The sequence below is a fragment of the Paramormyrops kingsleyae genome, unplaced genomic scaffold (genome assembly GCF_048594095.1).
Source record: "Paramormyrops kingsleyae isolate MSU_618 unplaced genomic scaffold, PKINGS_0.4 ups74, whole genome shotgun sequence".
Lineage (NCBI taxonomy): Eukaryota > Metazoa > Chordata > Actinopteri > Osteoglossiformes > Mormyridae > Paramormyrops > Paramormyrops kingsleyae.
In genome coordinates, this window is record NW_027326012.1 from 659 (window position 1) to 144,837 (window position 144,179).

The 144,179-nt window shown below is 43.5% G+C and overlaps 1 protein-coding gene across 7 annotated transcripts; it reads right to left on the bottom strand.

Moving 5' to 3' along the window:
• Nucleotides 1-2,820: 2,820 nt before the first annotated feature.
• On the bottom strand, nucleotides 2,821-112,537 carry LOC111841788 (cytochrome b5 reductase 4). 7 transcript variants are annotated; one of them, XM_072708316.1, is made up of 18 exons: nucleotides 112,107-112,537; nucleotides 110,863-111,016; nucleotides 109,826-109,926; nucleotides 97,875-97,959; nucleotides 97,739-97,777; nucleotides 96,458-96,478; nucleotides 95,216-95,303; nucleotides 87,218-87,275; nucleotides 86,973-87,066; nucleotides 81,718-81,750; nucleotides 78,741-78,872; nucleotides 54,441-54,563; nucleotides 53,184-53,324; nucleotides 37,672-37,821; nucleotides 13,721-13,871; nucleotides 10,924-11,010; nucleotides 4,307-4,468; nucleotides 2,821-4,131 (listed from the first exon to the last, which is right to left on the bottom strand). In XM_072708316.1, exons 1-18 carry the CDS (start codon nucleotides 112,179-112,181, stop codon nucleotides 4,077-4,079), a joined length of 1,749 nt encoding a protein of 582 aa, XP_072564417.1. In that variant the 5' UTR covers nucleotides 112,182-112,537; the 3' UTR covers nucleotides 2,821-4,076. The 7 variants fall into 7 exon arrangements, with proteins under 7 accessions (XP_072564417.1, XP_072564418.1, XP_023663549.1 ...); XM_072708317.1 differs by lacking the exon at nucleotides 96,458-96,478; XM_023807781.2 differs by lacking the exon at nucleotides 78,741-78,872.
• Between the last annotated feature and the right edge of the window lie 31,642 nt (nucleotides 112,538-144,179).

A 144,179-nucleotide genomic window follows, 5' to 3' on the forward strand; every position in this document is an offset into this window, starting at 1 on the left:
TTAAAAGTTTCTTCCAGTATTTTAACTCTAAAAGAGCTCTAAAAGCTGAAATTACTAATCTGCAGGATAGTAAGGGTCTTATAATTGAAAACGACATTGACATAGTAAATGAGTTCAATGATAGTTTTGCACGGGTATTCACTGTCGAGGACACTAGTAACTTACCAGTTCTTATTACTAATTCAACATCGTCTATAACTAATATATATATAACTGAAGCTGATGTTTTGCAAAGCCTAGCTAAGCTCAAAATAAATAAATCACAGGGCCCTGATGGCATCTTACCTATAGTGTTAAAAGAGATGAGGGATATTATTTGCCGACCCTTAACATTACTGTTTCAAAAATCCTTATCTGAAGGTGTGGTACCTTCTGATTGGAAGCATGCCAACATAACGCCCATTTTCAAAAAAGGGGATAGAAGTAATTTGTCAAACTATAGGCCAATCAGTCTAACTTGTATAACTGGTAAAGTTATGGAGGCTATAATCAAAGAGAAAATGGTAGATTACCTGGACTCAAATAACATTTTGAGGGATAGCCAGCATGGATTTAGGAGAGGTAGATCCTGTTTAACAAATCTGTTGGAGTTTTTTGAGGAAGCTACTCAGGAAGTTGATGATAAGAAGGCCTATGATGTCATCTATTTAGATTTCCAAAAGGCTTTTGATGTTGTTCCCCACAAGAGGCTCTCACTTAAACTCAAAGCGACAGGTATTTTAGGAACTGTAGCGACTTGGATTGATAACTGGTTAACGGATAGGAAGCAGCGAGTAGTTATAAGAGGCTCGATGTCACAGTGGGCCTGCGTTCATAGTGGGGTACCGCAGGGTTCAATTTTAGGACCACTTTTGTTCCTAATTTACATAAATGATATAGACACCAATATATACAGTAAACTGGTGAAATTTGCAGATGACACCAAGGTGGGTGGTGTAGCAGATACTGAACTAGCGGCTCAGCAGCTACAGCGGGATCTTAATTTAATTAGTGACTGGGCTGACACCTGGCAGATGAAATTTAACATAGACAAATGTAAGGTACTCCATGTAGGGAGCAGAAATATAAAGTACAGGTATTTTATGGGACCTACTGAAATAAAGGTAGCTGATTATGAGAAAGACCTTGGTGTGTATGTTGATGCTTCCATGTCTCATTCTCGCCAGTGTGGGGAAGCAATAAAAAAGGCCAATAGGATGTTGGGGTACATCTCCAGGTGTGTGGAGTTTAAGTCAAGGGAGGTAATGCTAAGATTATACAATTCCTTGGTGAGACCTCACCTAGAATATTGTGTACAGGTTTGGTCACCATATCTTAAAAAGGACATAGCGGCCTTAGAAAAGGTGCAGCGTAGGGCCACAAGAATGATTCCTGGTCTTAGAGGAATGTCATACGAGGAAAGGTTATTTGAGCTAAATCTGTTCAGCCTCAAGCAAAGGAGACTGAGGGGGGACATGATCCAGGTCTATAAGATTCTAACAGGTTTGGATGCTGTTCAACCGAATAGTTACTTCAGCATTAGTTCAAATACAAGAACTCGTGGCCATAGGTGGAAATTAGCGGGAGAACATTTCAAACTGGATTTAAGGAAGCACTTCTTTACACAGCGTGTAGTCAGAGTATGGAATAGTCTTCCTGATAACGTAGTGCAAGCTGAATCCTTGGGTTCCTTTAAATCAGAGCTAGATAAGATTTTAACAACTCTGAGCTATTAGTTAAGTTCTCCCCAAGCGAGCTCGATGGGCCGAATGGCCTCCTCTCGTTTGTATAGTTCTTATGTTCTTATGTTCTTATGTTCTTAATACTTGTGCTAACAAGGACAGACAAGTACTCACGCAAACCGAGGAAAAAATTAAAGTAAAAAATGAAACAACAACCACCCACATAACCGTACTGGCACACAAACACTCAAATACACACAAATATACTTCTAGATAATTCCAGTCAACCGCTTCAACAGGCGCACAACACAACACAAGTGCACACAGTGTATATACACCACTCCTGCACAGTGCAGCAATCCCAGCCTGAAGAATGCATTAAAAGGTATAATATCCATTTTCCAAACTGCTCATCCTTCTGGGTAGCAGGGGGTCTGGAGTCTATCCCAGAAGCTACGTGAATGAGGTGGGGTACAACCCAGGATGGGGGCCCAGCCCATCGCAGAGCTATAATATGTCCTCCTCAATCAAATTCTCATTCGGTTCTCAGTGGAATTAATAAGTGAATTCCTTAAAATATTAAAGGCCAGCCTGACTTTCAACAATAGCTGTCATCAGCGTTAAAAACCAACCCTTCACATCTTGATTTGTACTGAATCTACACAAGCACCCATGTGAACAGTCAGAGAATAGCCCAGGTGTAGGATGTGAGAGTATGTGAGAGTGTATAGATGGAAATTAGTAGAACAACATTTATAAAATAGTCTTCCTGTTAGTGTAGTGCAAGTTAAAACCTTGGGTTCCATTAAATCAGAGCTAGATAAGATTTTAACAACTCTGAGCTATTAACTAAGTTCTCCCCAAATGGGCTGAATGGCCTCCTCTCGTTTGTCAATATCTTGTGTTCTTATGTTCAAGCTGGGTGAGGTGTAAGGAAAATTTACCCCAAGGGGATCAATTAAGTACATACATATCAAATTTGTTAACCTGACTTCCTCTGCTGGCCCAGAGAGGATGTCCCAAGTTTTCTTCCTACTAGGGAGTCTTTCTCTGCCACTGTCGCCTCTGGCTTGCTCACTGGGGGCTTTAGGCAGGGATATTGTAAAGTGCTTTAGGACAATGTAATGTTGTGAAAATGCATTATACAAAAAACTGAATCGAATATGCATTAGATTTACTGCTCCAAAGCTTTCTCTGTTAATTTATTTTCAACTGCGTATTTTCAACAGCAGAATCAGCTGATCCCAACAGAGCAAGTCCATTTTCTTACAGGATTCACACATTCAAGTATTTATTTACAACGTGGGGGACTGGCAATTTCTGACAAAAGGAGCAGGTCATTTTCAGCAATGTGATATTATAACAAAAGGCTTAGGAGAGCAATGAGTCATACAAGCAATTCTTGGCAGCTTGGCAGTCTGTAGTTAATTTACCCCAGATGATGGGCAGTCGGATAATCCTTCCCAGTTTGTCATGTAAGCCAAAACATAGCCATGATTTAATTGGCTTTTTAGGGACTTGCAGAATGTGACCTTAACTCACATATTCTTTTATACTCAATATAATTCCCAAAAAATTGAGATGGGTTTTTTTTTAATTAGTGATTTTCTTTCTTCAGTACTAAGGTACTCAGCCGTACAAAATTAAAGGACAATTAAATGGCAATATCAACTTAAATAGTTCTGTTTCAGTACCCCAAATCTGTGCAATTCTGTATACTACATATAAATCTGTAGTACTGCACTACCGTGTAAAGCATTTATTGGGCAGGTGTTATAACAGACATGGATTTTGCTTGTACATGGGTGAATTTATAGGAAAAGTGTATGTTTTCCCCCCCAAATAAAAGTAATCATGAGCATCATGGCAGGATTATCACTGGACATTCAAATCAATATGGGAACATCATTGTTATACAGATTTACATTATGTTAAGTGGGGACCATTAACAGCTAACTTGAGCATATGAGCACCTATATCCTTCACACTCCAAAACAAAAGGTATGTAAGATATGTGTCAAACATTATACAGCACACCAACATACTTGATGTTGTGTCCAGCCCAATGTGAGATGTCAAAGTGAGCTAAAATATTCTCAAAGTCTGCTGGTTAGGTACACATAGTCTGATCATTGGTATCATTAACCTGAGTTTATCAAAAGAGCAGAGATAGAGAGAGAGTCCGGCACCTTCTCCTCTGGCCCTGGGGATAGTCTCCCTGGTGTGGATGCTGAGAGAGGCCAGCTAGCATCAGACACTTTGGATGTCCAGAGTGCAAAGTGAGGAAAAACACACACAAACACACCCACACCCACCCACACACACACACACACACTCATTATGCAAATAAAAAACACCCACAATCACACATTCCGCCCTGCAGAAACTTCTGTAGGGGCCAGTAGCTTCATCCCATCATCCTAAAAATGTGTGGATCTCTTCATCACAATATCCCATCTGCTGCACAAGCCTGTGGGGGAGATCAGACAGTACTCATACAAGTTCTCCTAAACCAAAACCTGTAATTCATATCAAAATCTATAATTCACAATCGCAAGCTGCTTCAGCGGGCACCTGGAGCTATTTTGGCAGAACTGTTCTAGGCAGGCAGTACAATGTCATTAAAAGGCGGTAAGATGACTAACCCTCGTGCCAGTTTTGTGAACGGTGTGGGGCCGCATATGCACACAAAACACCTGGACTCCTTTGGCCTGCTCATGAAGTCCATCAGCAGTGAAGCATCGATTCGGCCCCGACAGCCTGTCCAGTCATCAGATGGCTCAGAGAGAACATGCTTCACTTCAAACCTGAGACACAAAGTCAGCTCTGTAGATGTCTGCTGCTTTAAAGTACTTCAGTGAAAAAATCTGAGTAAAAAACTTCCTGCATGAATGGGCCAAAGTATGAAATTTACTGCTTGAATAAGAGTTTTTGAAATACATAAATATCTATTAAACTTCAAAAGCAGTACATTTGTGAGTCACATAGGCACAATCAACAGCAATAGGGAGATCTACTGAATAAGCAGGAAAAACAATGAACTGAAATATAGATGATTAGTGGCAAGGTGAGTGCACTGCTGACTGAGCCCTGCCCTGATTGCGAAACACATCAACAACAACAAAAAATCTAGACATTTTGGTTAATTAAGCAAGTAAAATTTACTACCAACAACCCAAATAGACACAACCAACACATGACCTTAGTTACTTATAATGGCAGCAACATCCATCCATTTTCTGAAACCACTTATCCTGTTCAGGTTCACGGGGGGGCCAGAGACTGTCCCGCAGGCTACAGGCGCAAGGCAAGGAACAACTCAGGATGGGGCACCAACCCATCGCAGGTAAACACACACACACCATTTACTCACCCACGCATACCTACAGGCAATATGACAATTCCAGACTACCCAGAGGAAACCCCATGACAACACGGTATCCCCATGAAAACTCCACACACATCGAACCTTGACTGAAACACGACCCCAGTTCCCAGAGGTGACAGAGCTAACCACTGCACCACCATGCCACTCACGAGGCAGCAACATGACAGAGGTAAATGCTAGTGCTGTAGTCAAGACCGCCGAAATCCGAGACCAAGACATTGCCGAGACCGGAAGGTATCAAGACCAAGACACTGCCGAGACTTGAGGGTACAAAGACCAAGACCAAGACCAAGACACACTAAGGCGAGACCAAGATTAGTGCTGTAGTCAAGACTGCCTAAACCGAGACCAAGACATTGCCGAGACCGGAAGGTATCAAGACCAAGACACTGCTGAGACTTGAGGGTACAAAGACCAAGATCAAGACACACTAAGGCGAGACCAAGATCAAGACTGATCAAGACCAAGACCAAGACTGAAAACAGACTAGGGATAGAATCAACATCACATTACTCAGATCAACTGTAGAGAAAAAAGGCATTGCTGTAAAGTGTCATTACTCGTTAAATCAAATTCATGTTATCTTTTCAATTATATTGTCCATATGTCCATATGTCTCTCATTTAAAATCTTCCAGATTTGTCATAGTTACGAGGCCTGATGGAAAATAATATTCTCAGCAATCCTCTCCTATAACCATTTTATCAGACCTCATCAAGGGAAAGAGATGGGATGTACCAGAAAGATGTTCATATTAAGTACCAGGGAGAGAGGCCTCGGGTAAGCTATGAATACGGCTATGTGATGATCCGCTGCTTTGAATTGAAGAGAATGAGCCTCCAGATTGACTTGCACCTCCAAGACCTTGCTTTCTAATGAATGTGAAATACCTAATTTAATTGAATTATAACTATGCTATTAGTGCTGGGAGACAAAAACGATCTCGATTTTTTATCGATAAAAAATAAGGACGATCACGATGATACACACAGACTATAAAACTCGATCAACCAAATTTGCTCCGTTTTAGAGAATGCGCTGAGACAGACAACTCGTTGGCCTATCGAGCAGAGGTTTACTGAACGCCAGCACAACAGCCAATCACCAATGACGTTGTCATTTTGCCCATCCCCCCTTAAAGAAGCAATGGGTCCGTTCGATTGCAGCTGACGCAACATGGAGTGTGATCTGTCGGCGGCTGCAGGGGTGGAGTATAAACTGACTGCAGCCAAGTCAGACAATTTCTACTCCTCGTAGTCTGTGAGACTATGTCTTTATGATAGGTATGTCTGATTGTTATGTCTTTCTGATAGGTATGTCTTTCTGATGGGTATGTCTGTCTGAGGGGCATGTCTCATGGGTATGTCTTTCTGATGGGTATGTCTGTTGGGTATGTCTCAGGGGTATGTCTTTCTGATGGGCATGTCTCATCGGTATGTCTTTCTGATAGGTACGTCTTTCTGATCGGTATGTCTGAGGAATATGTCTGATCGGTATGTCTTTCTGATGGGCATGTCTCATGGGTATGTCTTTCTGATTGGTATGTCTTTCTGATAGGTATGTCTTTCTGATGGGCATGTCTTTCTGATAGGTATGTCTTTCTGATAGGTATGTCTTTCTAATGGGCATGTCTGTTTGATAGGTATGTCTTTCTGATGGGCCTGTCTGATGGGTATGTCTTTCTGATGGGCCTGTCTGATGGGTATGTCTTTCTGATGGGCATGTCTTTCTGATGGGCATGTCTTTCTGATGGGCATGTCCTTCTGATGTGTATGTCTGATGGGTATGTCTGATGGGTACGTCTTTCTGATGGGTATGTCTGATGGGTATGTCTGATTGTTATGTCTTCATTGGTATGTCTTTCTGATGGGTATGTCTTTCTGATACATATGTCTTTCTGATAGGTGTGTCTGTCTGATTGGTATGTCTGATCGGTATGTCTTTCTGATTGGTATGTCTCATGGGTATGTCTTTCTGATAGGTATGTCTTTCTGATGGGCATGTCTGATGGGTATGTCTTTCTGATTGGTATGTCTTTCTGATCGGTATATCTGATAGGTATGTCTTTCTGATAGTTATGTCTGATGGGTATGTCTTTCTGATTGGTATGTCTTTCTGATCGGTATGTCTGATGGGTATGTCTGACGATTAAACAAATAAAGCAGCGCAACATTACAGTAACTAACAATAAATAAACCACTAACGTACGTGTACTGTTAGAGCATTTATGTAATTTATTTAAACTTTATTTTACCAGTAAATGAACTGAAACCAGTTCTCACTGCTTTATGTGCTTTTCGGGAGAAATAGCAGATAACGCATTGGAACTTCCTGGGATAGAAACGTCATGCGTGTGACTAAAATCTTCAGCCAATAAGGGCAAAGTTGTGTCGTCACGGAGGCGGCTCCAGTTTGTGCTGCACGGTCTGTCTCAAGTCGTCTTGCTCTCGCGAGGATTTTGTACTATGTGACATGGTGACGCGTGGTGACGTTTTGGAACATTTCTTTGCCGACTTCGCTATCATGCGATGTGTATGAAGTGTGTGGACTGTGAAGCACTGTGTCCATTGAGAAAATGTATACAATGTAACGTTTTTAAAGTAGATGCATCTGACTGGTTGCATTTGAATTGAGGCGCGTAATGAATAATACTGTTCTGTGAGGATGTGCTGTTTTCTCTTTTTTTCCCCATCCCATCGAGACCGTTATGTCCGAGACCAAGACAAGACCGAGACCAAATAGGGTCGAGACCAAGACAAGACCGAGACTAAATAGAGTCGAGACCAAGACAAGACCGAGACCACAAAAAATTGGTCTCAAGACCGGTCTCGAGAACTACAGCACTAGTAAATGCTAGGTCAGCCAACTAAAATTCATTTTAAAATAGGTCTGCATAGCATATCAATGGTATGCACTGCTCACCAAAAGACCCTTTATGAAGAAAAACATGATGGAAACACGTTTTCCCTTGCCCGGACGCGGGTCACAGGGCCCCCCCCCTGGAGCCAGGCCTGGGGGTGGGGCTTGATGGCGAGCGCCTGGTGGCCAGGCCTATACCCATGGGGCCTGGTCAGGCACAGCCCGAACAAGGTACGTGGGTCCCCCCTCCAATGGGCTCACCACCCATAGGACGGGCCATAGGGGTCGGGTGCATTGTGAACTGGGCAGTGGCCAAAGGCGGGGACCTTGGAGGTCCGATCCTCGGCTGCAGAAGCTAGCTCTTGGGACATGGAATGTCACATCTCTGATGGGGAAGGAGTATGGGGGAGCAGAGTATAGGGACTAGGGTGTGGACTACCCTATCTCGGGGGCGGAGAGCACTGAGGTGGTTAAAAAGCTCCTCGGTGGCCGAGCCCCGGGGGTGGATGAGATCCGCCCGGAGCTCCTTAAGGCTCTGGATGCTGTGGGGCTGTCCTGGTTGACACGCATCTGCAGCATCGCATGGACATCGGGGGCAGTGCCTCTGGACTGGCAGACCGGGGTGGTGGTCCCCCTCTTTAAGAAGGGGGACCAGAAGGTGTGCTCCAACTATAGGGGGATCACACTCCTCAGCCTCCCTGGTAAGGTCTATTCGGGGGTTCTGGAGAGGAGGGTCCGCCGGATTGTCAAACCTTGGATTCAGGAGGAGCAGTGTGGTTTTTGCTCCGGCCGTGGATCAGTGGATCAGCTCTATACTCTCCGCAGGGTTCTGGAGGGTTCATGGGAGTTTGCCCAACCAGTCTACATGTGTTTTGTGGACTTGGAGAAGGCATTCGACCATGTCCCTCGGGGAGTCCTGTGGGGGGTGCTCCGGGAGTATGGGGTGCCGGGCTTCCTTTTAAGGGCTGTTCGGTCCTTGTTTGACCGGTGCCAGAGTCTGGTCCTCATGGACGGCAATAAGTCGGACTTGTTTCCGGTGAGGGTTGGACTCTGTCAGGGCTGCCCTTTGTCACCGATTCTGTTCATAGTTTTTATGGACAAAATTTCTAGGCGCAGCCAGGGCGTTGAGGGTGTCCGGTTTGGTGACCTCAGGATTAGGTCTCTGCTTTTTGCAGATGATGTGGTCCTGTTGGCCTCATCGGACCGTGACCTTTGGCTCTCGCTGGGACAGTTCGCAGCCGAGTGTGAAGCGGCTGGGATGAGAATCAGCACCTCCAAATCCGAGACCATGGTCCTCAGCCGGAAAAGGGTAGAATGCTCTCTTCGGGTCAGGGATGGGGTCCTTCCCCAAGTGGAGGAGTTTAAGTATCTCGGGGTCTTGTTCACAAGTGGGGGGACAATGGAGCGGGAGATCGACAGGCGGATCGGTGCGGCGTCCGCAGTGATGCGGGTGGTGCATCGGTTGGTCATGGTAGAGAAGGAGCTGAGCCAAAAGGCGAAGCTCTCGATTTACCAGTCGATCTATGTTCCTACCCTCACCTATGGTCACAAGGTGTGGGTAGTGACCGAAAGAACAAGATCGCGAGTGCAAGCGGCCGAAATGAGTTTCCTCTGCAGGGTGGCTGGGCTCTCCCTTAGAGATAGGGTAAGGAGCGCGGTCATTCGGGAGGGACTCAGAGTAGAGCCGCTGCTCCTCCACATTGAGAGGAGTCAGATGAGGTGGCTCGGGCATCTGATTAGGATGCCTCCTGGACGCCTCCCTGGTGAGGTGTTCCGGGCATGTCCCACTGGGAGGAGGCCCTGGGGAAGACCCAGGACACGCTGGAGGGACTATGTCTCTCGGCTGGCCTGGGAACGCCTCGGGATTCCCCCAGAGGAGCTGGATGAAGTGGCCGGGGAGAGGGAAGTCTGGGTTTTCCTGCTGAGACTGCTGCCCCCGTGACCCGGCATCGGATAAGCGGGAGATAATGGATGGATGGATGGATGGATGGCACTGCTCACCATAATTTAATTTCAGTCTCATTTTACACAGCAGTGTACAAGGCCTATATATTTTACCTAGGAAATCGAGTGATACTGTGATAATCCCAATACATGAAAAGGAATTTCCAAACAAGCAAAAACATATTGCTCAAACTGTTATAGATAATGGATGGATAGTGCCTAGCTGTCCTACAAACATAAATTTGAATGTCAAATCAATTCACTGACAGCTAACAGCTTAAGTCTAGCATCAATCATAAAAAAAAAAGTTATCGTATCTGGCAACTCGGGTCCAAGTTTAATGTGATCTCTTAATTGATCTCTTAATTGCTCCCCTTGTGCTCAAGTCATTTTTGAAGTTGTTGTTCTTGAGCCTCGAAAATAGAGTGTGGGGGGAGGGTCTTTTTTTCTTCTTCATTTAATTAGGAAGAAAGTACTCTTTACCTGCTTTGAAATTCAAACTGAGCATATATTTGTCATAAAACAATAACATTTCTCAGTTTCAACATTTGATATGTTGCCTGTTCTATTTCAATTAAATATGGGTTTATATGATTTGCAAATCATTGCATTCTGTCTGCATTTTACACATTCTTCACATTCCAGCGACTTGCAAGATCATCTGCCCAACAAGACTGAATGAGTCAATATATTTGGGGATATGGAAGCAATGTATGGAACATAATGAAATAAAGCAGAAAAAATATCGGTGGCACAATTGTGTGTCAAAAAGAAAAATACAAAAAAGTTCATAAGCCAGAAGCTGAAAGTGATTGTGAAAGGGAGCTCAATGGTGGATGTACACTTTCCACTCTTTGGAATGAGAAACACGAAGACAGAAATGAAGACACAGAGATGACCATGGTGCAACTGCTGCCATGCACAGTGAAAGACCCAGTGGTGAGTGAGGCAAGAGGTGTTTACAAAGAAGAGCACATACTAGCAAGATGTAAATATACACACACCAGTGACATACATTCTGACCCCATATACACACAATTACACAAACACACACTGAGTCTTCTCCATTACTTTTCCTCCATCTCAGCAAGCTGGTCCAGTTCTGAACGCCACAAGATATCACTCTCCTGTCGGTTGAAGAACATCAGCTTGGTGTTCCTGGTGGGGCATACATAGGATAAAAATATTGTAGGTTATTTTATTTTTCGGCAGGCTTGTACCGCACAGCTTTTGCTGCCGCAAACACTCCCCTCTATGGAAGTTGTGAATGAGAAGCTAACTTCAGCCAAAGAATAGGACGCTGCGAATAGGAAAGTGTAAGTAGCCAACTTCAGCCTCGTGAGCAGCAAATTTAACAAGACCTGGTCATCAAAAGGCAACTCGCAGCAACACTTACCAACTTCTTTGTGTGACGCTATTGGTGGATAATAAACTATAGCCAAACATAATGTGTTAATTTTGGATAAATTATCAGCTCCTTTTCTAATTATAAATAATGCAATATTTATCTAAAAAAATAACATCACAAACTGAATTTTTTCCAGTATTGTGCAGCCGAAATTTGAACCAAGTGAAAGTTAAACAGAGCCATAGTCTCACGATCACTTAGAGATCGACTGTGCAGCTAAAGGCTTTATCATGAGTCTGTTTTACTGATTGATCTGCCACGATATGCATTAAAATGATATGCTGTGTAGGATCACACATGCACATATCACAGGGCCTAAATTCCAGGTGGCCTGAGACAAGGCCGAGCCTGGTACGAGAGGCACCAAAGGGGGGTTACACACATAAACACACACACACAGATAACAAGGGAGGCCAGCACTCCAACTTTTATTGCCCAAAGATTTAGGGACCTACAGACAAGCAGAGTGGACATAATGGACAGGGGTCCCTCGACTTGGCACACAACCCCCTCCCCATACATTCTGCCTTACATATCACTCTCCCAACAGATGAACACCCTAAAGGAAGTTTCATTTAAGTTTGGCTTTTGTATACCCTGTATATTGATTTACTCACGACTACTAGTCTCAATATACAGATACGTTATGTTTGTATGTGTCCTTAGACAATCTTAGTGTTTTGTGTGCCACCCTTATAACCATGTTCACGGAGTATCACCTATTTTACCCCTTTGCACTTGAATACATATAAATTTAAATAAATAGATCGGTATAGCTACCATTGTATATATGTTCTCATGGTATACCAGAAGAATCTGGAAAGTGAGTGTAACCAATGTGTCCTAACTTTTAGAGAGTCTTCTTTGTTAAAACTCCCCCTTCTCTTCCAACATTCCTTTGTGGTCCTTATCTGATCTTGGTGGACAGTCACCAAGTTTCTTTGTTTCTACCATGCTATGTTAAAAGAACTGAATTAAGGTGTATCTTATCCATTCTGGAGAAGATGAATTGGCATAAGCCACACCAAACAAAATATGTTGTTTCCAGATGTGCAACTTATATTGATATTACCACAAACTAATGGCCACGCCTATCTATGGATAAGATGTGCTGTTTGTAATAGGAATATTTGATGTAATGTCTGCACAAAGTGTAACATCTGTTGAGGTGCAACCCAAAACACCTGTATCCTATACTGATGTGAATCAGTCACATAGATAAAATAACTAATTGTTTAATCAATTAATGCAGATGGTATGAGGTATGTACCTGTGAAGCTGGTATGGCATGTTTGGTGTCAAACTGATTGTTAATCACCCCTGATTCCAAATCTGGTCAGTGATTACCATAAAAGTGGATGTATCAAAAGTTATAACAGCTTAATGAAAATCATCAGTAAAGGGAGAATCAGTCGGGCCATAAATCCCAAAAGGACTGATACAGACCTCCTTCCGAAAGCCCGCCAAATGGATGGCCAGCCATTGGGCCAGGAGTCGAATTCCTGGTCATCCCTATTCATGAACTTTAGACCATAAAAATCTAGCACCTCAGAACAAAGGTGCGCAGAGAATAACCGCCAGCCCGAAGGAGAACATCAGCCCGGGAGAAGAGAAGCCCACAAGAAGCCCTCCGGTGAAGGCCCAGCTGAACAGAGAACAGCACCCAAGACAAAGCTTCACCAGGAGAGAGAATCCAAAGGGGCTCCACTCCACTGCTCGAGTGCCGTCAGCTCAGCAGCTCTGCCATCAACTGCCAAGACCCCCCCCCCCCTCTCTTCAACCAAGTAAACCAACTTCCTTTCATTCTAACAACTTAAGCTGTTCTGTTAACCTGCTATAAGACTTTAGGGTTGTGTTTCCACAAACTGTGCTTGCTTTGCAGAACAGTATTTCCCATTTAAGGTTACTCATTTAAAATCCGGTCATTGCATTTTCATAATTACATCGTTTGTTTTATTCCATTATTTTGTGTTTCTTGTTTGTGTTAGGTGTAACGTCTGTCTTATGTTAGTTGTAGTGTTAGCTAGGAATAAATGCATGTCTTTTACACAACTTTAGCCTCCGTCATTGAGTGTCTCGCAATAAAGTCCCTGCCTCTGTGCGATCTTGCTACACGCTCTGAACCTCAAACTCGCCTGAAACATCGCGAGACTCTCTCTCATCGGCCGTGAGGGGAGCTTCGCTACCAATCGTTTACATTACCTGGTGATGCAGCTCGCTGGACGAGCCTTCTAACCCAGGTTACTAAGCGATACAGGTAATTAGTGAATCCCATTTAAGTCTCACATTAACAGACTCACAGGGATACCGCAATTGAGTTTGGAGGAGCCGACCATTCGGCATAACGATTGGTTAAGAATCAGCATTAAATAATAATTAATTAAACTTTAATTAATTTCAAACATATTGGTGGAGATATTAAAATTACCTGAGCTAATAATTCCTACAGCTGTGACTCACCTGAGATTCCCAACATTGTGAAGAGTGAAACGAATGAGCCTTGCCATGGGAGTAAAGCCAGTGCCGGCAGCGAGCAGATACAGGTGAGTGATGTCATGCAGGGGGCGGAGACTGAAGGAGCCATTTGGACTGCTGATCGCCAGTGAGTCTCCTGGATGGGTCACAAAGCAAGAAAATATTTCTATAAATCATACACACAACAAAGATATTTGCTGAACCTAATGAAATCAGACATTTTGGTAAAACTCAGGATAAAATATTTGGAAATCTTACATTACCACAATGTAAAATTCAAATGTAATGGTATAATTACAGTTCAGAAGTCATACGTGTACTTCATAATGCAGGGAAATTACACGTACAATATATTTCTAAAAGTATTGGGACACCTGCCTTTGCTCAGACATGAACTTTAATGACATCCCATTCTTAATATATAGATTTTAATATGGAGTTGGCCTACCCTTTGCAGCTATAACAGCTTCAACTGGGCCAGCTTCAAGGGGCCATCCCAAAACTATTCCCACAAAGTTGGGAGCATGAAATTGTCCAGAATGGCTTCGAATGTTACAGCATTAAGAGTTCCTTTCACTGGAATTAAGGGGCCAAGCCCAACCCATGAAAAACAACCCCATATCATAACCCCCCCACCAAACTTTACAGTTCTCCTAGCAACCGCCAAACCCAGACTCATCCATCGGATTTCCAGGCAGAGAACAGTGCATACAAATATTGTACAGTGAAAGTGCCATCAGAAGAAAAAAATTACTAAGCTTTGGACAGCTTCGAAAATCAGCAGCACAGATTTTCCACAGCTCAAATCAATCTACCCAACCAACCCCAATCTACCCCTCCTGCTGCCTGCAGAAGGTCTAATCCATCATCACGGATGCCAGCCACTCGATTCACACTCTCTTAACACTTCTGCCCTCTGCAAAGTACATCACAGTACTTCCAGTACATCACACCCGTGTCACCAGCTTCAGGGACAGCTTCTTTGCTAGCAAGCAATCAGGTCACTAAACATCTGGTGACATGTACCTGTCCACCTACTGAAATGTATTAACATACATAAGAACTGTCAATTCCTTAATGGGAACCAAAATTCATATTTATATATTTTAATATATCTGTGCACAGCTTGCAGTCCTTCTGATTATCTCTTGGTGAGAAAGAGGTACCAATACAAAATCTCAAATTTAAAAAGATGGTTTATTTAATGATTTAAAAGCTGAGATTTTTAAATTTTTGATTCACTAAGGAACTGAGTCTTTCATTCTAATAAAAATTCTGTGGTCCTATGTACAAAATAACATGAAGATTAACATAAAAGAATGCCCAATATCTGGGTTCTGACAATATGCAAAACAAGGCAAAGAAAGTGGAGAAAAATACTAATATGACAAAGTGCAAGGAGGACCAATGTAAGAGATCTGTGTCAGTAAAAGATTACTAATGTTCAAAATCTATACAGTGATCCCCCGCCTATCGCGGAAGATGCGTTCCAGACCTAGGTGATAATCCAGGCGATAGGTGAAAATCCACAATATAGAAAGACCACATAAATAAATATTTTTTTTATATAGTTTAAGCCTTAAAATAACCCTCACACATGCTTTAAACACATGTAAACTTATTAAAACAACACATTTATGTGGATGTTGGGCTAAGGATATGAGTAACATAATACTGTAATAATAAAATAATAATATGTAATGTGTGTGTGTATGTATGTATATATACATACCAAGATAGAACTTTTTGGCCTTAATTCTAAGCGGTATGTGACAATCAGGCACTGCTCATCACTTGTCCAATACAGTCCCCACAGTGAAGCATGGCGGTGGCAGCATCATGCTGTGGGGGTGTTTTTCAGCTGCAGGGACAGGACGACTGGTTGCAATCGAGGGAAAGATGAATGCGGCCAAGAACAGGGATATCCTGGACAAAAACCTTCTCCAGAGTGCTAAGGACCTCAGACTGGGCCGAAGGTTTACCTTCCAACAAGACAATGACCCTAAGCACACAGCTAATATAACGAAGGAGTGGCTTCACAACAACTCTGTGACTGTTCTTGAATGGCCCAGCCAGAGCCCTGACTTAAACCCAATTGAGCATCTCTGGAGAGACCTAAAAATGACTGTCCACCAACGTTTACCATCCAACCTGACAGAACTGGAGAGGATCTGGGTCTTCCAACATGACAGTGACCCAAAGCACACAGCCAGGAAAACCAAGGAGTGGCTCCGTAAGAAGCATATTAAGGCTCTGGAGTGGCCTAGCCAGTCTCCAGACCTAAATCCAATAGAAAATCTTTGGAGGGAACTGAAACCTGACAGATCTAGAGAAGATCTGTATGGAGGAGTGGGCCAAAATCCCTCCTGCAGTGTGTGCAAACCTGGTGAAGAACTACAGGAACCATTTAATTGATACTTTATTGATCCCCGTGGGGAAATTGTTTTTACGCCTCCCTCAACTTGCTCTTTGTAGAGTAAGTTGTCCGCGAAGGGCAGCCACCCATAGGGGCGCCCAGGGAGCTGGGGGTTAAGGGTCTTGCTCAAGGAGCTGAGGCTGAGGCTGGGTTTGAACCTGTGACCTTGTGATTATAGGCACACAGGCTTAGCCCACTGAGCCACACGCTGCCCCAAAATCCACAATATAGATGATTTTCTATATTTGACCTCTGTAATTGTTAACAAAGGCTTCTGTACCAAATATTAATTTTTTTTGACTCAAGTGATCAAATACTTATTTGACACGGTAATTCACAAATAAATTGTTAAAAAAAATCATACAATGTGATTTCCGGATTTTTCTTTTTAGATTCTGTCTCTCACAGTGGAAATGCACCTATGTTGAAAATTGTAGACCCCTCCATGATTTTGCAAAATATATATATACTGTATATATATATATATACATACACACACACTGTATACATAATGGAATATATAAAAATTAAAACATAAATGGCTCATATATTCTTTTCATCCTTCTTGATGTAGCATATCGTTGATTCATTCAAGCCATAATGACGAGCGTCATCCGTGTAACCAGTGTTGGGCAAGCTACTTGTAAAGTGTAGTGAGCTAAGATATCAGTTACTCAACAATAAATTAAGCTTCACTACACAAAAGCTACCACCCATAGAAATATAGCAAGCTAAGTTACACAAATATGGCAAAAGTAGTTTACTACATCAGAAGCTACTTCACGTTGTACCAACCTAATGCCAGATCAGTGCAAAATTACAGATACACGTTTAAGACATTTATTAAAGAACAACCCATGATTTAACACAGTGTAGACATTGCATTATGTGAAGCAACGAAACATAAATAAAAGCTTACTTCTGGAAATAAAAAAAAAGTTATTGGCCTACTACTAGATAAACCAGTACTCTAGTAAAACTATTTAGTGCCAAATGAAAGCTACTGCGTAGTGTTCGATGGGCAAGACATTGCTATAGATTTAAATCAATTTAAATTTTCTAGGGAAAAGACAGAAAAAAAGAACCATATTAACAGCCATCTTATTTCCTCAGGGCCTCCCTTAACGAGAAAACTTCTTCAGACCCCATTAAACAAGTCGATTGAAGTTACAAACTTTGTGTTTAAGAACCGTGTAACTATACAATGACAATAAAAAGTCTTGAAGTCTTGAAGCTTACACAGCACAAGAGAAGCTTTTCAAAAGTGGCATCAGAAAGGCGGTTTCTCTTTGGTCTGAAAATATCCTTTCCTACGCTAAACAGTGTTTGACAGGCTGCACTTGCTGGGACCCCTGTCTTGTATCTATACTTTTTAATAACTAAGGTGGATGTATCATCAAATTGCTAAAGCTGGATTCATTTTCATTACTTTTAAGTGTTTTTTATTTCTTAATTAGTTAAAACCCAGGACAGAATTCGGGCAAAGTCTATAAGCAGGGCTGGACTGGGAGCAAAAAATGGCCCTGGCATTTTTTGGTCATGGCGGTCCACTATGATTATTTAGACGATATGCGAAAGCACATGACATACCAGATATATGTGCACGTTGCATGATTTCAAAAAATAAAATAAAGCACAGCAGCCTACAAGGAAGAGAGTAACCATGTTAAAAAAACTGATATGCTCTTTCACTACTCAGGGATTCATCTTGGGAGAGATGGCCACAGTGTCACAATTCCCACCTTGAAGTGAAAGTGGATGTCAAAGAATCACAGAGAGAGAGAGAGGCAGAAATGTTAATTTCACTAGTGTTATTTCTCTGGTTACCTATCAATGATAAATCATCCATTTCAGCAAAGCAAATTTTTACTAATATTACATGATAATAATAACTGTAAGCTGTAACACCTGCAAACTAACTTTAGGGCAAGCTAAAATACCACTAAGTTGGACAACAAATCTACTCATAGCATTATTTAAAAATGAAGGCGATAAAGGCAATTTTCTCTCTCATACACACAGTTTGTGCACAAAACTGTTGTTTTGTACACAAATGACACATAACAATATAGGCTAATATTATTATGCACCTTTTAAGTCTGACTGAATAAAATAAGTCTTGTAATATGAATAATTTCCTATGTTGAGCATTTGCGCATTTTTGGCCCAGATACTATTTAGTGAAGATGTGACTCTAATAATTTTTTATCATTTTAAAATTGTATTGTAGCACCGGCGGGGCGCATGTCCCAACATGCCCCGCATGCAAGTTGTAAATAGCCATTGTATTGTTGTTGTTATTATTATTGTTAATAGTGAGGGAATAATTTTATAAGGGGAAATAAAGGGAATGATTCTATTAGGCTGTAACTAATCAAAACGAGAACTGACTGGCGCGCCGGCAAGGCAAGGCTACCTAATCGGAACAGATAGGGGGGGCAACAGAGAACATCAGCGGCCCCTACTTATCTTTTAGCCTTCCAGAAGGACAACTACGAACCGACTAACGAGGGCAAGTGTCAAACATGTGGTTGTCACGTAGACGGAAGGTACTGAGAAAGGGGGGGAGATGCCCAAAGGGCTTTAAAAGGGATACAGCTGATACATATGGAAGAGCCCCCTCCTGTACATGCTGAATGTATGTCAGATGGCCGCTCCCGGATTGCAATCTGTCAGAGAATAAACCGGTGATTTGCAACTTCTCCCTGTGTCAACTGTGAATCTCTTCTCATCCACGGACCCGGTGGAGACGGCGTGCTCCAACAATTTGGGGGCTCGTCTGGGATCCCCAGGAGATTCACAAGATTCGGCTAAGTGTTGACATGGCCTACTTGGACACAGAGAACTGCGAGGCGCCGACTAGAAGAGGTAAGTAGAGCCTGTTATATCAAAATCTGCACATTGGATATGTCAAATTGAGCAGTTTGAAGTGTCCAGGGGCCCGTCGGTAAATTAAGACGGAGGAGAGGTTGCATGCACTGTGTTTATATATTGGGTATGTCTACTGTATGTCTTGTGTATGCATTGCGTCCAGGTATCGTGCGCAGAGAAATAGAACCTTAAGGAGCGGAGGGTACGGGACCCCCGCAGGGAAATAGAATTTTAAGGAGCGGAGGGTACGGGACCCCCGCAGGGAATAGAACCTTAAGGAGCGGAGGGTACGGGGCCCCCGCAGGGAAATAGAACCTTAAGGAGCGGAGGGTACGGGACCCCCGCATTGTCCTTGGTGTGGCAACCCCACTACTTGCTGACGAGCGGTAGAAAAGCTGGGTGGGAGACCTGGGGAATTCAGGACCCCCAAACTCTAGATTGGGAGGAGGGAATAAGGTCCCCCTCTCTAAAAAAAAAAAAAAAAAGAGAGAGGGTGAATCAAAGCACCAGCTTGGGTGCAGTTGTACTGGTTTGTGTGTGAGCAGCGTTGTGGGTTCTTCCTGTCCAGGGTGGTCGCCATTCTCTCTCTGTTGGTTGAACTTGCCCATGGCTCTGCTGTCACTGCTTGCGGTCTTACAGTTTGTCAGAACCGAAGGGGAGTTCTCAGCAATTGGACGCCCAAAAGCGTGCCAGCCCGGCCGCACCCGCTGACTCAGAACGGGCAGGGCCGACAGGTACCTCGGGCGTTCATTACAACTGCCGAGCAGGACCTCGCCTAGGGTGAGTTCTAAGAACACCCCTAGCTTGGACTCTCGGGAGGGTGGGTGACGCTTGAAGGCTATTTTGCTGGCCTTGGTCGAGTCAGACCACCGGTAGTGCGGCCGATAAGCTGACTCCCACCTGGGTTGTCTCAGTTGTGCGTACAGAACGCCCCCTTCCAAGTTGACATTGCTGGGGATCGGGGGGGTTTCGGCTGGGGGTGGGCCTGTTTGACTGGGATTGAGCTCGTGGGGCGTGCCCTGTTCAGGAGGGACACAACAGTAAGCTGCTCTGAATATAGTCTTATTGTTTTAGAAGTTGTTGATTTATGTATTGGTGGTGTTTGTTACTAGGACATTCGACTAAGATAAGGAGGTGTACTAAGTGTGGGTGGCTGAACCCACATCTGGAGGCAGAAGGGCTGCTAGACAAGGGATCTAAACAGTCAGGACAGATTAAAAATGGAACGCGAGTTTGATTGGGAGCTAGATGACGGGGGATGGCCGCCCCCGGAAAATGCAGTGTGGAAGCCACTAGAGTAAGGCAGATCCAGGTGGTGAAAGCAGCCATAGAAAAAGCAGTGGCTGAAGATAAGGATAAGGAGGTAGCTGACGCCTGGGAGCGTATGTGTGCAGTGGTCCGGGGTGCTGGACAACAGATAGGAGACAGGCGCTCATTGGGAGAGCTACTGTGGAAAAAGGAGAGAGAGCATGCTAGGCTGAGGGATGAAGCAGCACGTAAGAGAGCGAGCGCTAATCTGATGCAGAAGGGGAAGTTGAGAAAAGAGGGAGATATGCATGAGAAGGAAAGGAGGGAGTGGGCGAGGTTAGCCCTATTTTGGCAGGGGACAGACCACCTCCACAGTGAGGAAAAGGAGGAGTGTAAGTCGCTCCCTCCCGCAAAAGAAACACAGACAGATTGTGAGGACCCTCCCCCGGCATATACAGGTCAGAGGGTGTTCTCAACAGTGCCCCCGGCCCATGGGTCCCCCGTGATTAATGTCACAGGAGGAACCCTCCATGTTTACACACATGCGATTCAGGAAGTCTCAGACAACCTTAAGGAACTGCAGACCAAGTCGTTGAAGCTGCAGGTGGGTGAAGCAAGGTGAAAGGCTAATGAAAACAAAAGGAAAGGGCAAGGAAAGCAGAGGGTGGCAGGGGTTTCCCCAGGGGGACCACCCATATACCCGCCCGGCCCTTGGAACGGGCCACCCACCTCCCAACAGGGAGGGTGGGGCCAGCAATGGGGAAGGGGCCGAGGCGGCTTGAGATGGGGCAACAGGGGCCGGGGCTGGGGAAGGGGCATGCCGCAAAGGGGACTGCCGTCAGGTGTCCGTTTTAGGTGTGGGGCAGAAGGACACTGGAGCAGAGATTGCCCAGCACCGGTCTCGGGCAAGGGGCGTGGCAGGAGAGGCCCTCCTAGGACCCAGGTGATGGCCCCCAACCCCCAAGCGGCTCCCACGGCAGGACAATATCCAGCAGTGGAAGGAGGGGAGTGGGACTTTTTCACTTATATGTGGGTCCCGAAGGGGTAGCCTCAGCCACACTGCTCACCCCAGAACAGCTGCCCTGGTACATGATGGGACAGGAAGCTGTCCCACATGTCTCTCTGGCCCTCCATCCCAAACACCAGGCCAAGGATTTGGGCCCGATGGTGAAACGGGCCAGAGAAACTGAGGACTGGGTACAGACCCAGATCCCACAGGTCTCCTTCTCGCCCTACCTATCGCATACAGGTCACAACACAGGACACAGCCCTCCTGCAACATGAGCAGATAGCTAGAGATCACGGGTGTGAAAAGATGGACCACCCAAAGGCGGCGGCCCTTCTGGCGTCTCTGCCAGACTCGCTGTGGTCCACCAGCCCCACAGATGTAGGTCTAATATCCTGCACGCCAGTGCAGTTCCAACTTCGATCAGGGGAGGGTCCCCTCCGGCTCAGACAGTACCGCACAAGCCGGCGGCGGAGGAAGGTTTAGCTGAGACTATAGAGGGCCTCTTGCGGGCCGGGGTGTTAGAGTCCTCCACGTCTCAGTGGAACACCCACATCCTCCCAGTGGCAAAACCCGGCACAGGCAAAAATCGGATGGCCCACGACTTACGCGCCATAAACAACCTCCTGCTGACCCCTACTGTTCCAGTTCCGAACCCATATGTTGCCCTAACTAATCTGACCCCGCAACAAAAATGGTTCACATGCATTGATCTAGCAAATGCTTTTTTCTGTTTGCCCCTAGCAGAGGAGTGTAGGGACATATTCTCCTTCACTTACAGGGGCTGCCAGCTGCGGTACACCCGCCTGCCTCAAGGGTTCGCCCTTTCTCCAGGTATCTTTAATCAGGTCCTGAAGCAGGCTTTGCAGGGGTGTCCTCTCCCGGACGGTGTCACCCTCGTCCAATACGTGGACGATCTTTTGATCGCGGCCCCAACAGCGGAGGCGGCCCTACAGGCCACCTAGTCAGTGCTGCGCCTTCTGTCAGAAAAAGGCTTTAAGGTCAGTAAAGACAAATTGCAGATTGGTAGGACAGCAGTGACCTTCCTAGGACGAGTGTTGTCGGGGGCAGGAACAGGCCTCTCCCCAGCTCATCAGTCGGCGATCTTGCATTACCCAAAGCCCATCACGGTAAAAGACATGTTATCTTTCCTAGGGCTCACAGGTTACAGTCGCACCTACATTCCAGATTACACGGGGCTTTGTCCGAGAACACGGCCTACGTAACCTCAGAGTGCCCCTTAACTGGGACCAAGCATCTGAGGAGGCTTTTATCACCTTAAAGCAGAGGCTAGCACAGGCCGCGGACCTAGCCCTCCCAGATTACTCTCTCCCGTTTCACTTGGATGTTTCTGAAACAGGAGAGGTCGTCAACGGAGAGAGGAGAGTGCTGATGTACGTCAGTGTAAAACTCGATACTACAGAAAAAAGACACCCCGCATGCACAAGGCACGTGGCGGGAGTGGCCAAAATCATTCAGAAAACAGCACACATAGTGATGGGACATCCGCTGCACATTTTGACCTCGCACAGTGTGGTGGCTTATGTGAATTCACAGACGTTTACCATGACGTCACTCAGGCAACAGAGACTTAGTAAAATACTAGAGGCACCTAATCTGAATTTTTCTCACGAAGGGATCAACATGGCAGACCACATGAGCGGGGGAGAACCACATGAGTGTGAGTACCGAGTTCAGAAGGAGGAGAAAGTCCGACCAGACTTAAAGACAGGAAAAATAGAGGAAACAGAGGATTGGTTAACAGATGGCTGTTATTTTAGAACAGACAAAGGAGGTTTGCAGGCAGGGTATGCAGTGGTGGCCAGACAAGGCCAGGATTATGTAACCTTGAAGGCAGAAAGACTGGGGGGAGCCCAGTCAGCCCAGAGAGCCAAGGTGATAGCAGTTATCGAGGCCCTGAAACTAGCAGAAGGAGGGGCTATGGCAGAGTAAGGAAGGGAAGCCAGCCCTTCCCCCAGGCCTTCGCCAGACAATCTTGGCAGAATCCCACGGGGTGGGTCATGCAGGGGTGAGACAAATGTTAGAGAATCTGACAAGCTGGTGGCATCCATTTATGAAAGAGATGCTGGGGGGATATGTACGGAGTTGCGCTACCTGTACCTTGTATAACTCGCGACCCACAGTCAAGCCTGAGAAAGGGCAGCTTCCAATGTGTACCAGGTCAGGGGAAGAAATCATAGATTATACAGACATGGTGATTCCAGTGAGAGGGTTCAGATATGTGTTGATGTGTGTGGACGCATTCTCAGGGTGGCCAGAAGCATGACCCACAAAGAAGGAGGATGGGGTATCCGTGATAAAGTTTCTGATTAATCAGTATATACCACGACACGGGTTTCCCAACAGGATTCGGTCAGACAATGGGTCCCACTTTAAGAACGAGGACCTCCGGACGGTGGAGAAAGCGTTGGGATTGAGACATGCGTTTGGAACTGTGTATCATCTGCAGTCCCAGGGAAAAGTGGAGCAAATGAACCAAACAATAAAACAAAAATTGGCAAAAATCTGCGCGCAGACCAAAATGAATTGGGTTGACGCTTTACCACTGGCAATGATGTCAGTGAGGTGTTCCATAAACAGGGGGACCGGGTTCACCCCCTTTGAGCTCCAGACAGGCAGGCAGTTCCCAGGACCCCAGAAAGCGTTAACCTGGACCCCCGATGAGAAGGGGGAGCAAAATCCTAGGGCATATTATGATTGTTTGCAAGGTCTCGTTGCAGATTTCTCTAAACAGATCCAGGAGGCGAGACCAGAGAACCAGCCAGCCAAACCACACACGGCGGAGTGGGTCCTACTGAAAGTCATGAAACGGAAGTGGTCAGAGCCCAGGTGGACTGGCCCCTTCCAGATTACTGAGAGGACGTGACACGCGATTCGTCTGAAAGGCAAAGGCGACACGTGGTTTCACTGGAGCCAGTGTGCGGCTGCGGAGGACCCAGGGAGAACCACAGCAGAGATCCAGGAGGCCCTGAGGGAAGGAATCCAGAGCGTCAGTTTGGCTGAACTAGACGCAACTCTGGTCTCAACAGAAGGGGCAGAATAATCCCCTGACCTGAGCAACCAGAGCAGGGTAGTCCACCCCTGCTCCAACGACCAGAAAGAACAAAAGCACCTCATCCACCGCCAGACAGCACTAGGACCAGGATGAAGATCAAGATAAAAAGGGGAAGGTTGGGGAAAACAAGTGTGTTATGTGTGATGCTTAAAGTGTTAATGATTAGTGGTTTGTGAGCCATGCCAGCCATGGACCCGAAGGGGGGCTGTGCCTGTGGCGGGCTGGGAGTGGAATTTCCCTGAAGCTCAGGGTTTTTGCCCTCCTTCCTAGGCTGGATGGACAGGATTGTGTGTGGAACTGTTTGGAGTCCTAAAGGGGGGAGTGTGCGCTATGTTCGGGGAAGTATGCTGTACTTACATTCCCAATAACACAGCACCAGACGGCTCAGTGACCAGGGCACTCGAGGGACTCCGGACCCTCTCCAAAACGATGCATGCACACTCCGGGATCAATAACATCTGGGATGCTTGGCTGACCTCGGCGTTCAGACAGTGGAAAGGTTTAATGGGCTCGCTTTTATTATCCTTTGCTACTTTTGCTGCGATTTTAGTTACTTGCGGGTGTTGTATTCCCTGCCTGCGTGCACTGTCAGTTCATCTCATCACTACCGTGATAGAGAAGCGGGATGACACCTATGCGCGGATGATGCCTCTCCTGCCTGTCGGGCCGGAGAGGGGCAAAGGTCATTTGGACAGCTTTGAACTACACCTCCCCCTGCCAATAGGGTGATCTCCTTGCGGAGATCAAAAGGGGGAATACAAAATTTCGTAAATAAGGCAAAAATTTACTAATCAGCATAATCAGGGTGATCTCCTTGCGGAGATCAAAAGGGGGAAATTGAGGGAATAATTTTATAAGGGGAAATAAAGGGAATGATTCTATAAGGCTGTAACTAATCAAAACTAGAACTGACTGGCGCGCCGGCAAGGCAAGACTACCTAATCGGAACAGATAGGGGGGCGACAGAGAACATCAGCGGCCCCTACTTATCTTTTAGCCTTCCAGAATGACAACTACGAACCAACTAACGAGGGCAAGTGTGAAACATGTGGTTGTCACGTAGACGGAAGGTACCGAGAAAGGGGGGGGAGATGCCCAAAGGGCTTTAAAAGGGATACAGCTGATACATATGGCAGAGCCTCCTCCTGTACATGCTGAATGTATGTCAGACGGCCGCTCCCGGATTGCAATCTGTCAGAGAATAAACCGGTGATTTGCAACTTCTCCCCATGTCAGCTGTGAATCTCTTCTCATCCATGGACCCGGTGGAGACGGCGTGCTCCAACAATTTGGGGGCTCGTCCGGGATCCCCAGGAGATTCGCAAGATTCGGCTAAGTGTTGACGTGGCCTACTTGGACACAGAGGGCCGCCGCCTCTGCTTCTGCGATGCCCCGGCCGCCCGCACCTGGCCCACAGGGGGCCGCCGCCTCTGCTTCTGCTCTGCCCCGGCCGCCCGCGCCCGACCCACAGGGGGCCGCCGTCGCCGCCCTGCCCAGGGGAAGCCGCCGCCTCCGCCGCTCTGCCCGAGCCCTGCCCAGGGGAAGCCGCCGCCTCCGCGGCTCTGCCCGATCCCTGCCCAGGGGAAGCCGCCACCTCCGCCGCTCTGCTCGAGCCCTGCCCAGGGGAAGCCGCCGCCTCCGCCGCTCTGCCCGAGCCGCCCACGCCTGGCCCACAGGGGGCCGCCGCCTCTGCTTCTGCGATGCCCCGGCCGCCCGCGCCTGGCCCACAGGGGGCCCCCGCTTCTGCGATGCCCCGGCCACCCGGCCCACAGGGGGCCGCCGCCTCCGCTCTGTCCGCGCCCGGCCCACAGGGGGCCGCCGCCTCCGCTCTATCTGCGCCCAGCCCACAGGGGACCATGTCTCTTGGCTTTGCCCCTGCATCTCCGCCGAAGGCTGTCCTGGCCCTAAGCCCCAAACTTCAAACTCCTACCTCCACCCAAGCGGACCTTGCATGGCGCTGGTGGAGGTCCAGCGGAGGGCCAGGCCGGTTCTCTGTCTCCCGAAAGGGGAGACGGGGACACACCAGGCGGTCCAACCGCCCAGACACAGTCCCTTCCTCGTCACCCTCTGGTCCTAGTTTCTGTCCTCGTCCTGCAGTCACCACCTCATCCTCCAGTCCTTCACTCCCTCCTTTGTTACCTTCCAGTTCCTGTCCTACAGATTCCTCCTCATTGCTCCCCAGGTCCCATCCTACAGACCCCTCCTCGTCATTCCCCAGTCCTGAAGTCCCTTCTTCGACGCCCTCAAGTCCCAGTTCCTGTCCCAGTCCTGCAGTCACCTTATCACCCTCCAGTCCTGCACTCCCTTCCAGTTCCCATCCTGTAGTCCCTTCCTCGTCATTCCCCAGTCCTGCAGTCCCGTCGTCGTCGTCCTCCAGTTCCCGTCCTTGTCCTGCAGTCCCTTCCTCCTCGCCCTCCAGTCGGCCACCAGGCCCACAACCTACCCATCCTTTCCCTTTTCAGTTTCCTCACCAGCTGCCCCAACAAGTCCCATTTTTGCCCTTCCCTTTCAGTTCATCTGCCCCATTTCAGTCTCATGTCCCTGGTCCTTTTCCTCAGTGTCCGCATCCGTTTGTTCCTGGTCCCCATGTTCTGCCCCCTACTGTGATCCCTCGTCTAGTGTTCTTGTCCCAGCTCCTGGGGCCTCATGTATAACAACGTGCGTAGAATTCACACTAAAACATGGCGTACGGACAAAACTAGGAATGTGCGTAAGCAAGAAAAAATCCAGATGCATAAAACTGTGCGTAAGCACAGATCTACGCACATTCCCTTTATAAATCCCAATGAGCGTGAAATTTTACGTACGTGAACGAGCCCACAGCCACTCCCCCGACCCGCCCATATTTATGTATATTTGCATATGTAAATCTGTATAAATGCCCGCTTTGTTCTATGTTTTTCTTAAACAACAATGGACAAACCACGAGGGAAAAAGAAGTATTTCTGCGAGTGTGAAGTGGAGGTCATGTTAACAGAAATCGAGAAAAGAAAAGTGATATTATTTGGTGGTATAAGTGGCATCAGCAATAAACGAAAGTTGACGGAGTGGCACAGCGTGGCGGAGTCAGTTAAAAGTGTTGGTTCCAAAATTCGCACGGTGGCCGAAATTAAAAAGACGTGGTCGGACATTAAAATCGACGTGAAAAAACGAGCGGCCGCTCACCGTAAGAGTCTTAACAGCACAGGTGGAGGTAGCGGAATTCCCGGTCTCACACCCTTTGAGCAACTAGTTGCTGCGATGATTGGGGACACACTTTTATCGGGTGAGGGGGACGCTGATGTCATCGCGGGTGAGTTTTTCTTGTACCATACTTCTTTGAATTACTTGCATGTTTATGAATAACACGTAGGGCGCAGATGCGGTGTTACTTTCGTTTATTCTGTTTGTTTATTCTTACAGACAACAGTACAAGAGGTGCCCTCAATGCATTAATAGAGTACATTAATAGAGGGAAAGTGCTTTCTATTTACATAAGCAAATTCGTTCTCTGAAGGTGACTTAATAGCAATGTTGAAAAATATTGTCATTGTTAACTGTGACTGTGTGCAAGCTGACTGTGTGCAAGCGTGTAGCAATCCCCCTCCCCTCACTTGCTCTCTTTCTCTCTCTCTCTCTCTCACACACAAACACACACACACTCCAGCCCTTTGCACTCCATACATGAAACGTCCCTCTTCATTAACATTTCGGCTACTTTTACCGGGCTGGACAGTAGCTAATCTGACCTCTTCCTCAATCTTTCCCTGGGCCACGTCTCTCTCCTCATCCTCCTTATAACAGCTCCCAAAGTTCTTCATTTGGTGCAGAAAACATATGCCCGAGTGATGTTGAAGTTATTCCGTCTTTATATTTCTCAACACCATGAAAAACTATAAATAAACATATCATAAACTGCATTGCATTTAATCTTACAAACATCCTAAAAGATCCGCAATATTAACGCTAAACAGCAGCTCATATATCACCACAATTACAAACAAACTTTCCAACACAAGACAACAAGTAAATACAATAAATAGAAATTACTGTATGCGCCTTCTGACCTAATGTTTAGGAGTTATTACCGGTTCTGCAGTGACAAGCTTCCCCACAAGTTGACTCCATGAATCTCCCAGAGCGCATTCACTCCTACCCAATTCATTCACATGATCAAAGGTTAACATGGATCAATTAAATAGTCAGCAGAGGGCACTGATATACATTTATCACAGTATACATTCTATATTAAATCAAACTAACAAAAAAGTAATTATAAAATAACCTTCTTAGCGACAGTTACACTGCCACCAAAATTACAGATTTGCTAGAACAGAACTGAATAATTGCTATAATTTTCCTATAAACTGGAGCATATCCGTAACACAGCAAATGTCCAAATACAATAAAGAATAAATCAATACCTAATTCTGTGTTTTAAGGCATTCATGCTAGTATCAATTCAATCACGATTTAGGCATTACTCTCCATTAGTACCACTAATTTTTGAATAGGCCGCTCAAGAAAAGATGGTTTTTTCCAGGGTTCACCTTTCTTTCCTACTGTAGATCACTCTCTCCTAATTGAATTTTGACCTTTCGCACAAGACCATCATCATCCTCAATTGTCTGGACAACTCTTGCTAGTTTCCACTCATTTCTGGAAACATTGTCTTCCTTGACAATCACCACATCTCCAACTTGCAAATTTCTCCTACAGTAGGTGCATGCCACTTCTGTCTGAGACTTAAGTTGACTAGGTATTCCTGGCGCCATCTACTCCAGAACTGTTCCGATAAGTATTGCATTCTTCGCCATCTTTTCTTGGCATACAAGTCTACTCTGACAAAATTTCCAGGAGGCGGAAGAGGCGCAAGTGTCTTCATAGTAAGTAGATGATTAGGAGTTAATGGTTCAACACTTGTGGGGTCATTGATTGTATCTATGGTGAGTGGACGATTATTCACTAAAGACATGACCTCATAAAAGAAAGTTCTCAATGAGGTGTCATCTAATCTTCCTGCAGCCTTTGTTAAAACAGAGCTCAACACACTCCTGACTGTCTGTATTTGGTGCTCCCAAACACCTCCCATATGGCTTGCTTCGGGAACATTCATCAAGAAGTCACACTGTTTCGTTGCAAGGTATGTAGTGATTCTTGCTTTGTCCAATTCCAATAGTGCCTTTTCCAGCTCATTTTTTGCCCCAACAAAATTCGTACCTTGATCTGATCTAATCTGTCTCACCGCACCCCTAATGGCTATGAAGCATCTCAAAGCATTTAAAAACGCATCAGTCGTGAGATCCTCCAACATTTCAATATGAATACCTCTGGAACATAAACATGTGAACAGCAACCCATACCTCTTGAATTCCTTCCGACCATGTTTTGTGAAAAAGGGGCCAAAACAGTCAATTCCAATATATGAAAATGGGGGTGAGGGATCTACCCGCTCAACAGGCAGGTCTGACATACGTTGTTCTTCGTTTGGTCTGCGCAACTTCCTGCAAGTTACACAGTATTTAATATGCTTGGCCACTAACTTGCTAGCACCAATTACCTAATATCCACTGACTCTGAGCTCATTCAATGTTTGGCCTCTGCCTTGGTGCTGTTTTCCTGTGACAGTGGTCAAGAATTAGCTGTGTGACAATGCCTTCTGCAGGATGAATTACAGGATGTTTTAACTCAAAGGATGTAGACGACCTTTTCTCAGTAGTCCATTTACAAGGAAGGGATCGAGTTGGTAAGACTTGTGAGTTTTTGGCAATTTTGGAGATTTTTCTGTGAACCATTTCAGTTCTGCTTCAAAAGACTCCCTTTGAGCTATCCTTATAATTGCATGTGAAGCCATTCTCCTTTCCTCCACGCTGATGTGTCCTGTCCTGTCTCTATTTGCCAGCTTTAAAATCCGAGCAATAATGTTGAGGGCTGTGTTCCAGTCTGAGAATCTTGACATTCTTTCAAGGAAGTTCTCACCTTCAGAGACACTTGTTCTTAGGACCGTTACTTCTGGATCGCCTACTAGAAGCTCTGGGGACGTTCTGTGTATAATAAATTCCCTTTCCCATAAAAATGCAGGTCCAGTAAACCAACTAGAATCCATCAGCTCTGCCACCTTGAGACCTCTAGATGCATGGTCTGCTGGATTTTGGTCCGTTTCGATGTGGAATCATTGTTTTGGATCTGTATGGTCTCATTTTCTGAACACGATTGGCTACAAACACATGAAAGCGTCTGGCTTCATTCTTAATATACCCAAGAACCACATGTGAGTCTGTCCAGAAAAATTCTTGATCTATTTCCAGTTCAAGCAGTAAGTTCTAGTCTGGGTATGGTGATTATATTGGTGGGTGCCACTCTGGCTTTACCCATGAGCAACACACAATGCACCTGTTCATCTGCAACAATCCTGATATATGAACATTGGCCATAACCAGTACTACTCGCATCTGAAAAATGATGGAGTTCAATTTTTTGGATTGTACCAAAGTTCTTGGGAATGAGACATCTGGATATTTTAATTTCTTGAAGATTCTTCAAGTCACAGAGCCATGTTTCCCATTTTGGTTTCAGTTCAAGGGGGAGCGGTTCATCCCACCCTATGCTACATTTGCACATTTCTTGTAGCACTCTTTTCCTGAGCAAAATGTAGGGAGAAAGAAACCCCAAAGGATCACATACACTTGCAACTACTGACAGAATTCCACGTTGTGTGGCGGCTCTTTCATTAAGAACAACGTTGAACGTGAACATGTCTGTACATTCCACTTTACTCCTAGTACATTCTGCATTAAAGACTTACTGTAGTTCAAATCTACATCCTTTACAGCACTGGCACATTGACATCGCAAACTACATCCAAGACATCTTTGTTATTAGACGCATATTTGTGTAGACATAGTTTACCTTTAGCGCATACCTATTGTGCCTCACTGATAAGCTGTTTGGCTGCCTCAACTGTATCAATACTGATAAGCCCATCATCCACATAAAAGTTTTTGCGAATGAAACTTGCTGCCAAGGGGTATTCCCTCTCATATTTACTGGCAAGGTATTTCATGCCATAGTTGGCACATCCAGGAGATGATGCAGCCCCAAATATGTGCACTCTCATGCGATACTCCTTAATTTCACTTTCTGTATTCCCTTTTTCCCACCAAAGGAACTTCAGAAAATCTTGATCTTCTGGGTAAACATGAAAACAGTGGTACATTTTCTCCATGTCACAGGTTATTGTAATTTGGTGCTCACGAAATCTACACAGCAGCCCAGTAAGGGTGTTCGTCAAATCAGGTCCTGTGAATACAGTAAGTGGTCATTCAGACAAGTACCTTCAAATTTAGCAGAGCAGTCAAACAACTCTAATTTTGTCTGGCTTTCTAGAGTGATACACCCCATGGTGTGGGATGTACCATGTGTTGCCTTATGTTGATGTCGAATCCACAACTTCTGCATCGCCGTCTCTAAACATGCCATCCATGAATTTCACATAATCCTCCTTATATTTTGGAAATTTTTCAAATTTCCTTTTTAGGTGTTTCAATCGGACTGAAGCAAGTTGTTTATTGTTTGGCAGCTGAGGACGCTCTCTGAAGGGTAAGGGCATTTCTAAATGTCCTTCGTTATTCCATCGAACCTTCACATTCAAGAGCTGAAGAAACTGAACATCATCCTGAGAAATTTTACGATCTACGACCTTTGTATCCAAAAAGTCTGCTTCAAGTGCCTTAATCACAGAGACAGGTGTGACCCATGGAAGTTCCTTTACTGAAATGCGATGGCAAAAGCCCCTTACATCTCTAGAACTAGAATGAGGTGTTATGGCACCGACTACACTCCAACCCAAGTCTGTTTTAACTGCGTATGGCTCATAATCTTCACCTGAAACCACCTGTTTTGGTTTCAGGGCTCTAGCACAGTCATAGCCAATTAACAGATTAATTCTTCCTCTTTAGGTTGTGATTTATTTTCAGCGCAAGGGGGGATCAAGGTACTCTGGGGAGCTTGGGCATATGAAGTGATGGCACCTTGTCGTGGGAGCTGATTTGGAGGCAAAGGACTTACTTCTCTACTATTTCCTTTTCTAACAATCAGCCTTGATTCCTCTTCAGCATATACCTTGTATTCAGTTTTCATGGCTTCAAGCTCCTTTTGATCTTCCAGCATTTTTAACCTTTCTTGCTGAGCTAGCACCTCCTTCCTATGGGCAGAGATTTCCCTTTCCCTAATTATTTTAGCACGTTTTACAGCCAGACGACCTGCAACATCTGCCCTTTTAACTGACACATAACTTCCATGCTGACTATCTTGTCCAGCTCTTGATACAGTTGATCCATAGATTGACCTGGCATCATCTCTCTGGAGTAAAATTTGGAGTAATTCCTTCTCTGCCACTGCGTCAAAGTCTTTATTACCCACATCTGCATGATGCCTTTTCAAGAGTGCAATAATTTCAGATGTGACTGAAGTGCAGCTATCCATTTTCCTTCTAATGTCTTGAGATGGTGTGGTCAATGCACGCAAACTCTCATATTCTTGCCTTAGTTTTGATTCATATTTCTCTAAAACTATGATAATTTCACTTAGCTCAGTTTTAGAGCATTCTTCCTTAAGTTTGGATCTAATAAACTGAGCTTCTGCCTTAAAGTTTACATATGTGAACATAAACTTTCTTTCCCTTTTTGCTATTTCATCCCTTCTAAACTCAATAATTTTTTCTGTTGGCCTTTTTACTCTTTCTGATGGTCTTACCTCTTGATCATCTTGAGATGCTGATTCAGGGAGCACTGCCTTATGTGTCTGCATTAATATCAGCTATACGCTTTTCAATTTTTTGTCTTTCGGCATTTCCAATTTCAGTTTCTAATCTATTCTCTAATTGTACCTTTTCATCTTGCAGCATGAGGATTACTTCCTCTAACAAACCCATATTTGAAGTACCCAGTTCCATCCTTTTATATTAAAACATCACAATTAACATATCCTTAAAATTCAACCACAGATCCAACATTACCACACACTGAAGATGACACAATACCAAACTTACAAACTATAAATTTAATTGTCTGCTTTAAATCAGAAAATATCAACGTCGCTAATCTCTTGTGGCCGGACTGCAGCGCCGAATCCCCACCGCAATTTCTCTGCGCTGACCTGGTAGATTACTAGTGTTGTAATCAAGACCGCCTAAACCGAGACCAAGACATTGCCGAGACCGGAAGGTATCAAGACCAAGACACTGCCGAGACTTGAGGGTACCAAGACCAAGACACACTAAGGCGAGACCAAGATCAAGACTGGTCGAAACCGAGACCAAGACCAAGACCGAAAACAGACTAGGGATAGAATAAACATCACATTACTCAGATCAACTGTAGAGAAAAAAGGCATTGCTGTAAAGTGTCATTACTCGTTAAATCAAATTCATGTTATCTTTTCAATTATATTGTCCATATGTCCATATGTCTCTCATTTAAAATCTTACAGATTTGTCATAGTTACGAGGCCTGATGGAAAATAATATTCTCAGCAATCCTCTCCTATAACCATTTTATCAGACTTCGTCAAGGGAAAGAGATGGGATGTACTGTACCAGAAAGATGTTCATATTAAGTACCAGGGAGAGAGGCCTCGGGTAAGCTATGAATACGGCTATGTGATGATCCTCTGCTTTGAATTGAAGAGAATGAGCCTCCAGATTGACTTGCACCTCCAAGACCGTGCTTTCTAATGAATGTGAAATACCTAATTTAATTGAATTATAACTATGCTATTAGTGCTGGGAGACAAAAACGATCTCGATTTTTTATCGATAAAAAATAAGGACGATCACGATGATACACACAGACTATAAAACTCGATCAACCAAATTTGCTCCGTTTTAGAGAATGCGCTGAGACAGACAACTCATTGGCCTATCGAGCAGAGGTTTACTGAACCCCAGCACAACAGCCAATCACCGACGACGTTGTCATTTTGCCCATCCCCCCTTAAAGAAGCAATGGGTGCGTTCGACTGCAGCTGACGCAACATGGAGTGCGATCTGTCGGCGGCTGCAGGGGTGGAGTATAAACTGACTGCAGCCAAGTCGGACAATTTCTACTCCTCATAGTCTGATTGTTATGTCTTTCTGATAGGTATGTCTGATGGGTATGTCTTTCTGAGGGGCATGTCTCATGGGTATGTCTTTCTGATGGGCATGTGTCATGGGTATGTCTTTCTGATGGGTATGTCTGTTGGGTATGTCTCAGGGGTATGTCTTTCTGATGGGTATGTCTGATGGGTATGTCTTTCTGATGGGTATGTCTGATGGGTATGTCTTTCTGATGGGCATGTCTCATGGGTATGTCTTTCTGATGGGCATGTCTCATGGGTATGTCTTTCTGTTAGGTATGTCTTTCTGATCGGTATGTCTGATGGGTATGTCTGACGATTAAACAAATGAAGCAGCACAACATTACAGTAACTAACAATAATTAAACCACTAACTTACGTGTACTGTTAGAGCATTTATGTAATTTATTTAAACTTTATTTTATCAGTAAATGAACTGAAACCAGTTCTCACTGCTTTATGTGCTTTTCGGGAGAAATAGCAGATAACGCATTGGAACTTCCTGGGATACAAACGTCATGCGTGTGACTAAAATCTTCAGCCAATAAGGGCAAAGTTGTGTCGTCACGGAGGCGGCTCCAGTTTGTGCTGCACGGTCTGTCTCAAGTCGTCTTGCTCTCGCGAGGATTTTGTACTATGTGACATGGTGACGCGTGGTGACGTTTTGGAACATTTCTTTGCCGACTTTGCTATCATGCGATGTGTATGAAGTGTGTGGACTGTGAAGCACTGTGTCCATTGAGAAAATGTATACAATGTAACGTTTTTAAAGTAGATGCATCTGACTGGTTGCATTTGAATTGAGGCGCGTAATGAATAATGATACTGTTCTGTGAGGATGCGCTGTTTTCTCTTTTTTTCCCCATCCCACCGAGACCACAAAAAATTGGGGACCGGTCTCGAGAACTACAGCACTATAGATTACAGTCCGCGAAGTCACGTCAGGTAAATTCCGATAAATGTAAACAGTCCTTTAGCGTGGCATACAGTTATGGAGTCTCGTCATAACGCCAATCTTCCTATGATGGCGGGCGAACTTCGTGGTTTACTTCCATCAATGGTAACGTTTTTCACTATAACAGCTCCCAAAGTTCTTCATTTGGTGCAGAAAACATACACCCGAGTGATGTTGAAGTTATTCCGTCTTTGTTTTTCTCAACACCATGAAAAACTATAAATAAACATATCATTAACTTCCTGCATTGCATTTAATCTTACAAACATCCTAAAAGATCCGCAATATTATCACTAAACAGCAGCTCATATATCACCACAATTATAAACAAACTTTCCAACACAAGACAACAAGTAAATACAATAAACAGAAATTACTGTGTGTGCCTTCTGACCAAATGTTTTTGCCAGTTATTACCAGTTCTGCAGTGACAAGCTTCCCCACAAGTCGACTCCATGAATCTCCCAGAGTGCATTCACTCCTACCCAATTCAGTCACATGATCAAAGGTTAACACGGATCAATTAAATAGTTAGCAGAGGGTACTGATATACATTTATCACAGTATACATTCTATATTAAATCAAACCAACAAAAAAGTAATTAAAAAATAACCGTCTTAGCGACAGTTACACTCCTCTTCCGACGTATCTCACCGAATCGCTAATTCTGCCTCCTCCTCCGGCCCTGCACTAGCTGCTGCAGCAATAGAACTTGTGGTGGCAAACATATCGGTTTTGCTGCATCCACTTGAAGGATTTTTGCCTCTTGTCTCTGAGCTTTTCTGCGCCCCCCTTGCGCTTTTTTGGTTTGTCCATAGCCACTCCTCTCCGACTCTGGTCAGCTCAAATGGCAAAATTTGATAACCTTGGTTAAAAAGGGGATAGAGGTGCGGGTCGAGGAGGGCTGAGAGATTTCATTGGATTATACTTTCTTGGGTAAATTATGACAGCCCCGGGCTGGCCCAAAAATGTGCGTCGGCCCAACGGGCATTGCCCGGTACGCCAGATGGCCAGTCCAGCCCTGTCTATAAGTAAATAAAATACTGTAGCGCGGAGCTACCGGCAGGCAGCGCGGCATGTTGGACTGATGCCAGCTTGTACATAATTCTCAGTAATCGCTGTGTGATTATATATGTGCTGTGTGTTATGTCATGTATAATCGTTGTTTATTGTTGTACATAGTGTGCGTGTATGTGTGTATGCACCCACCGTGTGTATGAGGAGTAAATGGGGCGAAATCCACGGTAGGCAGTGCGAGTGTGTGGGTTGTAGTAGTAGGGGTGTAATAAATGCCATCTGGTGATTAAACCCCGAACTATCTCTACTGTTTAATTATTGTGAATTCAATACTTTATTGTAAATATTACACTGTGTGTGTGCGCGCGCGTGCAAGTGAGCCTGTTTGCTTGCCTGCCACTGCGCTGAGTCACGTGACAGCCGGGAGCAGCAATCGAGAGCAGTAGTGCTTACACAGACAGACGCAGTGCATTCAGGACAGAAATCGAAACTGAAGTATCGATCTCGTGACGCTACCATACGCATGCCTGTTTCTATAGACAGGCAGTAGAAGCAGAGTAGAAGGTCGAGCATGAACATGCTTTATTTCTGTCTGATTGTTGTGTTTCAAAATCATACTGCAGAGGAAACCTCTGCTTTTCTCAGACATGCCCTGGAAATTGTAGCTTTTGTGGACGCTACGTCGCTACTTGACCAAAAAAGTAACGTAACTACTGGAAAGCTATTTGATTCAGAAATCAGCAACGCTACAGGCGAGCTACTAGGAAATGTAGTTAAACTAACAGCTTCGCTACATGTAGCGGCGCAACCGCCCATCACTGCGCGTAACACTTTCCTTCCTGAAGCATATCCAGGAGTTTTACCTTCTCCTGAATGGCGCTGGCGCTTAGGCTCACTACTATCAGAAGGCTTAGAACATGCAGGACACTTCGGAGCCATCGTAGGGCTTAAAACAAAATGAAAACAATCGGATCACAAGCAAGGTACGCGATACACAGAGAATTGTGACGCGTCGGGGAAAAATCCGCGATATAGTGGGGGCGAGATAGGTGAACCACGATATAGCGGGGGATCACTGTATATAGAAACATATTACTTGACAGCAGGCTTATATGGTAAAATAATCTAAATACTGATGAATATAATATTAAAATTAATCCATTCAAAGAACTATAAAATAACAGATGCATAATATAATTTAATTTAGGTTCACAACACAACGCAGTAGTACAGTATAACTCTTCGACTTACCTATATTCAGGCCACAAAGATGTTGTGTGAACACTCCATCTGGATAGACCTTTATCATGAGGAAGACGTCGGCAGTGGCTTCAGTAGACTCCAGTGAATTAGGCATCAGTATTTTGTCTACTGGAGTGTATGGTTTTACAACCTTATTACCTGGATAGGTCATACAAGATAACAGCGTGTTTTGTTATATCACATAGCCGACTTCACCCTCATGTAGTGAACATTTTCAGTGAAAACATGAAAAACGTTAATGCTGTTGGCCAAGGAGAACTAAATAAATACCCTAAAGAAACTGTATGTGTAAACAAATGGATGAAAAAAGCAATATAAAAATGTGTGCTGGCTTGGGAAGTATTAAGGCAATATTTTTCAACCTTGGGGTCGCGACCCCACATGGGGTGACCTGGAATTCAAGTGGGATCCCCTGAAATGTCTAGTAATTGATTAAAAAAAATACTGATAAAATTTTTTTTCAACTAATTATTATTCTTTTAAAAATTATGATTAAAACACTACATACAACCATAAACACGTTCATAAATATTAAATATTAGAGATGCACTGATCTGATATTCGGACCTATTTGATAGATCGGGTATTGGCCATGCGTGACCGATCCACATCCTATACTTACTTATTTAGTTTTTGGCAATCTCTAAAAAGATAGCTCCTAAATGTATTTGTACAATCAATCGCACGATAGCTTTTTCCCATTTTACATGTGTTTTTTGTGCATTCAAATCGAATGCTAACGCTGACCCTCAGTCTTTTTTGCTACTCAGTGGGTGTGTGAGCTAGTACAGTGACTTCCGCCTGCTGCGACGTCATGCGCATACCCTTAGCAGTACGAGGAGCGTAAGATAAGACGTGACGATCTGGGAGTATTTTATGCTTTTAACAGAAACCAGTAGCACAGTGATTTGCAATCTTTGTAAAATAAAGTTTTGAGAGGTGGGAATAGCGTTTAATGGACAATCCCACTTAACAAAGCGCACGCAACTGCGAGACAAAAAAAAAGCAATGGATGATTTGGGAGTCGCTAACCTGGACTGTCTTGCGAACTCGCTGCAGCTTGTGATACAAGAGGGGCTGCCGTCGCAAGAAAGTGTAACTGAGCTGATGCCAATGGGACAAAAATTGTGTTAAAATTTTAAGCATTCACCACTTGTGTATACTTGTTTTGAAGATATTCATATTGAACTGCAAATGCCTCAAAAACGCTTAAAATAAGACGTACAAACGAGGTGGAACAGTACGTTATGTATGTCGGTAGTAGCCTAAATAAATATTTTTTTTCATACATTTTTCCATCTGTATTTACTAGTTTAAGAAATTTATATATAAAGTAGAACAAAGTAAAAAGGGCTCTTGTATCGGTAATTGATAAAAAAAAATGTCTATGGGGTCGCCAGAAATTTGTGATGTCCAAAAAAGTTTGGGAACCACTATATTAAGGTAATAGGATACAACATATAGCAACAAATTATGAAATAATTCCCCATAATGAAATATTCTGCCACATTTTGTAATTAATTTTTATAAATTTGATATTTTATCATTTATAAAACATGCATTTAATATTTGTGCAAAGTGTGGAGGGGGCAGGATGCAGCACATGGACTACCATATATGCCCATCCCAGACAACGTATGCAAGCGGGTGTCCTAAACACGTGTAATTAGGGTTTCCACTTTCCATCTACGAAAATATGGGAGGCAGTCATAGAAAACACCCAGAAAACAATCCCTCTGTGTTACATAAGAGCATAAGAAATTTACAAATGAAAGGAGGCCATTGAATTAATAGCTCAGAGTCAATAAAAAATCTTATCTAGCTCTGATTTAAAGGAACCCAGGGTGTTAGGCATGCACTATACTAACAGGAAGACAATCCCATACTCTAAATATACGCTGTGTAAAGTGCTTTCTCAAATCCAGTTCAAAATGTTCTCCTGCGAAGTTGCACCTATGGCCTAAACTAAAATTGAAGCATCCAGACCTGTTAGAATCTTATATACCTGGATCATGACCCCCCTTAGTCTCCTTTGCTCAAGGATAAACAGATTCAGCTCATCTAACCACTCCTCATAAGACATTCGTCTAAGACCAGGAATCATTCTTGTAGCCCTACATTGAACCCTAAGGCAGCAATGTCCTTTTTAATGTAAGGTGACCAAACCTACACACAATATTCTAGGTGGGGTCTTACCAAGGAATTGTATAATCTTAGCATCACCTCCCTTGACTTAAACTCCATACACCTAGAGATGTAACACAACATCCTCTTGGCCTTTTTAATTGCTTCCCCACACTGACGAGAGTGGGACATGGAAGCATCAACATACACACTAAGGTCTTTCTCATAATCAGCTACCTTTGTTTCAGCAGAATCCATAAAATATCTGTGGTTTATATTTCTGCATGAATTACCTTACATTTGCCTACATTAAATTTCATCTGCCAGGTACCAGCCTAGTCACTAATTAAGTCAAGATCCCGCTGTAGCGTCTGTTCCGCTAGTTCAGTATCTGCTATACCACCCACCTTGGTGTCATCTGCAAATTCAACCATTTGTACAGTATATTGATATTAATGTAAATTAGGATTGGTCCTAAAAGTGAATCCTGCTTTACCCCACTATGAATGTAGGCCCACTATGACATTGTGCCTCTAATAACTACTCGCTGCTTCCTATCGTAACCCACTGGGGACGAGGGCATCGTCGGTGATGCCACATATCTTTCTCGTGTATTTCAGTTCATAACTCGCTGAAATCTTTTTGCATAAACATGGAAAAAACGCTGACTAAATCGGTAACCTGTCTTTTCTTCAAAACGTCCATTGTTGGAAGTATTAAAGTTTTTAAAATTAGATTAAATCAGCAAAAAATTAAACCATGTCACCTTACTTTGTTTTACCTGCACCAAGGGCGTGTAGTACCGCTCTCACCTGATGATCGCTATTCACATTCTAAACAGCCGCATTACTGTGTATTCAAATTATATGTGCATGGTAATTTGATGAACAATGCAAAGGTGAAAGGCAATCCAGATACATCCCCATTAGCATCATAAAGGGCATGGTGGTGCAGGAGGTAGTGCTACCGTTCGGCAACCGGAGGGTTGCAGGTTCGAGCCCCGGGTCCTCCTGACTCCATCGAAGTGTCCTTGAGCAAGACACTGAACCCCAAATTGCTCCCGGTGAGCTGGTTGGCACTTTGCATGGCAGCCTCCGCCACCGGTGTGTGAATGTGAGTGTGGATGGGTGAATGTGAGGCATAACTGTAAAGCGCTTTGGTACTCATAAGAGTAGTAAAAAGCGCTATATAAAATGCAGTCCATTTACCATAAAAGGGAGAGGGGATGTGGCCAAGTGTGAATGGCTCATGTATACACGAGAGCTCCTACATATTTAATAGGAGTAGGCCAGGAATAGTGACATGAGTTAGGTTTTTCTTATTTATCCAACTGAATGTTGCAACTACACCATTTAGTCATCTTCATATACCCAAGACTTTGGTGATCAGATATCTGGGATCAAAACAAACTGGCACCATTGCTTACTATGTACTTTTATAATGTTTCTGCATGTGTTCCAAACTACATTTTGCCATGTCTATACTTTGATGTCAAATTACAAACTTCACATAAATCTGACATATTTAGAATATACATTAAAATTAAGATGAGTGTAATGCCAAGACAAATATGTAAGAAATAATTTATTTGCACAAATTAAGTTTATGATATTGAAAGAAGTGTGTGATCATGCCTCAGTCACTGAAAGTGTGTTCCCTACCCCTAGTCCCCAGAGGGTTAATCAGTTTTCAATTCAAGCTGCTATAGTTTCTAAAATCCCTGCAGCTTTGCACTTAAGCAGGACCTGTTTGTGGGGGACAACATCAAAGGCCTTCTGGAAATCTAAGTAAATGACATTGTAGGCCTTTTTGAGATCAATTTCTCTTGTAGCTTGCTCAAAGACTTTCAAGTACATTAGTCAAACAGGACCTGCCTCTCCTAAATCCATGTTGGCTATCCCTCAGAATGTTATGTGAATCCAGGTAATCAAAAATTTTCAGTTAGATTATAGCTTCCATTACTTTTCCATTTATGCAAGTTAAACTAATTAACCTGTAGTTTGATGGATTACTTCTATCCCCTTTTTGAATATGGGCCTTATATTTGTATGTTTCCAATGAGAAGGTACCATACCAGTAGATAGGGATTTCTGAAATAGTAAAGTTGGGCAAATAATATCCCTCATCTATTTTAAAAGTATAGGTAAGATGCCATCAGGGTCCTGCAATTTATTTATTTTGAGCTTAGCTAGGCTTTGTAGCACATCAGCTTCAGTGAAACATATATCATTCACAAACAACACTGGATTAGTAATGACTCAGTATGTTACTTGTGTCCTCTACAGTGAATACCCATGCAAAACAATCATTAAACTCATTAACTGTATCAATTTAATTTTCAATTATAAGATCCTTATTATCCTGCAGATTAGTGATTCCAGCTTTGGGAGCACTTTTGGAGTTAAAATATTGGAAGGAACTTTTAATGTCATCCTTAGCCTCCAATGCAATCGTCCTTTCTACCTTCCTCTTCGTGAGTTTAATATTATTTTTTAACTCAGCCTGTAGACTTAGATACTCCTGCTTTATTCCGACATCATTAGTTATTTTTCATTTGTGGAACAAAGCCCTTTTCGTCCTGACTTTATTTTTAATTTCCGTAGTAAACAACCTTGGTTGCAGTTTCCAAGATTTAGTTTTTCTGCAAACAGGTATGAAGACCACTTGCTCTTGCAATAATGTACTTTTAAAAATTTCCCATGCCTCATCAACAGTTTTGTTATTTAACTCCATCCAGTTTACGGTTTCTAGTTTCTAATTCTCATTACCAGAAAATGTAGCTTTCTTAACATTGTATATTTTTGTTTTGGCTCTTGGGACACTAAAATTCACCCCAAATTTAACCATGTTATGATCACTCTTGTCGAGTGGCTCTAAAACCTCAAATTTTTCAATCCTATCCAGGTTATTAGAGAAAACAAGATCGAGAATGGCTTCTCGCCTGGTAGAGGAATTAACAAATTGAGTAAAAAAACAATCCTGTACTAATTCCACCATCTTAACTTCATTTATAGAAGAGCAAGAGACTATGTCCCACATTATCCCAGGAAAATTAAAATCACCCATAACTACCACATCATTTTAATTACTCATAATCCTGATATCATTGTATAACATTCTGCTTTCCACTGCAACGACATTAGGTGCTCAGTAACAAGCACCAACAAGTATGCCATTTTAGTCTTTAACATCTAGTTTTAACCATATAACTTCTGTACTTTTATTTTTGTTATTGAGTTCCCTTGGCTGCAAATTTTCTTTTAAATATACTACAACACCGCCTCCCTTCATGCCTATCCCGTCTCTACGGAACAATATGTAACCATCCATATTACAGTCGTACCTCAGTTCTCTAACTCATTAGAACTCAGATTTCTAAAAAGTGAAAAAATGACCTAGAACTCGATCTGAATCTCAGAAGTTGAACCGTGAAGATAACTTACGCGCGGGGAAATGAATCACGCAGCAAATCTCTCAGCGGAAACAAAGGGTAACACTTCAGTCTCAGCCTCACGTTTGCTGTGCTAGCATCGTGCATGTTTACACTAGCTGAATACATATATTTAGACAGTAAAAATACATTTAGAGATAGACAGTAACAGTTTTTTAATTATATAATAATTAAAAATAAAAATTTCTTATTAATTATTTTAATATCATTAATAATAAACCTTTAATACATTTAATTATAATAATATTGTTGTGCCGAGCAAGGACGGAACGGAGACAAAGGCGTAAACATCAGGGTATCGAGGAATACGGGATTTAATTACAGGTAAGGAAGGTAAAACGCAAACGGACAATACAATGACCGGACTGGGGAAACAAACTGAAACGTCGACTAAATACAGAGGACTAATGACAACAAGCAGAAACAGCTGATCACACAGAGATTCCACACGGGGTTAACAATGGAGCATGGCACACGGAAGGAGCAGACGATCGGGGCAGGACACGTTGGTTTTCTTTTAAACTTTACGCATTGTTTGGATACATTTATTTTCTTACTTTACAAATTACCATACTCTTCTTGTTTTATCCAGTTCATTTTGTGTTTAAATGCTAAAAAAAAAACATATTTAGGTGTAATTTTTTGGGGGCGGGAACCAATTAATTGGTTTTCCATTATTTCTTATGGGGAAAATTCGATCAGAACTCAAATTTTTTAGGATTCGAACATGAGTTCTGAACGGATTAAGTTCCATTGTATACCATTGTATATTCTTCTCCATCATTGTCACACAACCATGTTTCTGTTATTCCTATAATGTCAGAAGCTCTTCGGTGTCCAAGGGCCTACCTGCCTCCCCAGTCTCTTCCAGGTCTAAGGCTGGAAGCACGTGAAAGCAGATTGACAGTCAGTTCGGGTGATGCTGCCTCTGAAAAGTGGGCATGCCCTTTCTTACGTCTATGAGCTACGGTCACCCAGTTTTATTGACTGCTTTGTTCTTCATTCTCCCCCCACCCCGCTATTGTGGCATACACACTATCTCACTAAAAGGCATATTAACTATCTCTTCTAACTCTGTGTTGGGTCGGAGGAGAGCCAGTTACTCTTCAAGGTCACGAACCTTGACCATAAGTGAGTCCACCTGACATCACTCGCAGATGAAGTCCGACTGGACACAAGCATCCAGAAGCGCAAACATCTTGCAAGCACAACACTGAGCTGGCCCGAAAATTAACTAGTCGTGACCAAAAGTTTAGAGAATGACACAAGTATTGTTTTTCACAAAGTTTGCTGTTTCAGTGTTTGTAGATCTTTTGTCAGATGTTTGCATGGTATACTGAAGTATAACTACAAACATTTCATAAGTGTCAAAGGCTTTTATTGACAATTACATTAAGTTTATTTACATTTAAGTTGACTTGAAATAGTATTTTAGCTTCATAAATAAGATAGTAGGTTCTACATTCAACCCCTTAAAACTTTATATCTACTAGGCTATTTATTCTAATTCATTAATATAGACAAACATTGTTTTAATGTAATTAAACAAAACATCTTTTTTATATCATTCTTTTTTTGTTTCTATTCATTAAAAAAGTAACTTTTTCTAAATCAAAGTGACAAAAAACCCTACTCTAAGGCTAATAAATGTTTTTCACGATCTGGGACATTCTTTAATACAATACAATATTTATTTAAAAAAAAAAAAACAGGATTTTTCTATCTCTGTAAATCACACTGCTATGCATTTAAAACGAGTGCATTGAATGCTGTCTGTCACTGTTTTTAATCATTTGTGTGCATAACTCCATGGCAGTTAATGCCATGCACTGTGTAATGTTTTATATAGACAGTTAGGTTATCCAATTAAAACGGCAACAGCATCATTGTTTTATAAAGTAGACTATAGATTAATAGGGTATGTATTGAGGGCTTCATTTTCGCTAGAGGAAACAGCTGGTGTGATGACGTAACACAGCGAAAATTTTGACATTTTTGTAAACTGTATTTATGAAAAAGGACTGCACTGATGCAGATATAACAATTTATCGAAAAACACACACCTTGGCTTAATCCTCGCTCTGTGATGCCGCAGTCTGTGATGCATCAGTTAAAGACCGCGCTGAAAGACGGGGCGGAGCCAAAGTCTGCCGCCGTTTTCATATGAAATTTAAAGGGGACGTGGGCGATCACCAATTTGAGTAAAGTTTATGGAGAATTTTTAGGGGGGCTGAGTACAAATGTTAGGGGGGCTAAAGCCCCCCTAAAAATGGCCTAGCGACGCCCATGGTATATGCAGTGTTTGCCCTTCTTTCCCAAGACCTCTGCAATTTGCCCTGGCATGCTGTTAATCAACTTCTGGGCCATGGACCCAAAATGTCGATGTTTTGTTCCCTCAAGCCACTTAGGTATCACTTTTGCCTTATGGCACGGCACTGTCAAGCACAAAGGCATTGTTCGTCACCAAACTGCTTGGATGGTTGGGAGAAGTTGCTTTTAGAGAATGTATTGCTACCATTCTTTATTCATGGCTGTGTTATTGAGAAAAACTGTTAGTGAGCCCACTCCCTTGGCTGAGAAGCAACCCCACACACAAATGGTCTCAGGATGCTGTACCATTGGCATGACAAGACGGATGGCAGCGCTCAACTTTTCTTCTCCACTTTTTCAGATGCCCCAAACAATCGGAAAGGGGATTCATCAGAGAAAATGACTTCCTCAGCAATCCAATCCGTGTACCTTTTGTAGAATATCAGTCTGTGTCTGATGTTTATCTTGGAGAGAAGTGGCTTCTTTGCTGCCCTTCTTTACACGAGGCCGTCCTCCAAAAGTCTTCACCTCACTGTGCATTAAGATGCACTCACCTCTACCTGATGCCATTCTTGTGCAAGCTCTGCACTGGTGATACCCCAATCCCACAGCTGAATCTACTTTAGGAGATCTTTGGACTTGCTGGACTGTCTTGGGCACCCTGAAGCCTTCTTCACAACAATTGAACCTCTTTCCTTGAAGTTCTTAATAATCCGATAAATGGTTGATCTACGTGCAATTTTCCTAGCAGCAATATCCTTGCCTATGAATCCTATTTGTGTAAAGCAATGATGACTGCTCATGTTTCCTTGCAGGTAACCATGGTTACCCAGAGGAAGAACAATGATTTCACGCACCACCTGCCTTTTAAAGCATCCAATCTGCTATTCTAACTCAATCAGCATGACAGAATGATCTCCAGCCTTGTCCTCATCAACACTCTATGTTAATGAAAGAATCACTGAAATGACATCAGCTGTACCATCCTTTTGCCTTTTGTGGCAAAATGGATTTGAAATTGGTTTTTTTGGGAATAAGTTCACTTTCATGGCAAAGACAGACTGATCACTCTTCATAACATTCTGCAGTCTATGCGAATTGCCACCATAAAAACTGAGGCAGCAGGTGAAAATTAATATTTGTGTCATTCTTAAAACTTTTGACCATGACTGTATCCCATTATGACCCCATCCCTTACTCCCAGACCAGTATATTTACATAAAGCATTTAACTTTTAGTTGAATTAATTAATGCATAGTTAATACAATAAAGTGCCAAGTACAGTAAAACACATTCGTTAAAATGGAGCTTTTTAATTATCCCATAAGGTCAGAGAGATAAAACCTTTGAAATTAAACTTTTAAAAGAACTAAATTAACTTTTACTTACCAGAGAATAACTTACTAATGAACTATGGAAAGCTAAAATAAAGCGAAGTTGCTTTTGGGAGGCCAAAAAACCACAAAAAAAACCCTCTCACAGCAGGCTACTGCCGGAGCAGGAAAAATGTGGAAACTGTCCTCCGACCCCAACTGGCGACCGAGCAAATTACCGATGTTAGATGATATTGCCCTGCGGATATTTGCTGCAAAGTTACGCGGACACAAAATGCCATTCAGGCGACACGCACATCCCCAACTCACTGTCGGTAACACTCCCTGTTTATTAACAAGAACAGACAAGCACTCACGCCGACCAAAAAAAACAGCTACCCACGTAAACTATATTAGCAAAAAAAAACACGCAAATATACTGCCAAACAATCCCAAATAACCGTTGCAACACACCACGTGTATAACACTCTCTCAATGCAGCAATCCCAACAGCCTCTGCCTGCTAAAATCCCGCTAACAATGTGGCATGTTTTTTGGTGTTAAGCCCTACCAGGGTAATTATTGTTAAACAACTTAATCTATAAGAAAACATTTTTGAAAACTGAAAGAAGACAAAAAATAAAATATAAAACTACACCTAAAAACACAAAATGGTAAATGGTAATGGAAAGTTTTTAACATTGTGTAAACACAATGTTGCTTCATAAACTAATTGAAAAAAATTTAAAAAAATGTCAAAAACTTTCCATTACCATTTAAAAATACTATTTAGCTGAAATGATTTCCTCCATGATGGAAATCATTCAAGGAAATGTAATCCAGTTTACTGTATTTAAAAGGCCATAAATAATACTTGTAACACCATTTTGAGTACATAATCTGTGCTGTGTATTCATGTTAGATTCTCTAAGGACAGGACACTTAAAATAGATCTACAACTTTCAGTCTATCAATAGAAATACATCCTCTATAATTTCTACAATTAATGGATGGATGAACTGGAAATGTGGAAGCCAATAAATGTTTTTACCTAGTTCATCCATCCATACATTCATCACCTTCTGCTTGTCTGGGGTTCGGGTCATGGGGGTAGCAGCTTCAGGAGAGATACCCAGACTTCCCTCTCCCCAGCTACCTCTACCAGCTCTTCAGGGGGAATGCCGAGGTGTTCCCAGGCCAACCGAGAGATATAATCCCTCCAGCGTGTCCTGGGTCTGCCCCGGGGCCTCCTCCCTATAGGACATGCATGGAAAACTTCTCCGGGTAGCTACCCAGGAGGCATCCGCACCAGACGTCCAAACCACCACAACTGGCTCTTTTCGACGTGGAGAAGCAGCAGTTCTACTCTGAGACTCTCCCAGATATCCAAACTTCTTACCTTATTTCTAAGGCAGAGCCCAGACATCCTGCGGAGAAACCTCATTTTGGCCTCCGGTGTTCGCAATCTCATTCTTTCAGTCATTACCCATAGTTCATGACCATAGATGAGGGTAGGGACGAAGATGGACCAATAGATTGAGAGCTTCGCTTACCGGCTCAGTTCTTTCTTAGCCACTTCGAACTGGTTAAGCGCCTGCAAAACTGCAGACACTGCTCCAGTTCATCTGTTCAGCTCTCGATCTTGCCTACCCTCACTCGTAAACAAGATACTTGAACTCCTCCACTTGAGGCAGTACCTCCTCCCTGACCTGAAGAGGGCAATCCACCCATTCTGGCTGAGAACCATGGTCTCAGACTTGGAGGTGCTAATCCTCATCCCCGCCGCTTCACACTCGGCTGCGAACCGCCCCAGAGCACGCTGGAGATCCCCAGCAGATGAAGCCAACAGGACGACATCGTCCACAAAAAGCAGTGAGGCAATCCTGAGGCCACCAAACCGGACACCGTCAACACCCTGGCTGCGCCTAGAAATCCTGTCCATAAATATTATAAACAGGACCAGTGACAAAGGGCAGCCCTGGTGGAGCCCAACCTGCACAGGGAACACGTCCGACTTATTACCGGCAATGTGGACCAAGCTTTTGCTCTGTTCATACAGGGATCGAATCGCCCACAATAGTGGACCCCGACAGGGCACCTCGGGGAACCTGGTCATAAGCATTTTCCAAGTCCACAAAACACATGTAGACTGGATAGGCAAACTCCTAGGCCCCCCTCCAGTACCCTCGCAAGGGTATAAAGCTGGTCCAGTGTTCCACAGCCAGGACGTAAACCGCATTGTTCCTCCTGAATCCGAAATTTGATTATATCAATCTCACCCTCCTCTCCAGTACTGCAGAATAAACTTTCCCAGGAAGGCTGAGAAGTGTAATCCCCCAGCCACCAGGTGCTCGCCAACGGGCCCCTCCCCCCAGGCCTTGCTCCACCCTAGTCCGGGCAAGGGAAACGAGGCCTTGATAGAATTCTTTGTTATAGAGGTTTTTTTCTTTTTTGGATTGCTCTTTGTCTGGCCCCTCCCCTGGGACCTTTTTGCCTTGGGAGGCCCTACCAGGGGCTATTGCCCCCAACAACATAGCCCCCAGGGTCACTGAGGCATGCAAACCCCTCCACCACGATAAGGTGACAATACAAGGCAGAGCCTTGTCGTGACACATAAATAGGTTTAGTTTCAGAATTATCATACATTCCACTTACATGCCAATGTGCCAACCAATTAGGTGGTTGACTAAATTTATTTGTGTCTTAATGTCCATTTCTTAAAATGTTGAGATAAAATTTATGTATTTGTGTCTGAAGGTCCAAAACTGCCTTCGCAGGCTGAACATTCTTTAGATTCCATAAGCTCAATTTATTATTTTGTGGGCACATTAATTGTGAGCACAATGTAATTCATTGTGCACACAAATTAAAAAAAAAAAACTGTCTGTGGTCCCTCCAAAGCCATGTCATACAGATATATACAGATTGCACTGTGATTTTTCTTCTGGGATTATGTTACTGCTATCTAGATGTTTTTGGCTGTACACATACAAGCTCCAGTGGCAAAAAAACTGGCCTACAGGCACAGGGAGGTTTACATAAAATCTGTATAATGTACCAGATCCCAAACTTGTCAAAACTAAATACTAGCAAACAAACAAAGTTGTTACAATAGCAAAAATCTTTATTAAATAGTGCAGTCTGAAAAATATGAGACACATTAGTGCAAAGCAGGACACAGCATTTTATTTTTCAATACAGGGTAATCATGTAATATACGAGATGGGTGCAAACTGTAATCTTCACATTGAATGAACAATTGAATAAATGTTACATTTAAAGAACGCTTTTCAATACACCCAAAGTGCTTTACAGAACCACTGGGGAGCCACATCAACCACTACCACTGTACAGCACCCACCTGGATCAAAAGATTCCCAGGGATCTTTTATGACCTCAGAGAGTCAGGACTTCGGTTTTATGTCTCATGCAAAGGACTGCACCATTTTTACAGCATAGTGTCATTGCACTGGGGCATTGGGATCCACGCAGAAGATAAGAAGGCCTCCCCTGTTGGCCACAACAACACCTATTCCAGCAGCGATCCAGCCTTCCTAGTTGGTCTCTCATCTAAGTACTGGTCAGTCACAAACCTGCTTGGCTTCAGATGGAGTAGCTGGTCTAAGCTACAGGTGTTATGGCTGCTGGTCCAACAGACTTAATTGCATTATGTTCTATTTGCACAATAAAGATGCTGAACAAAAAAAGAACGTTCTTAATTACAATATATACACAGGATTAGCTATAATCACCAAGAACTGTATTTACGTGTTTAATGTTTTTAATGTTTTTATTTTAATGTTTAATATTTTTTTAATTCCTGGCTTTTTCACTTGGAGTATACCAATTCCTTGTCCACAAATTAACAAGGAATATTGGTGAATAAGTAAGTTCCTCATGTCTGATGGCTGAAATTATATTGTGACTAGCTAAGTGTGGTTAATTGCTTTTCAGACAAACACACAAACACCAATGATCCAAAACATGATTACCCCCAGGTAAAGCGAAAAAATGGTGTGTGTCAAGGTCTGTGATGTATTAGATAGTAATTTAACATTCAAAACCCGTAATTGGAATGCAGACGAAGTTAGCTGGCATAAAAATAGGAGTGAATTTGATAAGGGCCAAATTAGGGCTGCACAATATCACATTGCGATATAATCATGATTATATTTCACATGCACAATAATCACGAGGGCTTCAGATGATGGGCATAAAATTTTCCTGGATGTCAGCTTTTCGGTACTATACAGATGTAAATGAAGAGCTTTGGGTAAATAAATTCGGCATATGTTTATGTTTAAATTCAGTTAGCAGCCCATGCACTATATAATTGCAATGTGATATCATGCAGCCCAAGGCCAAGTCATTATGGTCAGATTTCTGGGTCACAGCATCTCCAAAATGGCTAAGCTTGTAGGGTGCATACTGTTGTCCATGGTGAGTACATACTGAGTGGTTGGGGGGGGGATAACATATCCTGCCTGTTGTTCTTTTTCTGACTTTATTTATTGCTGTGTTCTCTGCTTTTAGATACATATACTGTTCAGTCATTGATCAGCTATGACTGATAGAAACTTATCGACTAAATTGACTAATAAACCTCCGCTTCAAAGCATTATCTTGGCTAATATTCAATCCCTGGATAACATGTTGGATGAACTGAGAGTCTGGTTGACTTTTCAGATGAAAAGTTGGAGGAGTTGCAACTTAAAACAATGCCCAGCCTTTTGCAACGTATTGGCTATCCAACACAGAGATTGAAAACACTGGATATTGTATATACTTCTTCCAGGACAAATACAATGGCTTCTCTCCTCCTCCCTTCCGCAAATCACATCATGCCTCCATTCTGCTACTGCTAACATACAAGAAGCAGCTTCAGCAGGAGAAACCCACACTGAGAACTGTGCAGCACTGAACTGGCCAATCGGACTCTGTGCTGTGCCATTGTTTCTCTATCACAGACTGGCAGGTTTTTCGTGATACTACAAGGGGCGACATGAACTTCTATGCATGTTACTGGCTACATCAAGAATTGCATTAATAATGTGTTCCCCAAAATCACTGCCTACATCTACCCTAACCAAAAACCATTGGTAAATAGAGAGGTACAGCCTAATGCCAGGACTGCTGAATTCAATCCTGGCAATTTGGACACAAAAAATCCAGATATGAACTCATAGTCATGGTCAGGGAAGTCATAGAAGTTCAACTACAGATCCAAAGTTTAGTCATATACCATATTACCACAGTAGTACTATACTGAATATGTAGAAGTTGCATCACAGATTACAAAGCAATATCAAACCCACAAGTCTCCTTTCCACCCAGACAAGCTAAATTCATTCTCTGCTCATTTTGAATCTCACATTACCCCTCAATCTCGCATTGACGATCACAGGAGTAATATGTCACAACACACAGTACACCAAGCACTGCTGTGTATGGAAAAGATATGGCAATCATTTTTGAGTTGTCATAATGAAAAGATCAAGTGTCTGAGGCTGCCCTTCTCTTAGATATTTCTGGTGTGGTTTCAGTTTTGGCATGATTTGATTAATTGCAGATCTTCACTGTCAAAATGTGTTTGCAAAGGTTAAGAATCATCTGTTAAAAATCTTTTTGACTTCTAATGGGATTCAGTGTCTGAAACTGCCCTTTTTTGCAATCATTAGGTGGCACTGCTACTTACTTACAGTTTGTCACCCATAAAATATGCCTGAAAAGTTTGGAAATGATTACAGTTACTGTATTCAAAAGACCAAGTGTTTTCTACAGCTGCTGTTTCCTTCCTTTGCTGCCACACAGCACTGGTGCTAAATTTTGGGGTAAATTTTGTCTGAAAATCAAACCAGGTGTAATTCCAATGGCAGCTGGTTAACAGAGGGTGCTAGGGAGCTGCCCTCCCTGGTTTAAGAGACTTTTGATTTTTCTTTTTAAAATATATATTCTTAAACAAACAATATTTACTTATTTTTGAATGGGTAAGTGCTGAAAATGCATAATTCTGGTGTCATTGGTTTCAAAATTTTCTCACTTGCAGGTTGCCAATGAAACAATGTGTCTCCAAGGCTTGAAAAACATTCATAAAATACTTTTTGAGCTGCACTGCTTCAATTTTAGTGTGATCTGTCTCAAAATTTAAGCAGTTCCAGTTAATCAGCAAGACATTTTTCCTGCAAGGTTTGAAAAAGGTCCACCAAAGACTTTCATATTCAGAGTGGCCTCTATAAGAATATAGCTACAGAATTAATGGCCAAGGAAAGGCAGGGGACGATCGGGGTGTTTGTTTTTTTTACCTTTGACGGTAGTTTTGAGGTAGACATGTTCACCGACTGGAATCTGCATGACTGTACCAGGTGGCATTTGGAAATGAAACACACTGGTGTCATGTGTGACGTGTGTTTTGGACACCAACACACACTTCCTGTAAAAGAGGGCTTCAAAAAGAAAAAGAAAAAAAGCTGAATATTTTTATTAGTGACACTTAAACTTACAGATACATCAACAAATATATTTCAAATTATTAAATATTAAATATATTAACAAGAAAATACCACAAGATGCAAATAAACAGCAGCATAAATACAGCACACTGTCACACTGAAATACAGGGTTTGGACAATCAAACTGAAAAACCTGATTTTAGATCACAATAATTTATTATGGTGTAGGGGCTCCTTTTGTGGTCAAAAAGTAGTATAAATTCATCTTGGGAATGACAGATACTAGTCCTGCACAATGGGCAGAGTGATTTTGAGCCATTCCTCTTACAGAAAAGGGGCCAGGTCACAGTGACTGTGAAGGTCATGGGAGATTTCACTTTCATGTTCATCAACCACTCTTACTCTGTGTATTGGTGCACAGAGGACACCAATACACAGAGTAAACGTGATGCCATGGATCATCCTGATCCATGGCCTCACCTTTATGGTATAAATTTTGAACTACACTGTGAACATGGTCCTCCAAAATGGTTCAGTAGTCCTTGACAGTGACGCGGCCATCTACAACAAGTAGTAGGCCTAGGAAATGCCATGATATTGCAGCCCAAATCATTACTGATCCACCTTCATGAAGCACTCAGGGTACAGGGAAATACAGTGAAGGTTGACTCATCAGAGAACAAAAAATGTTTCACATTATCCACAGAGAATGAACAATTTGTTCCAACAATTTTGTTGGAAATAGGACAGTTGAGGTGCGCATTCAATTCTGCAGTAAGTTTGGCAGCTGTGGTTTTATGTTTTTTGAATACAATACACGTTAGTGACATCCCTTTCAGACAGCTTCCTCTTGTGTCCACAGTTACTCCTGTTGGATGGGGTTCATCCTTCATGGTAGTATGCCAACATTATCCTGGATACTGTGGCTGTCGATACACCACAAGGCTTGCTGACCTGGTTACAGATGCACCAGTGTGACTTGCACCAGGAATTTGTCCTTTTTAAATCTCTCATGTTTTGTGGATTATAATATTTAATGTACAGCTGTGCTACTGCTCGGCTAATTAAAGTTGTGAGATGGGGTGCACTGTGATATGCTGTTTGACTCACCGCAATCCTTCCTGTGAAGAAATGAATCATGGGACTCCAAGGGCTCGCCCAATTTGGCCCACTGACCACTGGAAACTTTGTGCATGCAGACTTGCACCCTTCCAACTGCACTAGCAGTATGAACTGAAAGCAAATGCACAAAAAGATTTGCATTGCAACTTTTCACATCTTTCATACTCCTCAACTGATCACTCACAGCTCTGAATCTGCTATAGATCAATACCATTCAGCAGCTGGAACAGAGTCACAGAAAAACGTCTAGACCTGCATAACATCCATTTCCCAAAGATTTCTGGACTGAGATTGTAAGTCAGTTTTGAAGAATCTAAAAATGTGGTAAGAGAACCCAGAGAAGCTTTATTTGGGTTGCTGTTTCATAACGACCTTTGCGACTGATTCCATTTAAAAAAAAAATTCCATTAAAAAATGCCAAAATTTAAAATACCACACTTTAATAACTTGTTTGGTAAATACCGTTGGTTCATAGACACATTATCATCAAAATAATGTAAATCGGGTCTAGATGATTTGTATATCCTCCTGAGACCCAAGGAAAAAAGTGTCCTTTAATTGTAGGTTATTTGTCTTTGGAGGAAATAAGACATCTTACAATTTAGATTTTTTCAAATTTATTCTTATTTTAATTTCACAGCATGTCCTCTTTAGTGCACAACAAGAATAAATACGTTTCCCAACATCAGTGAAAAAATAAATGCAAAAATACAATGTCCACTACAATGGACATAAATGAATAGATCGGGTCTCAGGAGGATATCATTGCAGCCCCATCATGGGTTCCACACAACCATTTTGGCATTATCAGTGTGTGATTTCAGAAGTACAACAGGTTGTTTATGAAGACAAAACAATAATACTTCCATAGTAAGCTGATAAGTAACTAAAAGATACCAGGTGGATCGTTGAGACAATACCCAGTCAGAGCCATTCACCAATTCATGGCCACCCCATGGCCATACCAGTCTGTAAGACCTATTGATGGGACATCTGAAGCCAAGGCTTCGAAGTTTTGTCTATGAAGGGGTGTGTCGGTGCACGGTAGGCAACTCATTCTCAGAGGATCACGTGATCAGCAGCAAACTTCATCTCCCATAGGGTACATTTGCAGTTTCAAATCCTACATAAACAGTCTGGTACAGTGTAACGGGTCCCTTCACTAGGAAAAGTCTCCAGTGATTTGTCACCGTGCTATGAACAACTATATACCCAATGGACCACTAAACGTGCCAAAAGGATTATGGAGGATCCCACACATGATTTGTATCAGCTGTTTCCCTCAGGTAGGCGACTCACTAAGCACCAAAACACATTTCCACAGCTTCATCCCCAGTGCCATCAGACTCCTCAACAATCCTCCTACTTTTAATCAACAATGCTCCATTTGCGCCACTGCAATGTTCATATTCTCATCAGCATAGACCCCTGACATTATAATTATAATTGCACATTGCATGTATTATGTCAGGCACTGTATGTTTCTGATTTTTCCCCAACTTTGTCAACTTTACATTGCACTATTGGCATTGCACTATTGAAACTTGCATAAACATCTGTACAATACTTATCACCTACCTTGCCTCTACACCGCCGGTTGTATATCATGCGTATTATACTTATTCTCTGTCTACATCCTGCCTAATTGTTAATTGTGTATTGTCATGGTGTCTCCAACTGCAGCAAGCTGTACCAACACTAATTTACATTGGCTTTGGTCATGTGACAATAAAGATTCTGATTCTTTAAGATAAGACAAAAGTTTTTTAACCAAGGGTAGACATAGTACTCTACAGACCTGGATACTGGCTCAATTAATGGACCTATGCCTAAAAAAAACGTACGTGGATGGGGAGTTACTAATGATTTATGCAATTTTGGCAAAGCATAAAGAATTAGAATTGTTTGGGAAGTCGTTTTTAGGTAGGGCCTATTTAAATTGATAATCTTCAAACTAACCATTACCACTTTTCAGGCAGCCATGAATTTCTTTTTTAAAACTGTCATTTGGATTAGAGCAATTCCAGTCCTGGAGAGCTACTATCCAGTAGGTTTTCTATTCTACCTGGCTTCTGATGAGTCACACCTGTTCGTGGTATTTACCTGAGAACAGGTGTGGCTCATCAGAAGCCAGGCAGTGTTAATTTTGACAGCATGTTTTGATTTTAGTTTAGTCTTAGTCTTTTGACAAAAATGCAGTTTTAGTCATCTGACTAAAATGCAATTTTAGTCATCTGATTTTTTTTTGTTTTAGTCTAGTTTTACTCAACAAAAATTACAGGATATTTAGTCAACTAAACCTGCTTTAGATTTAAATCTACAGTACATGCAGTCAAATGAAACTAATAGGTTTAGTCATAGTCTACATATGCATGCACACACACATGCACACAGATTAGTGTACCTCTATCCACTGTAGATTCCTAAAGGAAAAATCTGTAAAGCTGTCGTTATAGCATGCTATTTGGTTTCTAGACTTTGGTTTTGGAGATTTAACTGCAATTCTTAAACAGCTTTATATGAATTTATCATTAAAATATATAAATAAAACCAAAATTTGGGGTCTCAAACAAAATGCTTGCATATTAACACAACTTCATTCTTATTACAAAATTATATAGACAGACAGACATTCTCCCCATAGACAGACACACTACTGATATTGAATGTGCGAAGATCACAGCATCATCAGCATAGCCAAGATCAGTAAATCTATCTTCACCAGTAGATGCCCCATACCTGCTGGACCCCATGATCCTGCCCAAAACCCAGTCCATGCAAGCACTGAACAGAGTAGAAACAAGAACACACCCCAGTTGAACCCCAGAATCAACTGGAAAGAACGTGGAGGTTCTTCCTCCACTCTGCACAGCACTCAGAGTACCAATATACTGGCCAGCCATGATTTTTTTTTTTTTTTTATTGCCCACCACCACCCCCCCTCTGCGGAGGACAACTTTATTTTACATTACATTCAAGAGTAAAGATTGTGGCCGCTCCGAACTCACCAGTACCGTGGAAAAGGAGAAAAACAGGGGGGGTACAAAAACAACAGCGTAACAATAACAGACATCAATCACCATGGGGAGAGGGGGAGAGAGAAAAGAAAAAAAAAAAAAAAAAGGTATACAGAAATAATAACACTAATAATGTAGGCGGGATGGAAAAAAGATGAAGTATAGGGGAATACAGAATACAAACAACCATAAGAAACATAACACTCATCAAACAACAAGAATTATAACAACATCAGTGATACTAATAATAATTAATACAAATCGGTATTATATATATGTAGCATACACACACGTAATCGTACCGTTATATATGTATATTTCAATTCCTAAATCTATAACATACCCTAAAAAGTAATAATAATAATGATATTGATCGCTCAACCAGTCTTGTATGCATGTGCAAGTGTAGGTGTGACCTGATTTGTCATTGGATGTGCTGGCATTTAATGCCGTCAGGGGAGGCGGCAGCACCCCCCCCCCCCCAGGCCCAAGGCGAAGGCAGGAGAACCAGGCAACCGAAGTCACCCTACTGCCCCCCCGGCACAAGGGCCCACAGCCACGCATCCCAGAGACAACCACCCGCCCAACCCGAGAGGGAGCCCGCGAGGGACTAAGGGGGCGCCAACCCCCGCACAGGGAGGCCCGCAGAGGGAGGACGGGCGGCGAGCCCCCCAGCCCCACCCGCAACCAACCCACCGGGGCAGGCGGGTCCAGGGCCGAAGGGCCCCACCCACCGGGACCACCCCCCCCACCCCCCGGCGGACGGCCCCCCACACACCGGGGGAGCCCCAGCCCCCCCAGCCCGTCCCCCGGGAGGACGGGCCGCCGCCCACCGCAGCGACCCGGCACGCCTCCCCCCCAACACTGCAGGATGATCCAAGGGGGGCCCATACAAAGAGCCCCCCCCCCACCCGGGAGCGGACCCGCGGCGACCGGGGAGCGGCAGACACCCCGCCCAGCCCAGACCGAACCCCCCAATCCGCCTAGCAGGGCCCAGAGCGTCCCAAGATTCCCCGGACCGCCCGCCAGGGCCCCACCACGGCGCAGCAGAGCCAAGCACCACCCGGCCCGCGGCCCAAGAGAGGAGGCCGCCCATACCCGCCAGGGCCACCCGAACCCCCCCATGATGGGTCTTCCCCCCGGCGGGCCACCCCACCAGCACAGGGCCAGAGACAGAGAGTTAGGGGGGGCCCCTCAGCCCCCATCCCCTCCCTGACCCATGTTGGTGTGAAGTGTGCATGTACATGTGTGAGAGAGTTGTGTGTTTATGTCTACTATGCATTAAAATTAGTGGGTGCAGTTCGGGTATGAGGGCCCCACCACTGGCAGATGGCAGAGTCCCCCATCCCCCTCCCCGCACCCCCAAGGCCCTAATGTAATATGGACTGCGTATATGACTAAGGTGCAAAAAGTGGGCGAGCAGTTGAGGCATGGGCACCCCACCGCTGGCAGACGGCAGAGCCCCACCTGCCTCAACCCACCTCCTCAGCCCTAGTGTCATGTGGTGTCTAACATGTAAGTAAAAATTGAGGGGCAGTGTCTCGGCGCACCTCCCCACCGCCCCTCAAGGCCCTAGTGTTGTGTGAAATGTGGTGTTGGACCCAGGGGAGCAATAAGGGCGTGCCAGGAGTGGGCCCCCCCCGGCACCGGGGCCAGATCCCCGACTGGCCCCGATTAGTCCCCATCCCTGACCCCGCACAGCCGGCAGGGACGGCCAACCGAGGTGTTCAGGGGCGGCACAGGCAGCCCAGCAGCAGGGAACGCCCCCCCCCCCCCCAGGCGCAGACCGGGAGAGACCCACCCCACCACGCCCGATGAGACCCCAGCTAGCGGCCAAGGACGGGACAACCCCAGACCCCCCCGGCAAACGGGGAGACGGACCAGCCAGGCGGGGTGACCCCCGCCCCCCGGCCACCCCAGGCCCCCCCCCAGGCGAGGCAGAGGCTCCCCCCTGATGTCCAGCAACTTTAGGGGGATCCCGCAAAGTCTCAGGATGTCCCACAGGGCCAAACTGAAACCCAAGTGCCACCATGCAGCGGGTGACGCCTCAGCACCACACCAGCCCCAATCCCCAACAGGCCTGACCCTATTAGCTCTTCGACAGTTTCGACTCTTCCAGGGATGAAGCTCCCGAAGGCTTTCTCCCATCCCCTTCATGATGCGTGCAACCTTCCTGTGGGCAGCTGCAGCAGAGCTACTCCCACAGAGAGCAGAAGGTTGTCATGCCTGTTTGGACCTACCTGCCGTGAAGTGTTTTATGATGGCTGGAGTGCCAATCCCACTACCAACCCCCAAATTTTTTTCCTGCAAGTTGGAGGACTGTGTGTAAGGCCACATGCAGTTCAACATCATATCCATAAATATAAGAGTTTTATTACCTTCTAAATAATTTGTAGGGTTTGCAAACTACCCTAATATTTTTGATATAACTAATTCTATATAGTTGGCAGCCCTGGATCATGTGGGATCAAAACCGGGGGCACGGAACCCTACAAACAGGACAGATAAAAAGCAGAATCGATGTTAATGCCAGCACTGGGGAGCCCTTTTATACAAGGATTAACGAGGGAGCAAAATGTGGGGCAGCTGGGGTGAATCACACAAGGGCAGAAACGAGAGGTAAGACAAACACGAAACAGAATGTTACCAGACGGAGCGGAGTGGAGCAGGATTATGCCTGACTGGGTGATTTCCTGATGGTGCCCAAACTAGTGCTATCCAATTACAAGCATGCATACAAGCCCAGGGGAGAAAAAAATCATATTGATTTAAACATTTTGATTTGATAGGAAGAAGACATGTAACATCATCTTAAAGTTTTAACTGTCCTCTTTAAGATACAACGGGAATTTACAGAGTGGCATGAGCAAAAATATAATGTCCTCTACAGGGAACAATGATGAATTACTGGACCTCAGGAGGTTATCCTATATCTTGTTTTAAAAATATATATCGGCGGGGGGGGGGGGGGGGGGTGGGGGGAGCATAAGCAGATAATCCATATCCATGCCGGTGGGAGAGAACAGCAGATCGGCTTGTTTTAGGACGAACAACTTTATTAAAACATAAAACTGCAATAAAGTAAAAGATGACGTCCATATTGGCTGGCACTTGGGGTACAATGGCTCATATGGGGGGGAGGCATGGCTTATGAATACCCCCCATAACGCCAACTCTGCATTAGTCATTTGGTGTGTGATTCAAAAAATCATTTGCTGATGATCTTAAATCATTAGAAAAGGCCTGTAAAAAATTGCCATCATTAACACTACAAAAAATTAAGGAACGCAAACCCATTATCTAAGTGGATTATAGCTAGCTGATAGGGCTGTCACTTTTTTCAAAAATCAAGTTCGAACGAATTTCAAATGTCTCACAATTCATTCAAATACAATCAAATACCTGTGTGGGAAAAAAGCAACACAAAATCATTCTTTTCAGTATTTTATTAACAGCCCGTACAACTGTATTGTGAGGATCTATTTTGTCATGCATCTTTATTCCAAATAAGGATGCGTTAGGATCGAAGGTTGGTCCGCCAAGTACGGTAAAGGTTAATTGCGTTTCTGACCTGCTGTTAATAATAAACAGTTAGAGTTACGGGGTCGTGTCTGTCTCCTCAACGACATATGGTGTCAGAAGTGGGATTATGGCGAAGTTTAATCCCCCAGAAAGTTTTGAGTTTAGTCATCCTGAACGCTGGTCGGAATGGAAACTGCGCTTTTCCCGCTATAGGATTGCGACCAAACTAAACAAAGAGGATGACGATGTGCCGGTCTGTATGCTCCTCTATGCACTCGGAAAAGAGGCTGAACAAATATATAAAACATTCACTTTTGAATCGGATGAAGATGACACTTACGAGACTGTGCTAGAGAAGTTAGACAGCTATTTTGTGCCTAAAGTAAATGTGATCCACGAGCGAGCACGATTTCATCAACGTGCCCAGAAGCACAGGGAGTCTGCGGAAAAGTATATCCGTAGCCTTCACGAACTAGCCGACACATGTGAATTTAGAGCGGCGAAAGAAGAGAATATTCGTGACAGATTAGTTATCGGAATTTTAGAATTTTAGGCCTACTTGGACACAGAGAACTGCAGGGCCCAACCAGAAGAGGTAAGCAGAGCCTGTTATATCAAAATCTGCACATTGGATATGCCAAATTGAGCAGTTTGAAGTGTCCAGGGGCCCGTTGGTAAATTAAGATGGAGGAGAGGTTGCACGCACTGTGTTTATACAGTATATTGTGTTGTCTATGTATTGTGTATGCATTGTGTCCAGGTATCGTGCGCAGAGAAATAGAACCTTAAGGAGCAGAGGGTACGGGACCCACGCAGGGAAATAGAATTTTAAGGAGCAGAGGGTACGGGACCCCCACAGGGAAATAGAATTTTAGGGAGCAGAGGGTACGGGACCCCCGCAGGGAAATAGAATTTTAGGGAGCAGAGGATATGGGACCCACGCAGGGAAATAGAATTTTACGAGCGGTAGAAAAGCTGGGTGGGAGACCCAGGGAATTCAGGACCCCGAACTCTAGATTGGGAGGAGGGAATAAGGTCCCCCTCTCTAACAAAAAAAAAAAAAAAAAAAAGAGAAAGGGTGAATCAAAGCACCAGCTTGGGTGCAGTTGTACTGGTTTGTGTGTGAGCAGGGTTGTGGGTTCTTCCTGTTCAGGGTGCTCGCCGCTCGCTCTGTGTTGGTTGAACTTGCCCGTGGCTCTGCTGTCACTGCTTGCGGTCTTACAGTTTGTCAGAACCGAAGGGGAGTTCTCAGCAATTGGACGCCCAAAAGCGTGCCAGCCCGGCCGCACCCGCTGACTCAGTACGGGCAGGGCCGGCAGGTACCTCGGGCGTTCATTACAACTGCCGAGCAGGACCTCGCCTGGGGTGAGTTCTAAGAACACCCCTAGCTTGGACTCTCGGGAGGGTGGGTGACGCCTGAAGGTTATTTTGCCGGCCTTGGTCGAGTCAGAACACCGGTAGTGCGGTCGATAAGCTGACTCCCACCTGGGTTGTCTCAGTTGTGCGTACAGAACACCCCCTTCCAAGTTGACATTGCTGGGGATCGGGGGAGGTTTCGGCTGGGAGCGGGCCTGTTTGACTGGGATTGAACTTGTGTGACGTGCCCTGTTCAGGGGGGACACAACAGTAAGCTGCTCTGAATATAGTCTTATTATTTTAGAAGTTGTTGATTTACGTATTGGTGGTGTTTGTTAGTAGGACATTCGACTAGGATAAGGAGGTGTACTAAGTGTGGGTGGCTGAACCCACATCCGGAGGCAGAAGGGCGGCTAGACAAGGGATTAAAACAGTCAGGACTGATTAAAAATGGGAGCTAGATGACGGGGGATGGGCGCCCCCGGAAAATGCAGTGTGGAAGCCACTAGTAAAGCAGATCCAGGTGGTGAAGGAAGCTATAGAAGGGGCAAGTGGTGAAGGAGATAAGGATAAGGAGGTAGCTGACGCCTGGGAGCGTATGTATGCAGTGGTCCGGGGTGCTGGACAACAGATAGGAGACAGGCGCTCATTGGGAGAGCTATTGTGGAAAACGGAGAGAGAGCATGCTAGGCAGAGGGACGAAGCAGCACGCCAGAGAGCGAGCGCTAATTTGATGCAGAAGTGGGGAAAATAATTACGTACGCAGTTTTGGGCTAAATCGGGGGAAGCCCACGTATATGTTCAACAGATAAGTTGCAAGTAAAGATGTATAAAACAGAAATAAGTACAAAGTAGAAGAGATCAAGTTAGCAGGGGTCTGGATAGAGCATTTGTGCATTTCCATAAAACGTCATTGACAGTAGTGGAAGTGCGGGTTGGTAAATTTAGAACTTTGATAAATCTTAAAATAATGTATTTGAATAAAATATTGTGATTAATAGATTTTATGGATTATAGAGACTAAGTTTAGAGATAAAGGGTATTAAACTACATCTTTGTGAGAAAAATAACAGTTTATAGACAAGAGGTTTTAGTATATGTGTACCCGTAGATAATTGGGTGCAGTGTTAGGGATTTTAGTTAGGAGAGGAAATAAGTAGAAAATAAATAATAATAAAAAATAACAACAAATAATTTAGAGCCACACATCAAGGTGAAGTAGCTACAGTCAGGGAGAGAATTCAAAAAAAAAAAAAAAAAAAAAGAATAGAGCATGAGTTGACTGTGAGGAATTCTGTTAATTTTTAGACAGGAAAACAGTTCAAGTGACAGTAGAGTGCAGAAAAGCATTAAAATGCAGGCCCCGGTAAAGGCAGCAGAAACACCAGTACAGCAGTTGGGGAGAGAGCACCCCCTGCTTAAAGCGAGGATAGAAAAGATGTCTAAAAAGTGGGGGAATAGAACAAAGGCCCTGGTAACTAAGTGGCCTAAAGGGGGCACATGGGATGTGGCAGTGTGTGAGGAGATGGAGACTCTGATAAAGTATCATAAGGCTAATAAGAACACAGAAAGGCGTAAAAAGAAAAGGAGTGAGGAACTGGAGGTACTGAGGTTATTTAAAGCAAAGGGAGAGGCCTGGAGAAGGGAGCAGAAAGCCATGAGAAAGGCACTAAATGAGAAGAAGGGGCGTGAGAAAGAAGAGATGAGGCAGGAAGAAATATGGCCACTGTCATATCAAAGTCAGTGTCCGTTAGTGGAAGCCCCCCCTCCTTCATACAAGGGTCAGTTTCCAGTAATAGAGGGGAAGGTAGAATTCAGAGGTGAGGTGACACAGAAGGATGAAGGAAGTAGGGAGCAGAAAGGAACGGCAAGTTGTTTAGATGGATACAGGGCAGTGAGTGCATTGCTGCGGCAGGCAGTGCAGGAAGGACTGCGAGGGAGTGAGAGAAGAACAGAAGGCCAGGCATGGGGCCTGAGAAACAAGGGAGTGAGATAAAGGTGGGGTACGGAGCAAGTGGTAGTAATGCAGAAGGGCTGGTGCATCTGCTGGACACCCCTAACCCTCCATCTAAAGGATGGAGTCAGTTTCAGGAGAAGGAGACAGAAACAGAGAGTGAGGAAGGAGTAGAGGAAGATAATGCAGATCATAGAATAGTGAGAAGCAGGAGGGCTGTGAAGCCCCCACCAGGGACACTCCGATGCTTCCGCTGAGGGTGAATGGAGCACAGACACAGTATGTGCCATGGGCAGGACAAGATCTGGAGGGCCTGATTCTCAGACTCCCAGTTCTGGCAGAAGGGGCCGGAAAATGGATAAAAGCATTTGAGGAGGAAACTATGGGTCGGCTCCTGGGGATGGGGGACATAAAGGCGGTTCTGGCTTGTGTTTTGGGGGTAGACGGAATGGAGAGACTGCTGCGAAGCAATGGCCTGGCAGCGGCGACAGGGACTCCTGTGAATGATGCATGTCACTCTGACGGTTACTGTGCTAACTGCTGGCATCAGCTGCGACTAATGTTTCCTCCACGGCTGAGTGTGGTTGAAATGAAGGTGGAGCCCATCAAGGAGGGGGAGAGCCCAGCTGCCTATCTGCAAGCTCAAGAAAAGCGGTGGCGCACTGAGAAGGAGCAGGACCTGCAGAATCCGGCATTCAGAGAGAGGAGAAGGACTTTGCTAAAGAGTGTGAGAGGGAACTGACAAAGAAATGGAATCAGATGCAGCTGGAGGAGCTGACCGCTAAAAAGAAAAAAGTCCAGGCACCAGTGGTCTCTCCAGACCCAAGCCCCGGGGGCAGCCTGTGGACAACCGACAGTCTCCTGTCGCTGGGGCCCCCCATGATACTAATTGGCCTCAGGTCCCTAATTGGAACAGAGTGAGTAGATACAATGGATGGGGGTTTCCTCAAAGGGCACCCATTTACCCACAAATTTGATGATCCCAGACTCTGGAGAGATTGGGGAACAGGCTGGTTCAGCTGGTGTGCTGGAGCTGTGATCAGCCAGGACACACCTGCATGTTCCAAAATCTTGTTTAGTGGAAGTTCAGATATGTTACAAACATGTAAATATGCCCATACTAATATTAGAGCATATCCCAGTGAATTTGTCAGGCAGAGATGCTTTGTGTCAGCTGCAGATAGACATACAATGTACAGAGGGGGGCGTAGAGGTGCTCAGTGGACAGTACAGCCTTCTGCGACAAAATTTGTTGTTCAATAGGGGACAGCATAGTTCATACGGGATTGAAGATGTTACTGATAAAGTTGGGGAAATTCTAGAACAGTGGGGCCCATTTATACAGGAACAATATAGCAATAGGCTGAATTGAACATAGAACAAACATACTTGTTTGTTGCAATGGAGAGATTTCAGTGTGAGGGAATGCAGGCTGCTACCGAAGGTGAGTTGGTGAGAGTCAGTGGAGTGAGCAGAGTATGTAGGAGACTTAAGAGGTTTGTGGCTGTGGAGCATGATAGGAGTGCAGTGTGAAGGGAAATAAAGTGTAGAGGAATGTTGGCAGGAGACAAAATGTGGAGGTTAGTTTATGATTTGTGTGCAGCGAAATAGTTAGTGGAGGATCAATCAGTGGGAGATCCCAGTCCTCACACCCTGCTAACAGATGTGCCACCCAGTGCAGAGTGGTTCACAGTTGTGGATTTGTAGATGGCATTTTTCAGTGTGTCCCTAACACAACAGTCACAGTTTTTGTTTGCGATCACCTATAGGGGTCAGCAGTTCATCCATGCGAGGATACTGCAAGGATGTGAACACATGCTTAGGGCAGATTTAGATGGATTGAATTTAAGAAGCACATTGCTACAATATGTGGGTGATCTGCTCTGTGTTATATACACAGGCACTGAAGCCACCGTTGCTGAAGGTCTTAGCGAAAGGGGGGCTTGAGGTGCACGAAGCTAAGCTGCAATACTGATAAGAACAGGCTGCATGCTTGGGGGGTGAGTTCAGCCACGGGAGGGGCCTTATGAGGCCTCTGTGTGGACACAAAGGGGATGTTAAGGACTCTGAGGGTCTGTTTCACGACCGTGATGGATTTTTGGTTGTGCCTTTGTCGTGTGGTTGACACCTTAATAATGCATGTGCATGGTCTTGACCATTGCGCAAGGGGGGAGTGCTATGAAAAGAAAAAAACAAGGTTTATGAGTTGAAGTTGTACATGGGGTGTCTAACTCAAATATACAAAGTTATTTTCAAGCAGGAAGAGGGGAAAGCAAGACGGCAAGAGAAGAACAGACACAGGAGGTTTGCAGGCAGGGTATGCAGTGGTGGCCAGACAAGGCCAAGATTATGTAACCTTGAAGGCAGACAGACTGGGGGGAGCCCAGTCAGCCCAGAGAGCCGAGGTGATAGCGGTTATCGAGGCCCTGAAATTAGCAGAAGGGAAAGAAGTTACCATATACTCAGACTCAGCATATGCTGTAGGCGCAGTGCATGTGGAACTCAGCCAATGACTGAGGGCAGGATTCTTGACCGCGGGAAACAAGCCAATAAAACACGAAGCAGAAATGAGGGAATTGGCAAAGGCCTTGATGCTTCCCAAAAAAGTGGCAGTGGTCAAGTGCAAGGGACATGAAGGGTTAGGAACAATGGTAGCGAAAGGAAATCAGGCCGCAGATGAGGAAGCAAAGAGGGTCACAGGGTACGTGATGTCCAAACAGATGATCACGGTAGAGGAGGAAGTTCACCCGAATTACAGACTGACCCTAGAGAAAGCGTTGGGATTGAGACATGCGTTCGGAACTGTGTATCATCCGCAGTCCCAGGGAAAAGTGGAGCGAATGAACCAAACAATAAAACAAAAATTGGCAAAAAATCTGCGCGCAGACCAAAATGAATTGGGTTGACGCTTTACCACTGGCAACGATGTCAGTGAGGTGTTCCATGAACAGGGGGACCGGGTTCACCCCCTTTGAGCTCCAGACAGGCAGGCAGTTCCCAGGACCCCAGAAAGGGTTAACCTGGACCCCCGACGAGGAGGGGGAGCAAAATCCTAGAGCATATTATGATTGTTTGCAAGGTCTCGTTGCAGATTTCTCTAAACAGATCCAGGAGGCGAGACCAGAGAACCAGCCAGCCAAACCACACACGGCGGAGTGGGTCCTACTGAAAGTCATGAAACGGAAGTGGTCAGAGCCCAGGTGGACGGGCCCCTTCCAGGTTACGGAAAGGACGTCACACGCGGTTCGTCTGAAAGGCAAACGCGACACGTGGTTTCACTGGAGCCAGTGCACGGCTACAGAGGACCCAGGGAGAACCACAGCAGAGATCCAGGAGGCCCTGAGGGAAGGAACCTAGAGCGTCAGTTCGACTGAACTAGACGCAACTCAGGTCTCAACAGAAAGGGCAGAATAATCCCCTGACCTGAGCAACCAGAGCAGGGTAGTCCACCCCTGCTCCAACGACCAGAAAGAACAAAAGCACCTCATCCACCGCCAGACAACGCTAGGACCAGGATGAAGATCAAGATAAAAAGGGGAATGTTGGGGGGAAACAAGTGTGTTACGTGTGATGCTTAAAATGCTTAAAGTGTTAATGATTAGTGGTTTGTGAGCCATGCCAGCCATGGACCCCGAAGGGGGGCCGCGCCTGTGGCGGGCTGGGACTGGAATTTCCCTGAAGCTCAGGGTTTTTGCCCTCCTTCCTAGGCTGGATGGACAGATTGTGTGTAGAACTCTTTGGAGTCCTAAAGGGGGGAGTGTGCGCTATGTTTGGGGAAGAATGCTGTACTTACATTCCCAACAACACAGCACCAGACGGCTCAGTGACCAGGGCACTCGAGGGTCTCCGGACCCTCTCCAAAACAATGCATGCACACTCCGGGATCAATAACATTTGGGATGCTTGGCTGACCTCAGCGTTCGGACAGTGGAAAGGCTTAATGGGCTCGCTTTTATTATCCTTTGCTACTTTTGCTGCGATTTTAGTTACTTGCGGGTGTTGTTGTATTCCCTGCCTGCGCGCACTGTCAGTTCGTCTCATCACTACCGTGATAGAGAAGCGGGATGGCACCTATGCGCGGATGATGCCTCTCCTGCCTGTTGGGCCGGAGAGGGGCACAGGTCATTTGGACAGTTTTGACCTACGACTCCCCCGCCAATAGGGTGATCTCCTTGCGGAGACCAAAAGGGGGAATGCAAAATTTCATAAATAAGGGAAAATATTACTAATCAGCATAATCAGGGTGATCTCCTTGCGGAGATCAAAAGGGGGAATTGAGGGAATAATTAATAAAATAAAGGGAATGATTCTATAAGGCTGTAACTAGTCAAAACAAGAACTGACTGGCGCGCCGGCAAGCCAAGGCTACCTAATCGGAACAGATAGGGGGGGCGACAGAGAACATCAGCGGCCCCTACTTATCTTTTAGCCTTCCAGAAGGCCAAGAACAGTACGAGCCGGCTGGAACCACACATGTGGTTGTCACGTACACGGAAGGTACCGAGAAAGGGGGGGGGGATGCCCAAAGGGCTTTAAAAGGGATACAACTGATACATATGGCAGAGCCTCCTCCTGTACATGCTGAATGTATGTTAGATGGCCGCTCCCGGATTGCAATCTGTCAGACAATAAACCGGTGATTTGCAACTTCTCCCCGTGTCAGCTGTGAATCTCTTCTCATCCACGGACCCGGTGGAGACGCCGTGCTCCAACAGAAGTTGTCCGAAAAGCAACAGCTGATGGCAGATTTAACACTCGGCAAAGCAGTCGAGCTCATTAGGCAATCCGAGCAAGTGAAAGAGCATGTAAACAAGCAGACAGCATGCAGCACGCAGCTCAATGAAGTAGCCAGAAGCCGACAGCATCATGGTGGTGAGAAGGGTAGACCCAAACGAGGCGGGAACTTGCAAAACTCAAGTTCTAAACAGAATGGAAATTTTAGTAGGTTACGATGTAAAAGATGCGGAAGAAGCCACGGGAAAGAGGATTGTCCTGCGAAAAATGCAGAATGTCGAAAATGTAAAAAGAGGGGCCACTTCGCAGCAGTTTGTCACACACGAGAAGTTAATGACGTATGCACGTCACTAGATGGCGCCGTTGCAACACATTTCTTAGGAGAACTGAGGAAAAGTGTTGAAAGTAATAAGGCATGGACAGTTTCACTCCCTATACATGGAACGGAGGTGGAGTTTAAGATTGATACCGGTGCAGATATCAGTGTAATATCAGAAAAGACCCTTTAAAGCCTAAAGCACCAGCCTCAGTTAAAGTTTGCCAAAGTAAACCTGGAAAGTCCTGGTGGAAAACTACATTGTAAAGGACAGTTCATAGCCACAACTGCCATAAAGAATAGACAGTTCAAGTTCAAAGTGTTTGTAGTTACCGGACCTACTGTGAACAACCTTCTTGGTCGTGAGGCATCAGTTGAAATGGGTTTGATAAAGAGATTGGAAGACCTGAAGTCAGCCGCTCCTGAAGAGGTCGGACTGTTAAAGATAAAACCAATAAAGATCCACTTAAAGGGCAACGCTATCCCATACAGTATAGCCACAGCCAGACGTGTGTCTGTGCCCATGCTCCAAAAAGTCAAAAAGGAACTAGAGCGAATGGTTCAGTGCGGTATCATTGAAGAAATAAAAGAGCCTACGGAGTGGTGCGCTCCAATGGTTGCTGTGCCCAAGAAGAATGGACAGATACGCATCTGCGTAGATCTGAAACAGCTTAACAAGGCCGTTAAGAGGGAAAGATACATGCTTCCCTCAAATGACGATATCCTTCCAAGATTAGCACATGCCAACATTTTTTCACTTCTGGATGCAGCAAGTGGATTTTGGCAGTTGCCATTAGATGAAGACAGTGCTAAACTGACAACCTTCATAACTCCGTTTGGAAGGTATTTTTTTCCGTAGACTTCCGTTTGGCATTACTAGTGCCCCAGAAATATTTCAGAGGGAAATTTCTGAGCTGTTGAAGCATCAATCAGGAGTAGCCATTTTCATGGATGATATCCTTGTCTATGGAAACTCTAATGAAGAACATGAGAAAAGACTTCAAAGCACATTGAGGACGATTCATGAAGCAGGCTTGGTGTTGAATACAGAGAAATGTCTACTGGGACAAAACCAACTCCGCTACCTAGGCCACTTTATTTATAAGGAGGGCATACGTCCAGATAAGGCCAAGATTAAGGCCATATCGCTTCTAGAGCCGCCTAATAACACCTCAGACCTGAGAAGGATGCTAGGCATGGTTCACTATCTCGGCAGGCATGTTCCACACTTATCAGAGGTAACACAGCCTCTTAGTGAGCTGTTGAAGAAAGAGACAGCGTGGACCTGGGGCCCTGCACAGTTCAAAGCCTTCATCTCAGTGAAGCGTTTACTCACAGAGGCACCTGTGCTTGCATTCTATGACGTTACTAGATCCACTATAGTGAGTGCGGACGCTAGTAGTTATGGCTTAGGTGGAGTCCTCCTACAGGACCACGACGGAGTGCTGAAGCCAGTTGCTTATTGTTCAAGAGTCCTAACTGATGCTGAAAAACATTATGCCCAAATTGAAAAAGAGTGTCTTGCTGCTGTGTGGGCCTGTGAGAAATTCTAAAGATTCCTTTATGGTCTAGAGAACTTTACCCTTCAAACTGACCACAAGCCTTTGGTTCCACTAATTAATGCCAAAGATCTTAATTCAGTTCCACTGAGGTGTCAAAGACTGCTCCTGCGAATGATGCGCTACAACCCTGTAGCGGTATATGTGCCAGGTAAGCAGCTGGTGCTGGCCGACACACTCTCAAGACATCCTCAAGCGGTGGTCACTGCAGAAGTCTGTGAGATGATAAGAGAGGTAGAGGCCCATGAAGAAGCTGTATGCAATGAGTGGCCTATTTCATCCACAAAACTGGACATGGTGAAGGCTGAGACAGGAAACGACAGAGTCCTGGAACAGGTAATACGCTATGTGAATGATGGCTGGCCTAAGTATGCTTCCACCATTCCACATACAGTGACACCATACTATAAAGAAAGACAGCACTTGTCTTATTCTGAAGGGTTAGTTTTGTATTGCGACAGAATTGTAATTCCACACAGCATGCGTACTGACGTACTTCAGATGATTCATGGTGGCCACCAGGGCATTGGAAAATGCCGAGCCAGTGCCCAAATGAGCGTTTGGTGGCCAGGATTAGGGAAAGAAATTCAGCAGCTAGTCGAAGGCTGCAAAGACTGTCAGGAATCAAGGGTAACACAAAGGAGAGAACCTTTGATTACTACTCCATTACCTACACGCCCATGGGAGAGAGTAGGAGCCAATATTTGTGAATTCAACAAACAGCACTATCTGGTAGCTGTAGACTATTTTTCACGGTATATAGAAATAGCTCATCTTCCAGACCTGTCCGGAGAGACAACTAAAGAATATGTTTGCAAGGTGGGGCAGTCCAAATGTTCTCGTTACGGATAATGGACCACAATTCTTGGGAAGAGCCTTCCAGGAATTTGCAAAAGACTATGACTTTAATCATGTCACGACCAGTCCCCACCATCCTCAATCTAATGGAGAAGCAGAGAGGGCTGTACAGACTGTAAAGAAAATCTTGAGGCACTCAGACCCATTTGCTGCCCTGTTGAGTTACCGAGCCACCCCTCTCCAAGCCACTGGTGCTAGTCCAGACCAGCTGATGCTGGGCAGACAGGTAAGAACAGCAATCCCGATGCTGGAGTCTAACCTGTAGCCATCGTGGCCTGACTTCCAGCAGGTGAGAAGAGCTGACAAGAAAGCTAAGCGTGGTTATAGGCGCAATTACAATAAGAAATTTGGCGTTAAACAATTACCTGAGCTTATTCCTGGAATAACAGTTGCAATGAAGCTTGATGGCGAACAAGGATGGAAGAAGTCTGGTCGAGTCCTCAGGATGTGTGACACACCGAGGTCTTACCTCATACTAACTGAAAAGGGGGTGCTCCGTCACAATCGACGTCATCTAGGGCCTATAATGGATACGGCAGTAGAAACACCTACGCTGGAACCACAGACTCCCCAGCCGGTTGCACAGCCAGTCTTAGACGTTCCTCCTGAACAGGAATTCACAGAAGGGCCACCTGCAGCAGAGGTTTTGTCAACCCCGGCAAAGACACGCTGTGGCAGAGTTGTCAGACCTCCAGAGAGATATAAAGACTTTGTGTAGAATATTTCTTCTGTTAGTTAAAATAGCTAATTAAACTTAGTGAGCTATGTTGTGAGGAATCTGTGTAGGAACAAAGGTAAGAAGGAAAAACAAACTGTGTTCATATTGAAAGGAACCCTAGGAGTTCTGATATGCCCCAACAGCTACTTTATTTGTCAGGATGTTTTGTTAACTCAAAGGTAGGGTGATGTGTTGTGAGGATCTATTTTGTCATGCACCTTTATTCCAAATAAGGATGCGTTAGGATCGAAGGTTGCTGGGGTATTGGTCCGCCAAGTACGGTAAAGGTTTCTGACCTGCTGTTAATAATAAACAGTTAGAGTTACGTGGTGGTGTCTGTCTCCTCAACGACACAACAACGTCACATTTGTTCGGAGCCCCTAAGACAGAGGTCACTAACAGGCGGACCGCGGTCCGGGTCCGGACCCAGAAGCTGTCCCATACGGACCCGGACCGACTGCCAAAACATTTAGTTATTATTTAAAACCTGACGGGGCGTTTTTATTTTAACCGGCGCAGCGTTTGTAGTCTTTTCGGTAGTGGTTTAGCAGTAGAACCGCCGTTTGCCACGCCAATGAACGTCAAACGCCTTTGACCGCCAAGCAAGACATATAGATCGGCGTATGCAGCCCTTTGTCTACGCTAATGTGCAGCAGCGAAGCTAACACCCGCAAACAAAAAGCGTAATGTTCCTAACAGAGTGGCTGCGCTCTCCTGAAATTGTAAAGCTGAAAAGTTTTCAAATACAGTATGTATTATATAACACGTTGGATAAATAGACGTAGTTTATTGTTGATTTCATGTTCGTTGAAGTTTCTGCATTTTAACATATGTATAAAGTAATGTTATCTGATATATAAATAAACTCATGTGAAACAAAAAATGTACGTTTTCAGGGTTGTCAAATCTCAAGCATCTGGCATGACACTCACGCTTTCAGACTCATGCTGGAAATCTTACAGCAAGATTATATATTCCATTATAAAACCTAAAATTAGCTACGTCAACAGTGTATTTACACGGTTAAATACAAAAGCAGACTATTTACAAGGTAAGAACTGTTACATGTGTGCAGACATCTCGAATTGAAAATCTCACTCCAGCCAGCTGGCCGAAGTTCTACAGTATGTCATGTGACAATAAATGTCAAAATGTTTTTGATTTGTACTGAATTAATTTGATTTGACAGTCAGGTACTGATTACATACAATGTTGATGCAACTAATAGGCTATATCACACTATTAAATAGTGTGACGGCCCTTTCGGTCTGTCAGTCCCGCCCACTCTTTACCTGTGTTCTTGTCCCTGTTTGAGTAGGTGATCAGGCGCAGGTGTGCCGTGTGAAGCGCTAATTGGGAGGGGTATGAAAAGACCTGAGGCTACTCTGGAGGAGGCCCCCCCTTTTGTCCCTCCTTTGGCACTTTGGTTTGGTTATGTTTTTGGACATCTTTAGACTTTTGCTTTATTTACCTATTTTTGACTTTGTACCCACTTATGATTTTTCTTTAAATAAATACTTTAATTGATTATTTGATTGCGTGGGGTTTCCTTTTATGTTGCGCTGCCGTTGAGCCAGACGGTTAGACATTATGATCTTCCGGACCTTTGCTTCAAGAATTTCTCTCTAACTGGACCTCTTTAAATTTTAGTTGAATACCCCTGCCCTAAGTGGTCAGGGTGGGAAATTTTTTTTTAAAATAATTTTGCTTTCCCTCACAAATCTTTTACAATCCCTTGCAATCAGCCAGGTGCAACAGCTCGTTAAGGTCTGCAAACACTCTTATAACTGCAGACTCATTTGTATAATTAGACTTGTACAGGTATTTGTTTTAGAAATGCAAATTACAGGGCGATTCCATATTTTTTTCCTCAACATTGAATGATTTCATATTTATTTCCTCTACTGGATCTAAAAAAAAGATGTGCCATTAATTACAACAATGTCATATATACAGTATATATATATATATATATTTTTTTTTTTGGAGGTGTGTTTTAGAAAGCCAGAATGTTCAGCTGTTAGGTAAAATAGCTTTGTGTCATATCTCTGATTTGTTTTTGGACTACAAAGTAAAACAACACACTGAACGTCCTCCAAAAGTAGTGATTCCATATTTTCTGCCAGGGGTTGTAATATAATAGATTATTGGTAGCCAAAAGTAATCCTAGCAATGCCCTAGTGTACCAAAAAGCAGATACACCAGTCACCAAGCCAAGGCATTAGTAGTAGACCTGAAATGATCCCACCCCTTTAACCAATCCTGCAGTACCAATTGTTCCATAGAATCATTACCTACTGCAACATTTCATGACCAACTTTCACAGTCCTTCAACATTACATCTCAAGCCTCAAGCAAAAATAAACTCAGACAGGCAACTGAACATAAAGAAATCCTGTATCTTGTAGCTCCACTTAAGAAGATAAAGATAGAGATAAGAAAACTGCCCCGCAGTACTCTGATCATACAAGTGAACTTAAACAGGCTTCACTCAAGCTAGTCGGTACATGGCGCTCAACTAAACTAGAAGTTTTCAGATCCACCTGCAAAGAGAGCCCCTCTAAATACAGACAAGCACTAGTGACTGCTAATCTATGTATCTCTCCAAACTTAGAACAAAAACAATCCTGAATTCTTGTTTGAATCTACAGTATGTCTAGGTTAACAAAGAATGCTTCAATGTTATGCTCACAAGCCCCATAAGCTCTTAGGAGTGATGACTTTATTCCATTTTTTAATATTAAAATAACTAACCCTCCTCGCCTGCTTCAATCAGAAGGAGCTGTATATTTACTAATACTGAGAGCAGAAAGTACTATGGCAGCCTGCAGACCGTTCTCTTACAGAGCTCCGTAGCTGTGGAATAGTCTTCCAGCTGATGTCCAAGATTTAATATTCAACTCGAGAATAAAAACATACTTCTTCAGTCTAGCTTATAGAGACTCTAGCTCTACCTCTAGCTAACTGCTCACCCCCAGTTAGACCTATAGTGTGAGGCATAGAGCTGGGTGGGGATCGGTGCCATTGGCTTTGGATGAACTGAACTGTCAGTGCTGTCACTCTAGCTTCACACTCCCTTGTGGAATTGGAGTGCTGACGTTCAGGGACTCCCCATGCCTGTGTTCCTACTTGCCTCTCCCTCCTACTTATGCTGCCATAGCCATATCTGCCAGAATTTACATATTGCACTCACCTAACTGTTTGCACTGCCTCTAGTCTCCCCCTCCTGGAGTGTGCTGCCTGGAGACCCCCACGAAAAAAAAGAAAACTATTACGATATTCTGCCCACCCTGCTGACTGTAAAGCCTCTACTACCTTTGATGTTCTTCTGGCCTGCCCTTCTGCCTGTGTCACCTCTCCTGCCTGCCCTGCTGCTGTACCACTCTTCATTCTGCTGTCAGAAGCAGCACCAGCAATTGCACGCTATCAAACTGAGACTCAAATTGTAAAATTTGGACAGTGTAAATTTTTTTCCATCTTGTTCATTTGACTTCCTCTGCCGGCACCTGGAGGATGGTCTCTCTTTGAGTCTGATTCCTCCCAAGGTTTCTTCCTTCTATGGAGTTTTTCTTGCCACTATCACCTCTGGCTTGCTCACTGGGGGTTTTGGGCAGAGATAATGTAAAGCGCTTTAAGAAGATGTAATGCTGTGTAAAAGCACTATACAAATAAAACTGAACTGAAAAAGTTATAACAGCCTACCTTATAATATGGAGAAAGAAACACAGAAATAAATGAAGAAATGTGTAAATAAAGAAATAAATTATAAAATGTGTATTAGTCCACCATAAATTGCCAGCCATCTAGATAACCACTGAAGCATGTCAATAATCAGCTTGAAGTATCTCCTCTACTGTGATACAAAAAAACAGAATTAAATCTGACACGTAAAGGCTTTAGAACAATGGCAAAAGCTAACTGACCTTCATTATGCTGGCCTGATGAGCCCAAGGTAGAAAAGAAACAGTAGGTGTTAACCTGGTTCCTAATGCCACAACCACCAAGAAATAGCTCCAAGTAAACAGCAACGTCTTCGAAGTGTAGGAGGAGGGCAGGAGCTCAATGGTAGTAGGGAGAGAAACCCTGGGATTGCTGTTGAGGCTGCTGGGATAGCTGTACTGTTCGGGAGTGGTGTAGTCGCTGTGTGCACTTGTGTTGTGTTGTGCGCCTGTTGAAGCGGTTGATTTGATTTGAATTATCTGTAAAGTATATTTGAGTGTTTGTGTGCCAGCGCGGTTACGTGGGTGGTTGTTGTTTCATTTTTAACTTTTACTTTTACGTGTGTACTTGTCTGTCCTTATTAATTGACAGCGTGAGTGTTACCGACAGCTGCGGGCGCGAGCGGCGTTTCTGTGTGCGTCCTTCGCATCAAACACCCGCGGGTAATATTATCGAACATCGGTAACATTAACTTTAAAAGGACAGTTGCTCCGGAGCTTTGCTCGGTCGCCGGTCGGGGCCGGGAGGACATTTTCCACTTTTTTTCCCGCTCCGGCAGTAGCCTGCTTTGAGAGGGTTTTTTGTGGTTTTTTGGCCTCCCTTGAGCAACTTCGCTATAGTTTAGCTAAACGTGGTTCAGCAGGAAGTTAATCTCGGGTAAGTAATTGTTAATTTGGTTATTTAAAAAGTTTAATTTAAAGGTTGTTATCGCTGACGCTGCCGGATAATTTATAATAAAGTACCGATTTAACGCAAGTGTTAATTTAGTGTTTTAGTGTACTCGGCACTTTGTTTTAACTATACGTTAATTAGATCAACTAAAAGTTTAAATACTCAATATTAATATACTGGGCTGGGAGTAAAGGACGGGGACATAGAGAGTTAGGTAATTATGGGGCCAGCTCAGTGTTGTGTTTGCAAGATGTTTGCCCTTCTGGATGCTTGCATCCAGTCGGACTTCGTCTGCGAGCGATGTAGGTTAGTTGACTCACTCATGGTCCAGGTTCGTGACCTAGAGGAGCGGCTGGCTCTCATCCAACATAACAATGAGTTAAAGGAGAGAGTTAATACGCCTTCTAGGGAGACTGTGTGTACTGTGTGTAGGTCGAGAGAGCTGGGTGAACGTAGGTCGTAGACGTAGAAAAGGGCGTACACAATTCACAGAGGCGGCATCACCTGAAGTAACGGTGTCTAACCGCTTTCAGGTGCTTCCAGCTTTGGAGCCGGAAGAGACTGGGGAGGCAGGTGGGCCCTTGGGCACCAAGGAGCCGCCTAACCCCAGTAAGAGGGAGGTTGTGGTAGTAGGGGATTCAATTATAAGAGGTGTAGATAGTTATGTGTGCACCCGTGATAGAGGGTCCCGTACAGTGTCTTGCCTGCCTGGTGCCCAGGTAGGGGACCTTCCAGATCGAGTGGACAGGCTTTTGGCCCCAGCCGGGGTGGATCCAGTGGTCGTGGTGCATGTTGGCACCAATGACATAGGAAAGGGCAGGAGGGCTGTTCTGCAAGATAAATTTATAGAAGTCGCGGATAAGCTTAGAAGAAGAACATCCACGGTGGTATTCTCTGGAATACTTCCCGTGCCACGTGCAAGTCAGGCAAAGTTAGCTGAGATAAGGGGATTAAATGCGTGGCTAAAATGGTGGTGTAGGAAAGAGGGGTTCAGGTTTATGGGGCACTGGAAGACCTTCTGGAACAGGTGGGACCTGTTCAAGCCGGACGGGTTGCATCTGAACCATAGGGGAACCAGTGTATTGGGGAGGCGGATGTGCAGAATAGTTGAGGAATGTTTAAACTAGGGACTGGGGGAGCAGGGAGGTCAGTTATGAATTTATGTCGGGAGAGACGGATAGCCCAAATAAATATTAAAAGTAGACACTGTAAAAGGCCTACCATTAGTGGTCTGTATTTGAATGCTAGGAGTATTAGAAACAAAATTAATGACTTAGAGGCTTTAATTTCTTCAGACAATTACGACATTATAGGAATAACTGAAACATGGATGAGTGACAATGATGGTGATGAATATAATATGGATGGTTATACGTTGTTCCGTAGAGACCGGATAGGCAAGAAGGGAGGTGGTGTTGCAGTATACGTAAAAGAAAACTTGCAGGCAAGGGATCTCACTGATAAAAATAAAAATTCAGAAGCTGTATGGATAAAACTTGAGGCTAAAGATTCAAATGGCCTAATTGTCGGGGTTTGTTATAGAGCACCTAATGTAACTGTAGAGGAAAGCAGAATGTTATATGATGATATCAGGATTATGAGTAATAAAAATGATGTGGTGGTTATGGGTGATTTTAATTTACCTGGGATACAGTGGGACACAGTCTCTGGCTCTTCTGTAAATGAACTTGAGATGGTGGAATTAGTACAGGATTGTTTTTTACTCAGTTTGTTAATACTCCTACCAGGGGAGAAGCCCTTCTTGATCTTGTTTTCTGTAATAACCAGGATAGGATTGGAAAATTAGAGGTTTTAGACCCATTGTACGGTAGTGATCATAACATGGTTAAATTCGAGGTTAATTTTAGTGTCCGAAGAGCAAAGTCGAAATTAAAAGTATACAATGTTAGGAAGGCTAACTTTAATGGTATGAGACGGAAATTAGAAACTGTAAACTGGACAGAGTTAAATAGCAAAACAGTTGAAGAGGCATGGGAATTTTTCAAAAGCACATTGTCGCAAGTGCAAGAGGACTTCATACCTGTTTCCAGCAAAACTAAATCTAGGAAACGACAACCAAGGTGGTTTACTAAGGAAATTAAGAATAAAGTCAGGAGGAAAAGGGCTCTGTTCCACAATTGGAAAATAACTAATGATTCCAAAATTAAGCAGGAGTATCTAAAGTCTACAGGCAGAGTTAAAAAATGACATTAGGCTATCCAAGAGGGATGTAGAAAGAAAAATTGCATTGGAGGCTAAGCATGACAGTAAAGGTTTCTTCCAATATTTTAACTCCAAGAGAGCACTAAAAGCAGAAATCACTAATTTGCAGGATAGTAAGGGACTTATAATTGATAACGAAATTGATATAGTAAATGAGTTTAATGATTATTTTTCAAGGGTGTTCACAATAGAGAACACAAGTAACTTACCACCAATTAATACGAATACAGCATCGTCTATGACTAATATATGTATAACTGAGGTTGATGTGATACTAAGCCTAGCTAAACTCAAAATAAATAAATCGCAGGGGCCTGATGGCATCTTACCTATAGTCTTAAAAGAGATGAGGGATATTATCAGCCAACCTTTAACTTTAATATTCCAGAAATCGTTATCTGCGGGTGTGGTACCATCAGATTGGAAGCATGCTAAAATAACACCCATATTCAAAAAAGGGGATAGAAATAATCCAGCAAACTATAGGCCAATCAGTTTAACTAGCATTACTGGAAAAATAATGGAAGCTATAATTCAAGTGAAAATGGTAGATTACCTAGATGCAAATAACATTATAAAGGATAGCCAACATGGATTTAGGAGAGGTAGATCCTGCTTAACGAATCTACTTGAGTTCTTTGAGGAAGCTACAAGTGAAATTGATCACAAAAAGGCCTATGATGTGATTTACTTAGATTTCCAGAAGGCCATTGATGTTGTCCCCCACAACCGGCTCTTGCTAAAGCTTAAAGATGCAGGGATTTTAGGAACTGTGGCAGCTTGGATCAAAAACTGGCTAACTGACAGGAAGCAGTGAGTAGTTATTAGAGGCACAATGTCACAGTGGGCCTCCGTTCATAGTGGGGTACCGCAGAGTTCAATTTTAGGACCACTATTGTTCCTAATTTACATTAATGATATTGATACAAATACATACAGTAAACTGGTTAAATTTGCAGACGACACCAAGGTGGGCGGTGTAGCAGATACTGATCTAGCAGCAGAGAGGCTTCAACGGGATCTGGATTTAATTAGCGAATGGGCTGATACTTGGCAGATGAAATTTAACACAGCTAAATGTAAGGTAATCCATGCAGGGAGCAGAAATATAAAATACAGATATTTTATGGGTTCCACTGAAATAAAGGTAGCTGATTACGAGAAAGATCTCGGTATGTATGTTGATGCTTCCATGTCCCACTCTCGCCAGTGTGGGGAAGCAATAAAAAAGGCGAACAGAATGTTAGGTTAAATCTCTAGGTGTGTGGAGTTTAAGTCAAGGGAGGTTATGTTACACTTATATAATTCCTTGGTAAGACCCCACCTAGAATACTGTGTGCAGGTTTGGTCACCATACCTCAAGAAGGACATTGCTGCCTTAGAAAAGGTGCAACGAAGAGCTACGAGAATGATTCCTGGTCTTAGAGGAATGTCTTATGAGGAGAGGTTAGCGGAACTGAATCTGTTTCGCCTTGAGCAAAGGAGACTAAGGGGGGATATGATTCAGGTCTATAAGATTCTAACGGGTCTGGATGCTGTTCAGCCAAATGACTATTTCAATATTAGTCTAAATACTGTTCTTATGTTTGGGGGGCAGCCCCCACTTAGTGTAGCAGTGGTGTAAGGACCAGTCAGTATGCCTGCTGAATCCGACTTAATAATCACACATGATAATGATGTGCCCACTCTGCAGGATGGTTGGAAACAGGCCCCAGCGGTGTCCTGTAGGAGCTGAAGTTTACCCCAGAGAAGGGACACCATAAAACTACACTCTGAGCTCAAGATGGCAACCTTTCTCTGCTAACTTAGGTGAAGTAAAAATGATCGATCAAATTGATCAGGGATGTGTAACCTACTATTTCTGCCATCCATCTTGCAAAATTACTTGGAACCAGATATTGTATGCCTGGAAAACAGTAAGAGGAAGCACTTGGAAGGCCAAGCCTTAGTGAAACAGATAGACAAGGATTCCAGGGACATTACAGAGGCAGACCTGGTGAGAAATTAGTGGTGCCAAATAAAACCATCATAGAAACCCCAGACCTGTTCCTCAATAAAAGACCATATGTTGTTACTGCCTAGGAAGATTATGAAAGTATTAAGTAGTATTTTACAGCATACTGAAAAAAAATACAAGAATATGTACTTCCCACTTCAAATGCAAATTTAAATGTAAAATCATGCTTACATTTAAAAGTGCTCATATGGTACTGTGGAGAAGGTTAGAATACAATGGGAAACTCTGCTGAAAGGTTAGAAAGAGAAAGCATGTGTGCTTGTTCATGGTTTGTGAGAATCTGTTCATTAGGCCTAAATGCAAATTAGAGCACAGTCTGGTCCATGACAATGCACACATCAAGCATTTATAGGAAAAAAAAAAAAAGTTGTTTTGCTTACCAGAAAGATGTTCCTGAACTTCATGAGAAAGCTCTAGAAATAATAATAATAATGAGTACACAATTAAAAACATGACATAAAAACAATTCTGGTCCTGCATTATCCTAACAATAAATAGGTTCCATAAAAAAGATGAGGTGGTGGGGGAGGTCCCTCGGTTTAATTCAGCACACTTGTGGGGGGGTCATTGATGTCTGGTGCACTGTGGATCAGGCAGTAGTGAAAGGCAATAGCCTTGGCGGACCAATCATCAACAGTGAGGAGTGAAAACAGTAAACAGAAAATGTCTGCAAACGTTGCTTGAAACATGTTCCATACTCAAGAGGAAACAAAAGCAATATGACCAACCATCTCAAGGCGTATGCATCCTGATATAACGGTTCCTGAACACAGAACAGTCGAACGACTCAAAAAGATAACCGCAGCAAAACAACAACTGTCTATCGAAAATACTTTTGAACAGACCTACCATGCCACTTCAGATAAACACAAGAAAATAACCCGTGCAGTGGAAGCGTTCATTGCTAAAGATTTGCAGCCCTTTTCTGTTGTCGAAGATGTGGGGTTTTGCCACTTAATTAAAACACTTGACCCACATTATGTTGTGTCCTGCCGTACACATTTCAGCGATGTTATAATTTTAAAATGGGCAAAGAAAAAGCTATTTCTGAATTTATGTTTCCTCCAGATTGCATATGGCAGCACTTTTTCTTTTGAAATTGTTTACTTATCTTTTTATACTACTGTATTAAGTATACCAGTAGTCAAGACAAAGAGGCACTAACATTTGTGTTTTTAAGTGTTTTTTGTTTACATTTTGTATGTTTTAATTTTATACATATTTTATACATAAATAAGAGCCAGTTTACCATTTAAAAGTGTTGTGTTTAGTAACTGTTTACTTGAAATAAAGGTGCTATATTTATATTATTTAGTAATTTAGTACAGCAGTGATACTGGAATTTGTTCACTGTGAAATGCAGTTCTTGCTGACAAGCAAAATAAAGATATAATTTTGAGAGAAAAAACATTGTTCTCTATACGCACAAAACATATACCGAAACTGTGGCCCTGTACCGTTACACCCCTAGGTACCACCCCTACTATTTTGAAACAGCCCAGAGATCTTTAATGACTTCAGAGAGTTAGGACCTCAGTTTTAAGTCTCATGCGAAGGACGATAGGCTAACCTTTTGCCCACACCGACACTGTTTCAGCAGCAACCCAGCTTTCCTAGTTGGTAATCCATCCAAGTACTGGCCTAACTTTAGCCAATACAGTGGTATCTCGGTTCTCGAACTTAATCCGTTCCGGACTCCGGATCGAATCCTAAAAAGTTCGAGTTCTGACCTAATTTTTCCCATAACAAATAATGGAAAACCAATTAATTGGTTCCCGGCCCCCCCAAATTACACCTAAATATGTTTTTATTTATTTTTTTTTAAGCATTTTAAACACAAAATGAACAGAATAAAACAAGAAGAGCATCTTTTTCTTAATGGCTTCCAAAATGATAAAGATCTTATCCCAACACTTCCCCAGTCCTGCCCTGATCGTCCGCTCCTTCCGTGTGCCACGCCCCCTCGTTAACCTCGTGTGGGATCCCCATGTGATCAGCTGTTTCTGGTTGTTGTCATTAGTCCTCTGTATTAAGCCCGCGTTTCAGTTGGTTTTCCCAGTTCGATCATTGGGTGCGTTCGACTTGCTTACAGCACTGGCTTAAAGCAACGCATTCTGAACCTTACGCAATGCATTACGGTTAGATGCATTGCGACCTCTCACCCGGCTGCACAAACTGGAACCGCCTCCGTGACGACACACCTTTGCCCTTATTGGCTGAAGAGTTTAGTTACACGCATGACGTTTGTATCCCAGGCAGTTCCAATGCGTAATCTGCTGTTTCTCCAAAATATCACGTAAAGCAGTAAGAACTGGTTTTCAGTTAATTTACCTGGTAAAATAAAGTTTAAATAAATGACATAAATGCTCTAATAGTACACTAAGTTAGTGGTTTATTTATTGTTAGTTACTGTAATGTTGCGCTGCTTTATTTGGTTAATCGTCCAGTCTGTGAAGAAGGCATTCAAGTAATTGCATTGTAGTATGACTCATTTCCTTTTTTTTTTTTTTTTTATTGCCCACCACCACCCCCCCTCTTCGGAGGACAACTTTATTTTACATTACATTCAAGAGTAAAGATTGTGGCCGCTCCGAACTCACCAGACTGCCTTCATTTCCTGGCGTGTACAATTTATATTAGGTCAGCGTTCACAGTTCGACTTCTGATATTCAGATTGAGTTCTAGGTCAAACTGGTTTGTTCGACTTTCAAGAAATTCGAGTTCTAGTGAATTCGAGAACCGAGGTACCACTGTATATAATTTTTTTTTCTTCTAACAGACATTGGTCCAAAGATCAGAGATCATCAAGAGAAAAATTACTAATGAAACCCATACTTATTTATTCAAAGAACCATTTAATGTCAGTTTTTCTTCACTGTTTATCATTTTTCCTACTGCTAACCCTACATTCCGACAACAGTTCATATTCACACAGGCTGTTAGCCAATTATACCTCCCCAATGAGTTCCTGAGCTGTTGTTTTCCTGTGTCTGAGGCTGCTTCCCATCACACATTGTTTGTGATAAACAAAAAAGCATAATATATTTTTATTTGCACATTTTATGTTTCATTGTTTTATTGAGAGGTCATTTTAATTTAAAATTTTGTTCATTGGTTGTGCTGTTGGGCAATCCTGGAACTGTACAGATTTTGTAAAATAACTCACTACATGAGCAGTCTTCTTTCTAGATACTCTTTTACTCTTACTCAAATACTGAGACTGACATTGACCACGGTCGACTTCATTGAATAGCAGCATAAGAGCGCTAATTCAAATGTGAATGCATCTTGCAGTCCTACTTGAGTTGTATTTATACATTTATATTATTATAAGTAACGGTACTTGGGCAGCACGGTGGCACAGTGGTTAGTACTGCTGCCTCACAGTGAGAAGGTTCGGTCCCTGGTCCTTTCTGTGTGGAGTTCGCACGCTCTCCATGTTTGCATGGGTTTTCGCAGGGGACTCCGGTTTTCTCCCACAGTCCAAAGGTGTGCAGGGTAGGCTGACTAGCATTTCTGAAATTGGCCCTGTTGGTGTGTGTGCACCCTGTGGTGAGTTGGCGCCCGCCCAGGGTTGGTTCCCGCCTGTGCTCATTGTTCCCGGGATAGGCTCCGCAACCCCAGTGGGGAATAAGAAGTTACAATAATGGATGGATGGATGGATGGAAAGATGGATGGTACTTTTACCTGGGTAGAGATTTTGGCTACTCTACCTACATCTGGCTGTGGCACTAAGGGGAGCAGGCTGATGAATCCTATAATACCCTTAGATTTCAATTGCCACCCACATTCAATAAAGCTTCCTCAGAATAATAAGTGAAATAATATTATTTTCTGCTATTCTATCCTGAACAAGGTAACCCAAGTGAAAGACAATTCCTGCTTTTATACTGGTCTAGGACAGAGGTGTGACCAGAACATCATGTGTGGGTGGGCATTTGGCTTGTCTGGGGGGGCAAAAATATCCATCCATCCATCCCCATTTTTGTAGGTGGGTCAAATAATAACAACAACTTCGTTTTATATAACATATAAAAGCAAAAATTATGGCATAACTCATAACCGATTGTTCAATAAAAATTAACAGAGGCAATGGAACTTTTATTATTTTTCTGATTGTGTAATCAAATAACTTAAGGAAAACTATGACGATGCTATTTTTTCTTTTTTTATCAGACATCTAATTTTTTTAGGTTTTATTCACCTGACATGTTTCGACGTTCGCTGTCGTCTTCCTCAGAGTGTTACCGGATGTTATCGGTAGCTCATAGGTTATCAGCTGATGATGTTCTTCCTCAGAGTGTTACCGGATGTTATCGGTAGCTCATAGGTTATCAGCTGATGATGTTCTTCCTCAGAGTGTTACCGGATGTTATCGGTAGCTCATAGGTTATCAGCTGATGATGTTCGTGAACATCAGCTGATAACCTATGAGCTACCGATAACATCCGGTAACACTCTGAGGAAGACGACAGCGAACGTCGAAACATGTCAGGTGAATAAAACCTAAAAAAATTAGATGTCTGATAAAAAAAGAAAAAATAGCATCGTCATAATTACTTTAAGACATAATGAATATAATTGAAAGAAAAAAAAACTTAAGGAAAAGTCCCTCCTCCCCACCTTCGTGATTGTGACCACGCATAGCCAGTTCATTGACTGCAAGGAACTGAACGGCCTCCCCAATGCTTTTCACATAATATCTATTCTTTTCTATTTGGGTTGTACCCAGTAGTTAAACTATGCTTTCACCCATCTCTGCCCGGCGCCGATACTCTTGCCATGCAGCCATGGCTCTGACGTGCGGGATACTAGACGCGTGTTTGTGGAAGCCACCGTCTTTTTCTAGAGCTTTTTTCCAATTAGCATAGCCATGTTTGGTGAATATGTCCTCGCGGTCTGAATTGGAAACACTAAATTTGCGGCAGGCAAAGCAAAAGCTGACATCACGGACAACAGAATATTCAAGCCATGGTCGAGACTGATACCAGCTTGCACTAAAACGTCTGAGTGTCTTTCCGAATGCGCGCTTGGGATAATTCATTAAAATGGGCTGGGATGGGCTATCCATATTTAAATCAGGCAGACCGGACTGTACATTTTGTTGAAGGCAGAGGTTTGGAGTAGCTGACACGGGCGCAGAGCTGGAGGATTGTGTAGGAGTTTCAGTTCCCGACATGGGTGCGCTGTGCTCTGTGTTGGTAGCAGCGGTGCTGGGCTCAACTGTGGAGCCAGCAGCTTGCGGAGGGACAGAGGTACGGACTTTTTAATAAGCCACCTATGCATAGCTTTTGCTATTACAAAACAGAAGATAGAAGAATGGAGCGTATACGCTGTTTTAATTAAAGATTGCAGTCAACAGTTTCAAAACGTGCTGCAAAATGCGTAGCGAAGTGAACTGTGAGCAGCACGTGCATGTCTAGTGGAGGAGGCACTGACGGATACGCCCCTAATTCAAACGGGCCAATTGGAAAGCAACTCAGTTTAGAAAATCAAATGTTTTCATTGGACAGACAGAGTATTTCGCAGAGTGGCCATGGCTTGTCTCTGGGGGGGCAGTGCCCACCCCAGCCCCCCCGTGGTCATGCCTCCGGTCTAGGATAAAAGGAATGGATTACAAAGAGTGAGCACTTACGGAGATGGAGCAGATATGACAGCTTTCCAAGGAATACCTCAACCCGTAGAGTGCCACCCTGCAGGTCGACCACAGTGATACCTGAGGTCGGAATCTGCAGGAGCAGAAGTATTTTTAACAATTTACTCAGTTTCAGTTATCTGGATATCATTCACACTGGTTAATAAAGAAATGTGTTACAGAGCTAATATAAATAAGCTGGCTATGAAGAATATTCAGAGAAAATTGAAGGAGTGCCAACTCACCTTACATTTTGTATACACCGTGATATTGACAGTCACATCTGTCTGAAACCAATCAAATCTGAAATCAAGGTCAAAAAGTATTGATTAGTGCATCAATCCACTCAACCAAACTCCAGATAATAGGGTATTCATGCATGGAAAAACAAACCTAAAAAAGTGAATAACAGTGGAAGTAAGACTTGCTAAACTGGTAAGGGGTACTGTTTGCAATGTTACGTTCAAAGGGGTTTTGATCTCGTTTGGGAAACAAAATAAGTACTAGACTTTATGCTGTCATTTGGTCCGATCATCTATTCTAAACCATACTCGTCCCACACTTAACTTGTGCAATTGGTTTTTACCTGAATGCTGTGAGTCCTTGTTGTGATACATAGGTCTGAAGGTACACATTATTGCACAATTAGTTAATTTATGACAATTTGCAGAATCTTTCCCCACCACTTAGTTGATTACTTGTATTCCTATGTGTATGTTTGAAAATGTCATTTATATTTTTTGTTGTTGATTCTTCCTAGGAGGTTAGAAGACAGATTGGGAGAGCACAGCGGATCATGAGGTTGCAGGAAAGGGATGTGTGTCACTCCTGATATCTTTGCAATATGACTAAGGTCCAAGTCTTTGAAGCCCTGGTGCTCCCTGTCTTGCTGTATAACTGCAATATGGATGCTATCCAGTGACCTGAGATAAAGACTGAACTCTGGACTTTGGTACTGTGTCTCCTTGGAGAATCCTTGGGTACCACTGATTTGATTTTGTGCTGAACAAGCGGTTACTCAGGGAGACCCAAATGAGGGACATTACCTGCATTGTGAGGGAGCGTCAGTTACGGCACTACGGCCATGTGGCGGGATTCCCTGAGGGTGATCCTGCTAGCAGGATTCTCATTTCAGAGGACCCGAGCAATTGGACCAGGCTAAGGGGACGCTCACATAATATCTGGTTGTGGCAGTTGGATGGTCCCTTCTGGACGGTGGGACAGGGCCACGTGTTGACCTGGAGGGTCACCAACTGGGCTCCCGAGGTGTTATGCCATGTGGTGGGCACGGCAACATGCTGTACCAGTGAATGCTCCCCAACCTGACCTATGTGCTTAAATATTTTTTTTTTATGCATTTCTCTTTTGCACTATGACCAAAACTTTGTGATATAACGGTAAGAACTGTAACAGATACATGAATGGTATTTACCAGAGGCATCCAAACTTTGGTGCACAAAGGAATTGCAGGGAGGTGCAGGTGAGGGAAAATAACAGAACTGCTTGGGGGGATTGAGCTGGGGGCATATCTATTTCTAAATTGCAAACTTCAGAAATATAAAACGTAATGTGAACAAATTATATGCCTACATACATTATGTCACGTTCAGCTCCGAACGATCCTCGTGTGTGCCACGCCCCCTCATTACCTCATGTCGACTCCTGATTGTCATCACCTGTTGCCTATTCCTTTTGCCTTGTCTCATGTATTTAGTCCGAGTCTCAGTCAGTCTGCCCCAGATTCGTCATTGTATTGTCATGTGTGGTTCCTTGTCGGCTAGTCCTGTCATTTGAATAAATCCTGTCTGTCCGTATTTACGGCGCCGATCGCCTGCTTTCCGGCTCGCTTGCCCCGCGATCGTGACACATTACATGACACTAACAAATTAAAATAATCAAAATTTGTAAAATAGGCATCAGTCCTATGGGGATCTGTCAAAATAGTTTGAAAATCACTAGTATATCTCGAGGGGCCTCTGGTATATATAGGTCTGGAGGGGCCATTGGCATGGTGGTGCAGTGATTAGCACTGTAGCCTCACACCTCTAGGACCTGGGTTCAAGTGTCTGCCAGGGTTCCGTGTGTGGAGTTTGCAAGTTCTTCCCATGCCATCGTGGGGTTTCCTCTGGGTACTCCGCTTTCCCCCCACAATCCTAAAACATGCTGAGGCTGACTGGAGTTACCAAATTGCCTAAAGGTGCACATGTGTGAATGACTGGTGTTCATTTGGTGCTGGTTTTTTCATGTGCACGATGTACATGTACAACTCATTTATATTTAACTTTTATCCGGAAAGACTTAAACAGTAGAAGGAAGAGATACAATTTATGTGCGCATCCTGGTATTTGAATCCCTGAGCTCTACTCTGTTAGTGCGATGCTCTATACAGTATGTTGAGCAAGAGACGCAAAATTAAACCATGCTTTAGTTTAATGTGCTCACGAGATAATCAAGCACACGATCGCACATTCAGAAAATACAAGACAACTCGCATCCCATATTGGTTCAAAACAGGACCCACCCTTTTTATTTTTCAATACGGGATGACTGCACAATATAAGGAACTAGTGCCAAAAACATTAACAAAAATGGTTCTTACTGTATGTACAAGGGATTAACTACAATCAACAAGTATTTACAAATCAAAGCATTGTTAACTCTTGGCTCTTTCACTTAACAATTACTTGCCCACAAAACAAGGAATATTGGCTAACAAGTGACTATCTTGCCTGATGGCTTAACTGATGCTATGAATGGTTTAATGTGGTTAATCACTGTTTCTCAGACACACAGAGACACACATGAACATAAGCACACCAAGTACACACTCACAGTTGAGAGCGAAGCTTGAGTGCATGGTGAAGACATTTATCTGGGGACACTGGAGCACTTCGTGTGATAAATTTCTAGGGCTGCAACTAAGGACTATTTTTATAATCATCGACTATTAAAACGAATAGTCGACTAATCGGATTATAAATTGCATAAATTATAAAATGGCTCCTATTTAGCTACCAGCTTTTACATTTAGCATGAGGTTATTGTTCGACTTGAATGCCGCAAAAAACACATGTAAAATGGAAAAGAGCTGTCATGCGATTGATTGTGCAAACAGTTTTAACACAAAAAGGGAGCTATCTTTTTAGAGACTGCCAAAAACTAAATAAGTAAGTATAGGATGTGGGTTGGTCACACATAGCCGATACCAGATCCGTCAAATAGGTCTGGATCGGCGCCGATACCAATCCAAATTTCTGATACAATCTGTTATAATCAGGGCTGCATATAACTGGTATGCAAGTACGCATTCACCTTTAAAAGCGATACGTGCGCCAATCCATTGCTGTGACAGTGCAAATGCGTACGTATTTTACAGGGCTGTGGAGTCGGAGTCGGAGACAATTTTGGCTACCTGGAGTCGGAGTCGGCAAAAAGTTAACCGACTCCGACTCCTACTAAATTTAAATGGGAATTAAAAAAGTAAGTTGAAATGTCCCAATTCACAAACAGTCATAATGAACTACTTCTCTGCTGTAAGAATAAAGCCCAATGCATGCAGTGCATAATGTTACCACAAAACGAACATGTCAAGTAACCATGAAGCATGCTTTTCATTGACTGTATGCGTCACTATATGGGATGTAATGCACAGGTAAGGTGCGGCACCGCTTTCCATTGTGTCGTGTTCCACTGTTACAGGGAACTGTGAACCTAGCCTAAAGCCCCCCATACATTTACAGATGCACTGCCGAGTCATCACGCGTCAAACGCCGGAAAAATCATCCGGTGTGTTCTCAGCTCCGTCGGCTCCCCTTCGCTATGCGCTAGTGAAAACCTTGTTTTCATTGTGTTTGTCTTTAATCTGGCATTATAGTAGAGTGTTGGCTTCCTAGCCAGTAGTTCTGTGGTGAAATGACATGTATGTTCCCTTCCTTTCCTTCAATGGATGTAGAAAATATATTAGCATAGTATATACATACAGAGGAGTCGGAGTCGGAAGATTTAGAAACTGAGGAGTCGGAGTATTTATCTACCGACTCCACAGCCCTGGTATTTTATGTGCATTTGTACTGATATGACAAGAACTTATCATGCATTTTAACCTGTATATGCTAACTCGTACTTCATTTGAGGTATAGAGGTTAAAATGCACGGTAATTTCTTGTCATATCAGCTATTTATATAGCCTATGTTTACAAATAAAAACTCATTTTAAAGCAGTTTGAAAAATCCCAAGATCCCGACCCAAAATACGGGAAATTTAGAGCAACTTCCCATTGCCATTCCTCTCTTAACAGCAAGAAAACGGACTTCAAAACTGCTGTTATTTATTTATTTTTTTACGGAGCATAAGCTCTTGCAGCACTTGCGACATCAGAGCCATTGTCCTGAATCTTGAGCTTCGGAGTTTTGGCTTCTTTATCTATTTAAGCAATGGCCGGGTTTTCTCCACTGTTTTCTGATATTTTTTTTAGCTACTATTAGCGAATGACACACGTACTTCATGACACACCACTGACTTCCAAACATAAATACGTTCTATTCCGATCTTTTTTGAAAATCGGAAATATACTACTACTAGCCTATTATTATGCCCTATTATTATTATTACTGTTATTATTATTATTATTGGATACGCCAGGCAACAAGAAGCCCATGCCATTCACCCTTTTGCAGATCTCGTCTTTGTTTTGGGACATTAAAAGCCTTTGAGACTGATGTGGCACAAAATGCTGGGGAATTATTTTTCTCCTTACTATGAAGTTTGGCATCTTAAACACGTGTTGGGAAATAGCTTGTAGCCTGTAGGCTACTCCGTGTAATACTTCCTGAGGTGGTACATGGTGTGAAAAGTTTGTGAACCACTGCTTTTGTTGAGTTTTGACACCCCGCAACACGTTTTTAAATCATAATTAAATCTGGTCCACCAGTAATCATTTTCCATAAAGACTAAAAAATTATCAATCAGCATCGCTGGCCCTGCTTCATGATCTGTTTCAATAACCATATCAAGGCTATATCTAAGTCCTCTTTTTATAACCTTAGGAACATCTCTAAAATCAGAGACCTAATGTCCAAGAATGACCTTAAACTTCATGCCTTCAACTCCACTCACTTGGATTATTATTACTCCCAAAAAACTTCCCAAAAAAATCCAAGAAGGCTCCAGCTCATCTAGATTACTTTGTTACTTAGAACCAAGAAGACCGAACATTAATCCAGTCCTTCAGTCCTTACACTGTCGTGTTGCGCGGGTCGGCCCCAAACAGACCCGTCAGGAGATCCAAAATACCCGTGGATAATGACCCAAAAACCCGACCCGAGGAAAAAAAAAAAAAAACAACACCAGTGAGCCTGTATTGCCATGGAACCTACCAATATAGTGTCATTTGTGACACTGTAACCCATAGATGGCATAGATTTGTGCTAGATTCGCATTGAACAGGGTTCCTCCAGTTCTGGCAGAATAAATTTCCATGACTTTTCCAAAATCTTTGCAGTACCACAAGAAAATTTTCAAAAACCCACAAGTTTGCTTTGATTTGATGATCATGCAGTTTCAGATAGTAATCGTCCTGCCCCGATCGTCCGCTCCTTCCGTGTGCCACGCCCCCTCGTTAACCTAGTGTGGAATCCCCGTGTGATCAGCTGTTTCTGGTTGTTGTCATTAGTTCTGGGTATTTAGTCCGCGTTTCATTGTGTGTTTTCTACGACGCTGAAGTTGGCTCCTTATTCGGATTTTCCGGTCCACCTTAAATGCTTCGCAGCCCAATGCAATGACGCTTTTGCGCCTGTAGGGGGCAAATTTTAATACCTTAAACCTCTCTGGGCCAGGCAAATATCAACTTCTCAGTACACATCAGGTATCCTACTATACAGAAAAAGTGACATTGTCCTGGCCCAGACTGATTTAATGCTTTAAAAATCAGATGGAAACAAGGCACGTCATACTATAGCGCACAATGGTGTTAATGGGAAGCCATTAACCATTTTAATGCCTTAAACCTCTCTGGGCCAGGCAAATGTCAACTTCTCAGTACACATCAGGTATCCTACTATACAGAAAACGTCACATTGTCCTGGCCCAGATTGATTTAATGCTTTAAAAATCAGATGGAAGTAATGCGTATTATAGTGCACAATGGAGATTTCATTTGACTATTCAATTGTTCTATTAAATTGAATTTTACATTCGCATTTCATGCTGTTGTTGTTGTTGATGACATGGTAGTGCATTTAAGGTCAATTAAACTGCGCATGTATGCAAAACACACTAGTTGTCAAAACTGTAACATCTGATGCAACATCAGATCTGAGAACTCTATCAGATTTGAATGAACTTAGTAGAACTTAGGTCTTCTTTTAACTCAATTTTGTCTAAAATGAAGTAGAGCAGAGCATACTTAACCGTGATATTTCACCAAACTAGTAGCTTATCCTACAAATTGAAAACTCCAAAATTGAAAAATATATGCCGACTGCATTTATACGCCGATCCCGTTTACAACACGTTTTGATCGATAATGAAATGCGTTTTGTAACTTTTTGACCCGCACGCACCCACGCACGATATTTAAAAAATGTCTGCCGGAAAACCACCCGTGGGTTATGGGTCGACCTGCGCATCACTATTACACTGGCTTCTAGATGCCTGGTCAACTAATAAGGCCAAAAGTGAAAAGTAAGCAAGGCCAAATGGAATTCAGCTGTTTTGCCACTCAAAACTGGAACCAATTCCCTGATGAGGCACCAAATGCAGCCACCAGCAAAACCAGGTTACAAACATTTTTCTTCCATAGTGCCATTCATTAGCACTATTAATCAATGTTGATGCTTTTTCTTTTACTTTTATTTTGGTGTCTTCTATTTGCAATTTTTAATTACTGTTACTTTGTCTTCTACTTATGTTTTAATTTTCCATTTATTGACTGATTTTATGTAAAGCACTCTGAGTGACCTCTGTGCCTTGCCTTTTTCCCCAATTTAAAAATGTACTGTCAAGAATTCCCAGAGTTTAACAACCCTAGGGACATATCTATTAGCACCATTTGAAACACGATATTGCATTAAAGACACCATTTTCAAAATGGTAATTAAATCCTGATTTAAACTTCAGTTAATGTTGTGTTGGGTCTTGAATAGATTTTTTATATTATTACCTCGGAAATGTCCACTGTGGCCCAACAAAATTTACAGATAACATTTTGTGAAGGATGACTCTGTATGTGTGATTTGTACCTCACGTCTGCACATGCGCAGCACTACAGAATGGGATATTAAGCCAGATATTCTGATTTTAGACTGTTTGTGTTCTCTGTCTGTTTAAAAGTTCTGCAGAACACCTGCACTTGTGTCCGAATGCGTGTTTATGGGTCTAGTTAGGTACGCCAGTCACAGGGGGATCTGTATGCGCCCTTTCAGTTCAGAGTGAACCAAAGCTACAGGTATACCAACCAGAGTGAACACTTAAAATGATAAGCAAAGAAAACTGTTTTTTTTTGCAGTCAGTGGAATCACTAACACCAGTTCTTGCTAAACAATAAACTGACCTCTGTAGTTAGTGGTAAATGTGTAGACAATATGATTTTCCATAAAATGGCAGGATGATCAGATCACAGAAGACAGGTGGTATGGATCAGGTATTGACACACATTATTACTGGCCATTGAAGTTATACGTGAAGTTTGGAAATATCAGTGGGAGAACATGAGATCACAGTCTTTACAGATCCATGCTACATTCACAAAGGAAAAAAATTACTTCCTACTAATTGACTGTGTTGATTGATAGAGACACATAATATAATTTGGCCATAGAGTCATGCGTGATGTATTTGAAAAACAATTCAATGTGAGCTATGGCATGGCAGATAAGGAAGTGTGGTATGGATCGGGTAGTTAATACTGGCCACTTAACAAGTGAAGTTTGGAAATATTAGTGAGGAGACATAAAAAATCACAATCTCTACGATTTGTATGAAAAGCAGATTGTAGACATCTTCAAGATCGATCATAATATAAAACCATCAGATCACCCACCCCTAGTTACAGAACTATATTTTTTAAAAATAGAGGAATTAGTTTGGTTATACTGTCCAGTAAACTGCAAAATAGTTTTAAAAACATGAAAAAGAATCTTGGATCATGATCATCCCTAAAAAAAAAAAATCATGCTCTTTTTTCCATATCACACACCCCTAGCTATAACCCAATTGAATTTCCTATCATGGTAGAATGGTTCACCTGGGACAGTGGTCCTTGGTTGGAGGGGGGAGCAGGGAAGAAGGCAGGTTTGATTCGAGAAGTGTGCTGGGGGAAGAGGGGTATAACCCTAGCAAGACAAAAAACAGCAAACAGCTTTGAGACACTGCTCCATCTAAATTATAACTAGAAGACATAATCCTTACATGAAAAACCCCTGTTTATAAGCACATATAGAGAGTAAACTATATTACATGTTATTAAAATTGTTGAAGATGCAGGTGTATGCAGGTTGATGTTGGTGATATACCCAACATGAACCAGTTACAGCCTATGGAATCAGAAACAGTGTAGTGGTTTGACATGCAAGGATGCATGCAGACTCAGGAGGGGAGGGTGTAACCCCCCTAAAATTGCCACCCAAAAGTTTAGTTCAACATCAGGAGGACTTATTCTCTGTTTCTCCAATAGGGGGGGATATGTTTAGGAGTGTGGCAGTTTTAGTGGTGCTCTAAAAAATAAAAAAAAAATAGAAAGGTGAAAGAAGCGCGCGGGGAAAAAAAGTGGAAGAAGACGGACTGGATGGTGGAGCTGCCAAGCAAGTAGCTGGTTTAATTTTAGTTTTCGTTAAGTCGAGAGTAATTTGGAAAGAGAAAAAAAAAGAAATTAGTTATCATTAGTTTTTTGGGATCTGTCCAAGGATTTTAGGTTCCTTTATGAGAGAAATTTTCGGTTGGTTTTTTTGATTGCTGAAATCCTGTTCAACATTGGAGGGACAGTTGCTCGGAGAGGAGAACGATCAACGGAGAAGCACGGTCACAAGCACCCTGCCAGAATCTGCACTGGAGCCGAGCGCCCTCCGTTGGATTTCAGATAAGAAGAGAGACAGAACAGAGGGAGGACAACTTTGTGGACTGACTGGACTGAATGACTGACGGGACACAAAAAAAAAATAAAAAATTCTTTGATAAGCTCATGAGCACGGTTATCTTTTGAGGGGTGGAAGTATTTGTTTTATATTATTTGTTATAACTATTTGGTTTCCCCTGGTGCAGTTTTGTTTTTGAGGTCCGTAATAATATGTATATGTTTTATTCCTTCTTTTGGTAGTTATGGAAATCTAAGCTAGCATGGGAAGGGATTTGGGAATGATTGCATAGAGAACGGACTAGGCTGAGCCTTAGAGAGAAGTTAGCTTATTGTCATATTATTAATTAAGCGAATGGTTGTAGTTCAAAATAAATAAGTTAAGTAAATACGTTTTTTTTTGTGGTTTTGTTTTACCAATCATCCTCCTCCCTGAACCTAAAAAGAAGGTTTACACACGTAAGAAACCAAACACAGTAACAAAAATGTGGTAATTCAGGTAATTAAATAATATACTGAAATCCATGGGAAAGTATTAGTACACAGCCAAGACAGTGATGGAGATACAAATTTTACACAAGATGATTGGAACACATCACCAGCTTTCCATTATATTTCACTGGTTTTCCTTTTTCATAATGCACAGAAGCAGTAATTAAGGTCAATGATGGGCATACATCATTTCAATGTATCACTGCATGCCCCAAAACATAAGCAAATTAAATCAGTTTTATACAATGGCTTTAGAGCTGGGCGATATGGCCAAAAACGTTATGATAAAAATTTTCTTATCAGCTGATATCGATAATTGTTACAATAATTGTTGAATCATTATTTCTTTCCAGTTTAAAGGCTGATTTTTACTCATGAGTTAAAATTGAAATAAACAGATGGTTAAGCTGCATTTATAAACAATTCTTTATAATCAAAATGTGACAAACACTTGCCAAACAGTAGTGGTGGCCGAAATTACGCTTCCAGTCCAGTATACTCTATTTTCTGACCCCACTAGATGAAGCCCTCTGTTCAAAAAAAGGGGGTTAAAGCATGCCGAAACCATAAGCGCAATGGCTCAAAAAAAAAAACTGCAAACTGTTCATAAAGTTGGCCATCACTACCAAACAGCATTACGTATTTCACAAGTCTGAGATAGAAGATGAACAGGTTATTTTAGTTATTTTATTTTAGTAATCACTGAAAATAATGCTGTCATTGACGTTTCTTAATTATCTGTCGATTATTACTGTCAGGATTTCTCATGGTAATAGACAACTTTGCTGTGGACTTCACTTTTGGATCTTGCTGAATTACCCTGTTAACAGGTTGCTTTGGACTTATTATTATTTATTTGTTCAAAAACCCTTGTTTTTACAGCTGTGTTTGCGCATGAACTCAACTGCCGGTCCAGACAAGCAATCACAGAGAAATTAACGTCACTTCATCGTGTTGCAAAATATGTTATTGACAACACGTTGGGCCAAACTTTTATCGAGCACTTGTCACATCCACATCGAGGAAAATTTATATGGTGATAATTATCATTACCATTTTATCGCCCAGCCCTAAATGATTTTATATTATTAATTTTTATAAGATGTGATAACTTCATTTTATATGACTTCTTACTAATGTATATATGGGGAAAATTGAAGCTAGCTGTTAATACTGTTCAGTTTATATAAATAAATGATCTCTTACGATTTACAGAAGGGTTAATCTTCTGTGTATTTGAAGAACCTGCAGTGAAAGAGGCAGGTTTCAGTTCCAGAAGGATCCTCTTGGATTCATATAGATTCTTAAGAAAAGTACACACAAACGTGCACCGGATCACTACCATGTATAAGTGTGCTGGGCTTGGCTGCCATCCTCCCGACCAGACACTCCTTTAGCATAGACTCGTAGTTCACCCATCTGTGGACCTGAAAGCCATGAAAAAAAATCACCATGGTTTAGCATCTATCACGATTCAACATGCATCATTGCCTACATGCACTAGCTATGGCTAATCACACACTGAAGGAGAGCACAAAGTATTAGCATTATGCATGTCTCATAGGGCTGGGCGATCATACCGGTATTATATCACGCATGCGCAGTAATCACTAGGGCTTCAGATGACAGGCGCAACATTTGGCCATGCACCAGCTTTTTTGTGCTATACGGACATTTATTTATGCCCACAATTTAAGCAGTTTAGTAGTATGGCTAAAATATTAATGAGGCTTTGTATCAGAGCATGTGAGCGGAGTGGAGCGGTGAGAATTTCCGCTCCTCGCTCACGAGACTGTTGGCTCCGCCCGCTTTTCTGCTCTAATTCGCACTAAGACGCTCTGCTCAACACCGCTCTTCGCTCCACTAAAATTTCCTCCCGCTCCAGTCAAATCGCTCCACGCTCGCTCCAATTTAAAAGAGGGACAAATAATCTGCATGCCTAACAAATGTCACCTTAAATCGAAGCCTTATATCATGAAGAAATATATATTTTTATGCAACATATAGGCAACAACGGACAGGTTTGGCAATGGCATTCCACACAAAAATAGGCTTAAAAATAAAGTAATCAGTGGGCTTAGCCTGAAGAATATACAGGCTAAGCATCCACGTTTTAAATTTCTCAATTTTTTTCTGTTGATGCTGCTGCTGTGTCCCTATAAAATAAAATTTCACTGAAAAATTTAAAAAATCCTATTAGACCTACTTTGAATGACAAAACGAATTTATTTGATTACCAATATTTACTTATATTTAGGCTTTTATACTTTAATTTACTTTATAGACTTGATATGCTACAACCATATAAAACTTGCTCACGTTTTGCTTGCTTCCGCCTGTTCGCGTACACTGTAAAAAAATCTACTACAAAATAACAGTCAAAAGTCTGGCAGGTCCTGAAGACCAGTAGTGTTGATGTATATTTGCATAGCATGACAGGGTACTGCCTTTGTTTAAACTTTTAACCATTATGGTGTTGAATAAGGCAACAGTATAAATTCCCCAGCCACGTTGCATAATGATTGAAAATGAAAAGCTTGAACAGCAGTGGATTGTCGTAGGATCTTGTTGGGTGGCAGCCGTAAAGACCTTCTCAATGCTTGTTTTGACGCAGACTATGGAGTTTGTTACTCTCTGCAGCTCCGGGACCTGCTCATTCTCCTAAAGACCAATAGTGCTGATGTATGCGTGATATAATACTAGGGGTGAGAGAAAAGAAAGAAAAAAAAATAAAATCGATGCATCTTTTTTCTTTCTCTAACGATTCTAAATCGATTCTCAAAGATTCAGAATTGATTCTGTGTTCTATCAAATTGCGAGTGCGCGCCGGAAACATAAACATTACAACGCTCGCCTCTTACATATGCTGCTCTTCATTTGAACAATGGACAAACTACATCCTGCACCATCAAATTTAAAATCGACTGTGTGGCAACATTTTGGATTTTGTGAAGACAAAGAGAAAGGGGTCGTTGATAAAAGGCATACTGTGTGCAAAGTCTGTCGCGCCAAATTTAAGTATTTCGGGAACACTACTAATATGTAGTGTTGTAGTCAAGACCGCCTAAACCGAGACCAAGACATTGCCGAGACCGGAAGGTATCAAGACCAAGACACTGCCGAGACTTGAGGGTACCAAGACCAAGTCCAAGACCAAGACCAAGACCAAACACAGACTAGGGATAGAATCAACATCACATTACTCAGATCAACTGTAGAGAAAAAAGGCATTGCTGTAAAGTGTCATTACTCGTTAAATCAAATTCATGTTATCTTTTCAATTATATTGTCCATATGTCTCTCATTTAAAATCTCCCAGATTTGTCATAGTTACGAGGCCTGATGGAAAATAATATTCTCAGCAATCCTCTCCTATAATTTTATCAGACCTCGTCAAGGGAAAGAGATGGGATGTACCAGAAAGATTTTCATATTAAGTACCAGGGAGAGAGGCCTCGGGTAAGCTATGAATACGGCTATGTGATGATCCTCTGCTTTGAATTGAAGAGAATGAGCCTCCAGATTGACTTGCACCTCCAAGACCGTGCTTTCTAATGAATGTGAAATACCTAATTTAATTGAATTATAACTATGCTACTAGTGCTGGGAGACAAAAACGATCTCGATTTTTTATCGATAAAAAATAAGGACGATCACGATGATACACACAGACTATAAAACTCGATCAAGAATAGAATAGAATATTCCTTTAATGTCCATCAAATTTACATCAGATGGAAATTCATCTTTAACAGTGACGTAAGCACACAATACAGACAAGACTATACACAATAAACATATATCAATACAACTAAATATAAATGAAATATGTTAATAAAATATTTTTAAAATGTTAATAAAAATAATTTAACATAAATAAATTTAAAACAAAATACATAAAATACCTGTATAATAACACTATCTGCTAATAAAAAAGTCTTTGTTAAGAATAGTTACAGCTGACGGAACAAATGACCGCTTGTAGCCTTTTTTCTTGGCTAACGGGACTACAAGTCTCCTGCATGATGGCAACAATTGAAAGGCACAATGAAGAGGGTGGATAGAATCTTGATAAACCTGTTGTGCCTTTTTTGTCAAAATCTGTGTGTACAAGTAGGAGAGTTGATGTTGTTTGTGTCCAATGATTTTCCCGGCCTGATTGACGATTTGTGCCAGTTTGTTCTTTTGTTTAACTGACAGTTGCCCATACCATGACACTATGTTAAATGTCAGCACACTCTCAGTCAGTGATTTGTAGATCATGGACATTGTGCGCTGGCTGGTGTTAAAACTCCTGAGCTTCCTCAGAAGAGACAAACGCTGTCTTCCTTTCTTGTACACATAATCCACATGATTTTGGTAATTTAGCTGGTTGTCTAATATTGTCCCAAGGTATTTGAATTCGGTGACTTGCTCCACTTCCTGACCCTTCACACTAATTGGCTTGAAGGTGGCCACAGCATTCTTATTGCTTCCTTTCTTGCTGCTCACTAGCCACATCTCCTTGGTTTTGTTAACATTGAGGTCCAGAAAGCTGCTGTCAAACCATGAAGCCAGCGTTTCAATATACTGAAGGTAGGGAGAGCTGTTTAAGTCCCAAAGGCAGGCGACTAAGGCCATATCATCTGCATACTTAATGAGGGAAAGGTGACTGCTGTTACACTGAATTTCATTTGTATATATGGAAAAAAGTAAGGGAGATAGTACACATCCTTGCGGAACACCTGTATTCAGGACAAGAGCATTAGAGAGGCAGTTCTTAATACAAACTCGCTGGGGTCGGTCTCTCAAAAATTCCTTGATGAAAAGGATGATGCCACCGCTAACTTTCAGGTCGCAAAGGCGCTCAAAGAGGAGGTGTGGCTGAACTGTATTAAAGGCTGAGGAAAAATCCATAAAAAGAATCCGAGCATGAGTGTTGGGTTTGTCCAGATGACTGTAAATACTATTTAGCAGGGTGAGTGTCGCGTCCTCCACCCCTCTGTTGTTCCGATAGGCAAATTGCATGGGGTCCAGTGATCCTGCTACCTGGCAGGTCAGTTCATCCCGAACAAAGCGCTCCATGCATTTGCTGAGGAGGGGTGTGAGAGCAATGGGTCTAAAGTCATTATTCGTTTTTACGTACTGAGTTTTTGGTACAGGTATAATATTTGCTGTTTTCCAGGCCTGGGGATAAAAGTTAGAGTCCAGAAACAGCTGAAACATTTTCGTGACAGCTGGTGCTAGTTGTACTGCGCATTCCTTTAAGACCCTCCCTTTGAGCCCATCTGGACCTGGGGCTTTGTGAGGATTAACCTTTTGCAGTATAGTCATCACTTTCTCCTCCTGAATAATCATTGGATCAAAGGTCAGTCTAGAGCAAACAGCGTCACACTCACTCCTAAAGTCATGCTTATCAAATCTGGAGTAAAATATATTGTCCATATATTGTCCGGGTCGTCACACTGAATGGTCTGTCTCTGCTCCCTACCCATCATTTTGTTCAGTCCTCGCCATGCATCTCTAGCATTACCAGTCTTCAGTTTCTCCTCAACCTTATCTTTATAATTCAATTGGGCTCTTTTTATTAATCGTCTAGTGTCCTTTGTCAGCTCCTTTATTTTTCCTAAGTCACCCTGCATAAAAGCTATTTTCTTCAGGTTTAAATGATATTTAAGTTCCTTACTGACCCATGGTTTATTATTTGGATAGATTTTAATTTCTCTTGTTCCAATTACTGAATCCACACAAAAATTAATATAACCAGTTATGGTGTCATTTAATAGTTCATAATTGCTCAGACAGTCCTTATCGCTTAAAAACAGATCCCATTGCGTTGCCTCAAAACAGCCCCTCAGCATGTCCATCGAGCTTTCTGTCCAGGCTTGACAGTGCAAAACAGTCGGTTTAACCCTTTTTAAGGATTGTCGGTACTTTGGTAAAAGGTGGATGACGTTGTGATCTGACAGTCCCAAAGGTGGGCGGGACCGGGAAACGTAGGCACCTTCCACATTCCCATAACATAAATCTATAGTTCTGTTCATACGTGTCGGGCATGTGACATATTGTTCCAAATTAGGCAATAGTGCAGAGACATCACATCTGTTAAAATCTCCCAATAGGAAGACGGGATCATCAGCAGAGTAATGTAATGCTTTATTATACCTAGCAGCAATATTCTCTGCCGCGAGTTTAAAGTCTGGCCCCGGCACATACACCAAGATCACTGTTATTTGACCAAACTCACGAGGCAAATAATACGGTCTGAATGAAACAGTCAGTAATTCATAATGAGCGGTGCAGTACGTCAATGTCACGTACCGTGATGTTTGTTGCCCAGCTGGAGTTTATGAACATACAGAGTCCGCCTCCGGTTTGCTTTGCCGTCTGTATTACATCCCGGTCACAACGAACTAGAGAATATCCATCCAAGCGGATGTTATCAATATCCTCGTTCAGCCATGTCTCGGTAAAACAGATCAAGTTAGCTCTGCTGAAATCCCTATCGCACTTTATCAGTGCTGCAAGTTCGTGCATTTTGTTCTGTAGTGAGCGCACATTGGAAAGAGTTACTGTCGGAAGGGGGAAGCGGCTTCCACGTCGTTTAAGCCTATTTCGAATCCCGCCTCTTGATCCTCTTTTCTTTTTCTTCTTAATGCTCCATCCAGGGTAGATTATCCCAGTTGGGTTAAAGCAAAATTCCGGAGGATCATTAAAGGAATATCGGAGATTCAGTAGATCCTCCCTGGAGTAGAAACGAACATTGGATACCGGATCGCCACGCCACATGAAACACGTTTCTCCTCCATGCGCGCATACGATGCCCCAAGTTATTATAAAGATAAAAATAAATATTGCAGTCTTAATCAGTGTACTGTCACACATAATTTCCACGTATTGTATCGTAAGTTTAAACTTAATATAAGATTAACAAACGAAGTAGACAAACATATACAACGCCACTGCCGAGGGTCAGCACTCGCGCATGCGCCCCTCCCTTTCAGACAAATTTCAACCAAATTTGCTCCGTTTTAGACAATGCGCTGAGACAGACAACTCATTAACCTATCGAGCAGAGGTTTACTGAACGCCAGCACAACAGCCAATCACCGACGACGTTGTCATTTTGCCCATCCCCCCTTAAAGAAGCAATGGGTGCGTTCGACTGCAGCTGACGCAACGTGGAGTGCGATCTGTCGGCGGCTGCAGGGGTGGAGTATAAACTGACTGCAGCCAAGTCGGACAATTTCTACTCCTCGTAGTCTGTGAGACTATGTCTTTATGATAGGTATGTCTTTCTGATGGGTATGTCTGATCGGTATGTCTTTCTGATGGGTATGTCTGATCGGTATGTCTTTCTGATGGGTATGTCTGATCGGTATGTCTTTCTGATGGGTATGTCTCATGGGTATGTCTTTCTCATGGGTATGTCTTTCTGATGGATATGTCTGATCGGTATGTCTTTCTGATGGGTATGTCTTTCTGATGGGCATGTCTCATGGGTATGTCTTTCTGATCGGTATGTCTGATGGGTATGTCTGACGATTAAACAAATAAAGCAGCACAACATTACAGTAACTAACAATAAATAAACCACTAACTTACGTGTACTGTTAGAGCATTTATGTAATTTATTTAAACTTTATTTTACCAGTAAATGAACTGAAACCAGTTCTCACTGCTTTATGTGCTTTTCGGGAGAAATAGCAGATAACGCATTGGAACTTCCTGGGATACAAACGTCATGCGTGTGACTAAAATCTTCAGCCAATAAGGGCAAAGTTGTGTCGTCACGGAGGCGGCTCCAGTTTGTGCTGCACGGTCTGTCTCAAGTCGTCTTGCTCTCGCGAGGATTTTGTACTATGTGACATGGTGACACGTGGTGACGTTTTGGAACATTTCTTTGCTGACTTTGCTATCATGCGAAGTGTATGAAGTGTGTGGACTGTGAAGCACTGTGTCCATTGAGAAAATGCATACAATGTAACGTTTTTAAAGTAGATGCATCTGACTGGTTGCATTTGAATTGAGGCGCGTAATGAATAATGATACTGTTCTGTGAGGATGTGCTGTTTTCTCCTTTTTTCCCCATCCCATCGAGACCGCTATGTCCGAGACCAAGACAAGACCAAGACCAAATAGGGTCGAGACCAAGACAAGACCGAGACCACAAAAAATTAGTCTCAAGACCGGTCTCGAGAACTACAGCACTACTAATATGAAGAAGCATATCACTCAGAGCTGCATGAACGGACTTCAGTCCCGATCTCGCTCAGCGCCGGTTTCACTCAAAGGACCCTCGAGCAAGTAGCAAAGCTTCCATCCAATTCTGAAAAAGCCAAGTGAATTACCCGGTCAGTGGCGGGTTTCATTGCCAAAGATTTGCGTCCTTACTCTGTAGTGGGGAACGAAGGATTGTTCGAAGTGAAGAATCGTTTTGGAATTGGATCGTGGATTCCAGAATTTGTAATTGGATCGGATCGTGAAGTACCTAAAGATTCCCACCCCTATATAATAGTATGATATTGCCCAGCCCTAATGTCTCATTATGTTTTTTATTCAACTTCACTTTATACTACATGGTTTACACATGTCACTAAACTCAGAAAGCTACATATGACTGTGGAGCACAACCAGACAAGGGAGCCTGAGCAGTGTCAAAATCACCAAGCACACCACTATGAAGTTTCCAGTGTTTTTACAAGCAGCTCGGACGTAACGTCTGAGCACACACAGATACAACAGCAGTGTACTCGGAAAAAAGAAAAGACGTCATCCAAAACAGAACATTTCTTAACAACACATAACAGCCATTGACAGAAATGAGAACTTTGTATTTTTTGTAAATGCAAAAATTTCAGACTTTTGAGATAATGGCAATGGGAATTGGGGTAGTGGACGATATCTACCAAGGGAGCATCAAGCTCCAAGCAGTTGTAACACAAAGTATACACTCACCTAAAGGATTATTAGGAACACCATACTAATACAGTGTTTGACCCCCTTTCGCCTTCAGAACTGCCTTAATTCTACGTGGCATTGATTCAACAAGGTGCTGAAAGCATTCTTTAGAAATGTTGGCCCATATTGATAGGATAGCATCTTGCAGTTGATGGAGATTTGTGGGATGCACATCCAGGGCACGAAGCTCCCGTTCCACCACATCCCAAAGATGCTCTATTGGGTTGAGATCTGGTGACTGTGGGGGCCATTTTAGTACAGTGAACTCATTGTCATGTTCAAGAAACCAATTTGAAATGGTGCATTATCCTGCTGGAAGTAGCCATCAGAGAATGGGTACATGGTGGTCATAAACGGATGGACATGGTCAGAAACAATGCTCAGGTAGGCCGTGGCATTTAAACGATGCCCAATTGGCACTAAGGGGCCTAAAGTGTGCCAATGAAAACATCCCCCACACCATTACACCACCACCACCAGCCTGCACAGTGGTAACAAGGCATGATGGATCCATGTTCTCATTCTGTTTACGCCAAATTCTGACTCTACCATTTGAATGTCTCAACAGAAATCGAGACTCATCAGACCAGGCAACATTTTTCCAGTCTTCAACTGTCCAATTTTGGTGAGCTCGTGCAAATTGTAGCCTCTTTTTCCTATTTGTAGTGGAGATGAGTGGTACCCGGTGGGGTCTTCTGCTGTTGTAGCCCATCCGCCTCAAGGTTGTGCGTGTTGTGGCTTCACAAATGCTTTGCTGCATACCTCGGTTGTAACGAGTGGTTATTTCAGTCAAAGTTGCTCTTCTATCAGCTTGAATCAGTCGGCCCATTCTCCTCTGACCTCTAGCATCAACAAGGCATTTTCGCCCACAGGACTGCCACATACTGGATGTTTTTCCCTTTACACACCATTCTTTGTAAACCCTAGAAATGGTTGTGCGTGAAAATCCCAGTAACTGAGCAGATTGTGAAATACTCAGACCGGCCCGCCTGGCACCAACAATCCTGCCACGCTCAAAATTGCTTAAATCACCTTTCTTTCCCATTCTGACATTCAGTTTGGAGTTCAGGAGATTGTCTTGGCCAGGACCACACCCCTAAATGCATTGAAGCAACTGCCATGTGATTGGTTGATTAGATAATTGCATTAATGAGAAATTGAACAGGTATTCCTAATAATCCTTTAGGTAAGTGTATATCAGCCAAAGTAATAATAAATTTTACTATACATTACCAATATACTGTATATCATACTGCATAAAAAACAAAGATCTAAAAACAGTGAACATTTAATAAGGACTTAAATAGGACATTTCTACAATTTATGTTTACCAAGTTATGAGAAAAAGTTTGCCAAATGAGCACCAGCTACCACACAGCATTAATTTCAAACACAAAAAGCTACAAGTTAAACAGTGCAATACAGCATATTTCTCCATGCTCTTTATCCACTCCTTCTGTTCAACAACACATCTACACTGATCAACCAATAGTTAACCTTCTTATTGTTGCACAGATCAAAATGAGTGAATCGTACATTATTTTTATGACAAAATAAAACTTTATGCTTATACACGTATGTTTACAGTATATGTGCATGGTGGAAGTCATATGTTTTCAGTGTTGAGTTTTATTATGCGTTTTTGTGATTGTCCATATTTAAATATCATTGAAATATGCAAATCAGAAAACCAGATAATATCAGCGTCATCCAAATTTTTACTGTGGGTTTGTGAGGAGATAGGTTGGCGATTTTGGTGTGGAGATTGCAGGTTGTTTTTGGCGTCAGAGCATAACTATATTTTACTTAAAAATGGATTAGAGCTTCTTTTAGCTTTTATGTTTAATGCTTAAAGTGGCAATTATATGCCACAGAAGGTTTACCCACAGGTTTTGGGTCCATCCCCTGCTAACTGGGTTTTGGACCCTGTATGTGATTTTGAGGAAACATCTGGAGAAATTCCTTTTCCTATACCAGGAAGTCAAGTGTTTGAGGGGAAAAGGGGAGCAAAAAAACACATACAAATGCTTTGGAATGTATTTGTATCCATTCTCCATTGCCATCAATGAGAGTGCTCAGCACAAAGAAATGCGTGCAGCAATGCGTTTTCAAAATGCACTGCAATGCAGCACACTAATGGGGACATCAGATATAGCTTTCTATGCAATGTATGATGTTCTACCAGTTTGCATAATGTGTGCGTTGGTGAAAAGGGCAATGCACAGTGGGAATACTGCAAATTTATATCTGGACTGTCTATCTTGTGGAGCTTAAAGATATCATAGGTCCAATAGCGTGCTCAGCTGCAGAATCCAAAGCTGGAATATAACGAAATGTTGGTAGCACTTTACATGAGGGTGTACAAATAATGTAGTGGTACACTCATTTAATGTATGAATTAACCAGAAACTAAGTGTGAACTATGTATTGGTTCTCATGTTCGTCCATCACTAATCAATCATAACGGTCCTTGGTGCAGAGGAAAAATGCCTTAATTGTTCATGATTTGCAGTACCAGAGTTACTTGTGCACCTTCAAGGAAAGTTTTATTGAAAACTTTTCTTCGATTGGATCTACCCCAAGTTTGTGAAAAAGGAAACACGACACTCACTCAAATACTTTCCTTAATCTGTCGTGTAAATAAAACTTGTCATGTAAATTCAGGTTACTGAAGGAATTGATTATTCAATTGATTCATTCAAACACATGTAAACGAATTCAAAATATTACCTACATCTGGTTATTCTGTGCATGTAAACACAGCTCATGCATAGACAACAGTGGTATAGAAGATTTGAAGTAAATGGCTACCACCGCCAGAGGAATGCAATATATTTGCAATCTAGCAGTAATGCGGAGTACTAAGCATGTCTGCCACAGCTCAAACTGCTCTCCTCTTCTGCAGTCTGAGAATGAGGATTGGATATTAAGAACATAAGAACATAAGAAATTTACAAACGAGAGGAGGCCATTCGGCCCATCAAGCTCGTTTGGGGAGAACTTAGCTAATAGCTCAGAGTTGTTAAAATCTTATCTAGCTCTGATTTAAAGGAACCCATGGTTTTAGCTTCCACTACAATAGCAGGAAGACTATTCCATACTCTGACTACACGCTGTGTAAAGAAGTGCTTCCTCAAATTTGTTTTAAAATGTTCTCCCGCTAATTTCCACTTATGGCCACGAGTTCTAGTATTTAGACTAATATTGAAATAGTCATTTGGCTGAACAGCATCCAGACCCGTTAGAATCTTATAGACCTGAATCATATCCCCCCTTAGTCTCCTTTGCTCAAGGCTGAACAGATTCAGTTCTGCTAACCTCTCCTCGTAAGACATTCCTCTAAGACCAGGAATCATTCTCGTAGCTCTTCGTTGCACCTTTTCTAAGGCAGCAATGTCCTTCTTGAGGTATGGTGACCAAACCTGCACACAGTATTCTAGGTGGGGTCTTACCAAGGAATTATATAAGTGTAACATCACCTCCCTTGACTTAAACTCCACACATCTAGAGATATAACCCAACATTCTGTTCGCCTTTTTTATTGCTTCCCCACATTGGCGAGAGTGGGACATGGAAGCATCAACATACATACCGAGATCTTTCTCGTAATCAGCTACCTTTATTTCAGTGGAACCCATAAAATATCTGTACTGTATATTTCTGCTCCCTGCATGGATTACCTTACATTTATCTGTGTTAAATTTCATCTGCCAAGTATCAGCCCATTCGCTAATTAAATCCAGATCCCGTTGAAGCCTCTCTGCTGCTTGATTAGTATCTGCTACCCTGCCCACCTTAGTGTCGTCTGCAAATTTAACCAGTTTACTGTATGTATTCGTGTCAATATTGGATAACATGTCATCATGGACAAAAGCAAAAGAAACAAGCGGCATGAAGCACTAATGGATATTGGGAGTATTGTCTTTAAGTACTTCCATATTTTTGTATTCGCAATGCAATGGGCACTAAACATTAAACAGTCTCATAAATTAGCTAGCCAGCTAGTAGCTACGCTTAAGGCAGATGGATTATGTAGCATACTGAGGCTTGGCTGCTAGCTGACTGGTTGATTGACATATGACAGTCGCATTTTTGTGTGTTTTTGAGCAAAGTTACACTGACACAAATTGGCCAGCTGAATAACTTACCTTTGACATGCTACATAGTAACTGTCATTGGCAGAAACATCAGCAACTGGCCAATCAGCCCGCTCTACATATTTTTTATTGGCCTCACAACATCAGGCCATCGCACGTGTCAAACCCTATGTCTAGGCATTATTGTTGCATTAAAATCAAAGCTACGCTAAAGTGTAAGCAGAAATGTGTGAGCGAGGTGGCATCTTTGAATCACCTGATCGAACAGGTCAGTGCCGTCCACACCAGCCGCCTTCAGCAGTTCATCCTCCCCCCCGGGGTGAAACTGCATATAAGGACTCACGTTGTAGACCATACCTGGAAGACACACACCATTGGTATACAAAACACACACCCACTCCATCATCATAAGAAAACCACATGGATATAAAATATATAACCAGACTGTATAGATCCTCACAAAATTCATACACGCTCAAAAATCACAAACATAATATATTTTCACAGCAAGATGATGTTTCTCAACACAAAATGAATATGCATGCACTTTGCAGTTAGACACAACATTGTGAGATTAGTCATTTTTAGTTGCTGTTGTGACACGCAAGGTTATTTGAAAGGGCAAATATGCCCTCTGCTGGCAAAAGTATGGGACACTAGTTAAATGCAGACTTCTGCCAGGAATCTTTTTTATAAAGGTTTACGTTTTACCTTCCCTCAGAATATATCAAAACAGAAACAATTATACTGAAATATTCCTTATAAGGACAAAAAAAGCCTGTATTAGCAACTGAACAATAGCAAATGCTCAAGATTAGCTTTGCTACAGTAAATTAGTAAATACAGGTTTGGTAAAAGACCAGCATTAGGGTGACCTGATAATCTATTTCAGGGAAGACACTCAGCTAGGACAGGATTTGTAAACTACCATTTCAATTAAACGAATCTAGATTTTACTTAAGCACTGAGTTCTTCTTATAATCATGCATGTGTCACTAATGTTAATGTGAAACAGCTAGATGAGTCTTTCAATCAAGAAAACAAACCAGTCAACACACAAGAAGAACTTGTGCTGCAAACATAACCCACAGAAGAACACACCTTGCAGGTGGAAAGCAGTCATTGCACTAAAGCCTTATGATATGCAAGCATGCATAGCAAACCAGTATTTATAGCATAATAACTAACACTGGCACAGTCCAACATGTCATTTAAAAAATCACTTTTACTGTGCATTGTACAGTACATGTCTACATGTCTTTAAACTAATAAATGGTTGTGTGTTTGTCTGACCTCGTATGCAGGTCCAGCAATCGTCTCGCGTGTTGTGCTTCCGCAGCTCCTCCTCAGTAACCTCGATGAGCCTTCCCCGGAACCCAGTCAAGTCTTTGCCACTCTTGGTTAACCTGATCCAGTCCATTAGACTACAACCCGGCTTCAATGCCACCTACAACAACATGGTTCATCACAGCCCACACGGTTAAGAGGGATCCTGTACATTAATGTTATTCATCTAAAGCAGGGGTGGGGAACTTGTTCCATGGAGGGCTGGTGTCGGTGCGGGTTTTTGGGATGATCTCTCAATCAGCCAATAATAAAACAGTGGTTCTCACCTCCAGTCCTGAGGATCTACTGTTATTGGCTGATTGAGAGGCCGTCCCAAAAACCTGCACCCACATCGGTCCTCCATGGAACAGGTGCCCCACCCATGAACTAATGACATAGAAGTGAGAAAGCAGGGTCAGCCAGCATCTCTGGAGCAGCAGGGATCAAGGGCCTTGTTACATCCTTTGTATGGGTAAAAATGATGCCGCTATATTTAATTGATACTTTACTGCTAGGTTGTTGGGGGTTTGTTTGCAACAGACCCCATATAAACAGAGAAAGGAAAATAAGAGAACAGTCTGCCTCTCCATTTTCAGCTCTTATAATAATAGCCAATTCAGTCCCATTTGGGGTAAACAATTCCAACAAATAAAACTGCAAATTGGATTAATTGCATAACATGCATTGCACAATTTTATTCTAATGTAATACCTTATTCATATGTAATACATTTATATCTTTATACCAGGTCATTCATAATTTTCACGATACAATGTCAAAGGTATTATTTATACACACACCACAATTTTGCTGTGGTTGGTCTATGATTCTTATTAACTTAATTTCCCAAGTGTACTACGCCATTAGAAACTCAATACTTATCGTGAGTGTTGTTAATATCATAGCTATTAATTATAAGATCGGCCTACATGAAAAGCACCTACGTATGACCACGTATGTTTCCAACGCTTAAAATCCTGTCCAACACAGCACACTACTTAAATAAAATCCACTAACGTTAAGTGGGCATCACCACTTCCGATCCTAGTACAATTATCTACTTCATTTGTATATTATATTAATTTCTACACCGTGTGTTGATATTTAACTTAGCTGTTGAATCGGGTGCAGCACAGGCAGCTTCTGCATGTACTGTATGTGGTGTACAGCGACGAAATGCTCCGTGAGAAACACTAGCTTTTATAACTGACCTTGTTTCTTGCTGACTGAGAGACCCGCTGCTGTGAATTGGGTGCCGGGAACGCTTGCGACGGGACGTTCAACATTTCCACTCTTCTGAAACAGCTCCAGTTCCTAAGTAAATCTGGATGCTAGGCGTTAAATCTTTATTAAATCTTACTCAGTAGTTTTCATGAAGTGACTTCTCTGTCCTCTGCGACATGACTACCTGTCTATAACAAAAATATGACTAAACTTAAACTATTTAGCTACACAACATGACAAAAACTTAAATGTTTGAAAAATAAAAAAAAATGTCCCCCAGCATATAAGCTTGCAAAAATAACAATTATAAGACCTAAAACCCTTGAAGAATACCCAAAACAGGCGTAGATATGACACCGAGAGGAAACTCTGCCGGTTAGCTTCCTTATTTTCCTCCAAGTCAAACTTCCCGTTTTCTGACCCGATTGTCGCATAGTGATGACGGCTAACAACGCAGTCCATAAGGCTTTCTGGACAGCGACCCCTGGTGTGTAATTTCAATCTGAAAGCACTTTTATAACGACACACCTTGACCGAAGTGCTGTACAGCATACTACGGAAGCGTAATGCGTTCACTTGAGAAAAAAGAATTCTGCTCTGTTTTTCTGAATTAATGACATAATTATCTCGGAATTTCTATATTAATGACATAATTATCTCGGAATTTCTGAGATAAAGTTTTCATGTAAAAAAAAAATACGCTCTGTTTTTCTGAATTAACGAGATACGGTTTTCATGTAAAAAAAAAAAAAATACGCTCCGTTTTTCTGAATTAACGAGATACGGTTTTCATGTAAAAAAAAAAAAAAATACGCTCTGTTTTTCTGACTTAACCTCAAAAACTCTCATTTCGCCTACTTTAGAGCTCACTGCAACAATGTCACTCCTTAGATTAATACAGTTTTATTTTGGTTTGGGTTTGAAACACTGCGAAATACTCGCAGCTTTAAGTAATGTAGATGGCATTGTTATTAGTTTGTCTACTTTGCGCAGGCACCTCAAGGTTTTGCCGTTGTTCAGGCGAAAAGCCCATTCTGATCTGCAGGACATAGCAGCGTTTCTCCAGAATCCGTTGGACCAGTATGGAATGCTTCACGGGTACAAGATGATGCATCTGAAATGCATTCAGGCTGGCCTTGTGGTGACTCAAGAAACAATCAGACAATTGTTGAAAATACTGGGTCCCCACAGAGTGCAGCTTAGGCGCCAGCATCGCCTTCGGCGGCGTCTGTACCAAAATCCAGGCCCAAACTTTTTATGGCACGTAGATTCATATGATAAGCTCAAACCATATGGGATATGCATCAATGGTGCAATAGACGGGTTTTCTCGAATGGTTATATGGCTACATGCATACTCTACAAGTAGTAATCCTAAAGTCATCGCTGGATACTTTATTGATGAGGTGCTGTCAAGGAATGGTACTGCTACCAGAATTCGATCGGACCTAGGGACAGAACTGTTACATGGAGCAGATGCAGATGTTCCTGAGACATGATCATATGGATGAATTTTCTAGTAGATGCTATTTGTATGGTTCAAGCAACCACAACCAACGGATAGAGCATTGGGGGGATTTTTAAGAAAGCAGCACGCACAGTTCTGGATCAACGCATTTCAGGATTTAAAAGATTCTGACCACTTCTCTGGTGGCTTCCTAGACAAAAGTCTGATACAATTCACGTGTCTTCAAATAATAGAAGTAAGTTTTTTGTTTTAAATGTGCGATTCAAAGATGTGATATGTTTCTCTGTTTTTGTCCAATTTTGGAGGTAAATTAGGCTCCCAACGAGGTCACACTAGAAAATGCATAGATAAGATCAGATAGTTAATAGTCACAAAAATAGGAATCATTTTGCAAAGTAGAAATGTCCTTATTTTGTGCCCAAGTCTATTACTATCTCTGTCCTGCCAAAATGAGTGAACACATAGGCTATATGGCACTGGCAGATTAATTGTGGAATCTTTGCAATTTTTACGCATGCCCCTTTAATGTTCAGGTCATTTTAACTATACATAGAGCAAAATCAGCAAACATAACAATAAATTGAGTTAAAAAATAAGTCAATGTACACTCTGCAAGATGGATAATAACACTTAGTCCTTTATCAGAAAATTCAGAATCAGAAAAAATTCAGAAACAACACATTTAAACATCTGTTGCATTCATTGGACAATGAGGATATGAGAAATTGTGATTTAAAACGTAACTAGTAACAAAAGCTGTCAGATAAATGTAATGAAGTAAAACATACAATATTATTTTTAAAAATAAAATAAATGGGAATACTGAAGTAAAAGAATTGAGTAAATGTACAGTACTTAGGTACCACATTCAACAACTGAGACTGCTGTGGTTTGGCCTGTATTCATATAACAAACATCTTCACATATTGAAAGCCTGGGATTTAGTGTTTTCAAATACACTCACCTAAAGGATTATTAGGAACACCATACTAATACGGTGTTTGACCCCCTTTCGCCTTCAGAACTGCCTTAATTCTACATGGCATTGATTCAACAAGGTGCTGAAAGCATTCTTTAGAAATGTTGGCCCATATTGATAGGATAGCATCTTGCAGTTGATGGAGATTTGTGGGATGCACATCCAGGGCACGAAGCTCCCGTTCCACCACATCCCAAAGATGCTCTATTGGGTTGAGATCTGGTGACTGTGGGGGGCATTTTAGTACAGTGAACTCATTGTCATGTTCAAGAAACCAATTTGAAATGATTCGAGCTTTGTGCCTTGGTGCATTATCCTGCTGGAAGTAGCCATCAGAGGATGGGTACATGGTGGTCATAAAGGGATGGACATGGTCAGAAACAGTGCTCAGGTAGGCCGTGGCATTTAAACGATGCCCAATTGGCACTAAGGGGCCTAAAGTGTGCCAAGAAAACGTCCCCCACACCATTACACCACCACCACCAGCCTGCACAGTGGTAACAAGGCATGATGGATCCATGTTCTCATTCTGTTTATGCCAAATTCTGACTCTACCATTTGAATGTCTCAACAGAAATCGAGACTCATCAGACCAGGCAACATTTTTCCAGTCTTCAACTGTCCAATTTTGGTGAGCTCGTGCAAATTGTAGCCTCTTTTTCCTATTTGTAGTGGAGATGAGTGGTACCCGGTGGGGTCTTCTGCTGTTGTAGCCTATCCGCCTCAAGGTTGTGCGTGTTGTGGCTTCACAAATGCTTTGCTGCATACCTCGGTTGTAACGAGTGGTTATTTCAGGGGTTTGCAGGGAGGAATGCCTTCAGAGAGGACCATATCCCTGTGATGCTACTGTGTTTGACATTTGTTGCCTTGCCATGGCAGACAACAGTCTTCATCCACCCACCTCTCCAAAAGAAGCCATTGAGCTTTACATGTTCTTACAGTACGTGCTTACATACATACCCACATTCAATAATCACAAGCTGTTCTGCTGGATTTAATGACTGTATGTGATCACACACTTACATAATGTCACGCCCCGCTCCTTCCGCTCCCGATGTGTGCCACGCCCACCTCATTACCTCCTGTTTCGCCCTGATTGTTCTCACCTGTGGCTCGTTATCCGTGGCTTGTCTTTTGTATTTAGTCCTCGTCTGAGTCAGTCTTCCCCAGACTCGTCATTGATGTTACCTGTCGTGCTTCCCCGGTCCTGTTACCCTAATAAATCCCAGTTGTACCTGACTTTCTGGCTCCGATCGTCTGCTTTCCAGCTCGCTTACCCCGCGATCGTGACACATAACACAAATAACACTGTTCGTTGCAGTTGGAAAATGTTATGAACCATGAATTTCAATTACACCATCTACAAATATAGTCTGTTTTTTTTTTTTGCTCTAATTTAAGCATGACTACATTTTTTCCTTCTGAATTTACCCATATTGGATTAATTCTACTTTTACACTAATTGTACATTTCTATTTAAAAGATTCTGGTTTGAGGCATAGTGTTTTTCACAAAGCATGAGTATCTGGCTAGAATGATACATTTTTCACGGTTTTACCCAGTGCAATTGTCAAAACTCAGTAATTATGCCCTGTGAGGCAGGATCTGTGCTGTCCTCTCACCATTGTTAGAACGTATCACTTACCATTTTGGTCACTGAGCATGTCAATGTATCTGCAGTAAAGACACTATTTCTTTGAGGAAAAAACAAGAACGCAACCTGTGTTTTTTATTAGTAAAAACACAAGGTACATTTAATGTACCTTCTAATGCATGTTCGAACAGTTTCACAAAAAGTGCCAGTATTAACAGCTGACATGAACTACAATTCAGTAGGTCAATATTTTTTCTTTGAAATCCAACTTTGTGAGAACATTTAAATTAATGTCCAAAATTCTACAACTGATGATAAAAAACTTAAGATAAACTATAAATACCTATTTCTCAATCATTTACAAGGAAAAACAACAAAGAAGATGTAAGAAAAACAAAAATCTGTAAAGAGCTTAATTTAGCATACTTTACAGAACCTGTGTCAGACAGAAATAAATAAATAAATAAATATATAAATGCACTAAATGTGAGCAATACTGTAAGTCATTAAAAGCTATTTAACAGTATTGCAAGAAATGCCAAGAAAGCAAAATGGGAAAAATTCAGAAACACAAAAAATAAAAATAAAAACATATAAAATAGAAAAACATTTATAAAATATAAAACCATTTATAAAATCAACAAAAAAAACTTTAAGACAAAAGCCTTTTTGTACAAGATAAATGACAAATGACATGTCTACAAAACTGCACTAAGTTGGTAAATTTAAGTCTAATAATGTACTCCAAAACAGTAAATAATTTTACAAGTCCATTAACAGAATGTTCATCAGTCACTAAAGATGTCACCTACCATTTAAGAATGGTGATAACTTTCTTGAAAACTTTTCTTAAGGTCTTAACAGATGGCTCTGATGAAGTTACAAATGGGCAAAAACTAAACATGGAAGCAAAAAGTTAGTAAATGAGGGAGGCACACCTATGCAATGTCCATTGTGAAGAAGTTACTGGACAGTAATGTCTCCATTTCAGCTCAGAGCTCAGGATAACTGTTGTAGGTTGATGGCAGCTCCAAAGTCGGGCCACATACTGTATATGTGCAATTGGCCGCCGTGCAAGGCCTTCCAAAGCAGTGAATATGACTTTAATTTCTTTAATGCAGATGATATCAGACCCTGTTACAAATCTCAACATCTTCCGGAGGCCTATTTCATCCAATCCCCTTATGTACTGATGTAGATATCGCAAACTTTGGTTCTCTGCTGGAGTATCTGGAGAGGCAGTGATCAGCTTTAACACCTTTCGTGTTGTTGGTTTAAGATCATCATACATCTTCTGCATATCAACCACACTGGGCCAGAAATTCCTAAAAGTTGGTCCTGCGACTGCTGCAATGTAATCCTGTGCATATTTTGGTTGCTGGATTATTTGCTTGTGGGCCGCTTGGAGAAGCACAGCTTTTAAGTTATCTTGTGTTATTACTGTTCTCACTCCCATGCGATCCATGAGATCAAGAAGCTCATCTTCGTCATCACCAACAAGAGCCTCTTGCAAAGCAGTGGACAAGAGATCACGCTCAGGCTGACGAAGATACAACATCAGGGAGTCAAACAGTAAATCAGCTGAGACAGAATGTTCACCAAATGTTACTGCTGCTGTAAAGGCTGGAGCCAGCCGAGAAGGAAAATATCCATGGTCCTTCAATCCTTTGACTAATATCCTACCAACAGATTTCCATTCCTCCTCTTGCCATTTTGGGGATAGTGATGGCACCCTCACATCTGCACCCTCTGCTGCACAGTCTAAAAAGTCTGTCCAGAAACATGCATATACATCCCTGGATACACCATCAGCATCTGCCCCCATTTCATTAATGAAGCTGTATTTCACAAAACAGCTCATGATTGGATCGAATTGGGTTATCAGTTCATCTAGAAGATTCACTCTGTGAAGTTTCACAGTCACATGGAAAAGTTCTTTGTCAGGACTTGGTGGGTCAGCAGGCACTATATCAGAATGAACAGGAGTTGAGGTGTAGGTGTTTATTTGTGCCTCTTCTATTTGCAGGACAGGCTCTTGTAAGACTGTATCATCCAACTCACCTAAAAATTGCTGTAGGAATTTAACAGCTCAAATGGGGGTGGTTTTCCACCAATGTTCAGGGGAATTGATTATGAATTAATTAATGATTAATTCATACACAATTAAATAGGGAATATTAGGTTGTTCCGATATCACTGTCTTTATATTAGTCCCACTTGGTAAAGAGCTGGATGATTTAAGTCCAGAATGTGAATGGAATTCATTCGTTGGTATCACTACTCAGATAGCTGCCCGTCCACCGGGTCAGCTTCTCTCTGTAACCTAGCGACTCAGCTCTTGGCCAAAGAGAGAGTCTCGCGATACTTGAGGACGCGAGTGGGACTTCAAAGCTCAGTAACGGGATTCAGACCAATAAAGTGACTTATTGTAAGCACAGAGAGGGAGATTTAAAATGTGAACAGCATGCATTTATTCTAATACTACACTAAAACAGGACAAACATTACACATAACATAATACATACAAACACAATAACGAAATTACGGAAAATGGATTTACAGTAGGAAACAGTGATCAGCTTTGATTAAATACTGTTCTGCAATGGCAAGCCTAGGATCTAAACAGGCAACCCAGATTTCAGTGTAAATCAGCCGGTACTAGTTGCCTATGAGAGAGTTGACGGTGAGTTTACGTGATTGCAGCGGGGATCAGCTTTGTCTTTTGTTGAAACTCGCGGCGAAGAGGCTTCGTAGTTTCGATGGTAGATTTAATCTTCTCCGCGCGTAGTTTCTCCCGCAGTCTTGGATTGGAGGCTTCGCGTTTTCTTCTTTTCTTTTTGATGTTTTCTCCTCCTCCTTTTTTTGATTCTCTGGGTGTGAGGTTTTTATGCCCCATGGGTCCCATGAATATTCATGACCCAGGGTCCAACTCATACCCAATGAGAATTGGTACCTGGATCCGAGGGGCCGGTTGCAGGCTCCCCGAATGTCCCCATAGATTTATGGTGGTCTTTGGCCAACTTTTGTGCTGATTTTAATTAAGTAATTTAGCTTTGGATAGGTTCAATTGTGTAATAATCCGTCCCCAGATTCACATTCGGACATAATTTAGGATGACATTGATACCAAACATGATATTCCACCTTTGATCCAAACCTTTGCTAATTTTCATTGATTAATTTATAATTCCTCTTATGAGGTGCATGCTTATTATTGCCATCAATGTACAGAATACATGGCTAGGTGGCATATCTCACAGCTGTGACTAGTTCAGGTATATTTTACTGAAGCTGTACCCCATTGCATACAGTGTGTCCTAATTAAGGATGGCTTGGGTAACTTTCTTTACTTCAGTAAAAGAACAGGGTTGATTATACATTGCCAAATTATAAAATGTAGCAAATCGGGCTATTAAAAAAGGGTTCAGTACACAAGTTTTCACATACATTGCATAGTCTCTTTCAGACAAAGGGAGGCAGGAAAAGAGCGCGAATCTCTGATTTACGACTGTAAGGCATAGATAAGCAACCGCATTTCTACCCCTTCCCCCCCCCTTTTGGTGAGGGGTGGGGGCCTTCCTTAGTTCTATTAACTAAATAACTATGTGCTCAAACATTTCTACCTACTTGGTTACACCACTTAAACTCATTTCCCCTATTCTCTGAGAGAGGTGTGAGCACGTGGTTGGATAACCCCAGTGTTTACCTATCTGTGCATATTAATATATATATATATATGTATATATATATATATATATATGTATATAATTGTCCAAGTGGTGAAGATACAACGGGACATTCATAAGAGGAATAGAAGACAATGGTGACTGACACATACACATCCACCAAGTTTACAGTAATGATGCCAAATAATAGTGAGGATAACACACAATCAAATACACAATAGATGGCATATGATTTTAGCTTTGTCCCACTCCAGAGAGATGCAGGATCTCCCCCCCTTTGCACTATCTGGGTCCTCCGTTTGAGGGCCATAAACATTGGAATGCGGGCTTCGGCTTCCTGGAGAGGGGCCCTGGGTCAAAGAGGTACGGAGGGAGATCTTGGCATGGCCGACTCACTCCCTCAGCGGCCATAAAATACTGGCTGTGGGGCCTGCGTGATCCTACATTGCCCACCTTGCAGAGGACCAAAAACGACTTCCGATGTATTATACAGAGATGTAAGATCAATGACCTCAACAGCAGTAGAGACAACAGGTGACATCTAGGTAGTACTTTGCGCATCACCTTCCCCAGTGTGTGTCTGCTGTGTCAAAATCTCAACATCTTCTGTTGTGTGTTTCTGCTGTCCCTGTTCTGCTGTGTTTTTTTGTTGCTCATCTGACCTTGCTGTCTGATCATCAGTTCCTTCCACCATTTCTGTGAACACTTCATCTCCATCAGTCAGACGCTCTGTGAACAAGTAAAACCTTAAGACCCCCAATTTATGTGTCTCGTAGAGCTCTCCCACACTAACAGACTCATCAAGGTATGCTTCTTGAAAGTCAACAATGTTGTGACTAAACTCTTCCCACTTCCCCTGTCTTGATTTGTCATTAGGGAAAAAAAGTTTTTTAGCATGTGAGAGAATCTCTGTTTTTGTGGCTTTCTTTGAAATATCAAGAACTCTAGTTCCTCCACCATTGCGTTTTCTCACTTGTCTCTTTTCATTTATCCATCCTACTTCTATTTTTCTTGTCATTTATAAGGCCCTTTTATTTTGCATCTTTGTTGAATGCATGGAATATTCCTTTGTAGAGTCTTGATCTTTGTCTGTGTTGCTTTTTGTGGCCATCTGTCTTCTAAGTTTTTCCAAATAAAGACAGTCGTGTTAGATTAACATTGTCACGACTGGCGGGCGGGCGAGCAGGAAAGCAGGCGAGCTGAGCCGTGAAGTCGGACAAAACAGGGTTTAATAGTAATAGGACTAGCAGACGTGGAACAACACATGACAATACAATGACGGATCTGGGGAAGACTGACTCAGACGAGGACTAAATACAAAAGACAATCTAGACATAACAGGACTCAGGTGATCACAATTAGGGCTGAACACGAGGTAACGAGGTGGGCGTGGCACACATTGGGATCGAACGGAGCGGATCGTGACATAACAAAGGCGCGCACTCCGGGCGCGCCCCAAGGGGAGGCGACGAAGGAGACGAAACAGGACCTGGAAAACAATAACAAAACCATTAACGAGACCAGGGAAACAGGACCGAGACACAAAACAGGGACGAGAAGAAGGACAAGACACGACAAAGAACAGGAAACGCGGACAGGCAGACAGAGAAAGGAGACACAGAGGGGACAGAAAACGGAGGAACATCAGGGCGAGGAGTGAACACAGGAGACACCGAGGGACGAGGAGCAAAGACAGGAGGGACAAAGGGACCAGAAGGGAACGGAGGAGACACAGAGGGACGAGGAGCAGAAACAGGCGGGACGGAGGGAAAGGGAGGAGGAACCAGGGGAGCCCGAAGGATCCCAGGCGGGCGACGGGCAGCGGCCGGAGGGGCCGCAGGCGAGAGGGAGGAGGGAGCAGGAGGGGACCACCCAGGGGCCAAGGGAACGGGACGAGGGAGTGACGGAGGGGACACAGAGGGAGCAGGAGGGAACACCGGTGCATGCAGGCAGGAGGGGGAAGCCGCGGCAGGCGGAGGCACAGCCGGAGCCGGGGAAGGCGCCGTCCGACGCCAAGCCGGAGCAGGGGGGCCCGGAGGCGGCCGACACGGAGCCGGAGGCGGGACCGAGGACCGGCACCGAGGAACCAGGGGGGGACCCGGAGGCGACCGCCGACCCCGAGCCGGAGGACCCACAGGCAACCACCGAGCCACAGCCAGGGGCCGAACGGGTGAGCCAGGGGGCAGGGCGGGCGAGACCCGGGCCCGACGCCTATGTCCCCATCCCTTACGGGACACAGAAAGGCGGGGTCCTGGGGGGCGTCGGCCTTGCCGGGGTAAGGGCGGACAAACAGTCAGGGCCTCTACGGAGGCAACAAGCGGGGCAGCCGGAGCCGCGGGCGTGGCCGCAGGCGGGGCAGCCAGAGCTGCGGGCAGGACGGGAGAGGCGGCCTCAGACCGGGCCATGGGCAGGACTAGAGAGGCGGCCTTAGGCAGGGTCACGGTCACTTGGCCAGCAGGGGGCGCCTCGGAGGGCGCTTTGGGCGTGCAGTCAGCAAGGGGCACCATGGGCAGAGCGGCCTCCTCTGCTGCTGGCGGAGGCGAAGTCAGGCCCTCGGGCGATGCTGCAGCGGGCTCCCTCAGTTCCTGGCCAGCAGAAACGGGAAATGAAACAGAAATGAACAGTCGTGAGTGACATGGGTAGGGTCCAATCGCAATCAGGAAAAGGGTAGGACCACACTTCGTGTTCGTGATTGGACAGTACCCATGTCACTCCAAGGATACTGTCCAATCACGAACACGAAGTGTGGTCCTACCCTTTTCCTGTTCATTTCTGTTTCATTTCCCGTTTCTGCGCCCCCTGCTGGCCACGTGACTGAGACGCCCGAGGGGCCTGCTGAGGCGCCCCCCTGCTGGCCAAGTGATGGCGGTGCCCGCCGGGGCGCCCCCTGCTGGCCAGGAACTGAGGAAGCCCGCTGAAAACTCGTATTGTTAAGTGATTGCAAAAACTGCAGTTATTTCTTGTAGCACGCTTAACACAGCCTTTAAGCGAAACGTCCGTGCAAAATGTATCTTAATCAAAATACTAGTTATGGTCAGAGGTGTGACCAGAACATCATGTGTGGGTGGGCATTTGGCTTGTCTGGGAGGGCAAAAAATATCCATCCATCCATCCCCATTTTTGTAGGGGGGTCAAATAATAATAACAACTTTGTTTTATATAACATATAAAAGCAAAAAATTATGGCATAAATCATAACCGATTGTTCAATAAAAATTAACAGAGGCAATGGAACTTTTATTATTTTTGTGATTGTGTAATCAAATAACTTAAGGAAAAGTCCCTCCTCCCCACCTTCGTGATTGTGACGACGCAGAGCCAGTTCATTGACTGCAAGGAACTGAACGGCCTCCCCAATGCTTTTCACATAATATCTATTATTTTCTATCTGGGTTGTACCCAGTAGTTGAACTATGCTTTCACCCGCAGTGTTGCCAACTATATTTAGCGAGTTTTTAGACCTCTCTGGCGACTCGTTTTCAAAAAAGCGACTAGCGACAAATCTAGCTACTTTTTCTAATGTTATTGGGGACTTTTGGAGACTCTGACGTGGAAGCACGTATCGTTCTCACTCTCCTCACCGAGCAGCGGGTGCTGCCGTGGGCTCCCCTCCCGTCCCAAAGCATTCACAAGCGGACAGTCCTCATGCAGCAGCCCCACCCATCTGCAATCAGAGCAGGAGATGTTCACCTTTCCGCGTCCAGACTGCAAATGAATTGCGCATGCGCGAAGCCACCACTGGCTGATCCTGCCCTGGCTTATTGCCAAAAACTCCGCCAAGTATGACAGTTTTTAAAGAATAAGTAATTCCGCCAGAGTGTCTCTTTGGGGTCACTTTTGCCCAGATATAGGAAGAGGGTTGGAATTATGATATAAAAAAACAAGAATCGACAGAAGAAAGTTCATTTGGGACTTCCGGGTATGGCCGCAAGCTAGACGGTCGCGTTCGAGTCTGCTCTTTGCATCAATCCTGTTTAATCCTTATACTTCAACCAGAAAGAATCTCCCCGGAGTGGTGGAATTGACGCAGATATGCCTGGAGCAGGGAGAGGCAGTAGGGAGAAGTCTAAGTCTACGACGCAATCCAAATTGTCGAACTTTGAAGCGCATGAAGCTGAGCAGCCGACTAGCAAGGAAGCTAACGTTATGACGGATGCTTCGGCCGCTGGCGCAGAGGCAAGCGAAGGGGTTGTGAACAGAGAAGCGCTGAATTTACACAGCATGGACCAACGGCTTCTAAATATGGCTAAGGAGGAGATACTGGGGGAAATACGCAATTTGAAAAGCGAGTTCACCGGAAGATTTGATGGGGTACTTAAGGCTATAGCGGACACGAGACAGGAGGTGACTGAATGTTTGGCGCGGGTGGCAGGGACAGAGGTGCGTCTGTCCAACGTGGAGGACGAGCAGATTGACTTGAGAGCGGTGGTCGAGAAATTGGAGACAAGAAATAAGCATCTAGAGGACAAAGTGGTCGATTTGGAAACTAGATCGCGTTTGAATAATCTGCGGCTGGTGGGCCTTCCCGAAAATTCTGAGGGTCCCGACGTATGCGGCTTTCTGGAGAGTTGGTTGCCTGATGCGTTGGGGCTAGGCCCAATGCGTCACCCTTTAGTCCTGGAAAGGGCCCACCGCATTGGACCGAAGAGAGACACCGATACCCCACCAAGAACGGTAATCATGAGATTTCTTAATTACAAGCAAAAAGAAGTCGTGCTACGAAGTGCCAGAACAAAGAGGGACATCTTCTATAAGAATCGGCGTGTGAAGCTGTTTGCGGATGTCGCTGCGGAGGTGCACAGGCGACGCAAGCAGTTCGACGCTGTTCGCGAACAACTGCGTAAACTAGGAGTGAGGCATGGCATTCTTTCCCCGTCCACGCTGGTGCTGACATATAAGGAGACAGTCCACAAATTCACTTCCCCAGCGGAGGCCAAGGGCTTTACCCAGAAGATTCAAATGGAAACGGTGGTGGCGGACTGATTTATGTTTACAAGATTAGCCACAACCATTTATACAGTGTATCGGTTTCGGTAAGGCATATTGGCAGTCGCAAAAGTAAGAACTGTTCAAAAAAGGATGCATTACTTGAATATGGTCGCAGGCGAATGTTAGGATAAAGGTTTAGATTTTAAGAATCTAACGAAGTTCGCGGTAGGAAGTAGAATACTTCAGGGGTTTACCCAGCGAGCTGGGTTGGAGGTTTGTTGTTGTGATGTTCGTAACGTTCGCAGTTTTTTGTCTTATTGTTCATGTGTGTACATCCTCTTGGACATATATACGTAGGGCAAGCATAAAATGTTTGCGAGTGTATAGATGACACAAAAATTTGAAATTAAGTTTACTTCCTGGAATTGCAGAGGCCTGGGTACACCTAAAAAGATTAAGCAGGTTATGAACAGGATAAAGGATCTAGGCTCTAGGATTGTCTTCCTACAGGAAACCCATACTCTGGAGGAGGGCAATACCAAAATTGGTAGAAGGTGGCAAGGTTCGTTGTATGCATCGTCTTATACGTTACGAGCCCGAGGAGTAATAACACTGATTCATAAATCGGTGCCCTTGCACGTTACAAATATTATAAAAGATAAATCCGGAAGGTATTTGATTATTCAGGGCTCAATTTTGCGGGAAAATTTCAACTTAGTGAATGTGTATGGACCAAACATTGATGACGATCGATTCTTTACAAATTTATTTCTAACCATTTCTTCTCTCTCAGGTAAAACTATTATTGGTGGAGATTGGAACTGTGTTTTGAATCCAGTCTTAGACCGATCAACTGGAATTGACCAGACTCATCATAAAAGTAGGGAGGTCATCCAGAATTTTATGAGAGAACTGCAAATGATAGATGTTTGGCGGCATCAAAACCCTATCGATGTTACATACTCTTGTTATTCCAAAACATTTAACACTTACTCCCGTATTGATTACTTATTGATTTCGGTAGATTTGTTGCCTGATATGGGAAGTTGTTTTTATGATAGTATAACAATCTCGGATCATGCCCCTTGTAACGTAGCTTACACCCATAGGGGGTTATTGATAGACCCACCTAGGTGGTGTTTACATCAAAAGTGGCTTACAGATGAATCTTTCGTAGGATATGTGGGGGATAAAATTGATGAATATTTTAGTCTAAATACGACACAGACCGCAGCCGGTATCAGGTGGGATGCCTTTAAGGCTTGTATAAGGGGTTATATCATTTCTTATACCTCCTCCAAATCTAAAGAACAGCGCAGGAAAAGACAACAGCTGGAATGGAAAATAAAACATCTGGAGGATCAACTGTTTAGAGATAAAAATCCGCATGTAGGAAAAGAACTGATGCTGTTGAAAGCACAGTATAACAAGGCCGCGGCGGACAGGGCAGCCTCTAACATATTACGGTTAAATCAGTCTTTTTATGAACAGGGTGAGAAACCCGGTAGGGTTTTGGCGTGGCAAATAAAAAAATTGGACACACAAAAGGACATAACTACAATAACGACTGCGAGTGGGGAGACAGTCGTGGACCCTATAGAGATAAATAATGAATTTAGACAGTTTTATGAAACGCTTTATGAATCTCAAAACCAGACAGATTTAGACGAACGGAAATTATTTTTGGATAAGTTACACATACCAACTGTCACAGAGGATCTAGGCTTATATTTGGACTCAGATATTAGTGAGGAAGAAATACTCGGAGTAATTGAAAGCATGAACGCAGGTAAAAGGGCAGGCCCTGACGGGTTTCCGATTGACTTCTATAAGAAATTTAAGGGACGGTTGGTAAGGCCAATGTTGGAAATGCTAAAAGAAGCGTTTATGGTGGGGGACCTCCCTGACACGATGGCGAATGCACTAATCATTTTATTGCCTAAACCTGGAAAGTCTAGAGACAAATGTGAGAACATGAGGCCAATAAGCCTGCTTAATACAGATCTTAAGATAATCAGCAAACTACTAGCAAATCGTTTGCGAGACGCCCTCCCATTGCTTATACACAGGGATCAAAATGGCTTTATCTCAGGTAGGCAGGGTCTATATAATGTAAGGAGGGTTCTTAATGTTATTCAAGCTTTGGATGTCCCTAAAGACACGGCCCTCCTCTCCCTGGATGCTGAAAAGGCGTTTGATAGGGTAGACTGGGCATATCTTTTTGAGGTGTTGGAGAGATTTGGATTGGGGCCAAAATTTCGGAAATGGATACAACTATTATATTTGCACCCGACGGCAGAAATTCTAACAAATAAAAATGTGTCTAAACCAATTATGGTTAAACGAGGTTGTCGGCAGGGATGTCCGTTATCCCCGTTGCTCTTTACTTTAGCAATGGAGCCCTTGGCAATAGCCATACGGTCGCATTCATACATTACCGGTATCATGGTCGGCCAGGTGGAACACAGGCTGTCGCTGTATGCGGATGATATCATCTTGTTCCTTTCACGACTAAATTTGTCTATCCCGGCATTGTTGGAACTAATTGATGAGTTTGGTCATATTTCTGGATATGTAATAAACCGATCGAAATCATCCATCCTATTGCTAGATAATAGAGAAAGAGAAGACCCGCCGGAGGCTGTTTCACATTTCAAATCAGTTTCTAAATTTACTTACTTAGGCATACATATTCTTCCAAGTTTGGATTTAATAGTTCAGCATAATTATGATTCGTTGGGTAACGAAATTAAAGATAGCGTCAACAGATGGAGTCTTCTTCCCATGTCCCTCATAGGTCGAATAAATATTTATAAAATGAGTATACTTCCGAAGCTATTGTATGTTTTTCAGAATATCCCCTTGCCTCCTCCTGCTGATTGGTTTAAAACGTTTAGGAAACTGCTTCTTGATTTTTTATGGTCGAACAAACGTGCTAGAATACGCCTGTCTCTACTGCATTTACCATACGATGAGGGAGGCTTGATGTGCCCGAACATAGAGTGGTACTATTGGGCAGCTCAGCTTAGATCTATTGGGTGCTATTTTTGTAAAAATGATCCTCCCCAGTGGACAGAAATGGAATGTGGCGTATTGAGCCCCCCATTACCCTTGTACCTCTTTTCGGATACAGAAGTTAATTTGATGAAGAAGACTAAGAACCCGATAGTTAAAAATATGGTTAAGGTGTGGTATACTGTTAAAAGGCACATTAAGGAGCCGGTCATTTTATCAAGGCTGACCCCAATTTGGGGTAATCAGACCTTCCCCCCGGGAAGAGCTGATGCGGTGTTTAAGCAATGGGCTATGAAGGGATTGGAGAAAATTCAAGATCTGTATCCGACGGGCTCTGATAACATGATGACATTTGACATGCTTAGTCTCAAATATGATATTCATAGGAAATATTTTTTCAAGTATCTACAAATTAGAAGTTATGTAGGGACGAAGCAAAGAAATTTATTGTCTCCACCAAAATACAGGTTAGAAGAATTGGTAAGTGAACATGGTCTTGGTAGAGGTGCAATCTCAAGACTTTATAAATTGCTGTTATCACATTCTCCAGATAATTCAACCAAGAAATTGGAGGCTTGGAAGGAGGATCTACAGATAAATTTGTCACTGGATGAGTGGCAAGGGGTTTGCCGGAAGGCGCATAAACAAACTATAAACTCTCGGTTAAGATTATTACAATACAAGTGGCTTATGCGTGTCTATGTCACTCCTGTTAGACTGCACCAATACAATCCGCTGATCCCGGACGTATGTGCGAAATGTGGGGACGAAAGAGGTACACTGCTTCACTGTGTTTGGGACTGTAGAGAACTTAGGGCTTTTTGGGGTGAAATACGGAGCACGGTGAAGTCCATTATTGCTAAGGACCTTCCTTTGGAGCCTTCCTTTATACTTCTAGGTATATACCCCGAGCACACAGACTATACGAAGACTGAGAAATTGTTTATCGATATTTGTTTATTACAGGCTAAGAGGTTGATTGCATTGTACTGGAAATGTATAGAAAGGCCAAGTGTTGGACAATGGGTCAAACAGATGTTGGCTACGCTTCCTTTGGAACGCATCACATTTTTGTTAAAAGGGAAAAAGGATTTGTTTGAGAGTGTTTGGAAGCCTTTCATGCTCTTTGCGGAGGGCACGAACTTGTCTGACGATCAAGAAGAGGACGACGGCTAAGATTTGTTACTCTTTCACTGTTTGGCGTGATATGAGCTGGTTGTCGCCTGATATTTTCTGTCAAAAGGCTTTGTTAATGTGTTGTGTGATGTTCTTATGTATTGTGTCTGAGGGGAAGTTTTGTTGTGTGTTGTTTTGCTTTTGTGTATAAAAGAAAAAGTGAAATAAACATATTGTTGGGAAAAAAAGAAAGTTCATTTGTAGTTCTAAACGTATTGTAGCGTGTTCAGAATGTTATTGTGTTGTGGATCACAATGTGTTAATGTGAAAGTTGCACTTTATTCCTTTTTGCGTTTCGAACTGTTCTTGGTTGTTCGAGATATGAGAGGAAGCTCCACCCCGTGTGTGGTGTGTGTAGGGGGAGGGAGGAGTGCCTCGTGGTTCAAGTACGGTTCTCTCTTAAGTCGGGGTGTGTATGGCGTGGGTTGTGGCCGACAACAGCCCAAATAAACACCTCTTTTGCATTAAAACGCCTCGTCCTTGTCTGAGAACGCTACAACTGGTATCAGAAGTAAAAAGAATCTGTGAGACAGCTGGAAGTGCAGTCGCTGATTGAACGAGACGAGCAGCTTCTTCCGCTGGTGAGAATGGATAATCCAACTCGTATTAAGATGGAGGACGATGACGATTACGCTGGTGCTGGGGCAGTGCATATGTTTGGTGCGCATGCAGCGGCGATTCCCAGTCAGTATAAAATAAATTCAGTGAAAAACGAGCCGCGTGAGGCCGCGGCTGCAGGCGAGGAAACGAGCCGCCATTACCCGCCGCTGCCGGCCGCCATGACGTCAGACGTACGTGACGTAGCGGCGCTGACCTCGTGTGAAGCAACGCGACCGAAGGTAAACAATAATGGCGGCGCCCATGAACTGAATAAGCCGGTTGGAATAAAAACGCCGAAATACTCCGGCAGATCTGACTGGGAGGCTTTTCATGCACAATTTGAGCTATTGGCTCATGCTTATGCTTGGTCAGTGGAACAGAAAGCCCTTCAGCTTGCTCTTTGCCTGACAGATGATGCACTGTCGTGCTTATTGCTGCTTGATGCTAGTGAGAGGGCTGATTATGGTGTATTGGTCGGTGCATTAAGACGTCGCTTTGGACAGTGTTTTCGATCTGAGCTTCTGCGGTCCGAATTACACAGTCGTCAGAGAATCCCAGGGGAGCCGCTGCGTGTTCTGGCTAACGATATTGAATCCTTAGCAAGGTGAGCTTATGCCCATATTCCCCCATCAGTGCAAAGTGAACTGGCCCGTGATCAGTTCATCAGGGCCCTGTCCCCAGCAGAGCTGCGCATACATACACAGCTAGCACGCCCATGTGATTTAGCTGAGGCTTTGGAGTTGGCTCTAGAGAGGGAGATGGCAGTCGAGGCGGCAAGGCGGTCGTCTGTGAACCCCTCTCCCACTGTCCGGGCTGTTGGGGGGGGTGAAACAGCTTCAGCAAGACCGGAGTGGCTGGAGGAGTTTTCAGAGATGATTCGGGGGCTGGCGCGGCCTTCACCCAGGCGGCAGACACAGCAGGCACAGGTCCGCCTTTGCTGGGGTTGCGGTCAGCCAGGACATCTGGTTAAGGAATGCCCTGCACTAGCTAAGAGTTCGGGAAACAGTAAGGGGGCGCAGTAGGCGGGACGCTGCACACCCCCAAGTCCATGTCCCGCTCTTCGCCAAAACAGGCAGATAAGCCCACTATGGGCAGCGGGACGGGTGAACATGGCGTGGTGGTTGTGGGAAGAACGGCCATATCACACTTTTGCCATATTCCAATTTGCATCGAGGGAGTTAAATGCACTGCCCTAGTAGACACAGAGTCTACAGTGACTGTGGTTCGTCCTGAGGTGGTGCCAGAGGGAACGCAGCTTGAGGACACAGCAGTCCAGCTCCGCACAGTTACCGGCGAGCTCGCACCAATGAAGGAGAAGGGGCTGTTGACTCTGTCTGTGGCGGGTGTAAACATGCAGCATCCAGTGTGGATAGCTAATGTGCAGGACAGCTGTATCTTGGGGTTGGACTTTTTGAGGGACTATGGCTGTCGGTTGGACCTGTCAAAGGCCACGTTGAGTTTCAGCAATGGCCAGGTGGTGAAGATGAGGCCACCAGGAGCTCGTCATACACATGGACTGGTGGTTGGGTCCTGGGCATGTCACTTGGAAGATGGGGATGACTCAAGATGCACAATGCCACCCAGAGTGTCCCAGCAAGAGCCCCTGCTAATGCGCACAGGGCCTGGGTCTGTTTCAGGAAGTGCGGGGGACATAATGGGGGAGCTGCGGGAGATAATGCAGCGGAGCTCGGGTGATTTGGACACGCAGCAACAGGAACAGTTGTGGGAGCTGTTGTTGGAGTTCCAGGACTGTTTTGCCTGTAATGAGGAAGACCTGGGTCAGACTTCCCTGGTGCAACACAATATCGACACAGGGGATGCGACACCTATACGTCAGCGGCCAAGACGCATGCCCTTAGGACGGCAGGAGGCTGCGGAGCGGGCATTATCTGGATTGCAGCATGCCGGTATAATAGAACCTTCTGAGAGTCCCTGGGCATCCCCAGTAGTTATGGTCCCAAAGAAGGGGGGGGAGTGGCGCTTTTGCGTTGATTAGAGACGGCTCAACGCAGTGACACAGAAAGATTCGTACCCTCTCCCGCGTGTGGATGAATGTTTGGACCTTGTGGCTGGCTCTAGCTGGTTTTCATCATTGAATTTGAGAAGTGGGTACTGGCAAGTGCCGCTGACGCCAGAAGCTCGACCTAAGACCGCTTTCTGCACGGGTAGAGGGTTGTGGCAATTTAAAGTCCTCAGTTTCGGTCTTTGCAATGCTCCAGCCACATTTGAGCGCTTGATGGAGAGAGTGCTGGAAGGCCTTCCGCGGCAGCAGTGTCTGGTATTTTTGGATGACATACTGGCACATGGAAGCTCATTCCATTTGGCTATCACAGCCTTGAGAGCAGTGCTGGAAAAAATAAGATCCGCAGGCCTGAAGTTACATCCCAATAAATGCAGACTGTTAAGCAGAGAGGTGACATTCTTGGGCCATCGTGTAGGCATTGAGGGGATTGGCACGGCCGAGGACAAGGTGAGGGCTGTACGGGAGTGGCCTGTCCCAGCGAACCAGAGAGAGTTGAAAAGCTTTCTGGGTTTGGCATCCTATTACAGGAAGTTTGCAAGGGGCTTTTCCTGTATTGCCGCTCCCTTATACAAGCTCCTGCAGAAGGATCAGTGCTTTGTCTGGTCAGGGGACTGTCAAAATGCTTTTGATGCTCTAAAACAAACCCTTGTGTGCGCGCCCATTCTGGCACCTCCGGACCCTCAACTGGCCTTCGTTCTGGACACCGACGCAAGTGGGGATGGAATAGGGGCGGTCTTGTCCCAGGTGTGGCCAGATGGAGAGAAAGTAGTGGCCTATTACAGCAAGGTGCTCAGCAAAGTGGAAAAGAGGTACTGTGTCACACGACGGGAGCTGTTGGCCGCAATCTCTGCCATTAGGCATTTCAAGTACTATTTGTGCGGTCGGCATTTCACCATACGCTCTGACCATGCCTCCTTGCAGTGGCTGATGACGTTCAAGGAGCCAGAGGGTCAGCTGGCTCGTTGGCTCGAGGAGTTGCAGAGTTACGAGTTCACTGTGACACATCGTGCAGGGGAACGGCATGGCAATGCAGATGCCCTGTCAAGACGACCATGTAGTGTGCAGGAATGCAAGTATTGTGAGCGCAGAGAGGCCCGAGAGCTGGAGCTGAGTCGGAAGGCGGATGGAAACGATGGGCTAGAGCCGGTCTGCTGGGAGCTACGAGAGGTGGATGTCACTCAATGGGCGGATGCTCAGAGGCAGGATCCAGACCTGCAGCCTGTGATTCGGTGGATGGAGGCACAGCAGCGACCAACATGGGAGGAGGTGGCAGCCCTCTCCCCATTTACCAAGGGACTTTGGGCCAAGTTTAAATGTCTGCGGCTGATAGAGGGCGTTCTGCAGCGAGCTTGGGTGGCCCCCGCGACGGGAGAAAAGACATGGCAAGTCGTGATGCCCGGGGACATGCGAGAGGAGGTATTGAAGGCCATGCATGGCTCTGCTGGATCGGGACATTTTGTGGTGACAAAGACACTTCGACGTCTGCGTCAGGCCTTCTACTGGGGACGGCTACGGCGTGATGTGGAGGACTTTTGCAGGCACTGTGATCTTTGTACAGCACGTAAGGGGCCACAAGGTCAGTCTAGGGCCCAGTTACAGCAGTTTCCAGTGGGGGAGCCAATGCAGAGGGTGGGGGTTGACATAATGGGGCCATTTCCTCGCACCACACGGGGAAATCGTTTTGTTTTGACCGCTATGGATTACTTTACAAAATGGCCTGAGGCCTTTGCATTGCCTGACCAGGAGGCCGTGACGGTTGCCAATGCCTTGGTGGAAGGAATGTTTAGTAGGTTCGGGGTTCCCCAGAGTATCCATAGTGATCAAGGCAGAAACTTTGAATCCAAGGTATTCTCTTGTATGTGTAGTCAATTGGGGATCAACAAGACTCGCACCACCCCACTTCACCCTCAAAGTGACCGGCTCGTGCAGCGATTCAACAGGACGCTAGCTGAACAGTTGTCCATCTTAACATCTACACATCAACACGATTGGGACACGCATCTGCCGGTGGTTCTAATGGCATGTCGCTCTGCTATTCAGGACTCTACATCATGCACACCGGCCCTGCTGATGTTCGGTAGGGAAATTAGGACCCCTGCAGAATTGGCCTTTGGTCAGCCCCCGGATGCTCCACTTGTTCCGGCTGGACTCGAATATGCTAGACAGCTCCAGGACCGCTTGGACTCCGCCCATGCATATGCCCGAAAGCAGCTAGTTTCTGCAGGGATGCGGCAAAAGAGGGCTTATGATCTGCATGCCCGGGGGCGCGACTTTGGGATAGGGGAGCTAGTTTGGGTTTACAGCCCAGTGAGGAAGAGAGGGAGATGCCCGAAGCTGGACAGCCACTGAGTTGGACCATGCCCAATACTGGAAAAGCTGGGGGAGGTTGTGTATCGTGTGCAGTTGCCTCCTCGGGGGCGCAAGGTGGTACTGCACAGGGACAGACTGGCCCCTTACCGGGGCGCCGCATCACCGCGAGGCAGCACAGTACTTCCTTCACAGAACACTGAGACTCCTACAGGGCCGGAGGAGGTACTCGAATCAGCTGATATGGCCAGTAGCGGCCAGCGGGTGGCATCGCTGCCCGATATCCCTCAGGGCGACTGTTCAGAGGGCTCAGAGGACTCAGCATCTGGAGGCCAAACTCGCAAGCTCCTCAGGGGGCGTCCAAAACGGAGGAGGAGAACCCCAGTCAGATTCAAAGACTTTGTCCTCGGGGTCGAGGACTTCAGTAAGAGGGGGGTAGTGTAGCGTGTTCAGAATGTTATTGTGGGCTACACTCACAACACACAAACATACACACATACACAAATGCGTACACAAACACATACACGTATGCGTACACACACACACATACACGTACATATGCACACGCACACATACACACACTTTCATATCAACACACATACACTTAGAACGCACACACACATAGACATGCACGCACACATACACACAGTAGAGCCTAGGGCTCTCATCCCCTATTTTACCCCTGTTTCTCCTTGTATGGGTGTGTGTGTGAGTGTGTGTGTGAAAGTTGGTGTGTGGCTTCCACTCCCTCCTCTCAGATGCAGATACGGGTACGACGATATTTAGACAGTGTTCCTGGTGGTCTGCTTATGCATATATATTTATTTTCTTTCGTTGGTATTAACGTATTTAATTCCAGGAGCAGATACTGACACAAGCATATTCCCATGTCATAATGGTACCACTGGTTTCTTTGTGTGTATACTGTTTGTGTGTGTCCCTGGATCTTATCTTTCAGATACAGCAGCTGGTGTGATGATACGGTGTAAAGCAGCAAGATGCAGAAGCTGTCCTCTTATTACTCTTTCTTTTTTGTTCTACTGTTTATGTATTATTTCTCTTTCCCTGTCTCTCTCTCTGACCTCCCTCCTTATTTTATTTTTATTTTTATTATGCATTTATTTATTTTTCTACTTCCTCTGTCTCTCACCCCTTTCTCTCCTTTCTCACTTTCTCTCTCTATCTCTTTCCCACTAACCCCCCCTGTCAGCTCCGGCTTTGTGGCGCAATGACATACAACCGATTAATAAAGAGTATACCTCAAGTAACAAGAGGAGCTTAAATCCGAAGCTCCACTTGGCAAAATAAAAGTGTTGGCACAATAAAGCACCCAGACTAACATCCTGCTTGCTAAACTGCCGGACACGACAAGGGGGAAAAAAAAGAAAAGAAAAAAAAAAAAAAAAAAAAAAAGAATGTTATTGTGTTGTGGATCACAATGTGTTAATGTGAAAGTTGCACTTTATTCCTTTTTGTGTTTCGAACTGTTATTGGTTGTTCAAGATATGAGAGGAAGCTCCACCCCGTGTGTGGTGTGTGTAGGGGGAGGGAGGAGTGCCTCGTGGTTCAAGTACGGTTCTCTCTTAAGTCGGGGTGTGTACGGCGTGGGTTGTGGCCGACAACAGCTCAAATAAACACCCCTTTTGCATTACAACGCCTCGTCCTTGTCTGAGAACGCTACAGTATTTAGGGTGTATTTTAACCACCTTTTGTCTCTCCCACGACATTATTCCTCTCTCCTACAGCGTCCATTATAATTACATGCACATTATGCAAATTAGGCGATGGCGTCATTTAGCGACTTTTGGGACAACCAATAGCGACATTCCTTGCTGAGGAGTTGGCAACAGTGTTCACCCGTCTCTGCCCGGCGCCGATACTCTTGCCATGCAGACATGGCTCTGACGTGCGGGATACTAGACGCGAGTTTGTGGAAGCCACCGTCTTTTTCTATAGCTTTTTTCCAATTAGTGTAGCCATGTTTGGTGAATATGTCCTCGCGGTCCGAATTGGAAACACTAAATTTGCGGCAGGCAAAGCAAAAGCTGGCATCACGGACAACAGAATATTCAAGCCACGGTCGAGACTGATACCAGCTTGCACTAAAACATCCGAGTGTCTTTCCGAACGCGCGCTTGGGATAATGAATTAAAATGAGCTGGGATGGGCTATCCATATTTAAATCAGGCAGACCGGACTGTATATTTTGTTGAAGGCAGAGGTTTGAAGTAGCCGACACGAGCGCAGAGCTGGAGGATTGTGTAGGAGTTTCAGTTCCCGACGTGGGTGCGCTATGCTCCGTGTTGGTAGCAGCGGTGCTGGGCTCAACCGTGGAGCCAGCAGCTTGCGGAGGGACAGAGGTTGAAGGTACGGACTTTTTAATAAGCCACCTATGCATAGCTTTTGCTATTACCAACCAGAAGATAAAAGAAGAATGGAGCGTATACGCTGTTTTAATTAAAGATTGCGGTCAACAATTTCAAAACGTGATGCAAAATGCATAGCGAAGTGAACCGTGAGCAGCACGTGCATGTCTAGTGGAGGAGGCACTGACGGATACGCCCCTAATTCAAACGGGCCAATTGGAAAGCAACGCAGTTTTGAAAATCAAATGTTTTCATTGGACAGAGTATTTCGCAGGGTGGACACGGCTTGTCTCTGGGGGGGCAGTGCCCACCCCAGCCCCCCCGTGGTCACGCCTCCGGTTATGGTGTGCGTGTAGTCTTTGTAACATAGTCAAAGACTATCTTACTCTCTTTGGTACTAGCCAAGTTCTGGATATTTGTTTACGTGCTCCATGTTGAATCAGTACTGTAGGCTATTTTTTTACAGTACCTATATTTGTATATCAGTTATGGTTCGCGTCCTTAATCAACGACGTCCAGCATGATAGAAAACAAACGTTAGCTTACTTACTAATTGCAATCGATGGTTTAATAATACATACAGTATATGTTAGAATAGCTAAGTACCACTAAAAAGCTATGAATGTGAAGCAATGGGACTCCCAGTCAAATTACTTTCAATAATGGGAGTCCTTGTTGTTTTAATCACAATTTTCCAGCCTTTTTTTTACTTTATGTAGCCATATCAGTGAGGATGCTTATATTTTTATTACTAAGAAACTAGTTCAATTAGAACCTTTCACAAAAAAATGGAAATGAGCTGGTTTTCTACATTTAGAATGTGTTATGTAAGAGCATTACATTAGAAAGTATATCAGTCTGACATGGTAATTTAAAATATTATTTAGAGGTATTATGGAGGGTTGTGTGTGGTTCAGTGGGCTAAGACTATGTATTTCTGATAGGAAAGTTGGTGGTTCAAGCCAAGAACAAATAAATCTAAAGAATAAAATAAAGTGTGGAAAAAAAACAATAAGTAAAATAAAAATTGAATTAAAAAATTGGAATACAATACATGAGATAAAATGTAAAGGAATGAAAAGGTCAAAAGATATAAAAGTATAAGCTAATTAACACCTCATATTATAGATATAACAACAGGATAGTAAGGTAGAAAGAAAAAAACATACATAGTAAAAGAACACAAGCAAATACTACAGTGATATAAGAGAACAAGGAAATAAAATGAATTATAATAGCACAGTCTAAAAATATATGTTTTCAATAACATTTTAAAGTATTAAGTGACTTGGCTTCTCTGATGTTCTCTGGCAGTGTGTTCCATACCTTTTGAGCATAATAGCTAAAAGTTCCCTCACTCCTGCATTTATGGTTCACCCTTTTAATACTCAGATATCTAGAACTGGTAGATTGCAGCTTTCCAATGAGTGTGTTAAAGGTAAGGCCAATTATTGCTTTATATGTAAGTAAAAGTATTTTAAAATCTATTCTAAAAAATACAAGTAGCCAGTGGAGGTCATACAGGATTGGGGTGATATGATTAGTTTTTTTATAGTTGTTAATATTCTGGCAGCAGCATGCTGAATTGTAACTCATAAGTAGCTGTTTTCAGAAAACCAGTAAAATGGGAATTACAATAGTAAAGGTCACTAGTAATAAAAGCATGTATCAATTTTCAGCATCATTAAGTGATAAAAAGATCTGATCTTTGCTATGTTATCTGGCTCACTTTATTTCACTGGCTTCTCTGGATGATTCCCTGCCTTTGGTTTCCTTAGCCTTTAGGATGTCAGGATGCTTATCTTGTTTGTTTATTTGCCAACAGCCAGTAAAGACAGAAAATTAAGCTGACCATTTGCTAGGAAGAAAAAGAAACGACAACAACAAAACAAATCATCTCTTTACCTGTAGACCTCCAGCAGTCTTAGTCACGCTCCCTCAGCGTCAGCTCCCCTGCCACTCTCCTGCTTCTCCCTCAATTTATCAAAATACTTTCGTATATCCATCTGGTATATAAACTGAACTTCAGTGTCCCTGTTTTTGTTGTTGTACAAATATATCCATTAATGGTAACAGCAAAAACAGGGACACTTACCATTAAGTTTTTGATCAGAATAACCAATTATAACAGCAGCATTATGCGGGCAAGTTAGTCTAAATTAGTTTTAAAATAGCCAACAAGGTCACTTTCTTTTCACTTAAGGAAACATAAGTAAAGTTAAGCAATTAACAGTTATTGACACCTACTCACAATCTCTGACAATTTAATTATCTGGCCGCTTCTTTCTGTTGAATTGCGGATAAACGTTGCTACTCGCTAACAAGCTTCTGCCTGGGTCCTAATGCCCGCCCTCTACCCATAGCAGCTTAAACAGCCAGTACATAATTTTAATTAAATAATGATAGCTAGACTTACAGTATTATTTTTAATTTCAATTCGTTGTCTTGCTTTTATTTGTTAAGTGCGTACCTGCGCTCAGTGATATCTTGTATGAAATGTATGGATATATAATTTTAAAATAGTATGATAATTACTATATTTTTTGGGGGGGCTTGGGATCATTTTGAGGGAGCTGAAGCCCACCCTAAATAGGCCTAACGACGCCCATGATGGAAGCTTTCTTAAGTATTGGTCCAGCTTCAGTACACTTAAATGAATCTGTAAAAGTGCCTGTTCTATTACCGATATGTAATACCCAATCGGTAAATAAAGAAAATGTTTGCTCGAACATCACAGTAGCGATAGGGCCAGTGAAGATGATGATTTTAAACGTAATGCAACTTTGTTTAAAAAATCTATATGAATAGCTTCAAAAGCATTTATTTGGAAATCAACCTCATTTACAGAAATATATGCACCTATGGGTGGTATTGTGGTAACATGAATATCAGTAATTTTAGTTTAAAAAAATGTATTTTTCACATTTAGCAGCAGAAGTTACTTGCAAAATGTATAAAAGGCTTTGACATGCTTTTTACATACAAATGAGAGGAGGCCATACGTCCCATCAAGCTTGTTTCAGGAGAACTCAACTAATAGCTCAGAGTTATTAAAATCTTTTCTGACTCTGATTTAAAGGAACCCAGGGTTTTATTTGTTTGTGTTTTTGTTGTTATTCTCTAATATGCCTTTAGTTTTATTTATCTGTAGATCCTATATACAATTATAATGGCAATCCATGCAATGGTGACTGCAATGCCGATGGCCAGGCCAATGCTGTTGAGAATCCATGCGGTACGTGAGCTCCTCTCCGCCAGTTCCCGCTGACCCTGATTATTGGCATCACGTGTCTGGAGAGTCAAACAAAAAACAAGTCTAAAATACTAGACAGCAATAATCAGAAACAGGAAATTTTCTGAAAACTCTTTTCCACACATGTTGCTCAATTCCATTTTTTCATAAAGACAGAAATGTGACTGTTGCGCTTATTCTTTGAAATGTTCAACACATTGACATTCAGTCGTCGCATCGAAGGCCAAAAAACAATACAGTGAGGTTCATTCTGCTCTTTTTATACTCAAGTTGAGGGAGTCTGCCAAACCGGTTTGAAAAACTATATTTACTTTTTTCAGCATACAATAAATACAATATTTATACATTATACAGCTAATCCAGGTTATGCTCTACCTGGATTCAGACCATTTTGTAATATTTTAATACCAGTGAAAAGAAGTGAATGTAGAGGCACAATCATAACTTTTAATAATGGGACTTCTTATTGTGTTCTAAGAAAATTTTTTGAAAATCACTGCAAAACCTTTTTATTTTATGTAGCCATATCTGTCACGCCCAGCTCCGTCCGATCCTCGTGTGTGCCACGCCCACCTCGTTACCTCATGTTAATCCCTGATTGTACTCACCTGCTGCCTGTTCCTTTTGCCTAGTCTTGTGTATTTAGTCCGTGTCTCAATCGTTATCCCCCAGATTTGTCATTGTATTGTCGTAAAGTTCGTGGATGTCTGCCCTTGTGTTGACAATAAACCCGTTTACCTGTCAGTCCGGCTCAACTCGCCTGCTTCCCCGCTCGCCTGCCTGCACGGACGTGATATAATGACAAATCTCTCCGAAGATGCATCGCAGCAGGTGGAGGACCTCTGGCTCGCCCTGCTGCAAGAGACTGCGTACTGGTGAGAGCTACTGGAGATCCGCGGGGATCCCGGTTTATGCTCCCTCGCCGAAAGGAGCTGGGATCTCCTACAGGAGATCACACCAACCAATGAAGCGCACGTAATGGCAGAAGTGCGCTCCCTCCTGCGACAGCTCATCGACCAGGTAAGGGAGAAACAACTCCAGCCTCCCACCTGGTCAGAAGCAACCCCGCCTCTACCTTTCCGGTCCAGGTCGGCGAAAGAAAAAGAAACGACGGGGAAGAAGGGAAGAGGCCGACCCGACGATCGTCGTGGGGCGGTGTCTTCTCTCACTGGCTTCACTCCTAGCGGGTGAGCGGGGGGAATCCCCGCTCTCAGACGACGTCCCAGCTGCGATGCTCCCGCGAGCACACAAAGCCCCCGGCGCCATCACCGAGGAGCCGCCTCTGGCGGCGTATACTTACGTGCCGGCACGCCTGGCTGACAGGGGAGCCAGGGCGGCTTGAGACGCAATCCCTCGGGTCCCGCGGACCCTTAAAGGGACCAAGCTGCGTAGAGAAGCGCCGGACCTGGACGCACTAGCGGAAGCGCCCGACCTTCCGCCAGCTGCTGCGGTTTCACTTGAGGCGCCTGCTCCGCCTGAGGCCGTTCTGCCCGCAGCCCTGCCTGCTACCGCTGCACTGCCCGTGGACACCGCCACGTCCGCGGCGCCCCCTGCTGGCCACGTGTCGGTGGCGCCCCCTGCTGGCCACCTGTCGATGGCGCCCGCTGTGGCGCCCCCTGCTGGCCGCACACCCGAGGTGCCCGCCGAGGCACCCCCTGCTGGCCGCACACCCGAGGTGCCCGCGGCCCTGCCTGATGCCGCCGCCCTGCTCTTCACTCCAGCCCTGTTTGTCAGTGACTCCAGCGCCCTTATCCCAGTGAGGCCGACACTCCCCATCGACCAGGTAAGGGAGAAACAACTCCAGCCTCCCACCTGGTCAGAAGCAACCCCGCCTCTACCTTCCGGTCCAGGTCGGTGAAAGAAAAAGAAACGACGGGGAAGAAGGGAAGAGGCCGACCCGACGATCGTCGGGCGAGGGGAGCTGTGTAGGTCCTGGGTCGGCTGCTTTGGCAGCCCACAACTGGACGGTGCGGCTCCCTTCCCCTCTATTTTAACTCCACTTTAGACACTTAAGGCTTGGTGGGGGGCGGTGGGTGTGTTTTCCCCATATGCTCCCCCATATTTTAACGACACCTTAGTTCACACACATGTACATCATCAATGATCAAGGTGGATGGGGGGCGGACGCGGTGGGGGGTCTTGGGTGTGGCGGGGGTGGCGGGCGCTGGCGGGTGGGCTCGGGGAGGGGGTCTCTTGCATTAGTGGGGGGTTGCCGGTCTCCGGTGGGGTGCCCGCTTGCCTGCGATCTGGGGGGAACATCCTCTGAGGCCGTCCACTGGGCAAGTCCAGGGCATCTGCTGCCGGGCCTCAAAGACGAGCAGGAGTGACAGAGAGTGTGTGTCTGAGTGTGTGTATGTGCGTATGCATGGTTCTGTGTGTCTGCATGTTTGTCCTGGAACAGGGGAGCACGTGGATGATGGGGCGGGGGCGGTAGTGAGGGGATTTGGGGGAGGGAGGGTGCGGGGACTGGGGAGGGATGGTTGGGGGGGTCTGGACTTGGGGGAGAGGGGGTCGGGGGTGCCTGGAGGCTCTCAGGGCGTCCCCCTGGTGAGGGTTCTTGGGGGGGGTGCGGGTCTGCCCGGGGCTGGCGGGGCCCCCGCGGTGTGCGGGTGGCCCAGGCTTCGGCCTCTATCCATGCCTGCGTGGCCAGCCCCCGTGGGGGAACTGGTGCGCTGCCGCCTGTGGCTGTGGGGCTCCTGGCTCGTGCCCGCCGGTGTGGGGCGGCTGGGTCCATGATCGCTCGGGGCTTTCCTGGCCGTCTAGGGGGCCCTGGGGCGGCATTGTTGTGGCCTCGCACACCCATTGGGAATCATTCCATGTTAACCTGCACACTCATACATACACTCACAGCACACAAACATACACACATGCGCACACACACACACACGTATATATGCACACACACATGTACATATGCACACGCACACACATACACATTCACACCCACCGACATACACATAGAACGTGCACACACATAGACACGCACGCACGCGCACACATACACAAGATAGCCCAGGGCTTTCTTGCCCTATTTTATCCCTCTCTCCTCTTCTTGTCTGTGTGTGTGTTTGGCTTCCATCCTTTCTTCTCAGATGCAGATGCTGGTGCGGCAGTATCCAGACTGTGTTCCTGTTGGTCTGCTTATGTATTTTTCTCTTTGGTATTAATGTATTTAATTCCAGAAGCAGATACTGGCACAAGCTTATTCGCTGTCATAATGGTACCATTGGTTTCTTTGTATGTATACTTTTTGTGTATGCACCTGGATCTTATTTTTCAGATACAGCAGCTGGTGTGATGATACAATGTCCAGTACTAAGATGCAGAAGCTGTCCTTTTGTTACTCTTTCCATTTTGCTCTAGTTTTTCTTAAGTTGTCATGTATTATTTTTCTTTCCCTGTTTTTCTCTCTCTATCTGACCTCCCCCCCTTTTTTTCTTTCTTCTGTCTCTGTTCTCTTTCTCTCTTTTTCCCTCTCCTCTTTCTCTCCCTCCTCTCTTCCTCTCTTCATCTCTTCTATTTCAGTTAACTTTCCCTGTCGGCTCTGACTTAATGGTGCAATAATCTAAAATGGTGAATAAAGAGTATATCTCAAGTAACAAGAGGAGCTTAATCCGAAGCTCCACTTGGCAAAATAAAAGTGTTGGCACAATAAAGCACCCAGACTAACATCCTGCTTGCTAAACTGCCGGACACGACAGCGGTTAAAAAAAAAAAAAAAGGAGAGAGCATCCATATTGTCATGCAGTCACTCAGGGTGGCACTACAACTCAAAGTCATACTCTGGCAGCACCTCCAGCCAGTAAGCCAATTTCGTATTTTCAGTTTCTGAAATTTGCCTGTAATATTAGCCTAGCCCAGGGAAACTGTGCAGCTCTGAAAGAGTATTTTTTGGATAGGCAGCCAACCCTTCCCCGCTGATGACATCCCCTAGGAAGTCTGACAGATTCCCAGAAAGACCTTCTGAAGGTTCCACAGAGCTCCATCAAAATTAGCAGCATGTACCGGCAGATCGTCAAGGTAGATGTTTGATTTCCAGAGGTCTCATTGAGTTAGCCATCAAACTCCCATTAATTAGCCCTCAAATTACTAAAATAATCGGACTGTGGTGTCTCTAACTTCACCATAGTACAGTATATGGCTGTGTGTGTATGTGTGTGTGTTTATTTACATCAACTTCCCATCAATCCAAAGGGGACAGTGTCCACTCTGCTATCTCCATAAACTACACACAAGGATAGGATTCACATGTTTGTAATTATATTTTTGTGCAGCCACTCTCCATTCATTTCTATGGGGTAAACTCTAATCCCAACATGATGATCTTAATCTCTAACCATAAGTAACCAAATTTTTAATTTTTTTGACTGCATTCACAGATCTTTGTGGGGACCTGAAAAATGGTACAATACATGCTATTTAAAAAATTTATTACAGTGACTATGCGCAGCTGGCATTGTGCCAAGGTGTCACAGGGTTTTCTGGGTATGGCCAGTGCTACAGTATAATAAGATGTACATTTCCTACATATATAATCCTTATAAGCGTATATGAATTATTCACATGTGTTTTGGACTGAAACGTTTACTTCTCAATGTATAATAAAAGTAAACAGTTTCATTTTGTTACGTTGGGATTTCTGAAAACTGCAATGCGCCATTTGGCC

Bases quoted from the DNA above. Each gene is read 5' to 3' on its own strand.
- LOC111841788 (XM_072708316.1), bottom strand. From the start codon at position 112,181: ATGTTGAACGTCCCGTCGCAAGCGTTCCCGGCACCCAATTCACAGCAG. The intron at 78,873-81,717 runs GTAAGCAAAACA...TGGTTATTACAG, and splicing joins AGTTCAGGAACATCTTTCTG to AAAACAAGATCAAGAAGGGC. The intron at 13,872-37,671 runs GTAAGTCGAAGA...TGACCCATCCAG, and splicing joins TCTTTGTGGCCTGAATATAG to GAGACTCACTGGCGATCAGC.